The sequence below is a fragment of the Salminus brasiliensis genome, chromosome 22 (genome assembly GCF_030463535.1).
Source record: "Salminus brasiliensis chromosome 22, fSalBra1.hap2, whole genome shotgun sequence".
Taxonomy (NCBI): domain Eukaryota; kingdom Metazoa; phylum Chordata; class Actinopteri; order Characiformes; family Bryconidae; genus Salminus; species Salminus brasiliensis.
Window position 1 is genome coordinate 17,498,145 of NC_132899.1, and position 117,323 is coordinate 17,615,467.

Genomic DNA, 117,323 nt, shown 5'->3' on the forward strand with positions numbered 1-117,323 from the left:
AGATAAAAATGTCTAAATAGTCGGGATTATTAAATACTACATAATAATGTTTCTGAGGATTACGGTTTACTTTATAATAAAATGTTTAATGAAGACACACAGTGACACAGTCAGATCCAGGCATGAAATGATCCCTGTGTGACTATCAAATGATTGCAATTTCAATTATTAAAATATTGTAAAATATTGCTTCGTGTATAAATATGGGTTGTTTCTGCTCTCGGTGATGCCTAATCAGCCATTATTGATCATGTAATGACTGCACTGTCTCCCACAGCTCACCCACTCTTAACCAGGTGACGTGACAGAAAGGCACCGAGGGGGGCGCCCTGTGTATGTAGAGCGTATGTGGAGGGAGGCTCTGCTATCCACCGCCGGTGTGTGTCCTGTTCGTATGGCTCGTTATGTGTGTGTCCAAGAGTGTGAAGCGAGACTTCTAGCTATATGTGGGTGACCAGAGCTAATGTTACGTGTTTGACACCGGAGGTCAGAAGGACCGAAGAAGCAACTTTCGTCCATGTGCTTGAGATCCTGTCGAAAATAAACGGAGTTTTCGGACGACAGACGAGGAGCGCCGGATTTGTCAATAAACGATTTGTCAAGGGAACTTGTCAAGGACTGAGAAGCTACAGCACACAAGTCCAGGAGAGGATATATTGGGGAAGCATAATATGAAAAAGGACCAGGCCGACACATTAGGTTTTGTCCCTCAAAAAGACATCGTCTACAACAAACTCCTTCCCTATGCAGACAAACTAGACAATGAGTCTAATGTCATTTTGGCCAGCATCAAAGGGAACTTGGCTCGGGCTGTCCAACTCAGGGAGCTGTGGCCCGGAGTTCTCTTTTGGACAAGGAAACTCTCGACGTGAGTATAGCTTTTAAAACCTCGAAAAAATGCCGGTTGGTGTGTTCCCTTCAGCACCCACACTTCAGGAGTTGACCGGCAATAAGATGAACCTGTCGTATATAAGCTGAACGGTCGGGCCTGCTGCTACTAGCGCTAGCTAGCAAGCTAGCTAGCTAACTTTATTAGCAAGCCGTTAGCCAGATGAGTTAGCAAATCCTTAGTGTCTCATCTCCTCCTGCTGCTGCTAGCAGCGCATGTCGGTTAGCTAGCAATGTGACCTGGTGTTGGCTGTTTTCTAGTGCCTGTATACAGCATTAAAAAGTAGTTTATCGTTATATCTTTCTCTTTAGCATTTAGTAGAAAGCTTGGGCTAATCATCCAGCTGGCTTTAGCTAGCTAATTGCAACCGGTGGTTAGCTGTGGCTAATTTCAGAAACTGGTCGCTGAGCGTCTTTGTTAATGACCAACAAACAGCAAGCCGTTATAGTAACAATGCTGTGGGAAGGGACGATTTAGGAAAGGGAGAAAAACTGTTAGCTAAGTGTCCTTTCGCCTTGTTTTAACTTGACATCAAGGAATTTAAGAGATGTAGGTGCTATAGCTAATAGTTTTCAGCTTACACTTCATGACACTATAAAAGGCAACTATGAAATGGCTCGGACCATCTCCAATTTGTGCCTGAGAAAGTGTTAAAATTGTATTTTTATCTCAGATGACTGTGAATTCTGATGAGCACTTTGCACAGTGGTACTGTCACTTACACATATTTACATATGTTGTCAGCCATGGCTTCTAGATGCTGTCACTCATTTGCCTGGATCAGACGTCAGTGGTGTACAGTTGTTTATATACAGTTGAAATGCTCTCTTCATAGTGTCTGACTTGGTTATTTATCCGTACACTTGTCCTGATTCAGCATAACCTCACTGGAAGCTTTTTTAGATCTGCATCACATGACCACTGTGCATAACATCTGTCCAGATAAGATACGTCAGTGTTGCTTCTCAAGAAGGCCGCCTGCAGTTCCATCTGTGTGATGGTTACTGATGTGTTATGAACTGTGCTTTCTAATTCTGATAACCTCTCCTGTATCTTTTTGGCAGGTACCTTCGTCTCTATGGCAGAAAGTTCAGTAAAGAAGACCATGTGCTCTTCATTAAGCTCCTGTACGAGCTTGTCACCATTCCTAAGCTGGAGATCAGCATGATGCAAAGCTTTGCCCGACTCCTCATCAACTTGCTTAAGTACGCAGCTTGAACCTACTGTTACAACACAGGGTGGGGGAGCACACTTCTAAAGTATAGGCTTTCTTTTTTCAACTCCATTGCCAAACATGTTTTCTCTTTCCAAACATAGGAAAAAAGAGTTGCTGTCACAGGATGACTTGGAGTTGCCTTGGAGACCCTTGTATGAGCTCTATGAGAAGATCCTTTACTCTAAAACCGAGCATCTGGGTCTCAACTGGTTTCCGAAGTAGGTTCCTGATTTTGGGTCTTCTGAATGTCCATGGAACATTTTTTTTTTCTGTTTGGGATGCACATGAGCTGGAGCAAGGCAGTGCTGGTCTTAAGACTGTTTAAGTGAGTTTATGTATTGGGGAAAAGGAATTTATGTAAAACAAAGAGCTTCTGATCTGTGTTTATAAGTTCAGTCCAAGTATGCTGAATGTCATCCTAAGCAATTATAATTTTTTTGGTACCACCTTATTTAATGAGCCTCACATCTACAACAGCTATTTTAAAGGGGCCATTAAATGGTAATTACTGTGTAAGATATCAGTGGATGTGTTTAGTGTTGGCTTATGCGTCTTTCCTTTTCTCACATTCAGTTGTCGAGCAGAAGCCTCCCCTAAACAAAAAATGCTTAATTATGTGCGCAAGCGGTAAGCATAGCCAGTGTTTTTTTTTTTTACATGTTGTATTGTACTCTTTCAGGGCAGCTTCTGGTGTTAATTGCATGCATCTGAAATGAAACCAAATTTAAAATCCACCGCTGGTCTGCAACACAGCTTCACCAGCCGTTTTATTCGAAAAATACCTGTCTTACACTCACTGGCCAGTTAAATACACTTTAGGTACACATACCTTAAAGCATACTTACAAAAACTGTGGCTCATCTGTTTTCATGCACACTTTCAGCCACCATGTACCCTGTTCATCATTGCTTAATTCCTGATCACAGGGCTGCTGTTGACCAGGTTTTTGTTTTAGGTTTTTTTTGTTTTATTTTTTTGGGTGGTGGGCCATTCTCAACACCTCACCATGTTACTGGATTGTCAGGGATCGTTTTTTTTTTTTGAACACGCCAGTGTCACAGGATCATGATAACCTCATTAGTGACAAGAAAGACATTTTCCCAGAAATGACATGGACGTGGTTTCTCTCTGCTCATTTTCTGAACATAAATGCCCCATTGTCACATCACACAGTCTTCATGCAGAACAAATATCTGACTGATTTGTCATGCTTTCAGTATAAAAAGGCCTTGATTGTGCATTTATCTTTCTGGTCTGGGTTTGGTTTGTATTGGCAAAGTTTTTTATTTTTTCTAATTCTTTTATACCTGATAGGTAAGGTCTTATCAGTTGTTGATTTTCTAGTTCAAGAGGAAAAGGTCACGTTTGGATTTGCCAGGTTTCCCTTTGGTGTCTGGTATCAGTGGACATTCTATTTTAAACCCTGCCCACCCCTCAGCCCACCTCCCTACACTGGCATTGAGAGGGTGCTGAGTGTGTGTTGGTGTTTAATGACGGGTAGATGAGGTGTGTATTGGGAGGGATAGCTGTAGCTGTATTTCTTGGCTTGATTGCAAATGTATCTTTTATGATGCTCTACCGATGGTGTTACTAGACTATGCTAATTCACTTGGGGGTAGCAAATCTGTATGCCTGTATTATCACAGTATAATAAAGACACTAATTGCATTTCTTAATCAGCTGTGCAAAGCCATTTCCGTGTGTCTGGTATCCGTGTAGGGAGTGAAGATACTCTAGTTCAGGAGACTCCCATATCCCATGTTATAAAGGATAGATCTGTGCACTGGGGGGGAAAACATCACTGAAACTTGAAACCGGAAAGCTGGCATGCTGCTCAGACTCCTGAATTGTTTTTTGTTTTTGTTTTTTTTGTTTTTTTTTCCTCTCCCTTCTCTAGTGTAGTGTGATCTGGGACTGGGATGCTTTCAATTAGACCTTTACCAAATGCACTGTAGTGGGGTTTCTGCTTTGCACGTGGTCTAATCGCATCCTGCGAATCTTAACAATTGTTTCAGCGTCATATGCATACCGACTATGTGCCATTACATTAATCCACTGTATTGTTTTTTTTGTTTTTTTTTTGTTTCTCTCCATTCCTCTTTGCCTCCGTCTTTTGCTCTCTGTAGTTCAGTGGAGAATGTACTGAAGACATTGGTTAAAAGCTGCAGATTGTGAGTACCCCACCAATCCTTTTGTTACCTTTTGTAAACATGGTGTTGTAAACAATCATTTAAGGTCTTTGAATATTTGACCTGTTCACAAAGAAACTGCACATTGTGATAATCAGATTTCCCTTGTACTGTTGAAAGAGTAATGTAATCAGGTCATTGTTGAGTGAGACTGTGTACGGCTTTCACTCTGAGCCGATTACAGCTCTCTCTTAAGACACTCGGCAGTTGTCCGTTTCATTAATATGCCAAGTATTTCCCAGTAACGGACTGTTTTAAAAAGGGCTTTTTTTTATACAGAAGAAAAAAAAACTTCATTAGATGATTTTTTTTAATACCAACTTTGATTTAATTACCCATTGTGTTGATTTTGTAAGTAAAAAATAGGTTACCTAATCCTTTACAGAATACAAACGTAAATGTGGTGCTTTGTTGCAAAGTTTAGAGTACAATTTTTCTTTGTGTGCTGAATTTAACATGTTGGGTGGGGGGCATAGCATATATTAAGTGTCATGACCTTTGTCCATGCCAAATTGTTTTTCCTTATAATTTAATTATTAATTGTGCATTAAAATGTAAAGAAATGTGTTCTTTATATAATTTTTAAAAGTAATGTTTTGTGTGTCTTGTCTATGTAGATATTTCCCTGAGTCTGCGACACAGGAGATGTTGGATGAGTGGCGACCATTGCTGTGCCCATTTGATGTCACCATGCAGAAAGCCATCAGCTACTTTGAGCTCTTCCTGCCCACTATCATGCCCCCAGAGCAGCACGGCAAAGGCTTCAAGTAACAGTCCCTCATACCTTCATACCTTTGTCTGGTATTTTTAATGGAAAAGCATGCTATTGATTTAAAGGGTCACTAATTAATACATTGTGGTAATTTTACTTTCTTTAATTTTAAATTCTTTAATATGTTTATTTTTTTTTATACTGTATTTTTTTTAATGTTACTTTGCCAGTTCATTAGGTCAACATGCTACCTTCACAGAAATGGAACATTCCCACAAGTAATGTGTTACTTGGATCACACAGCAGTCAGTGCAGTCAGCAGCAGTTTGTGTTCAATTGAACACGTGACTTTGAGGATAACTAGTCACGCCTGTTCAAGCGTCTTCCAAACTGCATCATCCTGGGCTTTACACACTCAACCATTTTAAGGATTTACCCAGAATGGTGTATTAAACACACAAAATTGCCATCCTGTGGATGAAAAACAGCTTACAGGTTAGAGGTCAAAAGAGAATATTGAGAATCATGCAACCACAACCATGCAAATTGCATCCAGTTGAACACTGGGGTTGAGAATGTCGTCACAAAATTTAATCATGTGTTAGACTTCATATGTTTCTACAAAGAAGTCATCAATAATAGGTGCAAAATGTCAAAGAATGGCAAAGAAGTGGAAGGGGAAAAGTCAAATGGTCGAATGAATCCAGATTCCGTTAGCGTCATGCTGATGGAAGGATAAGAATTTGGCACCAGGCACGAGGAACATGAAGCTGTCTTGTTTAATGTCAAAAGCATGGGCCAGTGGTGAGATGGGCTGTAGGGTGGTGTGGGGAATGTTTTTTTGCCGCTTATTAGGGCCTCCTGATGCCCACTGAAGAATGTCTGAATGGCACCGCCTTTCGTAACGTTGTTGCAGACCAAGATCTCTTTCTGGCTGCAGTTTATCCACACCTGGTTGTCCACTTCCAGCCTGATAATAGCACGTCGAAGGGCACATACCAGCACTGAATGGTAATACGTTTTCAGCTTCGGTAGCTTCGCAATCCTTGAATATAAACCCTATTGAGCATTACTGTGTTAAGGTGGTAAGTGTTTACCGCAAGACTCTGCAGTTGACTTGTTTACAGCAGCTGTGAAATAGTCACTCCTGGATTTTTTTTATTGCGCAATATATCCAGCAATCTATGCCCAAGTAATCTTATGCTTTTTCTCAAGTCATGAGGCACAAGAAACCACTAGAACATGTGCACCAAACAAACTAACTGTGTGTATACCTTGTTTTATGTAAGGGAGAAAAAGAAAAGCCTGAAATGGTCACAACACATTTGACTCTTAACTCCGCTGTAGAGAACTAGGACTGAAGATTATGCCTGTAATGCTTGTAATTGTGTTTGTTTATATTTTATTTATTTTAGATTGTGGTTTGATGAGCTGATGGGTCTGTGGGTCTCTGTACAAAATCTGCCCAGCTGGGAAGGGGTGAGATGAGCTTATTTTTATTAATATGAAGTTGTATATTTGGGTTGGTGCTAGTAAAGGTCTGTTTGTGTTTATCTCTGATTTGGCACTAATTTTACTTTGCTGTTTTTTGTTTCAGAGCCTCGTGAACCTTTTTGCCCGTTTGGCCAATGACAACATTGGCTATGTAAACTGGGACTCTTACATACCCAAGGTAAAGCAAATTAGTTATTTTTTCAAAGGACTTTGTGGTGGTGTTAATAGCTGGCACTAATCATTTGTAATTTTGTGGTCAGATCTTCACCAGGATTTTGCGGAGCTTTAATTTGCCTGTAGGCACTAGTCAGATGGTGGTCCCCAGGTACCTGACCAACTCTTACGACATTGGCCATGTTGTCCTCTGGATCTCCTCCATGCTGGTAAGTGTCAGGGGGTCACTTTCTTTTTCTTTTTATTTTTTTACTGGAAGCACTACAGGTGTTTCGTAATTACAAAACTCCTGCTTTTAAGCTTAACATTTGAAATGACCTATACAGAAAGTGGACCCAGTCTTCATATCTCTATGCACCTGATTAAAAATATTGAGAGGTGAAAAGAGAGAAAGGTAGATTAACCTAGCATTAAGTATCATTCATTCATTTACAATTTAAGGTATAGCAAGTCGCTGCCCCAGGCCACGTCCAAAAACTTGAAACTATTGTTTGTAATGGTGGCACGCACACTAGCATCGGTACAGAGGTGCTTCATGACTTCAGTTCATCGCACCAGGCAACTTTTTGACACTACTACATTAAACTACGAATCTAAATAAATAGAATTTTTCAGTGCATCCAGAATGAGGTATTCTAAAGTGAATAGATATTTTGCCAAGAAATTACTCAAATTAGATCTCAGTTATATTACTTATGACTTGATACAAGTTGTTGATCTGTAAAAGTATATAATAAATAAAAAGAAATGACAATTTACTGTGTAATTTTACTGTATATGTTTACTTGATGTTATTTGTGAATTTCTAAATGTAAACATTTTTATTTGCTTGTGTATCAGGGAGGTCCTCAGAACCAAGCCCAGAAGCAGCTCAATGGCCTGTTCAGCAGCATCGCCTCCTTCTACCATCCTTCCAACAATGGCCGCTGGCTGGTGAGACTTTCAGCTGATACTTGATAGCTGCAGCTTCTAGGGAGCATAGTGAACATTGTAGTGAACACCTCTGATAATGGAACTCCACTTTTGTAAGCCCTCCCCCTTCCAGTCTTCATTCCAGTACTTTCGCTGGTCTGTGCTGTCAGCTGAGGTTTATGTTGGCTTCTGGAAATGGTGCTGCCAGCAGTTTACTTGTGCTGGACAGATGGCCCTCTGGCAGAGTGCAGTTGCTCACAGCACATGCCATTGGAACAGAGTCTTTCTCTCACACTTACTAACAGATCCACACCTGCACATGTGATAGAACCCATTTATTGCTTTATGTTGATTTTTAGTTTGCATAGCAGGCACATCATGACATTATGCAGTGCAAAGTCTCTCTGAAGCTGACAAATTAGTCAGAAATTGAGCATCTTCCATCCATCTCCATTTATTATGCAAGTTCTCAAATCTGCCATTTTTTAAATTACAGAATTTACTTTTATTTAGCTATATAATACGTTTTGCTTGTTATTCTGTGTGTATGTTCAAGGCCAATGTTTAATAAACTGATGGGCTTTGTAAGTTTTCAGCAATATATTTAAAATGCAATTTTTTTCCGGGATTGCTTTGTTTTATTTTCCTTGTATGTATGTTTGTTTTTTTTTGTTTTTTTTTTTTTTTTAAAGCTGTTTTCATACATCCCTCTCATAACCTAGCCTTAAACATCTGTCTCTGCCACTCTGATCTGTCTGTCTGAGCTGTGAGTTTGTGATCTATGCAGATGAAGCTGATGAAGCTGCTGCAGCGCTTGCCTGCCAGTGTGGTGCGTCGGGTGCATCGTGAGCGCTACAAGAAGCCCTGCTGGATCACATCGGTCCCCTCCAACCACCGCCTCACTGACCAAGACATCACAGACTTTGTAGAGAGCATGAAACAGCCAGTTCTTTTGGCCATGTTCAGTAAGACAGGGAGCATGGATGCAGCCCAGGCACTGCAGAACCTGGCTCTGATGAGACCAGAGCTTGTCATCCCCCCTGTACTGGAAAAGTGAGTGCAGTAGATGGACAGGATGAACTTACTCATAATGCTGATGTTTTTGAAGAAAAATGACATTTTTCACACTGTTTTTCGTTATACTTTAAATGTAATTTGGACAACCACTCAAAACATAAAACATGAAGAGAGCATTCTTTCTATAGACTGCTACTACTTCTTGTAACTATCCAACATAACACTGTAATGTCCAAGTTTGTGGACACCCCTTCTAATGAATGCATTCGGCCATTGCTGACACAAATGTCTAAATGCACACACAGTTTATCTAGTCTCCATAGAAAAGTATTACCAACAGAAAAAGACTCTCTGGAGCAGATAAACATGAACCTTTTGGCACCATGCCTAATGCCAGGCGTGAACTAGAAAAACTATAACTATAAAGCCTCCCAACATTGAGCAGTGGAACTGTTCTCTGGAATGAGAGTGCTTTATCCAATACTTTTTTGGGGACTATTTGGGGATGAGGTGGTGGGGTGGTTATCATCCAACATCCTGAGCTCACTAATGCTTTTGTTGCTGAACAGTCAAATCCTCACAGTGATGCTCCAGAATCTAGTAGAAAGTCTTCTCTGGACAGTGGAGGCAGTTTCTCCAACAAAAGCAGGATAAACTCTTTTTGTACTTGGTGGGCCTCCATTAGTTGTTGGATACAATAGCCCCAGTACAACATAAAAGAAGCAAACCAGAGACTACGTATGTTTAATATGTTAGAAGAAATGTATTTAATTGTAGTAGTAATCAATTCAGTTCAGTATATTTGTTGCAAAATTGTTTTTTCTTTGATATAGTAAATCATTTAGCAAAGTTAATGTGACCCAAGACTATGACACATGAGGTCTTTGGGAGCTTTAGTGATTATATCTTAAACAAAGGCTTCATCAATCTCTGTCTGGGTCCTACAGTCACATTGCTCTGTTCTGAAGATGATTTGTAGGCTTTCAAAAACACATCTAAGCAGATACTAAGTGATTCCTTGCGGATAACTCATTTGAACAGAATGTAATGAGTGTGTATGCACTGCCCCCTGCAGGACGTATCCTGCCATGGAGACCCTGACTGAGCCTCATCAGCTGACAGCCACACTTAGCTGTATGATAGGCATGGCTCGCAGCCTGCTCAGTGGTGGACGACACTACCCAGAAGGTCCTGCCCACGTCTTGCCTCTGCTGATGAGGGCACTGCCTGGTGTCGACCCGAACGATTTCAGCAAATGCATGGTACGCTTAAATATCTAAAATACTAACGTGTATACATGCTGTTGTAACATCTTAATGCCAAGAAGATTATCAGACCCCAGAACAGACTCTGAACAAGTTGCTGAAGTATCACAGCATTACAGTTCTTTAATGCCAAAAATGTGTGTTTTTATTTCATTTTAGATAACATTCCAGTTCATTGCTACATTTACTACCCTTGTGCCTTTGGTAGACTGCTCCTCTGCTCTCCATGAGCAGAATGACTTGACTGAGGTGCGGACCATTACTGTTATTACTGAGACTTATTTCTCTTTCACAGAAAATGAAAGCTATAACTAGACTCCTGTTTTTTGTTTTTGGTCTAGATGGAAAGAGAGCTGTGTTCAGCCTCTGCTGAGTTTGAGGACTTTGTCTTACAGTTTATGGACAGGTAAGTAAGTGAGTGTGTGTGGGAGTTGTACCACATGAAACTGTTGTATTTGAGTCTTATGAAAGCAAAAAAAAAAGTTTTCTGGGTTTTTCTCACTTCTGTTCCTTACTTATATCACTTTGTTTACTGGTATGTTCTCTGTGTGCAGGTGCTTTGCGCTGATTGACAGCAGTACTTTGGAGCAGACCCGAGAAGAGACAGAGACTGAAAAGATGACTCATCTGGAGAGCCTAGTAGAGCTTGGTCTGTCCTCCACCTTCAGCACTATCCTCACTCAGTGCTCCATGGAGATATTTAAGGTTTTTACCTCTTTCTGTTTATAGCTGTTACACAAACTCACCCACACAGCCACCTTTTCCTGCATTTTACCATGAGTAATTTACAGCTCGTCTTTTCTGTCTGTTTCTGACGCTGCTAACAGGTGGCCCTTGAGAAGGTCTTCAACTTTGCCACTACCAACATCTTTGAGACTCGTGTGGCTGGACGAATGGTTGCAGATATGTGCAGAGCAGCCTCTAAGGTACAATTCTGAGCCCAGAACTTCACATTGCTCATGAAAATGTGGTTGCATATAGTAGTGGATTAACACTTTCCTTTCTGTCTCTTACAGTGTCACCCTTCTGTGTCCCTGAAAATGTTTGTGCCCCACTGCTGTAACTCCATTCTTCAAATCACTGCCAGTATGTAGATTGATGCTGTCTTTTTAATGGTGTTCATCTCACTTTGTGTGGGTGAGGGCAGATGGCTGTTGATCTCACTGTAAGATTTTGTATTTCACAGATGAGGATGTTTTGAATGAGGAGGAACTGGATAAGGAGCTGTTGTGGAACCTTCAGCTGCTGTCTGAGGTAGAAATCTAGCCTTAATAAAAACCGAACTAGATAAATGATACAAGCTATAGCCAAAAAGCTAGGTATAGTAACAATCTGGATTCTGTAATAGCACACTAGCAACTATGTACACACACAGCTATATAGGCAAATATCTGCATGTATCTATAGGGCAAAGGTGAGTGCATGTGTATTTGTGTACACATGTTAAAGCATATTTCCCTCTTAATGTACAGGTGACCCGTGTGGATGGAGAGAAACTTCTCCCTTACCGCACGCAGCTGGTCCAGATCCTGCAGTTGACCTTACGGCTGCGCTGTAAGCAAGGCTACAGTCTGGCCTGCAACCTGTTACATCACATCCTGCGATCCACTGCCCTCACGTACCCCACTGACTACTGCAGTGTTCCTGGTGGCTTTAACAGACCTCTGAACCAGTATCTGCCCATTAAGGTACAGCAGATGCTAAAGTACCCTCCAGATGAGGAACTCTTTGCTCAGCAGATTTTAAAGCAGTATGCCTTGTGCTGTCTATTCTCATAATTGGAATTAACACTCAGGCTTGTCTCTGTAGGACTGGGGTCGTCCAGGTGACCTTTGGAACCTACAGGTCCAGTGGCATGTGCCCAGCACTGAGGAGACAGCTTTTGTATTCTACATCCTAGATCTCCTACTCCAGCCAGAGCTTCAACGTCTGCAGAGATATGCCCAGGGCGAGCAGAACATGAGCAGGTTAGAAATTAGTCAAAGCAAAGAAAAAAATATTTTTAATTCATTTAAAGGATTGAAGTTGCAGTGATTTGCTTGCCAATGTTCCTTGTTTCTGAGATGTATCATCTCCTTAATCTGCAGGCTTATTATTTAGGCAGTCATCTTACTTCTCATCCTATAATTTAGTAACAATACATTTGGCAAAATAACTGCCAAAATAACTTGTGGTGGAGTTTGCCCAGCACCTCTTTTTTTGCTTTTCATACTCTGATATAAACTGTATGATATGAGTATGAAAAACAAATGTATCACAAGTGCTTTTTTCATCATTTCACATAAGTGGCCACAGAAAAACACTCTTGTTGTGTTTTTTACAAAACTAAACACTATAAAAAAAAACTTTTGTAACGATTGTAATAGAAATGTACCATTTTACCATCACTCTTTGCCATCTACCGGCGTCCGTTCACACATAAAAATTCACATACTGTTTTAGTTCTTGTACAGACAACTTCTGTAACAGCCTTACCCGGATTTCCACTCACATCCATTCTTGTTTATTTACTGTTACTATACATCTTGTTGATTGCATGCTAGGTTTGTTGCAGGGCTGTATAAAATGTATTTTCTTTTATTTTTTTTTTATCTGATACCCCTTTTTGTGTGTTAGATACCAAAACCCATCAGTACTGATATGCCGTCCTTTTAAAACCTGAACTAACAAATGGGATCAACTTCACAATGGTCCTTTGCAAAGATGGAGGCATTAAGATTTAAACCCTTGTTTGGCTAATTTAAAGTCAGTGGTCCTTTTTTTTTGAAGCAACGAATCTGTAGTCTTCATGTTCTGACAGAAAACTTTGCCTTTTGTCTACCCTCACAGGGATGATGTTTTGCAGAGCCTCTCCATTGTACAGCACTGCTTATTGGGAGCTGGTTGTATGTTACCCCCCCTGGATGGAGCACCTGTTACTGGCCTGTAAGAACTTACTGCAATTATAGTAAAGTATAGTGTTTTATATTAAGAAGAAAACATGCAGCATTACAATTAACTTTGTTGTACTTCTGTTGTATCTTCTTGCTCTCACAGAGTTCACAGCATGGTTAGTTTAGAGGAGACTAAGCTCCACATTGGGGTTGACTATGGTAAGCCATAATACTTCTTAAGCAAATATTCAGCTGGGCTGACCCTGATTCCACTGCCAAATTGTACATATTGTTAGCAAACAGTTTGTTGTTCATTATGCCAAAGTGCTTACGTTTGTCAGTGCTCTGATTAAGCTGTTATTCCTACAGATGTATCCAGAGAGAACTACAGAGAGGCCACATGTAAAGTAATGAGACAGCTGTTGCGTGAGTGCTCTATTCAGCTGTACATCTAAAACTCTCAGCAGTTACATCACGCTACTGCTTAATAACATGCTGTTCTTGATTTCTGTTTAGATTACATCCTGGAACACTCCGAGGATGACACCAAGTCCCTCTTTGCCATCATTAAGGTGTGCAGTTGCAGTTTATGTATTATTAAAGATGCATTTTGTAACCAAATAATTGAACACATTTGTTTACCCTACTTTCCTCCTTTTGTCTCAGATCATAAATGACCTAATGCATTTCAAAGGCTCTCACAAGCATGAATTTGACTCACGTTGGAAGAGCTTCAATTTGGTTAAGAAGTCTATGGAGAATAGGGTGAGGGATTTGATGGTTTTATCTGTCTGGAAAGGAGCTTTGTAATGCTGCACTTCCCAGTTAAAAGAAAGAAGTATATGAGAAGAAATTATTCAGTTTTTTACATCTGTTGCATTCTAGCTCCATGGAAAGAAACAGCACATTCGAGCCCTTCTCATAGATCGAGTCCTTCTGCAACACGAGGTATTGTATAACCAGTCGTTTTTTTTAAGATTAGCATATCACATTAAATATGCAGATACAAGCATGCAAATACATTATTAATGCGTACTTTACTGCATTTATAGATGCGTAAACTGCTAGTGGAAGGCTGCGAATACAAAACTGTTCATCAAGATCTGTTGAGAGACCTTCTACGTCTCTCTACCAGCACCTACAGTCAGGTATGGAGGATGGAGTTACACTCTTGAGATGCTCTGCTTGCAAAAACTGCCCTGTTCTTACAGTTCAGATATTTGCGTTGTATGCCACTAGGTCCGCAGCAAGGCACAGAGCGTTCTATTCACTGCTCTGGGTACATATAACTTCTGCTGCCGAGACATTACCCCTCGGGTGCTGGAACTACTGGAGCCCACGCGGAGCGATGTCACTCAGCAACAGTTCAAGGTACACAGCAACTGTGAACTGTTTTTCCCCTATGACCTTGAGTAATACAGATTTTTTTTGTTTGTTTAGTTGTGCGCTCAGTGGCAAATATTTATCACATTTCTCAGCACTACCTTCACACTGAATCAAATTGCATAACTGAACTGAAATCTTGATCTTAGATCAGTGTGAAATTCTAAATAGACTGATTACTATGGGCCAATGTTTATAACTGGACCAAGTCAAATCCTGTATTTGGGTTCTAAATGACTGTTCTGAAAATGAAACCTGCCGTCAATCTGCCAAAGATGATGATGATATAGATTATGGTTTACCGTTTAACCATATGAAATCTGAAAATATATTTATGTAAACCCATACATCTCCCCTATTCCAGGGTGCTCTGTACTGTCTGCTCGGGAACCATGGTGGGGTGTGCCTGGCTAACCTACATGACTGGGACTGCATTGCTCTGACCTGGCCAGCCATGGTGCGCTCAGGCCTCAGTGCTGCCATGTCCCTGGAGAAGCCCTCTATTGTCAGGCTCTTTGACGACCTTGCAGACAAAGTCCATCGTCAGTATGAGACTATTGGCATCGACTTCACCGTGAGAAACTTTTCTCCTACTAAAAAAAAAAAGCCCTAAAAAGGATTGTAATTGCTTTCATCTGTACCATGGGGTATCTTGCATAGCTCTAATAGGTGTTTGTGTTGCTTGAATGGCTATGCAGATGCAGCGGAGCACATTAGAACTGGGCAGGCAAATCTCGGAATCAGGCAGCCCTGCACCTCACATTTGCCCTCCATCAGAACAGGAGCTAGAGAAGGGACTCTCTTTACAGCAAGCCAAAAATCTGGATGCAGTTCAGTGAGTGTCCATCAGTACATGCATTAATAACATATTTGATTCAAAAGTGCTGCCTAACTGTTGGATTTTTAGAATATATCAGTTATTTTAATTTGTTGAATAATGTTTGGCAAATAACATTCTCACGCTTATAATTTCAAAAAGCTTTAAGTATAATTTTTATTGTTTGCCATGTAAATAATTCCTCCTGTTGTTTTTAAATGTCTATGTATTCTGTGCAGGAAATATGAAAAACTGGTGAATGACCTCTTAGAGTGCCTTGATGACAGGAACCTGTAAGTTTCATACACTTTAAAAAGAATAATGTTTATGCAGGGCATGTATGGGATCCATTATGTGAAAATGTGTCCTAAATGTCTCTTTTAAGGCCTTGGAAGTTTGAGCACATTGCCATTGGGTTCTTGTCTCTGCTGCTGAGAGATGATCATCCTCTCCCTGCTCCTGCAGTGCGCTTTTTTGTCCAGAGTCTAAATCACGATGCACTCATTGTCCGCAAGGTAACTACCTAGCACAGCTACTTTGCAATATTATGGTATTGTACCTGTGAAGGCCAGTTGTAGTACCTTTTCTAATGTCCCCTTTTTTCACTAGGTGGCAATATCTGCTGTAGCAGGCATACTCAAGCAGCTAAAGAGGCCACGCACAAAAGTGGCCATCATACCCGGTGACATCAGTAAGTAGATACTTTAAGAAACCTCAATATTCTTCAATTACTAAGACTTTCTTAGTGAAATTAGAAAATGAATACATTAAAAATATAATAGAAAAAACAGTAGATGTGCATTAGAAATCATGTAATACCCCAGTGGGATTTTAGGATTGTTTAGGACTGTTAGGATTTAAGAGGTTTAATAAGGGCCACTGTGACCCAGGGATTACTTTTATCCAAGCAGTGCCGCAAAAAATGGCAGAGGCTGGCTTTGCATGGATGTGTTAAGTCCTTACCCTCCTAGTGTTGGGGGCTTTGCTAGTGCTAGAGGGAGGCTCACACAGGTGGATTAATTGGCACTACCTAATTGGGAGCAGAAAGGAAAAAAATGTGGAACAAATAAAAAATAATAATACCCCCATACCAAGGATGTTATATTCTTCCCCTATTAATGTACTTACTGAATGTTGAGTGTTGCAAGTGTGCTAAAGAATAAGTGTTGTGTTATGTTGTAGGTGGAGTAACTGAGTCAGAGGGTCTGGTAGCTGGAGACAGACAAGGAAACAACTGGCTTCAATACCATGCTGATACATTGCCACGCACCCACCAGGACTGGGACAACTTCCGCTTTGTGGAGAAGACTCACTGGGGCTACTACTGTTGGCCAAAGTAAGACACCTCTTACAGGCATCTTATCCTTACTGCTTATATGTGACCCTCACTTTGGGCTGGGTTTCATGTGAATTCTTTGTTACTGTTCCTCCTTCTGTAGAAAGCTGATGTTGTACGCTCCTATGGAGGATCAGCCGAAAGACCTGACCCCTGAGGAAATGAACGAGGTAAACACTCACGTTCTATAGAATCAACATGATCTACAAAGTTGAATTTGGTTGTGTTCATGGGTTTTAGATGTTTTTTTTTTGTTTTGTTTTATTTTATTACAGAGTGAACAAATTATCTGTGAACATTTCTCAAACCCCACATTCATCAATCAACTCATTGAGTTCTTGTCACTGGAGGACCGCAAGGGCAAGGACAAGTTCAACCCCCGCCGCTTCTGCCTCTTCAAGGTACCAGCTGTTGTTCAGCTGCTGTTTGTTTGTTGTTCACATGCACAGTGGACTAATGTTCAACATTCTGTACAGTTTCTTTTTATTATGTTATTATGGAATAATTTTAGTTTTATGGTGTTTAAAACTTCTGATCTGAAGGGTGTGATGTTTTGGTTTTTGGCAAAACACTTTGAATAGAGTTTACCTGTGAGCTATAAGTGAGAATTGAAATAAGCTTAGGCAGAGGCCTCTTTAATTTAATTTTTGACTTGGGAAGTTAAAGCTAAAGTTAATAGCTTTGAGCAACTTGGTCATACTTATCAAATGTGGTGTGTTTTATTGTTTTATATGATGACTATATGCTGAATCACTCTTGTCTGAGCAGGGTCTATTCAGGAACTACAGTGATGCCTTCCTGTCTGTGCTTAAACCTCATATGGAGCGCTTGGCTGGTGACTCCCATGAGAGCACTCAGCGCTGTGTGGCTGAGATCATTGCTGGCCTGGTGAGAGGCAGCAAGCACTGGAGCTACAGGCAGGTCAGTATGTCTACCTTTATTACAGTCTGGAGTATTGACTTAAAGGAATTAATAAATACACTAAAACGTTCTATGGGTTTGATTGCTCTTCGTTTTTTTTTTATTTCTCTCGCTTAGGTTGAGGCCCTTTGGGAGTTTCTGATTCCTTTAATGCGAACAGCATTATCCAACATTACAGTGGAAACCTACACTGATTGGGGCACATGTGTAGCTACTGCCTGTGTATGTTCTTTACATTTTCTTTTCTTGTCATGACTTCCATGTCTTATAGTTCCAGCACTGTAATGTTGAAGGGAATATAACATACTGGTCTCTGGCCTTGTAGGAGAGCAGAGATCCACGGAAGCTGAGCTGGCTGTTGGAGATGCTAATGGAATGCCCCCTTAGTGGAGAAGGGGGCTCATTTGTTGATGCCTGGTAAGACAGAACTGGATGTTTTGCACAACAAATTTTATGTATGTTTCTTTATATTAAGTAGCTCTTTATATTAAGTAGCTCTGTAAGGGGGGGGGGGGGGGGGGGGTTCGTTCACCATACTTTAACTTTTGTTAAGGTTTTTTTTATAAGTTGTATTCTTAGGATTACCTTTTGCTTTTGGTGTTTTGTCTGAAGACAGTATTTTATCAAGCATGCGTAGAGTCAATATCTATTTATGAAATAACTGTTGAATAAACATAGGAACTAATAATTAGATTAATTGCAGTTTCAAGATGTCATACTATGCAGGATGTTATAGTATAAATTATTTAATTCTCATATGTCATAACTAATCTTATTCTCGTTCTCTCTTGCGTTCTTTCTCTTGCTCCGTCTTTCTCATTTTCACTCTCTTGTTCTCTCACGCTCTTTCTGTGTCTATCTGCACAGCCATCTGTATGTGCTGCAAGGAGGTCTTGCTCAGCAGGAGTGGAGGGTGCCAGAGCTGCTTCACAGACTTCTTATTTACTTGGAACCCAAACTCACCCAGGTGTACAAGAATGTGCGAGAACGCATCGGCAGGTGAGACTGTTGCTGTCCTATCTATGCTAAGACCTGAAATGTGTACCTTTGCATGGGGTTTGGCATGATTCCTGACATTGGGTGTGTCGCTGTCTTGGTTTGAGATGTTTCTTGTACTTGAAAAAATAAATGTTAAAAGATTGTGACGCCTATAAAAAGACATCATTTGTCTTTGTTTGACATTTTTTGAAATGAGTATTGCATGCCTGACTCCTTGATTTTATATACTTGTAGCATTTGAATTTAATGATCAAAAGGGTGTCTCAATACTTTTGTCCATATAGTGTATTAATGAACATTCTATACAAAAGTTTTTCTCCACATGCTCATGTTGTATTCCTTACTCTACTGAACATATTGAATAAAATGCTATCTTTCTCTTTCCTCACAGTGTGCTGACATACATTTTCATGCTTGATGTCACCCTCCCAAACACACTGCCCACCAAGTCTCCTCACCTTGCGGAGTTTACGGAGAGAGTTGTGGCTCGCCTGAAGCCACTGCTGGAAGGAGAAGAGGAGATTCAGAACCATGTGGTGGAGGACAATGGTGTAGGCGAACAGGATGAGAGGACCCAGGCCATTAAATTACTCAAGACTGTGCTAAAGTGGCTGATGGCCAGTGCTGGCCGCTCATTCACCACTCCAGTAGTCCAGCAGCTTCAGCTTTTACCTTTGCTATTTAAGGTCAGACTGATAGTTTCTCCCTGCCCCTCTTTTGCTGTCTTTTGCTCACACACCTTCTATATCTGTCTTGATTGTGCTTTTATTCATTTTAGGTTTTATTTTTGGTCTTCTTCCTTTTTTTATTTTTAAATCTGTGTCTATAGATTGCCCCAGTGGAGAATGATGACAGCTATGATGAACTGAAGAGGGATGCTAAGACCTGTTTGTCTCTCATGTCCCAGGGGCTCCTTTATCCAGAGCAGATCCCTCTGGTGCTCAGAATTCTGAATGAGGTGGGATGGCAGAACGTCTAAAGGGGGGTAGCCTAATGTGTTACAGGGTGCTTTAATCTGTGATTTGCTGCATACTTGTCCTAAGTGCTGTGTGTTTATAGATTGCAGGGAGCAGTTCCTGGCATGCCCGCTTCTCTGTGTTGACCTATCTGCAGATAATGGTCTTTTACAACTTGTTCACAATGCTGAGTAATGAGCAAGCTGTCCAAGGTGTTCGAGCGCTCGTCATCAGATTACTGGAAGATGAACAGCTAGAGGTACATTCCACCTGTTTGCCTTTTTGCATTTCAGTATTGTCCAGGGTTAAGCACTGACACAATGTTAAAATTGTTTAGTTCAATGCAGTCCCATTTTATTGATGCATAACTTCAGTGTAATAAGGAACTAAATTGTGTATTCATTGTGATCTGATCGGAATAATTCAAACAGAAATATACAGTATAGGCTACTGTTCATCACACTCCGTTTCAAACAGTTATGATTTAACCTGATTGTTCTCGTAAAATCACATCGTTATTGAGCAAAATGCGTCACTATGTTTTAGAGATGATGGGCATGTCTCTGTCTATCTGTGTGAAATTAGCATACCTGTAACCACAAAACAATGTCATTGTACTGTACATTGTACTGCTACCCCATTTGTAATATTGGCAAAGTGTTGAAGTTTGACTTGCTTTCACCTTTTTATTAGGTGAGGGAGATGGCTGCCACCACTCTCAGTGGGTTCCTCCAGTGCAACTTTTTGACCATGGACGTTTCCATGCAGACACATTTTGAGGCTCTATGCAAAACTAGGCTGCCTAAGAAGAGAAAGAGAGAATTGGGTTCAGTTGTGGATACCATACCCTCAGTTGGTAAGACACTGTCTGGCAATACTGCAAATTTTTGGCAGTACTGTTTTTAACTGTGTTTTTTGAGTATATACATGGCTATCTATAGGGGGGACTATTTTGTTTTAGATCGGGTATGTTTGTGTGTTTTAGATCTGGTGCGGCGCCATGCTGGTGTGCTGGGTCTCAGTGCATGTGTTCTCTCCAGTCCGTATGATGTCCCCACCTGGATGCCTCAGCTGCTCATGGACCTCAGTGCCCACCTCAATGACACACAACCCATCGAGGTGGGCTAGGTTTCCATCTCTTTTACTTCTTTCATGTTGCATTAGAGCTGATGATAAGGGTTCAGAAACTGAGTATTGCAACGTGTGGGTATACGTGAATACACACACTACATATACATAAACTACACTATTTATAATGAATGCATTTAAAATGTTTTACGTTGCATGGACACATGCAACGCTTGTCTTGAACTGGAAAATATTGCCAGTGGAATAAAACTCTGGAGCAGGTAAACGTGAACCTATTGGCACCATAGGTAGTGTCTGGCATTGGCTAGAGAGGCATTAACACCCCCTACCCCCAGCTGGGGATGATGTCATGTGATGATCATTGAACATCCTAAGCTCGCAAACGCTTTTGTCACTGAATGCAATCAAGATCTTCACAGCTGTGCTCCAAGATGTAGTAGAAAGTCTTAATTGGACAGTGAAGACAGTTACTCCAGTTACCTCAAGTTATATTTGTTTATCCACAAGTTGTTTACACGTCTTTTTCCCTCTTTGCCATTCTGTCTGTGTTTTAGATGACTGTGAAGAAGACCCTGTCAAATTTCCGCCGGACTCATCACGACAATTGGCTGGAGCATAAGCAGCAGTTCACAGATGACCAGCTAGTGGTACTCACTGACCTACTTGTGTCACCCTGCTACTATGCCTAGACGAGTGGAATGGGTCTTACTGGAACATTTCTTTTGAATCAGTTGACTCTTCAAAAAAAAAAAAAAGGGGGGGGGGGGTTAAAAGCATGGAGAAGGAAAGCAAAGCAATACATTGAGTTTAGGGGCGAGGGAGATTCTGTACGTACTGTATGTATGTATTAAACCCTCGTTTTGCATTTCTACTATACTTAATATTTAAGGTTTATCAGTGCAGGAATGAACAGCCTGCAGACTGTAATATTATTGTACAGATAGACCCCCCCCCCCCTTTTCCTGTATGTGTGGACTTGTGTGATGAAGGACAGGCTACCTGTGAATCAGGTCTCCCACTCAAACCCCTTTCCCAGCCATTTGCTGAACAGGGGTTGCCAATGTCTGGTCTTTTTTTAAGGACATTTGAAGACATGTTCATTTTGAGCTGTTCTGTTCAGTTTTAGATTTTACTACTTTGACCTAGCCCCTCTTCAAATAGTGAAGCCAAATGAGGCTAGGCAGAAGTCCAGCAGTTCATTTAATGAGTCAAACTCATGTAATTAAACTTTCTTGAAAGTGTCCTCTGGGACAGACGTTGGGAACCTCCAGCGTCAGACATTGGGCCGAGCTCCTGTGCACCAGCATCACCTCGTAATGGACAATACCGTTTAGAGTTGCTGCATTTTTGTTTTTGTTTTTTTTTATAAATATATATAATGACCGGTTGCTTTGGACTGTCTGATGGGGTTCAGATAGATGGCTGTTGCGTACCACTCAGCTCACATGCCATCATAAGTCTTTCCTGTATTTGTATATGTATGTGTATGTATGTATTGTACATATGCATTTATCTATGCATAAATGTATTACACGTAAATTCTGCTTAAAAAAAAAACAGTTCTGCTGGATAAAAAAAAAGAAAGGAGGAAAAAAAAGAACCAGCCAGGAGTGAGTGGAAGTGTGTATGTGTATTGGTAGGTTCATGAACAGGTATGAAGTGCATGTGCATGTTGGGGTGTGTGTGTGTGTTCCTGTCTCTGTCTGTCTGTTAGTCTGTCTGTGTGCATGTCCGTACTTTGATTTTGAAGTTGCGATTGTGTGTCTGCTGTGTTACTCAAGAGTTACTTATGTGGCATGTGACTGGGGAGCCTCCATATACTCACATACACACACACACACACACACGTGCGCGCACACAGACATTTATTTTTGTTGTACTACCCCTTACTCCAAGCATAACCGACTTAAAGCAGTAGTGTCCTCTGAAGCGTACACCACACACACACATACACACACTCTCTTAAAGAGCTTCAGATTACATTCAACTCCAGTTGGGAGTAAACCCTGGATAGTTTTGTTCTGAATTATGGAATGTCCATAACAGAACCACTGTGTAGCTTAGTGCCAAAACTGCAGTGATTTTTTTTTTCTCTATTTTTTTAGATGTATTGTTTGCTTGTTTTACCCAAGAAAAAAGCCAATAAATGTATTTTGTTTTTAACAAAATTAAGCTGAATTTCCTATTTGTTCAGCAAAACTAGGTTTAGCATTTTCTACAGTCATGCCCTTCATGCCATACAGATTTTAAGTTGTAAGCCAGATTGTAAGTTGTAAGCCTGTTTTAAAAGTTGCTTCATCTATTTTCTGAAAAAGTCCCTCAGTCCCTGGTTAAATATACAGTGGGGAGAACAAGTATTTGATACACTGCTGATTTTTCAGGTTTTCCCACTTGCAAAGCATGTAGAAGACTGTAATTTTTATCATAGGTACTCTTCAACTGTGAGTGATGGAATCTAAAACAAAAATCCAGAAAAATACATTGTATGATTTTTAAATAATTAATTTCCATTTTATTGTGGGAAATAAGTATTTGATACACCAGAAAAAGAAACTTAATATTTGGTACAGAAACCTTTGTTTGCAATTACAGAGATGAGACGTTTCCTGTAGTTCTTGACAAGGTTTGCACACACTGCAGCAGGGATTTTGGCCCACTCCTCCATACAGATCTCCTCCAGAGCCTTCAGGTTTCGTGGCTGTCGCTGGGCCACACGGACTTTAAGCTCCCTCCAAAGATTTTCTATTGGATTCAGGTCTGGAGACTGGCTAGGCCACTCCAGGACCTTAAGATGTTTCCTACGGAGCCACTCTTTAGTTGCCCTGGCTGTGTGTTTTGGGTCGTTATCATGCTGGAAGACCCAGCCACGACCCATCTTCAGTGCTCTTACTGAGGGAAGGAGGTTGTTGGCCAAAATCTCACGATACATGGCCCCATCCATCCTTCCCACAATACGGTGCAGTCGTCCTGTCCCCTTTGCAGAAAAGCATCCCCAAAGAATGATGTTTCCACCGCCATGCTTCACGGTTGGGATGGTGTTCTTGGGGTTGTACTCATCATTCTTCTTCCTCCAAACATGACGAGTGATGTTTAAACCAAAAAGTTCTATTTTTGTCTCATCAGACCACATGACCTTCTCCCATTCCTCCTCTGGATCATTCAGATGGTCATTTGCAAACTTCAGACGGGCTTTGACATGCGTTGGCTTGAGGAAGGGCACCTTGCGTGCACTGCAGGATTTTAATCCTTGACGGCGTAGAGTGTTACTGATTGTTTTCTTTGAGACTGTGGTCCCAGCTCTATTCAGGTCATTGACCAGGTCCTGCCGTGTAATTCTGGGCTCATTCCTCACCTTCCTCAAGATCATTGATGTTCCACAAGGTGAGATCTTGCATGGCGCCCCAGACCGAGGGAGATTATCCGTTATTTTGCATTTCTTCCATTTTCTAATAATTGCACCAACAGTTGTTGCCTTCTCACCAAGCTGCTTGCCTATTGTCCTGTAGCCCATCCCAGCCTTGTGCAGGTCTACAATTTTATCCCTGATGTCCTTACAAAGCTCTCTGGTCTTGGGCATTGTGGAGATGCTGGAGTCTGACTGATTGAGTGTGTGGACAGGTGTCTTTTATACAGGTAACGAGTTCAAACAGGTGCAGTTAATACAGGTAATGAGTGGAGAACAGGAGGGCTTCTTAAAGAAGTAACAACATGTCTGTGAGAGCCAAAATTCTTACTGGTTGATAGATGATCAAATACTTATTTCCCACAATAAAATGGAAATTAATTATTTAAAAATCATACAATGTATTTTTCTGGATTTTTGTTTTAGATTCCATCACTCACAGTTGAAGAGTACCTATGATAAAAATTACAGTCTTCTACATGCTTTGCAAGTGGGAAAACCTGAAAAATCAGCAGTGTATCAAGTACTTGTTCTCCCCACTGTAGGTTGCTCTCCAGTGAATTACATGTAGTAATTTGTGTTTATTATATAGTCCTGTAGCTGTCATGTAAAAACCTTCAAAATGTCAACTACAAGAGGGGGTAACTGAGCTTCCAATGTAGGTCAGTGTTAACATATTTTATTCCAAGTAATTTTGGAGCATTTCTATTGCTCCGATTATCATGAAATTCTGAAATGTAAAGAACGATTGCCAAATTATGTCAAAAGGTTAAAAAAAATGAGTATGTTTAACAGAAAAGTTGCAGCGTTTAAATGTATCTACATCACACACCAAACATTTCCCCTTTATGGTCCACCACCACTTCTCTCTGGCTCAGCTTTTTTCAAACCATTTAGTAATAACCTCCTTGTAAATATAACATTTATGTACATAAACATCTAGATATGTAATATGGAACTCATTTCATTATTTTCCCTTTTTGCCTAAAGAAATCAACAGATTTCTAAAAATCATCAAATTCAACTGAAAAGCACACAGACCCCCCCTCCCCCTCTCTGTTCCTGAACTGCATTATGAAAAATATAATATGTAATATAATAAAATATAATAATCGCTCTCCTATTAAAACTTCTGTACTTTCAATGGAAGTCTGTGGAAAAAGACTTTGTTCTAAACCTATTTGAAGCATTTCTATTTGTTCCTTCATCATGACATTCTGACACAAAGCAAAAATAACTGCCAAATTCACATTATAAAAAATGGATACAAGGTTTCTGCTGGACAGCAATATGTACTACACATGTACATGTATTATATAGTAATATAATATAGCATTGTAGTGATTATGTAAATGAAAGAAGTGCCATAATTAGAAGTTAGGTTTTATTTTATCAGTTATTTAACACAAAAGTTCATATGCTGCTTTTACTGTCATATCTATGCTACACGCCACTTTTTTCCCTTTTAGGAACACTTTCACTTCTCTGGCTCGGCTTTTAAATCCATGGGACGGTTTTGATCAGTAACAATGACTTCCTCCTTAACATTATATAGATAAACTGTATGGAACATTTTATTAATTTAATTTTCTTCTTGAGTAAAGAACTCCTAATATTTACTTGTTGGACAACTGGACAACATATAGACCTTTTTTTCCAGTTCCTGAGCTGCATTAATAAAAATTGTCACTCTTGCACAAAAGCCTTTCATACGTTCAATGGAAGAGAGTAGGAAACGACTTTAAGTCATTTAAGAGTATTCAGAGCTATTGATCCATTAGCCATGACATTAGAGAACTGCCAGATTCACAAGGTTTTTGTGTGTCAGCGACAATATGTAAATTTGAGAATACACAGAATAAAACAGTACACTGCTCATGAACAGAAAACCTGACTGAGGTAAAGTTATTGGACATTACAGTGTAGCTGTATTTTGTGGCTACAAAGCTGTGCAAAGTTTCAGTGAAACGATTTGGTCAGCTTCCACCTCATCCTGTAGAAACTGACTGTGATTAGGAGATGTAGATAAAGTGTGTGCCAAGTTCATACAGCTGAGCAGATAATCAGGTATGTAAGTGGAGGTTACTCGGCTGTCTGCTCCAATAGATCCTTGACCATCCGCTCTAATGAGAACAGATGATCGTCTGAGTCTTCGGGTACCAGCTGTCTTAGAGCCTCAGCCAGCTCAAACAGGTACTCTGTGTTCTTCCCGCTGGGACCTACAGACTTGAGGATTTGCTGGGCGATCATTTCCAGAGGCGCTGGGCCGAGGTAGTTTGGGTTATCACAGGATCCAATGTAGAGTAGTGTGTCCTGCATTGGTTGGTGTTCTTCTTTAGGATGGAAAGTTACTGTCATCACCCGATATCCACCTTTCTCCCTGTAGTCAAGATACTCCTTCACCTCCTTCTCCCGTCCTGAAGGTAACTTGTAAGCAACACCCCAAACACACCCCTGTCAGTGCAAGAAAGATGAGATTTACTTTTTATTTACGCTGTATGTACATGCAGCCTCAGAGTACGAAAAATGTTTTTAGGTCCAAATATGTACTTTGATGAGTATTAAAATAACCCATGTCCTGCTATTTTTATACCAAAATGTAATGCATGTATGTAAACAATTTCTGTTTACCCCCCCCCCTCCCTCTGTTGTTCAAACATTATAAACTTCTTATATACACAGAGGCATGCAAACATTTAGGCACCCCTGGTCTAAATGTGTTACCATGAATAGCTAAGCAAGTAAAACATGACAATTTGCCAAAGATATAAAGGTGACATTACTTTAATATTGAAAGATTACTTTTATTTCCATCTTTTACAGTTACAAAAAAAGGGGAAAGGCATAAAACAAAAACTTGCTTCAAAAATATGATGGTATTTAATTGAACTAAACTTTCTATTAGGAAAATGTTTCCGCTGTTCTCTTAATAAAATAATTTCTATTCAAAGCTCTATTTTAACATCATTGGACTTGTTTTCTACATTGTTTAGATGTTCCTTTAAAAACTTCTGATGCTGAATTTTGTGGATCAGGATGCAGGAAAGGTTTTCTTCTGATGACTTTCATTAAGGACATTTGTACATGTGTTGCTTCCCAGTAGAACAGTGCACCACCATTCCAGAGACTTCCTGAAGATCTCAGTCCAACAGGGGTTCACTCTTCCAGAGTGTTTTTGCTCTTTCCGATCTCTCCTTGATCTCTGTTGTTATGGCACTTCTTAATTAATTACGAAGGAAACAGCAACCTAAAAACATGTTACTGTCTTCTTATAGCCTTCTCCAGCTTTGTGAAACTGTTTCAGGGCGCTAGGCAGCTGCTTCCAGGAGCTTATAGCTGCCATTGATTGTTTGGACAATGTAGTATATAATAAGTTTTGAAATTTGCATCATGGTCTTTTCTAATGATGATTTCACAAACCATAACCCTAACAGGCTAACAAAGGTCTGAGGCCTTGCTAAAAAGTGTATATAAAGGAAGGATTCTATAGTTTTCAGTGACTGCACTCACTAAGCACCCCAGTAAGCAATCATGCCAGGTACAGTTTAGTACTATTTTTCTGAAAGTGATTGTTTATTATAGAGGTCAGTGTAGAGCAAAGATAAAACAAAAAATGTTTGATATAAATAACTACTCATTTAATCCCCAAATATTACATATAAATATTACATATAAAGATACTGGCCACATTACCTCAGGGTCTTCAATTAGTGTCACCACTCGTCCAGGCTGTGAAAAATTAAAAAATAAACAAATAAATACATTTAAAAAAAACAAGGTTTTGTAATAACCACTAGTCTAAAAAAAGAAAAAAACATTAATCCACTAATAGCCATACCGAATTTAATAAAAATAACTGAAAATTACAATAGAAAATTGTGAAGAGCATTAAAACTACACTGGTGACTCACTGTTATCTGGTCATCCAGGGCGGAGCTAAACATCTATACCCTTCAAAGCAGTGAGGTAAACCTAGCTAGTGTCATTTTGTCCTGAACACGGGGGGGTTAACGACTATGTTAGCTAATTATTCTAGCTACCTAGTAACTAGTGACCATCTAAATACGTGGGTAAAGTCGTTGTACCTTTCCGGGAACCCCCCGGTGGTCCGTGCTCCCCTGCCAAAACCGGCGACTGAAGCCCCGTATGAAGCCAACGCGCTTCTCCTCGTACGGAAAGTCCACTTTCCAAATCAGAGACCCGTAACCGAAAACCCACATCTCGGACATACCAGCCTAAACGGTCAGCTAAAGAGAGTATCAGTAGTCCATAATGCTGGACGAGCTGGTGGACCAGGACAGGAGCAGGACAGGACCAGCTGTCATCTCCTCCGGACAGGAGGTCGAGTTAGCACCGGCGACACACACACAACACACCGGAAATGACGCGCGAGGTTTAAAATAAAATAATAAAAGTCTTTAATTCATTCTTATTACCAGACCAGATTTTGAGCATTGATTGTTAATTATTATATATAAACATGTTTGTGTTTTAATCAAGTCAACGTTTATTTGTTATTTGCACCCATGCTTGCGATAAGGCTCAGGTCATTTCTCTCCACAGCACTAATATAATATATATAATGAAAAGTAAGTACTATCTATATAATATATAAGGAACTGTATATATTAGACAAAAGATCATCTTAGATAAAATTATATATATATATATATAATGTATTTGGTTAAGGTAACAGTGAAAAATGTGGTAAGTGACTGTATAACAACAGCACGACACACACCGGCACGCCCTAAAACAGCCGATTCACCAATCAGCACATCCTAATCCAGTCAGCAGGCCAGCCGGCCCAGGTGCGCCCTGTTAGGGTGGCTGTCTGAGTGCTGGGTTCTACCTGTGAGCGCTGCGTTTGTTGTTAATATGATAAACCAGAGCTGTTCACGGGAGTAAAGCCGTTTTGCAGCTTAAAAACAGGGAAATTGGTCAGAGTCGTTGCACAAGTTTTGACGCCAATACAAGTTGGACTGTCCTGGAAAAAGAAACAGACCACTGGTGTAACAACGTTGAAGACATCAGCCCAGGAAAACTGCAGCAGTTGATGAAAACATTGTGTGAGTAGTGAAAAGTGACGAGTTATCCTGAAGCAGAGAGGGAGATATCTGGAAGGGGTCACAGTCACACCTAGCTACATTTTGGGTTTAATGTCTTAAAATAAAATAGAATCGTTCTGCTTTAGAAAGTAGAGTGTCCGAAGAGCAGATGTGTGGCTGTAACTGCTGGTTTCATATTTGAAACATTGGTTTGAATTTGAACCCGACAGAAGTTTTTACATCAGTATCATCAAATCTGTGCCGAATGGATCAATCAGAACAACAGAAATGGACAATTAAGAAGGACTTTCTCGTTTGAAGTGATATTCATATTCATGAAGTGATAAGCACTAAGTAATTCTACTCTTTATCTCAAAACCGTCCTAAAGTAGTCAGTACTGCATCTTGCTGTACCCAAAACAGGATCACATTTACCAGTGTATTATTAAACAACCAGCACATGTTCTAAATGACCAGTGTACCAGCATTTTGTAGAAGAGACGATTTCAACCTTATATTGTAGAAGGCTGTTTTCCATTAAAGAAGAATCATCTTACCAGGCAAAGACAACATTCAGAAACCATTTAAGCACTGAGCAGGTTCTTTCAGTTGTTCTGGTTCTGTATGGAACAACTGTTCTAAAGTACTATTGAAGAACCCATAGTATAAGGATGTGGTGATAGAGGTTCTGGCTGCTGTAGGATGTGCTGGTTGGTGTGCCGGCTGCTGTAGGATGTGCTGGTTGGTGTGCCGGCTGCTGTAGGATGTGCTGGTTGGTGTGCCGGCTGCTGTAGGATGTGCTGGTTGGTGGGCCGGCTGCTGTAGGATGTGCTGGTTGGTGGGCCGGCTGCTGTAAGATGTGCTGGTTGGTGTGCCGGCTGCTGTAGGATGTGCTGGTTGGTGTGCTGGTTGGTGTGCCGGCTGCTGTAAGATGTGCTGGTTGGTGTGCCGGCTGCTGTAGAATGTGCTGCTTGATGTGCCGGCTGCTGTAGGATGTGCTGGTTGGTGTGCCGGCTGCTGTGCCGGCTGCTGTACGATGTGCCGGTTGGTGTGCCGGCTGCTGTACGATGTGCCGGTTGGTGTGCCGGCTGCTGTAGGATGTGCCGGTTGGTGTGCCGGCTGCTGTATGATGTGCTGGTTGGTGTGCCGGCTGCTGTACGATGTGCTGGTTGGTGTGCCGGCTGCTGTAGGATGTGCTGGTTGATGTGCCGGTTGGTGTGCCGGCTGCTGTAGGATGTGCTGGTTGGTGTGCCAGCTCCTGTAAGCTTTAAGATTTTGTATCAGATGGTTGCTGGCAGCCTTAAGAGGTGTTGCATGGTGGGCCTGCTGCTTTAGAATGTGCAGAGGGGTGTGCTGCCTGCTTTAAAATGTGCCAGTAATTGTACTGCCAGTTGATGTGCCGACTGCTTTAGGATGTGAGGATTGTGGTGCTACTGCTGTAAGATGTCTGGTTACGCCTGCAGAATGATGTGCAGATGTGCCAGATGATCGGCCGTGTTGCCATGACATGTTGGTTGGATTATGTACAAGGATGTGCAAGATGGTGTGCCGGCTACTGTAAAATGTCTGATTGTGCTGACAGCTGTAAGGTGCCGGTTGGTCAGCCAGTAGCTTTGAGATGTGCCGGGTTGGTGTGCTGACAGCTTTAAGATGTGCCGGTTGGTCTACCGGTTGCTGTAAGATGTGGTGGATGGTCTGCTGGTTGGTTTGCTGGTCAACAGCTGGCAGCTGGGAGGTGTGTCAGCCAGAAATGCACCCGGCAGAAAAGAATCCCTCTCCCACACTCTGAGGAACCTTGTGGTCACAGGTGGAGCAGTTTCAGTACTAGACAGTAGTGCAGCCCGTGAGGACGCTCTCTATGGTGCGCATGCAGAAGTTTGTGAGATCTGAAAACAGATCAAACCTTTTGAGGCTTCCCTGGAAGAAGAGGTGCTGGCAGACAGATTTCACAGCTGTCTTGGTGTGAAGCTCATGTTGAGGTCATTATGTCCCATTATGTCTCAGTAAATATATTTCTGATGGGGCTATTCACATGAAAGTTTCACCAGCTGTCTGTAACAACCCTAATAATCCACACATACAAAGGAATGTACAAACCACACATGCAACCAAAGTCCATAAATGATGTGTACTGAAGTTTTAAACACGGTTACTGAAATGTATTTACTGCATAGTAGAAAATGATTTGGTTGGTAATGACCGCTTTAAGATGCCTCCAGTATGGAGAAACTAGTCGCATGCATTGCTCAGGGATTATTTTGGCCCAATCTTTTACACAAATTGTCTTTGAATCTTGGAGGTTCTGGGGGGTCCTTCTGTAAACTCTGATCTTCAGTTCTTTCCATAGATTTGTAATTGGATTCAGGTCAGGTGATCGGCTGGGCCGTACTAGCAGCTTTTTTTTTCTTTCTCTGAAACCACGTTTCTTTGGCTCTATGTTTGGGATCAGTGTCTTGCTGTAATGTCCACCCAACAATACGGTTTATAAGGTCTTGAGAGAGCTTTTTGTTTTTACCGATCACAAGATGCTTGTGTGACACCTTGCTAATGAGAGACCTTTTTATGGGAATCAATTAGGTCTGAACCAGCTAATATATTTGCACTGATAGGGGCAGGATTGACAGGTTTCAGCTGATTTGGTGGCTTTCCATTTCTTTTTGCACATTTTTTTTCATCATGTGCTCAATATCTTTTCCCTGTGTTATTACACTTTATCACACACAACTTAATTTATGGACTTACTTGGTTTGGTTTCTTTGTATGTGTGGATTACAGGGCTTGTTATTTCTCAGTAAACACATTTCTGATAGGGCTATTGACATATCAATATGTTGATTTATTCAGTTCTTATTTTCCCAAACAGTGTAATAAGTGCTGTTTAATTGGATGAAGCTCAGCAGCGTCAGAGTAAAAAAATATTGTACTCATAACAATAGTAGTCATCTAGTAGAATCTGTCGCTACTGATGTATTTAGTGTGTGATTACATGTAGCAAGATAAATGTCTTAAAAATATCATGATAGAGTATTTTACCATATCATCCAGCCCTAACTTTAGGTATTGTAAAATTAACTAATACATTTTTTTGAGTGAAATGCAGAATTCTTAGCAACTGCCGGGAATCAGAGGCCACTTGCCTATGTTATTGGTACATTGTCATTAGGGTAAAACCTATTTTTGCTATGTATTTGCTGAATGGATTTTGTGGTATTGCAAGTGGATGCTATTGTTGCCAAGTTGCTGGATGGGTTCTATAAAGTTGCTTATTTGTTGCTATGGAATAACTACGGTGTCAGGCGGTAGCTGTGGTTGGTTGTTTGCTATTAATTTTTTGTATCAGGCCAACATAAGAAAGCTATGTGGAAACCATATGTCTAATCAGAAAGCTGTATCACCCACAAGCCTGAAATCACCCAGTCAGAATAAACAATCATGTTGATGGCTCAAACTATGGGACAAGTTAGCAGCCAAAATCTGGCAACATTATAAATCAGATAGTAACTATGCACATGCCATGGTTCTGACTGATATCTGAACTGCAGCTTATCCACAGCTTTTAATTTGAGTCTTCATCTGCCATTTGTATTCCTAATGTCTAGCAGATAATAACAACTTAGTCCTAAAACAAGTGAATCAACAAATGAACGACAGACGTGTTGTGGTGAAAAGTTTACAAATTTACTCAGCAGACTTAATGGTAGTGTCAAATTACAAATGGTAGTGTTCTTTTACATGATCAATTAACTACAAAAATATATTCTAAACCCCAAAAATGCTGAGAGCATTTTAAGAGACAGTACCAAAATATTTCCTTAATCAGAAAATACAGTCCACCATTAACAGATTTTCATATACATATATATTAAACATTTGACTACAATATCTTAAAATTACATTCCTAAATTACATTATGCATAACTGGCATAAAAAGCTGACAGTAAAAAAAAAAAGGATTAAAAACCAAGCCCCTTAAAAAGTACCCCTAAAAATTACAGCAAATGTGCTACACAGTAGTGAAAAAGTACCTACATTAACTACAATGTTCTCTTTCTCTTTTCTTTTTTTTCTTGCCTGGACGGAGGAAAAAGGCATTACTACTTCTTTTAGAGTACTTAGTAAAAGTATTTGATATACATGTGGTTCATCAGGACTCAGGAAGTTTTAGCTCTTTAGTACAGGTCCTAAGACTCCTAGGTGTTCATATCCTAAATCCCGTCCAATAACTGTTGGTATCTTTTCCCTTGTGAGACACAATATTCATGTAGATTTTCTTCAATCATATACAAAAATCATGCGTGTAAAAATTTAAATTAACAGATAAAAGTTATAAAACATAAAAAGGAATGCCCCTGTCACCATTCTTCTGCTCTGCGACACAGATGGCATAGCTGCAGCCCCACAGGAGCGCAAGGGACATACAGAAAGGTGAAAGGAGGCTGGTGCTGGGGGGGGTCGGGGGGTCGGGGGGCGGTGGTTGTTATGGAATCGGAGATACAGTGGTTGGTCTTGGCAGGCACAGGTGGTGGTCCCTCTGACAACCCCCTGGTGTAGCAGGCATTCCTCTCTCCAGGGCTTCACATGGTTCAGTAGTGATACTAGCAGTAGTGTTCAGGTCTTCAGCAAGGCCGGAGTGGACGTTTCAGGCACAGGTTACAAGGCTTAATCTACAACGAGAAACAACATACAAAAACAATTGAATGTTTTATGACCAAAAAAAACAATCTTTGTTTAACTGGTTTCACCCAGAAGTGTAAACATGAAACCTAATTGAACCATTCTACTTAAAGGGGCCATAGACTGTCAACCTTTCCCAGCATAGTTTTTAAAATCATTCAAAATAGAATCCTCGAACTAAAACAGAGATGCGATTTAGTTATAGTGGTGGAACGGTAAAACATGACTGACTTCAGGAAAGACTGTTGTTGATACTCGAGAACAGCTCCTCACCTCCAGAGTCTGCTAGCTATAAGAATAGTTTGCTATGTGAACCAGGCCTCATTATCTCTGCTTATATTGTGCCATTTGAAGTTTGCTTCTTTAGTTTTTACCTGGAGCTATGAGGATGAATAATAGAAGTCTCTTTCTTTCACCATTTTTTTTTTCACCAGCTAAGTGGCTATGTTTAGGATAAGGATATTGATATTGGCTGGTTTATGGCACCAACAATGACTTAAAACCTACATATTCTAGCTTAGTTTTAACACGGTCACGTAAGACAGTTAATTAGTGTTTTTGTAACAGTGTTGCTATCCTCTCACTTCCCTACTTTGGCTTTCAGAAAGCCCACATTTGCTCCAGTTAAACTCTTCTCTTAGAAAATGATTGTTCAGATTATATATATTTTCTCATTTTATATATATATATATATATATGAAAAAAAAAAATTTATACAATATATAAAATGCTTACCTCCATTACTTAGCACCTTGCCTGATGTTGGCTTATTTTTCAGGCTGTTTTCCAAAAACATCCTTAAACCACACAAGCAAACATGGCAGATGTCAAATAACATGTTAGCACAATGCTAAGTATGAAAGCAGGCAAGCACAGCAACAGAGGACACTTACTGATCTCCTTCTAGTGATTTTTGGATCTCCTGAAGCACATCTGTAAAAGTAGCAGGAGACCAAAATGACACGACTATCTAAACTTTCAGATGTTCTCCAACCAAATAGTCTCCAAGCAGTATAACAAACACTAAACAGCATTATGAGGTCAGGTAAAATGATGTCTTTCAATAATGTATACATAAACATGTATATACCAACCTATATTTCATTAGCACAGTCAAAGTATGATAGGAAACAGTATGGTTATTGTGCAGACGTGTGTTTGTTATGGATCATGCATACATAAATGGTTGCACTGGACAAGTTATGACTTTGCAGACAAATACGACTGATGCTTACGGCAATTCTTGCACATCACATTAAAAATACAAAGCAAGCAACATAGAAACAAACTCGAGCATTCTTTAACACCGCCCTTTCTTCCATGTTTAAACTTTGGCAGAATTTCAATGGCCTTTTTTATGCTACTGCTACTTGTTCTAAAGGGCCACTGTTAACTCATGTACTCACTCTCATCATTCAGCAAAGCATGCTCCATTACTTGTCTAGCAGAGTTTTCTGGAACATACAAGCATTTGGGTAAGTTCAGCGAAGGCTTGCCGACGTTTGAGAGAACACTTAAGCAACAAACAAGCTTTTGTTGATGATCATCTCATTACTTAAGGACACTGCTTGAGTCTTGAACAGTAACCCTGTATTTTGCTCACTGTCGAAATGCTTAGCAGAGAAACAACTGGAATGAAGTGGTTATTTTTCTATTTAATAAAATGGTTGGTGAAATCCAATGGCAATAAGAGGTTTATTAGCTCCTAATCTACATATCTTAAAAATCAAATAATGCTGAAACAATTATTACATTTTAAAATGAATGACCATACTATTGCCATACTTGTACATAAACATCCTGCTAGCTTCACATAACTTGCAAATATATACAGTTAGAAATCATGAATTAAACCATTTCACTCCAGCAGTGTCTGAGCACAGCCAAACAAGCAAGACTTGACATTCTCTGCCAACAATACAACATAACAATGGTAAGAAGAATGACACATGAACAACTGTTGAAAAGGTGAATTAAGTGAAACAGCAGTCAATAAAGCTGACGACATGCATGTTTTAGTACTGGATGCAATGCTTCTACAATGATCATTCAAAGACCGTTTCATTACAAATCTCACCATAGCTGTCGCTGTTCCTTCTAAAGTTTCTGCAAAGATAAAACAAAACAAGCACAGTGTAAAGCAAGACTTTTGTACATTACTGAAAACAGTAATAGCTTTCATTGTATAGTTACTAAAAGGTCCACTAGGAACTCATTCTCTGAGCCATGTGAAGGGAACCGATAAGATAATCTACCCATGTTCCGTAGACACTCCATCGGGTTGGTCTCTGTGAGCTTGGCTAGAGTGTGATGTGGGCCTGGTTTGGGAAGGAACCTCCACTAGACAGCGGGGTTCCACCATCCAGCGTGCAGAGAGAGAAAAGCGCTCAAACTCGGACGGAGAGATCAAGTAGAGCCCTGAAATGCAAGGCATTGTAAGGCTTGTTTTGCGTTCCATGAAGTGAATCACTCCGAAGATGAATAAGGGTAAAGTTAGGGCAAGTGTCCATCAGTGTCTGTACCAAAGACCTACCTTGGCCATGCTTGGTGAAAACACAGGATGCAATTCCACTCACATCCTCTCTTCGTATGCAGGGGTAGTGCACTTGCATTTTGATTGACGGCAGAGAGATGACATGTAGCTCGCCTTGATTGGTTAACACCACCAAGCTGCTCTCTCCATAGTCCTCAACACGGCTGCTTCCAAACCAGGCCACACCCGCCCGACGCACTCGAGAACCGTCAATTGCTGTCAGTTTAAGCTTTGCTTTGCTGCTCACTTTAGGCAAATTGAATAACTGTGAACAAAAACAGAGGAAAAAACTAACAAAACTCTACACCAACTCTACCGCTCACTAACAATGATTATCCAACTGATTTTGTCTTAACCTTATTTGAGACTGAAAATATTGTATCAAAAAAATGGTCAAAAAACTGGCACCATCCTAAAACTGGAATCCCTAGCATCTTCAGCCTTCTCCGATATGCAAACTTTAGTCCTGCAAGGCTCAGTATGATGTAGGGGCATCATACATGATAGAAACTGAAACACTGAAGTCAGAGAAGAAGAAACCACAACTAATGCTTTTGCAAAACCATTGACAGGAAGGTGTATTCTATTTCAGTGCATTACAACAACATACATATTGTTTTATATACACTATATGTCCAAATGTTTGTGGATACGCCTTCATAGAATGCCTTTAGCTACTTTAAGTTGCACCCATTGCTGACACACGTGCAAATGCACACACAGCTTGTCTAGTCCCTGTAGACACGCATAGAATAGAAGAAAAAAGTAGGACTCCAGGACAGAAAAACATGACTATATTGGGGGTTTCATCTAATACTTTTTGGATTAGTAGAGACAGTTACTCCAACAAAAGCAGGATAAACTCTAACACTCTTGATTTTGGTCCCAATACAATTTGGTGTCCCAATACTTTGTCCAAAAAACTTTCCACAACAAATTTACTGTGTAATCTGTTCATATTTGTAGTGTTTTTGTTGAACCTGTATAATTTGTGTTTTAAGAACATTTAATAACTGCTCCGTCTCCCCTTATGCCACTCTATACAAAAAAAAAACAAAAATAATAATAATCTAAAATCACAGCTAAGATTTTAAAAACAGTACATGTGTCCTTTCTGACCTTTAACTGCTCTTCTGAGACGACGAGCAATTGGTGAGAACCTTGCATGTCAGGGCTGCGGGCAAGATCATGTGCCACCTCTAACGGTTCAGGCAATGGCGCACCCCTCCCATCCAAAACTGCCAAGCCTACAACTGGAGCGCGATGCATCAGCTGGATCTCTTTAGCTAAGGGGGGAAAGCAGAGAAAAAGAGAATGAGACAGAAAAAAGGAGGGGGGGGGGGGAAGGAAGACAAAAGAAAAAAGAAAAAGTACGCTTTTGTTTTTAATCTTTAGTTTTACTTTTTTTTTTTTACCTCCATGAGCTGTCAGCTGATCATCCATTCTTCGTTCTACAGGAGGGAGACGCAGCATGTAGGCATAGACAGCACCACCATTGGTCCCCGCCCACAGGGAGGGTGTGCTTTGGGAGCCTATAAAAGTGATGGTTGTATCCTTTACATATTGTGAAAATTTGAAGCATAGCAGGACAATCATGTAAAGTTATTCCAAGATACTTTTTCAAAGGCAGAATCTATCCAGCATATTGTTAGCTTACTGTCACTGAGGAACGTGTCAGCAAAGTAGAGGGTCCTGACAAGACCAGTAAAAGAGTCATCAGCAGAGCGAGCTTCAATCTTCCTCTGGACTGGTGCCAGCTCCATTTCATGCAGAGCCTCTGCCTCTAACCGTGCATTTATTTCCTGCAGCTATAGCCAGAACACAAACATGCTGTGAGTGAATCCTGTTTTCTAGAATGATTGTGCTACATCCAGTACTTTTGGGAGGAGAGAGGAATGAGGTGGGTTGGTACTCGTCCAACATCCTGATCTCAAACACTCTTGTTGCTGAATGCAATCAAATCTTCACAGCAATACTCAAAGTAGACAGCTTTCCCTAGTGTGTAGAGACAATTACTTTTACAAAAGAGAAACTTAAAATATCCTTAATTTAAAAAGGTGATAATAAATAAGCAGGTGTCCCAATACTTTTGTCCATATAGTGTCCTCCTAAGTTTTACTAACGCAACCGAGAGAGAAAACTACCTTGGCAGCATTGGTGGGATTGTGTTTGCGCATAGAGACCCGGCTGCGTCGAATTCGACGAAATGACTGGCGTAGAGACTTCTTAATGGACTTCACTCTAGACAACGGCCCTTCTAGCGCCACCTGGTCATTGGGGTTAAGAGTGCACCTGTAACAGGACAGTTTTGTAAGAATCACATCTTAAATCAATGGAATAATATAATGGTCAAGTAAGAATGTAAGAATTGTCGAAGGCTTTCTATCTAAAATATTTACTGCATTTAGAATTAAATAAAAAGCACAACTCACTTGACCAGGACATTGTTCTTTTGCAGGTAGTCATAGACACCAAAACCATGGCTGGTCCCAAAGGCCACCAATTTCCACTCTGAATGCAAGGCAATTGCTGTGACCACTGCAGGGGGCTGGCACTGCACCAAAGCAAAAGGCTGAAATCCTGGGGGAAATGTTACGGGCACCTCCCGGAGGTCCAGACGTGCCTGGCCCTTCCAGCGGAAGCCTTCTTGACCCTGCAGCAGGTCCACTACCGTGGCTTCCACTGTCTGCTCAGCTGCCTCATCGTTCATCTCCAGCACTAGGATCTGAGAGACAGTTTCCAGTTACAGAAGGCAATGGAAGGTCAGTGATAACATGTAAGGATTGATGATTAGTGATTTAAACCAAGCTAATGATTCCCATGGTTAGAAGTTACAAAGAGTTTCTACCATCAGAGCAGCACACAGAGAAAAGTAGGCTGTAATGTGTGTCAACTACACCAATTAAACTCATTCAATCTGATTTCTGTCTCAATATTCTGTTTAAATAAATGAAGCCTGTGCTCCATAAACAAATAGAAATACAATTTAAATACATTTATGCCAATCAAAACAACTTACTTGTCCTGCAGTACCTGCTACAGTCAGGTAACCACTATATTTACACAGATGGATTTTCTGGATGCCAAGCCGGGGGTCATCACTGTATGGATCAAAGCAGCCCACCTAAAATACAATAAGAACAAGAAACAAGAAAAATCTTACCCTACGCTGGCCTTAAACTCACACTACAGTGAGAGCACTTTAGCTGATATCTAATTACTAAAGAACCGCAGACAGATTGTGGACCTTGCGAAATGGTGGCCACTCGCCCTCAGTGCCCTGGTTCATGTTGTCATTGGGATCAGTGTCTGTGTGGAAAACCATAGCTGTGCTCAGCTTGTATATGGGGTAGAGGCACACCCCCGAGGCATCCCAGAAACGCACTGTTCCGTCTTCATGCCTAGAGAGAGGAAGCAAAAAATTTCAATGTGCTTAACGCATAGCAGGTTTGGCAGGTGTGCCTGTTTCTCATACCGAAGACATTGCAAAATCTCAGTATGCTTTCATGGAATGCCCTGGAAGCTCTTTGTGATTTCACCTAAATTCTCTTCATGTGCCTTATACTTTCCTTGAAAGTGCACATTTGGTTGTGTCCAATTAAAGTGTTGCACAATAGAACAAGGAAGAGTCGTGGTACTTTTTCATTAAACCATAACTAGGCAAGCGTTTATTAATAACAAAACCCAATCTTTAGGGCAGAGAAAAACTACACTGTTGGGTTTTCATGTGTCCATTTTTTAATAACTCTAAAACATGTTAGTAAAAGAAGTCAAGAATGGGACCTGCAGACCACTTACCCGGTCAGCAACAGGTCTCTCTGAGGCGGGTCTGGGGCAAGGTTCTGTCCTCCGTTTATTGGCCAAGGCTACAAAGAGATCAAATAAAAGCAAAGCAAAAAACAAAACATCTATCAGAGGTCTCTTCACTAGCATGTTCTAGTCAATTTACTGTATTACATGCAAACCTTTATTGAGTAGTGCGTGTTCTGCAGCTTGCCAGCAGCCTGGACTCTCTCCCACAGTTTAAGTGGAATGGAGGAGACATGGTGAGAGCAGGTGATTGCGGAGCAGTGCAGTGGGACCAAGTATGGGGTTTGGATCACGGGCCATCCATCACTCTGCAGATCTACCACCACCAGCTCCTCTTCCACCAACACCACCAGAGCACTGGGATCCCCTGCAGAGCAAAAACCATATACTCAATCATTAATAAAAGCCTTGAGCTAAGCCTGAACTTGAAGAAAATAGATGAAGGCAGCAATGAGTCCACCATTGTGTGCAATATTCTGTGCCTCTATGAACAGATGCTGCAAAAGTGTAAATGGCTGTTAATCAACATACAATCACTCATACAGGTATAGAGATATATATCTACCTCTATGGCGCTCTCCATCTCTGATGACAAAGAAGTCTATAATGCGGGAAGTGAAGTCCAGTGCTACATGCGTCTTGCTGTGTATGACAGAAATACAATGTCTGTCTCCATAGCTGGCCCTTGGCATACCACCACTAAAGATGAGGAACGGGGGACTGTAAACAACAAGATGGGAAAAATTGATCACACAGTAAAGAACTGCAATCTTTGAAACAGTATAGTAATAATGAGTATACTAAACCTGTGCAAATTGTCTATACACTTTGTGGGGAAAAAAATAAATATGTACCTAAAAAAAAAGTGATAATGCTAAACAAACTGGAATTTAAAGAGTGGAAAATATGAGCCTTCCAGTAGGGGTTAAAAATTAACTTGAAATGGGTGAGTCACACTGTTCTAGTTAACAACATAGCAAGCAAACACACCTGTGCCAGGTCCACAATGATTAGAAGAGACAGACACACACACACACAAACTCAAACTCAAACAGACTCACCCTTGTCGTGTTGATATTTGTAGAATTTTGGAAATGGCCTTGCATGGGAAGGAGCCTGAAAACAGTAAGGGAGAAATTTTAGAAGGAGAACTCACAGAACAATATACATTCCCAGAGTAAAAAAACATGTTAGTTAAAAAAAATGTAGTTAAACAATAGTCTTTTGATATAATGTTTATGAGGGTATTTTACCATAAGGGGTCTCCTGTTTCTCTGGTTCAGTCTGTGGATCCTTTCCGGTTACCGTCCAGTGGCAATAGCTGCCATCGCTATGGGAACTAAGAATGTTTCCTCCATCCTCCATCCACCACACACTCTCCAGCTGCTGCAAGAAGAACCAATAAGTGTCATTTTTAGGAGGACAGCAAGGTTCATGTATATGTTTTTTTTTACTCTTAAAAGCAGAGGCAGCTCCAAAAAAAACAACAAAAAAAAATACAAAAAAAAATATTTTATATATATATATATATATATATATATATATATATATATATATATATATATATATATATATATATATAAAATACTTAAATGGTAACCAAAATAATATACATGCTATGTGCAGCTTTCCAGAACCTTAAGTTATGAAATGGACCAACTGTAAGGTATTCACCCTCCCTCCCAAACAGTACGTCATGCCAGATTTTTGCTATTTAAGCCATTTTGAAGAAAATCCTGGAAAATCATGTGAGCACTCTTTCCAGTTGCTAATGTTAACATAATTCTTTTTGTATCTGCTGACCTCAGCAAGGTAGATAAAAATCCAGTGCTGGGTGTAGTTATGTCTGTATCATCCAAGCAAAGAAAAACAACACAATAGAAGTCTGGGAAATATAGTAACATTAACAACAGTATGTTAGTGTTCAGAAATCTCTTAAAACTTAAGTCACAGCCATTTCTCCTTAAGTTCTCTTTCAATAGTTCGCCATACCTGTGTTCCCAGGAAGTGCTGAATGGCACACCGACGATCCAGGTCCCAAAGAACCATCAGGCCTCGACTATAGCCTATCAAGACCTGCCGGGGGTTCAGAGGGTTTTCTTGTAGCGCCTCCACACACTCCAGGTTCCTGCGGCCCACATATTCTTCTGGAACTCTGGGAGAAGAGCATTGACCGATTTTGAGAGAATAAAATGTAAGGCATGTAAAAGTGTTGCATAAGGTTATTCCAGCTGAACTATTTGATACCCACAAGGACAAGTACAAAAAAGGTACAACCAAGTAATGAGCAGGTCAGAAAAATGATTATTTTCTGTTGCATCCAAGAAACATGTACAATGGCGTCTGGAAGTCTGAAAATGCTAATAAAAATGATTCTATTTTGCATTATTTGTTATTGATTAAGTTTATTAAATGACAATCTGAATGAAAAGCTTAAAAACTTAAACATATAAATGCTTCTTTTGAGTATCTCAAATTAGTGGTGGGACAAAGTAAAATCAATCAATTTCATCACAAAATGACACATTAGTATACAGAGAACTCAACCTGTGCATAATTTGTTTAACTGAATTCTTTGGAGTGCAGATGGACATGTTGAATAAAACCATTGTGCTGACTGTGTATGCTTAGTATGCTTTTTTGAATGTGGAATCAAAAGGTTATTTTGCCCTTTCCAATCTATAAAAACATTTTCACAAGGTTTCATCAAATATCATCAAATCCTCAAAACATTGTTCCACAATATACTGGACAGTAGAGACAGTTACTCCAAAAAAAAAAAAAAAAAAAAAAGCAGGATGAACCATTGATCATATCAGCTCAAAAACATCGGCCAAAGCCATAGAATATAAAACCGTTTCTTTCCAGGCTTACATTTTAAAGTGTCACAGATTTTTTAAAGAGGTCTTCGTGTTTGGCTTTAAATCAAGCTGTTTATCTGCACTAAAAATGCATTACACCAAAAGTTAGGGACCTCTTACCTTATAAACATGCTCTTAATTAATACTGAATAATTCCCACAAAATCCTCTCAAATAAATAATTGAATGTAACTGAAAAATATGCAAATGAAAACCAGGTTGCGTTGATAGAGACGTCAACCCACCTGCTCTGGACATCCTCCACACTGATGTTGTTCTCCTCTAGCTCCCTGAAACCTGGCACCTCCACTACAAAGACATGGCCACCTTCAGTGCCCAGGAGAAGCAGCTCACCTGAAGAGTGGGCCAGGACGGCAGTTACTCGCGTCACACTAGGAATGGCACTGCCATAGAAAATACAGGGGTAAACATAAGTTAATTATTTGGAAAATAATTTCAATCATTGCTTAATTACTATGTGATAGAATATATATATGGGTGGATTTCAACTCTTTTCCATGACTTCCTCTGACTTCACCTTTTAGTGTATCATCATAATGGAAGAGTTTCAGCGGTGTCTAGATGTGTATGAGTCAGTGTATCTGAGTAGGTGCCTCAGTGTGGGTGTGGACATGTGCTTATGCCTTGGCTCACAGCCTCAGTGTCTTCATGGATAGAAATGTGACATACCTGCCACTGTAAGGCATTACAAACTGTCTGTGTTTGACCACATCTGACTCACCCAGGAGGACCAGTGAGTGTAAAGCGTCCTATCTCCAGCAGCTCTGACACACCTTTATGAGCTCGAAGTGTCCACATGTGCAGACTATTGTCATCCAATAAGGTAACCAGCTCAACCTACACACACATTGAAGGGAGTGGGTAAACACAGTTATCTGGGATAGTAAAAAAAAAAAAGGTTGCAAAGAGAATACATGCGGTCACACAAAGACGTGTAGTTTTTGACTTTTTGATACAACTTGAATCTTGCTGTTTTTTTACATTGTGTCAAAATTTCATGATGAATGCACTGAAAATGACTAATTAATTGAATTAAATGTTTACATTAACTTCCATTCAAAATGAAGAAGGGTTTTCCAATTGCTGTACAGATGCATTTTGGGAGATAGAAGGTCTATACACAGAGTAGGAAAGAAAGCAACATAGAGTAGCTCAAAACCTTACCTGGCGTGGGAGAAAGTGCACCTGTGTAACTGCAGCATTCTCATCATGCAACCCCATAAACTCAACTCCTGGAGCTCCATAGCTTAGAGAGGGTTAAGTGAACCAACTACATCAAATACCATGAAAGAAGTACAGATGTCAAAAACTTTGCATATATAAGAAGGAGGAACATTTTGCAGACTAACAAGAGTATGCCCGTTTCAGGAAGCCGCAAAGACTACGGATCCAAAACAATGACAAAGAGAGATGCCGCTAATTAGGCACTTTAGTGTTAATACAGTTAAGCCCAAGAACATAGCCTGGTTACACTAAAAAGAGAATAACTGATATTGTGTGCACTACTAAAGCTGGCTGCTCTGCAGTTTCTGACAGCCATTGCGCAATTCCGTGGGAAAGCAGGTAGAGCACAGTACTCCTAGGTGTGTCAAACAGTGAGTAGTGGAGGAAACAAAAATGCACCAGGCAGAAATCTACCATTACACCCTGTAAGTTTAAAATCAGTCTCAGAGAGTAGAATAGATCTGAAGGGATTTCTGAGACATTCCAGCTTAGGCAAAACGTTGGCTCAGCAAAGCACAGCACTGCATACTGACACTTTTCCTGTGGCACAGATCACATAGGATACAGTTTGATGGCTCCGGATCTGGTACCAATGGCCAGGAGCTCCAGACTGGGACTGAAGCCCAGAGCACTCGGTTGGTGGGGGAAGCCATGCTCTACAGTCTGGACAAAGGAGAGATGGACAAAGGGAGGGAGAGTGTTAAGAGCTTAGGAGAAGTAGTCATTTAAATATTAAGCGAGAAAGCGCAGCTGACAAAATACTAACTTTGACATCAATACTTGACGTCAACAAAACAAAACAAGGCGTTAGCTATAATGATGTGTGTGTTAAATCACCTTATTGAACTGGTAGAGCTCTTGCTTGAGTTTGTCCCTCTGAGAGTCATGCCCATGTCGCCGGAATCTCTTCATTCTCCCGGGACAATCAAGGGCCTCACACTGCCCTCTGACCTTCTCTCACCTACCAGACATACCGGAGAAGGCAAACACAGAGGAAGGGATAAAGACAACAAAGGAATCGATCACATTATCTTTCCACAAACTACAAAATAAACAATAATAAATAAAAAAATTTTAAAAACAAAGTACACAAGAATGTGCAACAAGAACACAATCAGCCTGCCTGGAATTAATTTCACTGCCCTTTTAACCCATTTATTCATCATCATCATCATCATCATCATCATCTTATCTACTTCTTCCTGGTTAGCAGGTAGAGAGCCTACCCGGAATCAAAGGATCATTAAGTGCAAGGCAGGAATACCCCCTGGACAGGGTGCTACTCCATCGCAGGACACAGCACACATTCACCAACATACCCACACCCGGGGTATCCTGCTTTTGTTTTGAGTAACTCTCTCTACTGTCCAGAGGCTTTCTACTAGATTTTGGAGCCTTGATATGGATTTGATTTAATTCAGCGACTAAAGCATCAGTCAGGATGTTGGATGATCTCCATTCCACCTCATCTCCAACTCATGCCAAAAGTATTGAATGGAGCACCATTATTCCCTGAGAACACAGATCAATGTTTGATCTCAAGGGTCTTTACACCCCTCCAGCCAACACCTGGCATTAGGCATAGTGCCTACAGGTTCAGGTATATCTGCTCTAGAGTGTCCTATTCTATTGGCCACACTTCTCTACAGGGGCTAAACTAGCTATGTGTGTGCGTGCATTTGGACATCTATGTCCACAATGGATGCAACTTAAAGTATCTGAATGCATTCGTTAGAGGGGTTGTCCACAAACATTTATACAAAAAAACGTTCAAGTGCCTAGGAGTTTTGCACAGTTTTTGTACCTTTGAGGTTACAAACATTCCTCAAATAGATAACATGACAAATACCAGACCACAAATGAACAAAGGTGTTTTATGAAGTTCAGAGCAGAAACAAGGATAAAACAGTGTATGTGATTTAAAAAAAAGATGGTCAAGGGGAAAGAATTCCGGAGGAGGGGCTACAGGCTGTTGACTGAAACTCTCCCTCCTACTGTTCTGTCTCTCACTCTCAGCTCCCCCCTCCCAATGGACTGCCAGTTTCATAGACGAACGGGGGGCTGGAGGTCAGTGCGGTTTCAACTGAAGCACCTTTTGTTCTCCTGGAGCAAGGAGCTAAGCCCCACTCTGCGACAAACAGCAGCTGATGAAAACACCTGTTGCACTGAGAAAATGTTTGAAAGAGAGTCTGTTTCAGGAGGATAGACTGGAGAAGAGCCACCAGCTTTCCCTCATCTAAACCTATTCAACAAATTGCAATCTGAACCACTGGACATCAAAAACTATTAACTCTAATCTTTAAACATAAGGACCCCTGAAGTTTATCAAAAGACCTTGCGTTAAACACTCCACATCTGTCACGGCAACAAAAAGGACAGCCATGGTGACCACAACGTTTACGTGGAGGCCTAGCTGTTCTGCTCTTCGCAGCACAGAGTAGCATGAGTAAGGACTGCCAGAGAATGCAGGGAAAATTCCAGTGAAGGAAAAACAGAAAAGGGGAAAAAAAAAAAAAAAAAAAAAAAAAAAAAAAAACACTTCACATGACATGAAAAGTCACATGATGTCAACTTGAAAAGGACCGTGAAACACATAATTTAAAGTGTAAATGACTAAAATTATAGCTTTGCCTGAAGGTCAAAGTTTAACCTTTTATTGCACCCTCAACATTCATCAACAAAGCCAGGTTGACGAACAATGCCTGAGAAAAAAAGCTACGGTTCTATGAACTACTTTTTTGGTACTTTTTAGCATTTTTCTTTCCTCAGTTGCTCAGTTCAACCCGCTCACATATTTGTGCAGTTATTCATATTATTAACCAAACACATTTAGTCATCATCAGGCATGAGGCTGCTCCCGGCTCCAGGGCCAGCACTCACGTCCTCATTCAGCAGAGGGGACAAAGCCAGAGGGAGGTAAAGGGCCTGGAGAGGGCAACCAGGCAGAAAGGGCCTCTGTGAACCTCAGCTTAGGGGACAATAACAGAGTGGGAGGTCTTCTACTTAAGAATATTCTCGGCCTCTGCAGCCATTTAGAAAACTCACAGTGGGAGACCTGAAGCAGAGGGACTGGAGACGGAAAAGAGGGGAGAAATGGACTATTGGTTATGCTGAAAGAATGCATGGTAGAAACTTTGTTGTACTCATTTTACTCTTTGATGGTCCTTCAAGGGGTAAACACCAAAACAGCACACACCTAGTCCTGTGTAGTACTACTCCACTAAACTGAGTTATAATAAAGACCCTCATAAAAAACCAGTAAGACATGCTGAAATCTTTGGTGTGTTTTTTTTACTGTTTACTATAGTCAGTTTTTTCAGTAATTTTCTTTTTCCAAAATTAATTGAATATTTGCCAATGTAATAAGCAGATTACTCTGTTATTAATAGTCATTGCTGACAGCTCTATTAGTGTTGCTTAAAAATGTTTAGCTCTTGAGGAGGTTATTTAACAAAAGGGAGTTTATGTAGGAGGGAAAGACTATGCACTGCTAAATTAGTGGTCTGAGGCCCAAGCAGGGAGGACTAATTACTCTGTACTTTAGTGTTGCAGCAGCAGTTTAGACATCTGGGCCTACAGAGCCAATGCAGAATTCACACCACTAAATAGGTGCTCCACATAGCTTTTCACCCAATTAGCTAATCAACATACTGACTGGTAGATTCCTTATGTCTGGGCTGCTCTTAACTCCTCAGTGTATCTAAAGCAAGAAAAGCACTCAAAGCTTTGAAATTATAGAGGTAGACATAACCTTTCAGCATATTTCCATGTAGGCTGGAGTGTCAACAAAGGGTTTGTTTTTCAAAACATGAACCAGAAAGTATTTTTTGTAATTACACAGAAAGAAAGGATCATGCATTACTCTGAAGAGTCACTTTCACCAGCATTCTTAGACCAGAGATAAAATCAGAGGTTGTACTGAGAAATCAATAGTCACGAGGACACCTGCTGGACAGGTCGTGAGAGGTGACCTTGTATGACGATAAGACAAACACCACCCACATCCTCATGTTACACCATCTTGTTTAACTGCCACTATGCAAAACTGTGCCTTGGCACATTTTTCTATGATCAGGTAAAACTAAGAATCACCAGTTTAATCAATTGAAGTAGCTACAAAAAAAGACAGTGGCTTAAAAAAAAACAAAAAGGAAGAGAGTTCTTTTCATGTCACCTGTTACAACAGCAACAAGCAGGAACACGAGGACCTAAAAGTGAAAGTGGGTGAAACACAGCCACTCCCAATTTCATTGCTTTGTGCTGAAAAGTAGGTCCATATATTTAAGACCAGACAAGAAGTTGCTTAATCATTACGGTTGATAATTATTTGCAGTAGCTCAACTACGGTCATAATTCCAGGAACCTGGCACCCATTCTTGGTGACAAAGTAGCTTCTATTGTGGATTACAGCACTTTATATGCATAAGACGTTTAAATGTGCATATTAAATAAAAGACACGGTGAGTCAGCGACGGACTAGAAAGGGGCGTGTGCCATTACAAAAAGTTTGGGAAATCCTGCATTGAGTTACAGTGTTTATCAAGACCCGACTGTCCTCTACAACTCTGATATCACTGCATTCTTGGCATAGTGCTGCACTGAACTAGTAAAAGTGATCTTGGGTGAAGACAAAAATCACAACCTGTCCTAACACGAGACGCACTATCAGTGGACCTCTCCGGTTTGATCTAGTTCCTTAGAATCAGGCTCACACCAAGACAATCCAATGACAAATACGGAAACCATTTAGGTGGAATCACTGGTATGATGAAGATCAGTTATTCCATATACTGTAAACCACACTACAAGACACTTGTTTAGTATTCTGTCTGCGTCAGCTTGTTATATGTCAACTCTTAGGTTGACAATGGCAGCAAACTCAGCTTTAGATGATTAACAATAAAGCTATTACTACAAAATCTCCCACATTGTGATGTTGAGCAGTCCAGCCCATTCAAAGCAGAATCCACTCTCAGCTTCCCATTCAAATGAAAAACTATATATTAAAAAGTCTAATACACTATTTTAGAACTGTAGACAACAGGTGAAGGTAATCTTTAACAGAACCTTGGTTCAGTTGAGAGCATGCAAAGCTAGCAAACAGGTGACTAACGCTGGACATGAGGATTTATCACAGTATCAGGAATGCATTTGGCTAACAAAATTTAGACAGCTCCAACAAGGACATGGGGAGAGGATGTGGAAGTGTGGAAGTAGGCAACTTCCTCCATTTCTCACAGGCCAGCATGAGGCTCTATTCTTAGTGATAACTCCCTTCACACTCACTGTCAACTGGTCCGACCCGAAGCTACCCTGGAAGTGCGAAGCCCTCATTTATCCGCTCTTCTTCCTCTCTACATTCCCCTCTCAGATAAACAAAACTAAGAGCAGCCACTGGGTGTGGTTCACAGGACGTCAGTCCCCAGGCTCACCCCCTTCCTGTCTTCTCTGAGAAAAAGAATGAGATTAAATGTAGGTGCGAGAGAAATCTCTCAAACAATTTAACTAAGCGAAAACAACAGCAATTGGCAGTGAAATACAGTAAACAGTAAAAACCAGATGGAACAACAATAAGCTGCAAATGCATGTCTGCTGCTCGCTCAGTCCCTTATTAGCCAATTACAGTTAAGGCCACTGAGCTTTTTTTGGATGTGCTACCACAGACATGTCTTTTATGCTTCTTGCAAAGCAAGAATCAACCACTATTCCTGATAACTGTAGCTTCAATTTCTCTGGAACAGGCTGTCATATTTTCTGATTTAAGGGACTTTACTCCTAAGTTCTTCAGGCAAGCATGGGCTGCCTGGCAGCATTTTTGCTTTCCTTTCAGAGGAAGCACCTTTAAGTACTGTGTAAAACTACGGCACTACTTTTGGTTAAATAAGCAGGATCCCGACATCATTATCCAATCATTAAATCATTCTCCCAGCACTCAAAGCCTCCTACAGCCTTTCAAACATACCACTAAAGATAGGTAAACAATTTTGAACTTTTTATTATGTGGCTATATGGTCTATTCAACAAACCAATCTACAAGTTCATGTTCATGTGTAAGTGGGGATGTTGTTGGCCCCCTGTTTACCAAAACAGAGTCATTTGGTCAGAAGTAAACATCTCTAGGTGCAAAGACCAAACAATAAGGGTATCACTTAGTCCCTAGGGCTGCATTTTCACAGAAAGTATGTATGGAAAGTAAACAAAGATACAACTGACCACATCAGCCTTGGCTTTACCATTTAAGTTTCATATATAGGAACTGTGGCTGAACATCCTCTTCTGAATAACCCTGTGTACACTCCCCAAGCACATTATTAGAAACATCTGTACACCTACTCAGACAGGTTGGTTCAAGTATCTCGATAACTAAATTTTCAGCACAATAGTTTTTGACACTCAATAGTGCAATAAGGGGAAAAACCTTGAGACGAATGGGCTACACGAGCAGAAGGCGACGTGAGGATGCACCAAAAACAGAAAGCTGAAGCTGCAGTGGGCTCAGACTGACCAAACCTGACTGCTTCAAGATAACGTAGGAAAACACTTGAAGGGAAAAACAAAACTAGGCTTGGTCTGATCAATCTTGATGTCTGCTAAGGCCCTCAAATGGTAGCATCAGAACTTGCTACATACAGCATGAACACATGGATCCAACCTGTCAACAGTCCAGGTTAGTGGAGGCGGTGTACACGTGTGGGGAACGTTTCCTTGACAGACCGTGGTTCCTTTAATACCAATGAATAACAGCTTGCCTTCAAGGTCATAATTCACCCATTTTTCTAACCTCTACCTCCAGCGTAACTCCACACCAGGTCACAAAAAAATATAAATCGCCTCAAACTGGTTTCTTAAACACGACAATGAGCTCAGTGTTCTTCAGTTCTTCCCGGTCACTGGATCCGAATCCAGGAGAGTACCTTCAGAATGTGGTAGAACGGGAGATTCACAGAAATCAGCACACCTGAACAATCAGGAGAAACTACATGTCGCAATCATGTCAACTGAACATTTGAGGAACATTTCTAACATCTCCATGAAGAACTGAGGCCGTTTTGAAACAAATAAGGCCCTGTCCAGTATTAGAATAGTTTTCTTAATAAGGTGATTGGTGAGTGTATAGCCAGGACTTAGTAACAGCATTTTTAGTCTCCTGACCAGGCCTACACCCCGCATGGATGATCAGCCTTAGTTGGTTTGCATAACGAATGACACATTAGAAAACGAAGGCACAGGGCAGCAGAGTAATACGAGCAGCTCTCAGGCGGATGTGATTGTCTTCTTTGCTCGCTCAGACCTGACAAACCGGTGGAACAGAAGCACTTCACCTCAGCCACTCCGCCCCCAACCCGAAGCCGAGCGAATGGCCGACCACCGGTGGTCCAGAAAGTAAAAACCCACCCCAGGATTTTGTCCCAACTGCGTGCACAGGTCGCTCCAGCAGCAGCAGCAGCAGCGCTGCCCGTGCAGCTGGAAGAAAATCCTGGGGTGGGTTTTTACTTTCGGGACCTGGAGTTGCCACCTCTGGTGGCCAGTGCGTTTCAACATGAAGTCAGGGAGAGATTTACCTTACCTTCAATACAGACACACCTCACTAGCTTAAACTGTTGCTCAACAGAGAAATCAGATCGGTGGCAACATAATATAGATACCTGTAGTAGTTAGTTATTCACGCTGGTATGTTTTTATGATGTCTCATACCATCCTTGCTAATCCCAAAAAACTCTCAATAAGCTTAATAAAGAAAGCAGCTAAGCTAGATAGCTAATAATACTTTCCTTAAGCTTGACGTCTGTGTGTAGGTTAGTTTCCATACTGAACAGACGGACAACACAACCTACTAGCAAAGAAGCATTTAGCAGATTTTACACGAAATTTCACTTTACAGCGTAATCTAGCCAAATTAATTCAATGGCCAACTCACGAGAAGTTAAAAAGCGACTTCTCAATTAGCTAGCGACGATAGCCTAACTGGCTACCAGTCTGAATGGGTTGGCTCACTCACCAGCGAGCCGTATAGAAAACGGCTTCTACCTACAAACACGTCTCCCTCTGTGAAAACACCGCTCTGCTAACCAAATAACTCAACTGCAACTAAGCTACATGCGCTTAACTGATCCCTACCAGCCCTCAGCACCTGTGGATGTTCAGCTAGCTGAGCTAACAGCGAGCTAAGCCAGGCGACACTGCGGCCCGTCAGAAACTCACCTGATCCGGAGCGACGTTGTTGTCCCAGCGGCGGTTACTGTTTACGGTAGTCGGGCCACTCTCCCAGGGCTACTTTTCTTTTTTGGAAAACCGCAGACACCGCGCGTTTAAGTTAAGGTAATAACAGTCATAAAACGCTATAATTTCCACTGGTTCAACTAACGCTAGAGCAGAAACACACAGGTTCCTAAAGCTTTCAGAACCCTGCTGCAGCCTCGCCGTTTCCTGCGGCCACAGGCCCGCTGCGAGTGGAGGGTTTTTACCTCCAGTCAGAGCGGCTACGGCTCTCGACTGCAGCTCAGGCTCCTCCCAACAGACACGGCCGGGGAAGCGCAGCTCGTCCAGCAGAGGGAGTGAAAAAACACAAGGTACGAAGCAGAGACATAAAAGTGGAAATCAGGTTTATTATTTCAAATAGTTTCTTAATTAAAGAAATTCAGTAACAAAATATGGCAGTAGTAAATTCATAGCATTTGAATAACAAGAAAAAGTTTTAGCAGGTAAAATAGGTTTTCACATTTTCAATACATCTGAACTTTAAAGAGAAACACATGAAACTCTCATGGTATAATGGCACAAAAATATAATAATATGTAGAGACTTAAAATGAATAAATCACCCCTCAATCTAACAATCCACTCTCTCTAAACACTAAATCAAGGGAACATTTTAAGTCTCTAAATAATATTTTTCTACCTTGATTTTAAATTTTAAAGCAATTTTAGCAAGCAAACAACATTGTTGTTTTAAAATCATAACTTTATATTTGCTTATTTACTACAGAAAATAACAAATGTGTGATTGTTAATATGTAACAATCACTTATCGTTCACTTTTTATTTTTACTTGTTCAATTAAAAATTCAATTATTTCTTAAAAATCCATATTAATAAAAAGAATGGACAAAAGCAATACATTTATTTTTGACTTATTGTGAGACAATAAGTATTGCATGTTAAATAAAATTGAAGTCAAATTAGAATTGTAATTTACTTTTAACATGTATCCATATACAATTCCTATTAGTATGATCTTTTTACATATTTAAACTGAATCACTGACACAGTTATGGAATAAGAGTAAAAACAGCTTGCTATGCTGCTCTACTGCCACATGAATTATACAGAAATGCTTCAGTTTTACTACAAAGCTCATACATATCAATATCAAGATCACAACCTTTAAGGTGGTATGATGACACTGTATTGTTCTTAGTGTGTTTGTGTGACATATACTAAGTAATTATAGCTGAGCATCTGCATAATATTCATATGCATAATATGTACCTTTTTAAACCAGAACCAAATGCACATATATTCATTTCCTTTTACATTTGATTTTCTCTGTATGACTGTAGTTTTATCATTCCGACAGAAAATCAGAAAAGATTAGAAAAGCTATTTTGATTAGTTTGGCAATGATTGGACGCACAAGCAGAAATCAGAGGTAAAATGTCTTGAACCGTTCAGCTGGACCAATTTTAACTGCAGTGCTAAATCTTCATCACACTGAGGACCCGAGCTCCTTCTGATGGGGTAGTGATGTAAAAAGTGGGGCGTCCACTGAATTTCTCCTGTTGAAGAAAAATAAACATGGGTTCTAGCCAGTTGGGGAAAAGTAGGAACAAGTGTAGAACGAAAACGTATAAGACCAACAGACCTGTATGTGCTTCATGGTTCTCTCAGAGGCATCAGACTGAAGCAGTGTTACAGTGCATCCACCAAACCCTCCACCAGTCATTCGACTCCCAAAGACTCCATCAACCTCCATTGCTGCGGCTACTAGTACATCCAGCTCTGGACAGCTGACTTCGTAAAGATCTCTGAAAGTAGACATTAAGCACTTTATTCACAGTGTAAAACAGATTTAAAATGTGTAAGTAAGTGTTTTTCATAAATAACCATATTGCTTACTAAATTCTGCTTTATTCTGGTAACAGTGTACATTTGTAACTGATTAGTAACATTAAGATACAGATCTATAATCCCAATGATCTTGAAATGTTCTTCTTGTTGTGGATTATAATAACATTTATTAAAATATCCCATGATTTTGGGCAATTTCCCCTAAACATAAATTGTTTATATTCCACTAATCCATTGATTTGGCTAAATGGTGTTTTGCTTTTTTAAATAATTCTGAATTGTACCAAAATGCAAATATTTGGACTGTTAAGATGAGATGTTTTGTTCAATTTTGTTAAATTACAAAGTTAAAATACAGAACATTATAAGTTGTGTTCTGCAAATTCTGCAAAAAGTACAATTTCCTAATGTAATATATATATATTTTTAAATGTATTTTTCATTTGAGTAAAATTAAGCTACCAAACAGTACTAATGCATGATCTGTTCTTTCACATGTAATTTGACCAAACCTTTGCAAACCACTGAATCACGCTTAAATCTAAGATTTCCATATGCACCGAATGCTCTCCTAAACAATCATTTCAATTGAATTTATAATTTAATTGAATTATTTCAGAGATTTTAAAGTTTATAGGGCAAACTTTAACAGTGTATTATAGAACCATTATTATTTTTTTAAACCCATAAACAAATTTTCAATCAGGGGGAGAAACCATTTAAACATTCTACAGGTTTTTAGAATTGCCATAATTGTAAAGGGTGTAGGAGCACATCCATGGTCATCCCCTGTGTACCTGAGAGAATTGTGACTTTCCACCATTAGTTTTCCAAACTCCGAATAAGCCCCTCGTTTGAGTGCCTCGGCTGCCTGTGCCGTGCGTGCAATCTCTTCAATCACGTGACACGCTCGTTGGTATGTCACGCTGTCCAGGCGGTCTTTGGCATCTACAAATGGTTGGATCATTTTAAGTGCATACACACAGTCCACCAAATCATAAAAACACTTTTCATATGGCTTCCAATTTTCTTACCCTCCAGATCTTGTATTGTGGCATCTCTTAGACTGCTCTTGCCCAAAATGGCTGCTGCGTTCTCACACTGCTTTCGTCTACTGGGATACTCACTTCCTGTCAGCGAGTGCCTCACATTGGAATTGGTGATAAGGATGACCAAACTAGGGTCAGCCAGAGGGACAGGAGTAGCCTCCAGAGACCTGAAACGGACAATAACCAGTGTCATTACTCAGCAAACCACTGGCAGCTTCTACTACATATTTCTTATGTTGTCCATTAGTTATTGTCCCAAGGGTGCTGCCTTAACTGGTAGACAGAATAGTATCTGAAAGGACTATACCTGCAGTCAATAAGCAATGCATGGCCCTCTTTTCCCAGCACTGAAATAAACTGGTCCATAATACCACAGGGTACTCCAGCATGGGTGTGCTCTGCCTGCTGACATGCTACTGCCTTTGCCACTTTATCCCCATCATCTGTTGGGAGGAAGTACAAACTGTTACATCTGTAGATTTCCAGCAGTTTCGCCTACATTAGAATATGTACATGATGACCAGTACAGATGACTGTCCATCAGATAATTTATGCATGCATGTGTGATGTTAAACAGGCTCAGAACTTCTCTACTGTATGTCAAATGTGTTCTTACCTGGACACAACTGCTGGAGGAAGGTGTACACTGCCACTTCTAATGAAGCTGAGCTGGACAGTCCACCCCCTAGTGGCACACTGCTGGCTATCACAGCTTTAAATGCAGGCAAGGGCTGTGCTGTGTAAAAATCAAGTCATATGGTCAGGATGCAAACTGCTATAAGGTCTTCATTTCAAACATAGCCTCTTCTAGTTTCCTGTTAATATGTATCCAATCAGTGTGTTCAGTTTTAAAGGTAGGTGACATTTTGTGTCCTCGCGTCCCTTCACCTGTATACGACACTGCTGGCTAAACGTCAAACACTGCAGTTGCCAAAATCCTGGATTTAAAACGTTAATGAAAAACCCATTTCAATCTTGATGAAGAAAAATATTCCACTCACACTTGGAGTTTCGTCAGTCTCGTCATTCTTTTTAATAGGCATTTGCCTTCATGAAAGTATGATCTGATGTGGATCTACAAGAGGGGCACATCAAGTACTCACAGGGAGAGCTCATGAGCACTCTTCTTAGTGAAATTTTAAAATATGGGACACCTCACAGCCTTGCACACCTAGCAGGCACATGCAAATGAGGGGTGCGTGGGTGCAAGTGCGAGTAATGGGACAGGGTCTTTGATATATCTGCAGAAGCACATCCAACATGCTAACGTTTACATTACAACAACTACCTCAGGAGGAACTATACGACCACTAGGTGGACCCAACTGTAACTTGCACGACTGTCTGTTCAACATAAATTGGATTTCATACCAAACCACAATGTGAACCGAACTGTGACTTTTGTGCATAGTTACACTCCTTCCTATTACGCATCCTTTGCTGCATGAGCACTATTTGAATTCTTGAAGTCAGAATAACTGCCCCATAAATACACAGTGCTGTGTCTTTTCATGGATCTAATCAAAGCTCATCAGAAACTCTACAGGGTACCTCTGTAGTGTTGTACCACTCCTTTAACATAATTGGCCCAGGCTGGCTTCCCCCTGGTCAGGGGTGAACTCTCTGTCGGCAGATCGAAGTCCACTCTCCTCGGCTCATCTGCAGAGTCAGTAATGGTCTCAACTGAGCAGCTTTGGCCAGAGGTGCTGCTGCCCACTATAACTGTAACCAGTGGCAAAGCCTGTGACCAATCAGAAACACAGCAATGATTAACATGTAAACAGATACTGTTTTAAACCATGATTTTAGTGCATGGTACTTTATTTTGATTGACTTTAATAACTTTTAGACTATAATGGACTTTTTTTAAATAATGAACTTTTACTATGTGATGCTATATTTCATGTTTCTGGTCTGGCATTACTATCATCAGCTGTAGTTTAAAACAAAAACACATATACATTAAATCCAGTGCTATATAAGACTGAATGCACTTCTCAGTTACCATTGGCAGAACCAGTCCTTGGTTGTAATCAGTGTGCTCTCCGATTAGGTTCACCCGTCCTGGAGCACACACAGCCACCTGCGCTTCTCCTCCATAACGCTGCTGATAAACGCGCCGCGCAGCAGCGAGCAGAGCCCCCACATCGCCCGCAGACCCCTCTTCAGCCATCAGGATCAGGTGCGACAAACTATGGAAAGCTGATCAACAAAAAAATGCGTTGATCAGCGAAGCGGATACTTCCTCTGTTTTAGTGGACTCTGTCTCTGATTGGGTTAGAATGGTCATATGATGTGGCAGAGCTGGAGCAGCGTGACAGCAGCCAGATCCTGTTTCAGTGACCGGCAGCTCAACACACCACAGACCTGATGAAAATGTCTTTGGGCACTGCATTGATTTTACATCTAGTTTATCTGAGCACTAATCTGAGAAGTTTGGGATCGAACCATAATGGCTAAAAAGTGAGGTTTTATCACTGCAGTTATTATTTAAAATATTGCCGCTGTGCAGTGAAAAAACATGTATCTCTATTTTTGCACCCTGTAGCTGCCCTGTACACTTATTGTAAATTATTATAGATGAATAGACCAATAGAAATGTCCCAAAATTACTTGAAATAAGCTTTTATTTTACATTTTCGATAGTTATGAATGCCTTCTACTGTACAGTGACAATTGTGGAGATACACGTTTTTCATTGGACGATATAGTTTTTTGGATGCACAGGAAGTAATAAAAAAAAAACAATAAAAGGTGCAAATTTAATGTAAGGCAGTTATACAAAAATCTAGTCTTCATTTATGCTGTTTCACTTTAACATCATTGTTTTTTATTATTATAGTATAATAATTATTATAATACAATTATTATTATTATAGTAACACTTTCATCAAATGCTCCAAAATTACTTGAAACCTCTTTTTACATTACTTTTTACATTAATTTCACTAAAAGCTCAATAGAGATACGAGTTTTGTAGCCTGGCAGCAATGACTCCAAATACTGTTTAATTCGTATTTTGCCGTTAACTATTTTCTATTACATTCATTACTAATGTAATGTGTCCCAATTTCATTCCTGAACCCCTCTCTGCACTGCATAGTTTTATGGGGTGTTTTCTGTTCTGATACATAAAGAATGAGTTGATGACTAATGATATGCTTATTATGATTATGGGTTATCCTGTACAGTGCAGGATTGAGGTTGGGAGGCTGAGCTACTGTTAATGCTTTATGAGCTGAAAAAGGTTGAGATAATAAGCAGAGAAAAGAAACTGAGCACTGCATTCTTCCAGAAAAGCTCCAACACCACATACACATATCACACAAATAAGCTCACCCAGCTAACAGTGCAGCTGCCTGAACCAGGTTAGTCTCTGTCTTAGAAAAGACCGGTCAAATACAAAAAATGGAACTTTGCATTATTTTCATTATTTGAGTATACAGTTTGAGAATAAATACACATTTTAAAAAGTTTTAATTAATATTACAAACTGTATAAATACATCAATTTGATATGTAACTTTTCACATAGATCAAATGTGTGTTGTGCCTATAATTACATTCTGGTTAATGTAATAATAATCAGTATAACCAACAATCAGAAAAAGGACACTAGACACATTTAAACATTCATCCACAGTAGAGGATATTGATTAATGCAGATCTCTACAAAAGAGATCTGGCTTCAGTCGTTAAGTAGTCACTATCAATACTGATCAGAACTTTAAACTGTATGACAAGCAAGTGTGCTTGAATATTCAAACACAAGCAGAAGTCCTTTTTGTATGTCTTATTTCATTGTTCCAACTATGAGAACAATGAGAACCATTTCTTATTTACTAAATCAGTAGCAGAAATGAAAAAACGGTAAAACCAGGTAAAACCCACATTTTGATGTAGACCCAAATGGAACACTTGCATTCACAGTTTGTTTGACCATACAAACATCCTCTATACTACTGCTTCTTCCCATCTTCATTCTCTTTACACATCCCAACTCTCTGACCCTTGATGCTTTTAGAGGCTTTAGGAGTTTTGGCAGGCTTTGGGACTTTATCTTTAGGTTCAGGCTCATCTGTTTGCTCTGGGTTCTCAGTCTTTTCTAATCGGACCTTGCGCAATTTATGCTTGTTTTTGATCGGGGAAGAGAAAGTGAGTGTGTTCTTGTTGAACTCCAGTGCAAAGATGCCCACATCCCCATCAAAGCGGTTCTTGGCCACCTGCATGGATCTGCGTCCGGGACAGGTCACCAGTTTCTTTTCCTGAAGGATGAGCACATTGTCGGCCTCCTGGCTGGCCTGGTTCAGGTACAGAAAGAGCGTCACATAAGTTATTAGACTACCACAGTTATTCATATCACTGCACATTATCTCCACATGCAGAAAAAAAGGGTAACAAATGTATAATTTATACGTCTGATTCTGTTTTTGACAATGATCCCACTGACCGTGGGGTGATTTCAAAAGACCTATTCTATAATTTCCAAAATAAAAGCCACCAGTATTTCTATAATTAAAAGAGAATGAGAGAATGATCTGGGTATGGAGCTGTCAGACAATACGTGAAACGGTATACTTACTAGGATACACTCTTCCTTAGTCTCTGATAGACATAGTCTGCCCCAATTTAAAGTGGTACAAAATTCAAGCTTTTTAAAATCTTCCCTGATGTTAAGCCCACCTGTAAACAAGCACCTGCTACACTTCTCCATACGTTTTGGCTTTGTCTCTCTATTTCTGTTTATTGGACATTTTAAGCCCGTTTCTTATATTACAGGGGTTCAGATGGATCCTCCTCCTCTAATTGGACTATTTGGTGTTGCTACATGATACCCATATTTGTCTTGTGGCCTGTTTAATACAACAGCATATACTTCTCTTATAGCATTATTCATAATTCTACTCAACTGGAAAAGCAGTAGTTCTTCTCTGTTTGGACACTGGATCAGAGAAATGATGCAATTTCCTACACTAGAGAAAATCAGGTATACACTGCAAGGTTCAACTGAAAAGTTTCACTCTCGTTGGAAGCCTTTTCTACCTTATGTGGATAGCCTTGACCTTATCCCTATTTGATATGTAAATTTATATATTTATATAAATACTGATTTTTCTATCTACTCCTCTTTTTATCCATTTTTTCTTTTATCTTAGTCATGCATCATGCAAAAGAAGACATGAAAATAATTTCAGCTAACATAGCAACCTTAGCTGTGCCAAAGATGGATGCAGTCTGTAGTTCCTTGTCATCTTCCTCTTTCCTAGGGTGGATGATCAGAGTTACATGACAGCTATTGTTGGTAGCAAACTTCCTGAAGGCGCCAATAATGTGATCTTGTACAGCAAACCTGGAATACATGGAACACAGAGAGAGAATCACTTAATCCCTATCAAATGAATTAATACATGCAAGCAGTATAATACATTTTATTAAATGTGGAATAAATATAGAGCTGGAGAAATTTTATATCAGAATATTTTTTACGATATACAATATTTATCACAATATTTTGTCATGTAGACAAAATGCACCAACAGCGTTAAAAAAATGTACCATGATTTTTCCTCAAAATATGCTGCATTCAATGAAATTAAATAAGACTGATTACACTGTTTGTAATGAAACATGCAGTTAATCAGTGTTCTTTGAACACTGACGATATTCATGATACACTCATAAAAGCATATTGTGTGACATGATAACACAATGTATTACAATATGATAAAATACTGTCCTATTGCCCAGCTCTAAATGCATGTTCTTATCAGTTTGCAATAATTATGATATAATAATTTGTTGGAATATTTGTCTCACTTGTCAATAGACAGATTTTCCTGGCCCATCATAAACTGCAGGTTGTCAATGATCACATGACTGATGTCGTAGAGGTAAACAGCATGCTGCATGGTGTCCAACACAGTCCTTCAGAGAAAAGTGAAGAATGTGTTGAAATTGAGGTCAAAATCACATCACATGTCTCAACTAGTACAGAGTTATTTTTGACATCAGTGAAGAGAACAGCTTTCCCTTCAATGCTCCAGTGAAGAGTTTTTTCACGCTTTAAAAACACAACTCTCATGTATTAAAACAGCAACATAAAAATTGTGACTTACTTAATGTTCTGTTGACCATGGAAGGTCATGAAGTAGAGAGGAAGCTCCTCAAACTTGTCAGCCCAGGAATCATACTGATCCAGGTTATCCTCCAGTCTCTGCCTGGCAAACTGGGTCAGCATTATTTTGGCCAAACGCACATTCTTGATCTCAAAGCTGCCCCATAGCGTGTTTACTCCCTGCATACACAAATCAAGGGCGTACTCGCTGATGAAAGTGGTTTTCCCACTGCCAGTGGGACCTGGAAATAAACAGTAAAAGACAGTGTTGCAGTCACTGACAATACATTTTTGTACAAAGTTAGACTGGTTTGTTTTGCAGAAGTCCTACCTGTAAAAACAGTTAGCTCTCCACTCCGATGGCCCTTTAAAATTCGGTTAAGTTCAGGAAACCGTGCCCACTTAATCCCAGCTACTTGCTCAATGTTAGACAGTTCCCCATACACATCCTCCCTGAGCTGCTTAAAAGACACTATGGACTTGTGGGCAGCAGGGATGGAGCTTTTCACAATGCGTGCAAGGTTCCTACCACTGACCAGGGCCTCACTAGGGCACGGCTGAAATTCTCCTGGCCGCACAAGAGAGCAACGCTTTAATCCGAGTTTCCGTGAAAAGATTTTTGAGGCCTCCCAAGAGCGCATATTTCCTCCTAGCCATAGTGTAACTTTCTTGAACTGCTCCAGGTACGGAAGGAGGACCGGGGGCAGGCAGCTGACCCCCCGAGGCAAGGCTAAAGCAGACAGACCAGTGGCCTGACTTACTGCCATGCTGTCAATTTCACTTCCAGTAAGCACCACCTCTGTTTCCTTCTGTCCCACTAAAGGGAGCCCAAAGAGGTTGTGGTAGTTTGACAATTTGGGAACTGTAGCTTCTGTATAGACCACCTGTCCATCTCCCGTAGTGGCAGCAGACAGCAGCTTGATGCCACGGAGGCTTGAGTCTCGCCCACTAAACCAGGGGAACACTAGGCTTTTGGTGGGCTTAAAGAATTTCACCCCAAACTTCGTCAGGGTGGTTTGGGTGAGCTTACTGATTTGGAACATGGTTTTGACAAGCTGCGCCTCCTCCTCGATGAGATCTGATAAAGTCACAGAGCTGCTCCATATCCTCTGTACCTCCTGTAGTTGCATCTGCCTCTCTTCCCGCTCCTCCAGGGTCTCGGAGTAGCTCAGCAGCACGTCAGGGCTGAGCCGAGTCTCCCCCTCTTTCTGCAACACCTCCAGGCAGTCCTGCAGGTCCTCCCAGCTGCCTTCCACCAGAGTCTCTTTACAGAGAAACTGCCCGGTGGTTTTGTCAACGAATATAGAGTAGCTCTCTTTCCCACCGCTTTCAAAGACATCTGATTTTTTCTCCCCAAAAATGCTGGGCACATGCAAGCAGCTATAACCGTCATGAAAGGGGACACCCTTAGACTTTAGGTACTGCTTGATTTCGGTTACTGTGACAGGACTGGCAGGCAAGTCTACTGTAGCCTTAGTGTCTTTTTTCAACGTCCTGTAAAAAACAGCCAACCCTGTTTGCTTCGATCCTCCATAGTGATGATGCCAAGTAGGTGTCCTTGCAGGGTACCGCAGCACTGAGCGGTGGTGCACCCGGAGGCAGGAGAAGGGTCTCTTGACATGAAGCTGCCATAGTCTGGGAGAACGGCTTGTCCCTTGTAGGAGACCTGCTGCTACCCTCAAGAAACGTCCAGTCCACATGTACTCCTTATTTACGAAATCTGCACCTTTACCCACTGGGTTGGAAAAAATAAAAGGATAATCGGCATAAATATGACTTCTAGTTTACAGACAGCTAATAGCACTTGTGCAGCTTGCACGAACACAAACATTTGCCAATACAGTCTGCTAGCTAGTTACCCAAGCCCAAGCACGAGCACGTGTAGGTCAAAGCAGCCAATACCAAAAAGGGAAAACACGAAAAAGGGCTCTATAACAGTATATTAAAGCACTTAAGCAAAATGACAGACATACCAAAAGTGGAGTAACCCAGCTAATATTCTGACAGGACAGCGCCAAACAGCATAATGACTCTCACGTCTCCCGCCACGGAACAACTGCAACTCCCAGAAATCCTTGCGCTTGCGTTCTAAAACCAGTCCGTGTGAAACGTAGCTAGCGCTATCCAGTAAATATTTAATCAAATATAGAAACACGTGAGGTATATTATAACACTTAAATACATGGGTAAATGTTTAAAATGTATATGCGTTTTATTTTTAAATAAGTGTAATTTAGCAATAATAACACGTTTGATCGCTCGTATTTTTCTAAATTTTACCCGGATGATATTTACCCTCGTACCTCTGAGAGGTTCCTGCGCATGTTCTGGTTGAGGTTTGTCCTCTAGCCGTGCTGCTGCTCGTAGTGAGCTTTAGAGTCACTGAATAGAGATTATAATAGACTATTGTAGCTCACTGAGGTGTTTTGAACTCAGTCCAGCAGGCTCCAGAAGTTTAATATGACTGCTCGAGGCACTCCGAGTCGTTTTTTACAGAGTGTGCTGCACAACGGAGTGGGTCGATATGTTTGCCAGTTGAAGCGTGTCTCTCTCGTCTTCTCTAAGAAGGGCCAGAGCTCTCTAGGTGTCCGGTATGTTCTCATCTCATCATTATGAATAACAGATCGGACAGCTGATTGAACCGGCTAGTGTTTACTTTTCTGATTTCTGAGACATGTGCTGCGTCCTGCACACTAGCTAGCTACTATTCTGTACACCAGTGATTCTCTGTGTTCTCTCTCCTGCACATTAGTCATTTCTATGCTCCCAACACACCTGACTCAGGTGAAAACTGAAAGGGGGTGTGTCAAATCAAGGAAGACACAAAAATGTGTAGAGCAGTAGGCCTCTAGGACCAGGATTGGGGCCACTGCTGTAAATACTGCGTTGTGTTGGAGATCCTGAAGAGTTGATATCCGTCACCCTGGTTTAAATTTTAAGATGCTGCTGAAAGCCTTCAGGTTGGGGCTAAACTCTGCGTTGTGAATGATCATCAGAACCAGGGCTGTTGACAAGACATTGTTGTGTCGGACACAGATGGACATTGGCCTCCGCCTTTAGCCTATACATTCAGTGAACACACACACATACATGCTAGTGAGGAAACACGGATTGGGTGAAGGGCCTTGCTTAGGGGCCCAGTAATAGCAGCTTGCCTAGCCTGGTCCTCTAACCACTGAGCCACCACTGTCACTGCAGGACCAGACTAGTCTTCCTGCATTATACTAATCATTATACTAATGATCACACTTCTAACGGTGGACATACCATTTTGTATGGTATGATGCAGGTTTGGACTAAGCACTATTAATCCAACTTATAGTGTCATTAAATTCCAATTTCGTCTGGAGTCAGGTGTAATCAGAGTCTAGGGTGCTGGCCCTTTAAGGATGAGCTAGGAAGATTGGAGCTCTATTGTTGCAATAAATCAGGTAGATTTCTTTGGGGACTGTTTACTAACTGTCCATCATTTTTCTGACAGGGACTTCATTGAGGATGGTGTAGTCGACTTTGCCAAGAAGAACCCAGGAATTGTGGTCTATGTCTCTCCTCAGTCCTGCAGAATTCCAAAAGTAGTTGCTGAATATCGTAAGTATAATTTCATTTTGCTACATGTGTTTTTGGGGCCTGGTTGTTGTCATTTGTGCTTGTAAATGCCAGACAGGGATTAAATCTATGTGATATTTTAAATTGAGTTTCTTAATGAAAGCAAAATGTAGTCCAGGACTAGACTGGCCAGCTTCCCATGTTCTTAATGTAACCAATTCAAGTTGTATAAATATTGTGGTGACACAAACCCATTTGTGCATTTCATCCATACAGTCAATGGTACTGTGAAGGAAGAGCTAGTCACCAACAAAACATCACAGGAGATTGTAGAACTGATCACGAAGATGTCCAACCAGTCAGGCCTGGACATCATTCGTATCCGAAAGCCCTTCCACACGGACAATCCCAGCATCCAGGGTCAGTGGCATCCTTTCACCAACCGGCCACCCAGCAAAGATCCAGTTGGACCACAGACCAAATGAGGACTTATACTGCACTAGCAGTATACCAACTTCATGCAAAGGAATGTAATCCCTTTGACTGTGAAAAAGTTGTACTCCAACACAGTGAGAGAAATGAAGAGAAGCTCATGTGTGTACTAGTGCTGTATTTCAGTTATTTCAGCAGTGACCACTTCAAACCTTACTGGTCTGGATATCAACGTCACCTTTGTTGTGTTCCTGCTGAGCTTAAAAAGCAGGTTTTGGGATGATCCCTAACACAGACATGACCATTTTTGTTGTGTGTGTCAAATAAAGTATTGACATGAGGTTTTATGGTCTTAAAATGTTAAATATAAAGAAAATTAGTTTATTGGAAATATGAGAACCAAAGCCTTGGTTACTTGTATACAGTAATAAAATGACACATTATGTGCTTTATTATTGTAAAATATGTGATTTACAGATCTGTACAGTGACCTAAAGAAATAGACATCATGACCTGGTAAGACATTTACAGTAACAGAAACCTGACACTGACTTCATCATTAGTATTTGTTCTGTCTTGTTTCTAAATCTCAGAAGATGGTTAGCTGTGTGGCAAATTTAGAAACGGTACGGTACAAACTAGGGATGCTCTGGGAATTATGGGCTGATGCTGATATTTTAATGTGCACATTGGTGTAGACCGCTTAATGAATGAACCTGTGTTGGTGCTATAGAGTAAAGCCGTGGTTGCAGTGGGGCTATTGTGTCCATAAATCTACATGAAGTGAAGTTTTCAGAAGGAACTAATCATGAAAACAGAAGGCAGTAAGTGCAGTTGATTTCACACAGCTTTCAGTTCATCACTGTTGATGGCTTATCTATTAATACATTACACTAATTACAGCCAGATGAGAATAGTGCTCTCCAGTCACATCATCTGTCCCCTGAGAGAACTTGCTTGACCTATTCTGTGGATTAAAGCAAGTTCTAAATAAATTACTGTTTCTAGGTGATTGCTACATATGGCACATACAAATAGGCCTGACTGACAGCCAAAAAAGATGTTTGCAATTTATGACTAAAGAAACAATATGGGCTGGTTTGCCAGACAGGGATTAAGCCCAGAGTACTGGACTATGCAATATTCTGAACTGAGGTTTTCACTGAAAAAAATAGTAGTCTAGGACTAGACTGACCAGCTTCCCGTGTTCTAAATTTAAGTAACTAAAGTAAATTTAATGCAGATGCAAGTATGTCATCAAATAGTCTGGATAAACTATTTGTGAAAGAATTATTTTCCATTTAAATGCTTGAAATCGTGTTCCCAAAACTCAAGAGGTGTGAAACACATGAGGCATACATGGACTCCTGAATGCTGAAATAGGAATGCAACATATCTTGAGATAGAAAGAGCAAATGGCTTTCATAAGAAAATAGGTGCAATAAATATCAGCTATTTCTGTAATATGAAAATATAAAAATTGAAAAGTGAATAAACTTGTTTGGCCACCACATCCACCCTCCATGATTCCAGCGTGCACATCTGTGTGGATAATGGTGTTGGCTTTTAGCACTAAATGCTTATGATTTTTATAAGCAATTGTATCTCCTGACTAGAAATGTATCCCAGTCAGAAAAACACATATTTCATCATTGCAGTAATTCCACATGGTTTAATTCAGATATGAGACAACAAATCAATGTCATATCCGTATTTTCAATATAAAGTATCCTGTAAATAATGTGAGTTTTTTTTCTTGTGTTTAAGTTTTGAAATTAGGATATTATTTACAATTTCTAATTACCTCAAGAAATCACCATGTTAAATGGTTTCATCTTGTAGTAGTACTATGTGAGTGAGCTGGGCCAAGTAATTACGCAGTACCACGGCAGAGGGAGTGCTGTACTGTGAGAGGTGTGAGGGACTTTGGCTGTAGGGATAAAGCTGCAGTACCGCTGTTGTCATGGAAACCAAAGTCACTGAGAGCAGCGACCAGAGTGTCCGCCCACCCGTGTAGTATATTTATATAGATCAAATGACTGAATTACCTTGTTTCTTTCAAAAGTTTGAGCATTTGCATTGCTTTTTGCTCTCAACGTCTGAGTGCAAAACACTATAAATATAAATAAGAACGTCTGGGTCTAAAACACTGGACTGTAACACCGTGGGCCTTTAAGTTCGTCTTCTGGGAACCAGTCTGTTTTCCAACAGTCCTTAGAGAGTATCATCTCGAACTAGTCTCTGATTTCTGTAGATAGGACAAATATGTTTTTAACAATATTATTGAGTCTTATTAGGTTCCACAAGGTCCACAATAAAAAACCCGATCATGATACACAACAGCTTCAGTTTAGATACACTGGATGAGTGCAGAAACAGCATGGCCACCATGGGTCTTTCATTCCAGTAAACAGCTTTCCAACATAAGGAGCCGCTACATGTAATAGGAGTTTCAAAAAAGTTGTTGTGTTGCTATCCAGAGTAAATATAGTTAACTCACATATCAAAAACACAACATAATCAAGAAATCAGCTAAAATTCCCTCCGGTTGATGACGCTGTATTGCTGTCGTAAGTACGGGGCCGACGATCAGCATGTGGCCATGTCCACTGTTTAGCTCGACCTTGAATGTATTAATGTGATTATACCACAACTCTAGCGCTGTATAACCTCTCAGGCAGGGAAGACACAAAAACTGATTAACAAGACAAAAATTGACTGAAAACTAGCTGTTTCCTGTAAGCATGCGCTGCTGCACAGAAAGCAACATTATACTAGAAGTTTACACTTCTGATTTGTCATATGGGGAATGACGGGACTACGTCTTCTATTACCACTGTAAGCATACCACTTTAATATGAGACTACTGCACTATGTTCTCTAACAGTGCATCAGAAATGAGTTTCTTCTCATCTGTGTTTGGCTAGCTTAACCATTTCATCTGCAAGACCCTTCAAACACATAAACAGGTGCTCTGCTGCTGGCAGAGGGTGTGGAGAGCTTCATAGTAACGGTAGAACTTTGGTATGCTCACTAGTCTATGTGTCCAAATGTATGCAGACATTTTCTCGTTTAGTGTTTTTTGTCTAACATTAAGAGTATTAATAGGGAGGTTTCAGGGCCAGCCCCAGCTTTTATGGGACCCTAAGCAGATTTTCATTTGGAGGGCCCCCCATACCACCACCTCAGCACCAAATTCTTCATTGTTTCTTAGGGAGAGAGATTTTGTGCAATATGCTGAAGCACCTGATCGACTACCCAAGTGGTGCATATTTGCCCAACAGTGGCAGTGGCAAACTGATTAACATTGTATTTGTGTGCCATCTATGTATATGGGCTTTTACCTGTTTAATACCATGGTGTTTTATTATTTAAAACAAAGCATGTCAGTGTTGGCAATAGGTACACCTGCTGAACTCACTATTTAGAAAGGGTGTCTGGATGATTTTGAGCCTGTAGGGTATTTTTAATTAAGAAAACAGCTGATACTCCTAAAATAAAACATTGCAAGTAAAGGGGAACATGAAGTGAGATAATGGCTATGAAATGACAGAATGGAAAATGGAAACAATAAGGAAGAAAAAAAAATCCAATAATCATAAAATGCAGTATGTTGTGTTGAGTCAGCAGCTCAGTGGGTCATATGTTCGGTTCCAGTCTTGCTGCTGTACTGAAAAAGTTAAGCACTGCTGTTCCTGTCAGCTATGCAGTGACAAATGCATCAGCCCAGTGGAGACAGCCACTAGGGACAGGTGTGCTAAAGCTGATTCAACATTTACCGCAGGCCAGTTTTACTGCCAGTAACATAACAAGTCATATTGTGCATTACTGCATACTGTACATCACTTACAGAAACACTATAGCTGTCCTGTCCAGATTACCGAAGCTGCTGGAGATAATTCAGTGAAGTTTGTTCAAGGACAAATGTGTGGTGGGTTATATACTTTGTGTAATGATATTGGATGTTGTTTTTGGTATATTCAAGCTCTTTGGAATGGTTATGAATACTTTTCTTGTCATCAGATCAAGACGTATTACAGAAAATAACTCATTTCTAGCTACATTTGGGTGTATATGAACTGTGCTTAAAGAGGCCTCATGGGAAGTAAAATAAGTAAAGGGAAAAGTCTAAGAGTGTTTAAAAGGCTTCTTTCTACTCTCAGTTATCATATTTTCTCGTTACTTGCATAACCGCTCACACTCACATTTATGTCTTCTGGACATGTCTTGACAAAGCTGTTAAAATAACTGACAACAGTTCTCCTCAAAAATGGTGCCTATGAATTTCTGTGGACACTGACAGTATTCTCTTTTTCTGAATTGAAAAACTGTTTCATCCTTGCTGAGTTTGCTCCAGTTCTTTGGCACCCAAGATCTGTCTTTTTTTGTCTTTCTGGCCTGGTCCGAATCACTAAATATTCTCACAGAATTCCCACTCTTATGAAGTGAACTATGATTTAATGTAACTTTTGCAAACTCTTCACAAACCCTTACTGAGTCCAAAAAGAAAATAAAAGTCAAAAGCGTTTCGCAATTGTTATATCACAGGTGATGTTTGTAGGTCAGAACAGGAAATTACAACTGCAAAAAATGGGTGTTATATACATACAGTGCTATGTTACAAAGAAAAATCCTGTTTGCTAATGCGACTGCATTTTTCTATAAACACCATGTTGATTATTAATGCACTTGCATTGCTTTTTGTTCAACATCTGAATGCAAAACACTGTAAATATAAATAAGAACATCTGGGTCTAAAACTCTGGACTGTAACACTGTGGGCCTTTGAGTCCATCTTCCGGGAACCAGTCTGTTTTCCAACAGTCCTTAGAGAATATGATCTCAAACTAGTCTCTGAACCCTGTAGATAAGACAAATATGTTTTTTTCACAATACTAATAAGTCTCATTAGGTTCCACAAGGTCCACAATAAAAAAAAAAACCCGATCATGATACACAACAGCTTCAGTTTAGATACACTGGAGGTGTACATGAGGATAGAGTGCAAAAACAGCACGACCACCATGGGTATATTACTCCAATAAACAGCTTCCCAACATAAGGGGCCGCTACATGTAATAAGGAGAAGGAAGGGTGCTACACTGAGCTCTCGTCTGGCTGAACATCAAGCTGTGTGTGTTTCCTCTTCTCTAAGATTCTGTTGAGCTCTTCTGTGAAGGAATGGTACAGCGGTGAGGTCATCTCTGAGTCCGCCTGCCTCAGGAGAACGTAACTGTTCCCATTCATCTTTCTTAAGACGCTGGGCAGCGTGGCTGAGAGGCCGTTTGTGTAGTCCGTGGATGGCAGGGGTGGTGGCATGGGCAGTGGAGGTGCTGGTGGTGGCTCATTGCTGGGGCTGGCTTGGCCTTCCCCTGGAACTATCTGCAGAAACACCCCATCTGTTGACGCCGCTCTACCGCGCATGTCGGCTCTTCCATTGCAGTGGCTGGAGATGGTCTTCAGCTCTAAGTGAGAGCTTCGCTTTCTTTCTGTGACTGCAGGAATCGTCAGCTCTTGCTGAGAGTACTTTCTGCCGGCAGGTTCACTGTGTGCACAGAAGCTCACATACAGTAGAACCACAGTTAGCACAAGACACAGTCCACCTAAAACAGCCACCAGAGAGATGTACATGGCCTCCATATGGCGATTGGTTTGGAACTCTGGTCCAGACGGCAGGGCAGCAGGTGGAGAGTGCAAAGGCTGCTCAGTGGGACCACTAGTGGGCGTGAGTGGTACTACGCTGGTCGTGGTGAAAAAACTCTCCGGTAGGGCAGTTGGATCAGATGGTAGACGGGGTGAAACTGGAGGTGGGGGTTGCACCCTCACCACGTAGCTGCGGACAGGAATCCAAACACCATTCTCCACAGCATAACAGCGGTAATGACCACTCTGCCTGCTCTGAGCCCCGATGATGAGCAGTCCATCATTGCCAGTGCGGTAGCCTGTATCAGTGGCGTAACCCTGCAACTGCTCACCATTCAGTGTCCAGCGCGGAGCTGCCAGGTTGGAGTGAAGTTCACACTGCAAGAGTATGTCGTCTCCTGCCATCACAGAGCGAGTGCGATGGGACACCAAACCTGTCAGATAAACACAGAAATATTAATACTGTACTAAAGGACTGTTGAAAGGTCAGCTGACCTGACCCGTGTCCCTGACCACACCTTTAGCTTGCTAGTCACTTTTTTAACTACAACTAGCAAACTAATGACCTGCAGCCATCTGCAGTATCATATTGTGTATTTAATATGGGAATTAATATGGTTTATTGACATAAAACAGGTTTGTGCCGTGCTTACATTTTGTTGTACTGCTTGTGATTCTCTTAGATAACACGCCAGCTGTTTTAACCCAGAAGACATGCAATGACTGGGTAAACTTTATTGTCAACCTGTGTAGTGATAAACCATTACTACTCCCTATGCAGTTTCACTACCTAGGGTTCGGAATTCCATCTAAAATGTCATAATTGCTGTGGTGATATCCTGTTATTGGCATCTTTACTCTGCTTCCCCACAAGGCTTGTTAGTTTTACACATTTTACAGCAGCTTTGTTTGTCAAAAAAAAATGACAGACTAACAACATATTTTCAGAATATTTTCCACAGTGCTTGCAAGGTGAAAGCAGTTACTGTTTGTCTAGCATTGGAATACAAGCTACAAATGTGTTTGTTTGGTAAACTTTGGCAGTTAATCTGCAGTCTACATTTTGATGTATTGGTCAATGCACACATTGCACTCTTTTCCTATACAATGGGTATCACTATCTGTCCATAGACTCTTTTTCACCTTTTTCTGTGCAATATCAAGCTCAGCAAAAATGACTAGGGTCATATCCATGTATTGTTCGAGAAGTCAACAGCATATTTATTGTAAAAAGGCCCAAACACAGTATAACAAGCAGTACTTAAAAACCTTCAACATAAATGTAGTAGTAAATGTAGCAGTAGTGGGAAAATGTTGTGGCACTTGGTCACATGGCACTTGGTCACATGGTCACAGAACATGTTTCTTTATTCTGCCAGTGCTGGTTTTATTGTGTGAAAAGAAAGACTGAGCTGTAAGGAGACCAGTGTATAAGTCTCATTGTTCTTATTGGTTGAGAGGATGGGGTTAGGATAATTTTCTAGTGGGCCATCTCAAATGTCCACATGGGTCGAATTGGACCACAAATACAGCAGCCCTGTTGAAGAACCTTTAAATTATACTTTAAAAGGCTCTTCACATTACAGTCATCAAAAAAAAAATCATCAGTGTTATTTTTAATCTGTGGTCTTCAAAACTGTCTGGGTGGACCAACTTCTTGTATCATATTATTATAACCTAGGATACACACCATCAGCTGTGATGTCATCACACCCTCTGTTACCCATCTGCACATCTTGAGTTATGTTAGATCTGAAAAAGACACAGACAGCAGTTCCTGTTATGTCTGTATGCATACTGTACATTTCATATGGAGTGGAATAAGCACAACAACTTTATGACAGCAATGACTTATTTGTGTGCTCATGCTTACAGTGGTAATAAAATAGTATAGACCCTTACTGATCAGGGTAGGATGATATTTCAACACACTGTCTTCCATCCCAGCCACACAGTGGGTCTCGGGCGAACACACAGTTGTAGCATGAGGTGTAGCGAGCACAGGCAGACAGTGGCACCTGTACCACTCCAGAGGCAGCACTGACGTATACGCTCTTCTGTTAGCCAAAATAAGATTAACACCAGTAAGACTTAGGTGTACATGCACATGGCAGGGGTGGGGAGCTCCAGTCCTGGAGGGCCTAGAGGTTTGGTAAGTGTGTTAGAGGAGGAAAATCAGCAAACTGTATTGGATTCCACCCCTTGATTCATCACCCCGGGCATATGGGTAACTATTAGCAGTGGAACAATACAGAGTATCATATGGTTCAACACAAGCCTCTACATTTAATATGCACAGATATCATACTGATTATACTGCATGAAGTACAATAGAAATTAATCAAACAGGCCCACAATGAGGACAGATCACTCCTCCAGTGGATGTACCACTCCCAATTCACTTACAAAATTAATTACAAGGAGGAAAAGCTTGTGGATAACCTATTTAATTGTGGCTACATTTTGGGTAGTGCATTATTATGACATATTATAGTTATAATTTTAAATTAATAAACTGAAAATGCCAACATTAACATGCCAACACAAGGCACATGTTGAAAATTACATCATATTGGGACACCAACTACTATGTTAAACTGAATTATAATTTTTCAGAATGGCTGTAACTGAGCTGTGAACAAATATTTTTAAGGCAAAGTTTACCTGTTTATGTGAAATAACCATGTTGGTTATGGGTTGTGGCTCCTTAAACAGCTGAAGCTCCTCAATGATGTGCACTCGATCTCCGACCTCTACAGCTTTATGCAGCCAGCCGTCATCTGTACTTGCATAGTGTGTACATTCACAAATACACACGTTAAGGTGAGGTCCATCTTATCAGTGTATTTAATGTAATACTAATACTTTTAGATGTGCAAATCTATCCATGTATCTATCTATCTATCTATCTATCTATATATATATATATATATATATATATAGAGAGAGAGAGAGAGAGAGAGAGAGAGAGAGAAAGAGAGAGAGAGAGAGAGAGAGAGAGAGATAGATAGATAGATAGATAGATAGATAGATAGATAGATCACTTTATTTATTCCACGGGGAAAGTCAGTTTTTACAGCAGCACACTAAAGCTACAGTACTGAACTTTGGATGCTGTAGTTATAATCTACAATGCACATAGCATAAAGAGTGGAAAAGCTAAAGCACCTGTTCCCATGAAGAGCATTCTGTAGCTTTTCCCATCCAGGGCAGTGACTTTATGAACAGCTATCCTGGTGTAGTCCACGCTCTTTTTGAACAGTAGGGGTCGCCCTCCTATTGGCTGGATTTGTCTGGCCATCAAAGGGTGTCGCCGAACAAACATGAGTGCGCTATCCGGAAGGTCACGTGACGTATTTATGAGCTGAGCCCTGTGCTGATCAGTTATGCACTTCAGAGAAGAGAGTGGAAAAAAGAGAAAGAGAGAGATTGTAATGCTGTATACTGAACACTGTGAGACAGAACAAGTGACATCTGCTGTCCCCAATAAATGAGGGTGTTACCCAGTTTCTGAGTTCTGCATCTCCACAGGATGGAGAGTTCATGGCCTGCTCTAATGTTCTAATTTCAGTTTAGGTCTGAAACATATTAAGCAGCAGACTCACTGAGCCGGGTCTGAGGTCTGGGACTTTCCCAGTATATTCCCTCCATTTAGAGTCTTGGAGTTCCATGTAGGGCCCATCAAATGCAGCCTGCACATCTTTGAGAGAGTACTGACAGACTGCAGATGCTTTAACATTTTTCCTGAGAGAGAGAGAGAGAGAGAAAGAGAGAGAGAGAGAGAGAGAGAGAGAGAGAGGTGGCACACACAAGCATTTCTGATTAATCATTCGACACTGAATAAACACTTCCAGGTTGCCACTCTAACTGCCACTATCGTAGAATTTCCATGCCAATGGCAAGCCCCAGTGAGTAATGTGCTATAAAAGGTGTGTTTGTGTGTAAAAGGTGTAGGGTAGACTGGGGTTGGGTGTATTAGAAGGATCTCAGTACCCTGAAATGTGACACTGCTTTACATAAATGTTTAAAGCACCCATATCACAGAAGCACACTTGTTCCTCACTTTTATTAAAAATACACTGTCCATTATCAAGTTGACACTGCCAATATATAGAAGCTAAACAGCAAAAGCAGCCCATTTTAAATGAACTGTGATGCACAAAAAAATTACATATATCCACCTATTCAGACTTTAGCAGTTTAGCCCCGCACATTGCACACTACAGTGACTTGCCCAGACTACTTTTTGAATAAGGCCTGCACTCATATGCACTGTCCCCCAGTAAAAAGAAAGACAAGCAGCTTGGTTAAAGCAGCATTATGTGAGACTTGCCATTTTTGGCAAGGGCTCCCTCTACAGTCGGGAAGTGGAATTCCCACTTTGAGCCACCACTAAAGGACATGTTTTAAATCGATTTTATAAGCTGCAAGATACAGAACCGCCATTGAAAGGGAAAGAAGCATGTGGACTGATGCGGTAGAGCAATACTACCAGATTTTACACAAATATGACTCACAAGCATTTCCCTGCCCACTTCTATAAAGTTACATAGTGCCGTTTCTGGTGTACCGAGCCAAAAGTAGCGACGATAGTGGCGCTACTCTCCCTATTCCAAGTCAGTGGAGCATCAACATGATTTTAAAGCTGCTATTTTAAGGTAAGAATGCTACATTATGCTGCTTTAACAATTTCTCATCCCACCACAGCCTTTTACCACAGTGGATTTTGGATGTAGATGCTCTGTCCTGTATGCCTGTTGTAACATGAAAAGAAGAGATTAAGCCTCTCTCAGAGCCTCGTACAGTAAGAAGGACAAATTGATGCTGCAGACTCTCACTCGCGCTTCTTTCTAACACACACCTACACATCTGCCAGCTCCAGTCTTGGCCTTCTGCCCTCTATTCCACTGTTCCACTGTGTGTCTGTGCGTAGGGAGGCAAGCTGCTGGGAATAGCTAATGTAAGTCTCGCTAAGTCATTTTCCTTAAAGTTTTTTTTTCAGTCATAAAAACCATAGTCTAGGAATCCAAAGGTCAGTCACATGTTAGCAGATTAATGTTGCTTCTGTTCTCATCATTTTAATGAGATAATAAACTGGAGCAGAAAATATCTCTTTCTATACCCTCTGGAATTTGGCTCTAATGAATGTTTTCATGTACCTGTATCAAAAAGGAAAACACTAAAATGATTCTGAGATATTTCATCATATAAGTGGAATACATCACAGTGTATTATCAGATTTATTAAATGTTTTATGAGAATGGCTTTTTTGGTATTGACTTATAATGTTTGTGTAAGTTTATGTACCAAAACTATATTTCAGAGAGGAACTTCTCTTTATTACTCTTCAGTTGATTATACTGTGCCTTTTGGATTAAAATATGTAAACGACCTCTGTTGATTGGCTGCAGTTGAAGTGCTCCTTTTAACCTCCATGTAAATGGATGGAGCTAAACTACTGCATGTTTTAGCTTAGCTCTGCTTCTGAGACTTCAAAGTTTTGTCAAAAAGAATGAATATGCAATGTTAAAAACAGAAATTAGGAATGTGGATTGGGCATTAATGAGCATTGGGTCTTGTGACATCACAAAAACAATGAATTCATTCTGCAGTTTTTGCAGCTTAGTTTCCATGTGTAGACTGAAACTTTAAGTGTTTTACATACTAAATCAAGATGTTTAAAAAATGTATAAAAAATGTATGGAAGAAAGTGTTCCATAAATATTTCCAATTTTCCAGTTACATGTCCTGCATTCTTCTTACCATTCCAGCCCAAACACACCCCAGAAGGTGTTGTCGTGTACAGTAGGTCCTTCCAGTACAAACACACTGCGCAGGATGTTAAACTGCAACTCATATTCAGGAACAGAGCACACGAGCCGAGCCTTCAAAAAGGAGGTCCATTTCCTCTGCAGAGTCCTCTGACCTCCGATGTCCCCCTTTAGATACAGATGAGATCATTAACATTTGGAAACCTCTAACACCCAAAACCAAAGGCTTCTCTCAAACTATAGAAAGTTATTATTGTAATATAAAAACAATTGTAAAACGATTAAGTGCCACATTGAAAAAGAACTGTTAAGATGAGAAAGAGAGAGAGAGAGACAGAGAGAGAGAGAGAGAGAGAGAGAGAGAGAGCCCTGACTACCAGGAGATATACTGCTTGGGCTGGAGACAAACATCTTTTAAAAGCGGGGGTGAGAGTAAATGCGTAGGTTTACACTGTGCCTGCGTAAGTAGATTCACTCTAATTACATCTCAGTGTGCCGAGCTTAGCGGCGGTAGGGACTGCAGAGAGCTTTAGTATCTCTCTCCTCATCCTCCGCCACCCCTCTCTTGCTCTGGTTCACACTGGAAGGTTTACAGAAAGACTTTAGCTTCGTGCCGAAATCCTTCGGGGAGTACAAATCGCTGCTAATGAGCGTATGACTGAATACATGTTCTTCTCAAGGTTTCACAAATGAACTCTTCACTGCTTAATGGAGTCTCAATCGAAAGAGAGGCCTTGCACAAGTATTTGCATACCTGAGCAGAAAAGTCATGACTAAAACAGATGTTGATGAGCGTACCAATAAAGTCTCACTTGAACAAGCTTTTCTGTTCAGGAACCAGTAGTGCTTTGGATCTTCCTAACAGCCTCTACCTGCGGTACTAAATGTTGCCTACCACTACTCATGTTTCCTTCTGGAGACTCCCTCAGCATCTCTGTGGGCTGCATTTGAAAGGGGGTTGGCTATATCCCTTGAGCAGTCATGAGGGGATACCATCTGGGCTGTTTACATAGGACTGAGCCTGCTCTGAGCTTGCTTGAGCTGTCCAATGCAACATAATTCTTCTGCCCCCACAGCTGTGAGAAGGATAAAGACTACAAAAGTGCTGCCGGCCATTCAAACTGCCACAGAAAAGTTGGTTAAACCCCCTTGTACAACTTTATTAACCACATTATCTAACTGTACGTCTTTAGTAGTTTCTGAGTCAGCTTGTTCTAACAGTAGGGGGAGTGATTGTTGGTTTTGCTGTAGGTATTACCTATGACGATGTTACCCGTGACTTTAACAAACTATGTGAAGATGGGGGAGGATTATTGGCAGACGTAACAGCATAATGCTTGTGATGACTTCATTATGACAGGCATGGCGTCAATATGATGCATGTGGTGTCTATCTGTGACCTCTGTTCTTTGTTTTTAAGGGTAACAATGTCTCGGTAGAATACTTGGCATTGATGCATTGATCTGGGAAGCTGTTCAGAGCGCTGCTCGATCTATAGGCTGATCACAGAAGCTGTTGTCTGCATAATCAGCTAGAGTCACTAACATCTCTCCTGTTCAGCCTAAAATGCATAGTACAATATAATTCACAGAACAACAGTGTATGTTTTCCCTGCCACAGATGGGTTAAATGGAGAAGCTGAAATCCAATGTACTACTGTGCAATGGTGTGCTTCTACTTTATAAATGTTTGAACATTATTATGCTGCGTTTGTGCCCCCATAGAAATAAATCATCAATTAGAAAGAAGTGAATTGTTTTTTTTTAGGAATAAAAAACACTTCATGGAGCGAGGAAGTAAGAAATAAAACAACAAGCAATTAAGAACAACACTGGTCATCCATCATTGTGATTACCTGCAGTTCGCTGCCCAGCGGGGAACTCTTCCACTACATTACAGAGTACTGTTCATAATCAATAATATCGAAGGCACATGGACTAAGAATGAACAAAGATGAATAACACACACCTAAAGTACCTAATGAAGTATTCACTTTTGTCTCATAATCCCAAACTAGCTCTTCTGAAAGGCAAAATACGTGGTAAGGGTAAGGGTAAGGTAATAATCCAAGGTTTAACTTAAATATGAAACGCAGAAAGGCTTAGTACACACTATGGTCTATTACTTAGTACCTACAGGGACTTCTGCACAAACTTGCAGGGCTATTTTTTGATAATAGAAGTTTGTAATAACACTTTCGGCCGGCCAGCAGGCCATAGGCTGCTTGAAGGGTTATAGAAAATTCATGCAGTAATTTTAAAACAAACGTTTTTCCTGGATTTACTTCCTCCCACACATTTCCCCATCAAACTTCTTTTTCCACAATTTGCACATAATCCCATAAGAATGGCTGGCAAGTAAGTCTCCTGATGGGTTAAGCACTCTAAATGAAATATTAAGTTTGTGTTATGGACATTATGTTGTGAAGCTCTGTCCTAAATGAGCTGACAACAGCCCGCTCCTAAAACAGAACCCATTAGATTCCAGCAGAAGCCTGGGGGAAACACTATGTCCTGATGGCTAATCACAGTGTCACTTCACATTCCCTCAACAGAGCACTCAGGCTATCATGTGATGCGTGAATGTGATATCTAGTGGAGACAAGAAATCTAACAAGGAATCTCTGATAAAGGAACCCTGGTGTCTTCCAGTCACACATTCAGGGACTCTGCCTCTATGTGGTTTATGCAATTATGGTAAGCGACTTTAAAATGTGCTCAAGTGGACCGCAATGACAATGAAACCACATAATGGTCTGCCTATAATGAAAAACATAAGGAAATAGGGGATGGGTGTGTACCAGTGCAGGCTAGATGTGTTTTGTGGGGTCTGTGGTGGGCAGGTTTATGTAAAATTGATTCCACTATTACTGCTGGGAAACTTCCACAAGTCACCTTCTGCAAATGTAAATTTCATGTTTCTGGGCACCTAGTGAGAAATGTTTGGTGCATGCATGTGTGTGTGTGTGTGTGTGTGGTTGTGCTTGCTGTGTGCTTCCATGGTCTGGCCTACTTTGTTCTGGAGCTCCTCTGCACTCCTCACTTGCCAAGCCAGCCAGTGAGGGACCTGACCTGCTTCCCTGACATGTGAAGTCTACGCAGCAGAGTGAGTATAGAGGCGAAATAATGGAGATTAATAAAACACAGCCAGAGCTGAGGAGGCTGCTGATTTAGGAGATTTGATGGAGCAAATACTGGGGCGTAGTGGCAGGGTGGGCGCGGGAGGCATGCTAAATGAGATGAGATTAGAGTAGGGGGTGTAGTGTGTGTGTGTGCTAAGGGACTGGGGGTGGGTCTACCCTGCCTGGCAACAGAGGTACACTGCAGAACCCCCAGGAAGACAGGCAGAAAGGAGAGCAGTCAAACATTGGTGGCACATGGACTGACATGGACACAAACTATGAGATATCTGAGCACATTCTGGCAATTTTAAACTGTAATACACCTTCCCACATATACGGTTGCATCACATGGCAAAAACACTAAGCCCATTAATAATTATGAGTCAACTAAACTCGATAGTAGCCTTAGGGCTACCATCAGGCCTTTACCTTGCAGATCCTGGCCACTCTGGCCACTCTGGTCTGACTGGAGTAGGGGCTCTGCTCTGTGTTTCTCTCCGTGAAGAAGAAGTAAAGTTTGTCATCGTCCCCAATGGAGCTGTTGATGCTCTCTCTCAATAACGCTGAGCCAACAAAGTCCGCCTCTGCAGAAAACACAAAGGGCTAAGCTGCCACGCAGACAATAACAAAAGAATTATGTCTTAAAGACATTATTGCTTTGGTAGGACAATGACCACAGTAACTGTGTATGGTGCATTTTAAAAGTATGGGATTTTTCTGTGGACATACCACCCACACTGTGGGAGGAGCAACTTAAAGGAATAACCCAGAAATTCTTATCCTAAACTCTGTTGGATAGTGTGGCATTGCAAAGGTGATGATCACAGATAATCATTTTAATGCCAATGGGCAGTTGCTTCAGTATCTGTATCTCCACTGGCTGGGTTCTATGTGTGTACACTGTATGTACAGAGAATTGTGTGTGTAGAATTGTAGAACAGTTGTATGTAGTAATTAAGTGAACAATACAGATTGAGCAGAAAGGTATTAGACTGAATAACTCTGAGGTGTTGTTTTAGGAGTGTACTACTTAATAACTAACTCTTCAACTCTTTTCTTCAAAGGTGTCCTAGAAAGGAAAACTCTATTCACCTTGGTATAGATTAATAATGAGAGTTCTGTACATGGAAGTGACACATCGTTGTCTCTTCATTGAAAAGAATATTCAGAATAACCAAACTGTAAAAAGTGGCTGTAAACCAGACCAATTCCAACCCTCCAAAACTGTTACATTTCAGTCTAGACTCATCCGCCAAATGTACATACAAACCAGCCCACTAGTCAAAGCCTTTCCACAACAAAAGTTGTGACTAAGTAAAATGCAATGACTGCTTTGATAGAATACAGTATTTTTACCATTTTTACCAGGTTTTACCATCTCTTTAGCTAGCTAACCGCACGCTGCAGGACAGGATATTAGCACTATTCAGTAACACTCTGGAAAATTTGGAACAACTGCAATGTTCTTGTTACAGTGCTAAAAACAAAGCTACACCATGCTATGCTATGTTCTTCTCCATCCAATCAGAGCAGAGCTCATCAAATGTTCACAAGGCCACCATTAAGAGAAACTAGCTAAAAAAAAACATTTTAAATCACAGGGTTGTAAATCCACATCTGAGCATTTTTCAGTCACACACCTCCTATTTAGGCATTAAAGAACAATTTACACTGTTCAGAAATAATGAATAAATGCATTATGTGGCAGCTTTAAAGGTATACATTTACATGTATGGCATTTAGCTGACGCTCTTATCCAGAACAAGGTTACTTGTATTACAGAGGTGGGCCAATGTAGTGTTAGGAGTCTTGCCCAAGGACTCTTATTGGTGTAGTGCAGCATAGTAACCCAGACCAGGAATCAAACCCTGGTCTCCCACATGCTGTGGTAGCTCCCTTGCAGGCAGTGGTGTCTGTTGCATTACACCAACCAGGGGTATAAAATGCCCCTAAATATTTTTTACTGACTAATGTCCCACCTAGAAGCCATCTTGTTGGAGTTTCTTCTGTCCTCAGGTTCGGGAAGGGGAAGTTCCGGCGGATGTCAGGCGAGCTGCGGAACTCATACTGAGAGGCCGAGTACATTTCACCATCTGAGAATGAGAACAAATACAGAACAGTACACCTCAGTATATCGCTCTTACATTCCCTTATTTCACACATGCGTTGTCTAGAATATATGAGGGGTAGGTAGTTGTTTACCAGACAGACTGTGGGACAGAATGATTTGTTTTGCACATAATTAGTAATTCATATTTATTTTACTTTAATGAAAACTAAAAGTGGATGATTGTTGCTTGATTGCTTGCTTTGTTACATGCCACTGTAATTCTTAATTGATTGCTTGGGTTTCAGCTTGGAGAAAAGAGAGAGAGGACAAAGAAGAAATGAAAAGAGTGGGATGTAATTAACTCAGATTATATATATATATATATATATATATGAAAGTATTAAAGAACTTGTTTATGTCCTTGAGTTTCATTCGCCCACACTCACACCACCCACACTATCTGATCAAAACATTACATTTACAGTGTAGTTCTGCCATTCTGTGTTCCAGCATTAGTGAGTGCTTACCGACAATGAGGCCAGTGTAACCCTTGGTTGGGTCATAGGGACACTTCTCCCGGCCCTCCTCAAAACGCACAAAGCTGAAGCGCTCAGCATCCTGACAAGCACAGCACACAGCAGTCCTCTCAGATCATATAATATATATCATAAATGTGCTGAACTCAATCAAAGGGGTTTCACATTGAGCCTGCTTTAACTCATATTAGACTAGTGAGCTGAAAATCTTACAATGTATGCACAGCGAGGTCGGAAAGCGTGAGTGCCGCAGGTGTAGAGGTGAGTCTCATTGTATCGATCGAGGAACCGGATGTAATTGTAGCATTCTGTCTGTGGCAGGACAACAGGGAAAAAATTACTCCACAAATACAAAATCTTAAAAAAAGAAAGAAAAAAAAGCAAGCTATAGCTAACAAGAGATATATATTGGCACTTGAATAGGAGCAATGCTTTCACATCTAGGGTGTTGGACCTGGTGGTGGGAGCCAGTGCACAAAAACACCCACATCACATTCCTTACATCACTTAAGAGTTGTCCTTACAGGTTGTCCTCTCTGCACTTGGGTCTGTTGCCTGACCATCCCCTAACAACCCTGTCTCGTGTTTTGTCTATTGTCCTTGCACTATTGTATGTCCTACCTATTCTGCACTGAACAGTGTTTCATTATACTGTACAAGCCTGTATTAATATAATGACAAAGTTAAATTAAATAAAATTGAACTAAAGACAAGTGAGAGTATCTTAAATGTAGCCAATATTATATATTTCTCATCATGATGTTATAAAAACCTAAATCTAAATATTTAGTTTTATGTCAGAGTGATTGTGTAAAATCTTTCAAGCTTCATTATTTGAAATACGTGGAGTGGAGTAACATGTTTGCACTTTGAATACATTAGAGCTTTGAATACATGTAGAAATAGGTTTGGTATTCTTATCATGTCACGCCAAAATCTCATATCTCCAAAAAGGCAGCTTTACAGGTAAAAACCTTCTTAGCTTAGACGTCAGTGTAAAATGATTCCAGGTCATTTTGGTGCACTACTTTTGGTCCATTCATCATGAAATGCTGATACAATGTATAGAACAACTGGCAGATTCACATGTGAGTAATGGAGATACAAGCTTTGTAAATGAACCTTTCCAAAAATTTCATGAAAAAAAAAGGGAACATTTAAATTAGATTTAAGATATTTTCTCTTGCCATGATCCTCACTGTTCCCAAATGGCTTGATTCAAAACTAGAAGAGTATTTTTCTAAAGGAAACACAACATGTTTGTGCGGCTTAAGTGGTTCCCACCTCCAGGGAGTTGCTAGGCTGTTGCTGAGAAACTGTTTTTGCTAGGTGGTTGCTATGGTATATCAAGTGGTGTACCTGGCTTGCTGTGGGCAATAGTGTTGCTAGGTGGTTGCTAGGCTAATGCTATAGTATGCTAAATGGATGTAAATCCCTTTTGGACTGGGCCTTGATTATGTTTATGGAGTTAAATGACGTGGGCCCTTTAAAACACTGTACTGTGTTTTGGGTTTAGTAACAATCTGTTTAGTAGTAACAGCATTTCATTATAGTGACATGAGAGTTTAATAAAAATGTCATAATTCGAAAAAAGGTTTTAAGGTCAACAGTCAGAAAGAAGTGAAAGACTATAAAGCTATGTGCTTTATAGAACCAAACTGAGCTGCCCCAGGTACAGCTGATATTTAAAGAGATCCTAGCTAATAGAGGAGAACCTCCAGGGGGGAGACATTCAGTCCAGCTCAGCTCTGTGCAGGAACAAGGTTATACCTGATTATCTCTTCCTTTGGTTAAGCACTGTCTCTTCTGCTCTGCAGATGCGGCCCAATCCATCTGTTTTGAGTACACAAACAATCCGCATTACCAAGCAAGCCATCTCAAAGCAGTGGAGAAGAAGGAAAACCATCAGATTGAATGTTGGTGGTACTCACAGAAGTGTTGTTCCGCGGAACAGAGATATTAGACAAATCCAGTGCATATAGGGCCTCTCTGGCTCCCACATAAAGCATCCCAGCTCCATCCTCCAGCAGCAGAGTGCTGTAGTTGACAGCCAAACCCTGGAAACGATTACATCCCAGAAGCCCTGCAAACAGCCAGAGACCCAGTTAGAAAACAAGGACACACATGGCCAAATGGTGTCAACAGCACAACGGCATACTTGCATCCCATTGGTCTGCAGTCAGAACTCCGGGGAGAAGTTTCTCAGAGATGAATGAAAAAAATGCAATCTGTGCCACAGCTGATCAAACAGTGAAATCGACGAATCTATGAAAGGAGGATGAAATGGATTCTCCAAGGGAGGGAAAAAAAGCTGGGCAGGGCTCCAAAAGCATAACCAGAAGGGGGAGGAAGAGCAGAGATAATGCGGAGGGAGGAGAAGAAGGCTAATCTGCATTAAAGCTGACTCATGTTCATCTTTAAATCTTTTTGCCACGTTCTCCCTTTATCTTTTCATCCCACACTCATTACTGCCAGCAGCGCTGAGCCACGGCTGAAATGGAAGAGAGAAGAATAATATGAAGGGAGCGCTGAGATAAAAAGGACGTTTCGCCCTGCTTACAATGGGCCTATGATTAATCAATAAAAGCAAGACAGAGGATACACAGTGGTTACACACGGTAGCACTGTACCTTAGCATTGTAATTCAGAGGTATGTGTGTATAAAATTATAAATATAAATCTGTCACATAAATCAAAAGACCTTTTCCAATGTATATCAATAAACCTTGGGGTTCCATAACCACGTTGCCCGTCCACCAGTTGCCCTTATTTTAATCACAGTGGTAGGAACACCCTACAAGACCTAGCCATCACATTCTGACCCTTACAGTTGTCCATTTTACCTGCTTTCAACACATCATGTTCTTTCCTTCACCTCTCAGTGGTACTAATGTTATGGCTGTTGGACTGTTGGACAAAATTTTCTACCATAATTTCAAAACTCTTTTCTTTACAATGTTTAAAGGTTCATTCTTGGACAAAGACATCTTTCCATCTTCTCTAAAGTTCTTCTCTAAGACTGTTGTTCCATCAGTGAATTGAACTTTCCCACAGTACTGCGGGCTATATACAGTACCGTGTGAAAGTCCAATCTGCAAAGTGCAGCATTTTTTTCTTGAAGACGCCTTAGAGAAGGTCAGACTTGCTGTAGTGCTGGGTGTGCACCAGGGAATACAGAATGCTGGCATAGCCAGTTGGACGAATGAATAGATACGGAAAAATGGTTGGATAGACAGATGGACAGACCTTTTAACAACAAAAGAGCAAACAAACGGTTGGAAAAACAGACACAAAACTAAAAGTTTGCTAGCTTTTGGTTATGCGGTTTGGGTTTACTTTAGCTTACTAGTTAGCTTTCGCATGCTGAGTTCCTCTGACTGAACGGAGGGAACAGTGGGGAACACATAGCTTTGTTAAACAACAAAGCATAGCTGTGTCTGAAACCGTGCCCTATTCACTATTTAGTGCACCACTTTAAGATTTCACCATTTTGTAGTGGTGTTTGAAAACATGCAGAATTTTCAGTGCGCTTTAACATCCCCTAAACCACAACACGAAGTTTACAAATGATGCACCCTAGTGGACATGAAATATTCATTGTGCATTTAAGATTTGCATACAGCTTCTCTAAGGAACACTGCCATTCTCAGCAGTGAACTCACACACATAAGGATATGTCTAAAGTCGTTCACTACCTTGTTATATTCTGTTCCCTATAACAGTGCTCTATATAGTGATCTGGATTTTCGCATGTAGGGGCTTGTGAATAGGCCACATTTTCAAACACAGCTTATGTAAGCCTTTCAATTTTGGAGGATACTGCTTATGTGACCAGTACCCAAGATTAAGACCACCCAGGTTACCCAGGGAAGAACAAATACATTGGTCATGTATTGGGTATTGTTGTCCATGCAACCCACAAGTGCCCATCAGAATAGGACTGACCATAGTTAGAAGGAACATATGGTTTTAGGGTTTTTTGTCTTGTGTGTTTTTTAATTGTTGGTTTTATTGTAGGGTATTTTCTAAAAGCTTAATTGATGGTTAATCAAATAATTTTCAGTCAATGCCCTGATAACCAATATAATCAACAGTGAAAGCTCTACTTCAATTCATATTTCCACTCTTCCAAGGTAGGCATTGTGAAACAGTCTTATATGATGCACAGTCAGATGGATAACATCCAGTGGAGATTTGAACCAACCGTATACTGCTGTGCTCTTCATGAATACTTTACTAGTGGGACTCAGTTCTTTACATATTCCTTTATTATCTGCAGGAATGGAAGCAGCTTGCTGTTTCCCTAGAGGCACATTGTTTAAAATATTCATATAGCATGGGTCACTTCAGACAGTCTGCTGCCTTAAATTAAGGACACACATTGAATGCAGACTGACTGCAATACACACACACACACACGCATGTGCTGCGTGCACATACAACACATACTCCACCCTCCTCACACTGAGATTTCCTCCCCCATATTGTGAGAGGGGTGACCACACTGATGAGAGTTGGCATTACTAGGCCACATATCAAACATGGTGCCCCTCAAAATGCCCCTTTCTTTTTCATCTCCATCGGCACCCCTCCCCCACACACTGACCATATACTTCAGCAGCAAGCCCTCAACACCTTACATTACAGTGAAAACAACAAATCAATGTTTTAGGCTTTAGGCCTGGTTTTCCCTTGTGACCTACGGCAGTGATTGTCAGTCAAACATGACCGTCAATCAATGTCAAATACAGAGACTGGTGACAGCTTTTGGATTTTAGGGACAATAAGAAAACACCCTGTCTACAAGCAATGTTACAACACGCATAGTAATTTTTACTTTTTTGTTTTATTATGAGGGGTCAAAAGACAGCATGCATTGTGAGTCACATACAGTGCGATTCTGTGCTATAATTACATGCTATTAATAAGTTTCATTTACATAATGCCTTTCCCAAGCTCAAGGTCACTTACAAAAATATTGGGACACCTGCTCATTCATTGTTTCTTCTGAAATCAAGGATACTATCCTTTTTTTGGTGGAGTAACTGTTTCAACTGTCTAGGCAAGGCTTTCTACTAGATTTTGGAGCACTGCTGTGAGGATTTGATTGCAATCAGTGTCAAGAGCCTTAGTGTGGTCAGGATGTTGGATGATCACCAGGACCTCATCCCCAATTCCTCAACGCATCACAAAAATACTAGATGATGCACCATCATTCCAGAGAACATAGTTCCACTACTCCACAGATGAAAGGTGAGGGGATTTCTACCCCTTTAGCACACTTCTGACTTGTCTCGTCTGCACTCTGTGTCTCGTCTGCACTCTATTTATTGTACTGTACTGATTACATTGTGTTGTACTGTCTGTAACTTGTTCTGTGTTGCACTTGTTTTGTGTGTTGCACCATGATCCCGGAGGAGTGTTGTTTCGTTTCACCGTGTACTCTGTATATGGTTGAATAGACAATCAAGCCTCTTGACTTGACTTGATTTAGACATGGTGCCATTCGGTTTATGTGTATTTGCTTCATAGAGAAAGTTCTATTCTATTGGTAATACTTCTCCACAGGGACTAGATAAACTGTGTGTATGTGTCAGCAATGGGTGCAACTTAAAGTAGCTAAATGCATTCATTGAAAGGTGTGTCCATAAACTTTTGGACATATACTGTCACACAAAAAAACCTTGTATCTCCATAATGTCAGCTTTACAGGGAAAGGAAACTCCTTATCCTTAGTTATTTTCATATTAAAAACAACTCCCAGATTCAAATGATGTCAAAAAGTGAAAAACTGGAGATGGAGATACAAAGCGTATGCGTTCACTGGCAATATATGAACCAAATAAAGACATAAACAAAATCACAACTAGAATTAGAACAGCAAAGTAAACAAAGACTGTCCTTCATACCTCTACAGACAAGAGGGCTTGAGAAACAGCATAGTACAGCTAGACAGGACAGAGAGAAAGTAAGCACATGGGACTTGAATGGAGGAGATGCTACAGAGGCTTTCTGGAGGTGCCTAGGTGCCTAGGTACTGTGTTCCCTGTTTTAGTGAAATTACTGTGATATATTCTTAAAACCACACAGCTGACCACCAGGCAACCACAGCACACTGCACAGGAAATTACTTATATTTTGTGAGCATTTCATTCAACCTGTGAGAAAATACAATTTAATAGTGATAATTATGCTTTCATCTATCCCACATTTACTAGTACGTGCTCTCACTATTTGTCTACCAGGTATTAACAGCAGCCAGCTTTTTGGACACAGCAGCCATCCTTTATATTGTGTGAACATCTGATGATGAGTAGACCAATAATATGCTCCAAAATCATTTGGAATAAAATCTCATAACATTCATTTCCATTGAAAATGTACAGTTGCCATTTTGGACTTTGGATATTAATATTAATTGTATATTTCTGTCCCTACACCTTTCTATCGCACCCCTACTGCTAACAGAAACATGGACAGTCTGGGTACAATGTAAAGCAAGCCATCCAGTTTGTATTAAATGGTTACACTGACTGCCTGGAAGAAAAAGTGGCAGTGTATCCGTGAAGTATAACCCTAAAAAAGAGACTTGATCCCCACTGTGCACCCTGTTTATCTCCCAGCATGCACTCTGCTCATCCTCTTCACATGCTGTTAGCCAGTCAGGCTGAGCCATGTCACATTTATAAGAATCTCCAGTGTGAAAAAAGAAAAAAGGTCAGAACAGACCTAAGGGGTGTGTGAGTGTGTCCATGTGTGTGGGGGAGAAGGGACAGAAGTCAGGCTGCTGGGTACACAGAGACAGCACACACACCCACATGCATACACAGCCAACAGCAGCATGATCCAGGGAGACTCTTCTCTTAAAGTCTAAAAAAGAGATTCAAGACCCCAGGCCACATGATGGCAGCCAGCGTCTGTAGTATTTTCACATAATATAACATGATATAAATATAAATGAGAGGGCCTCTGATATAACACTGCGCCGGCACGATTACGCTGGGTGATGACGCAGGGAGCACTCATCCCAAGGCAGTCGCGTGGAATGTCCTTGGACCCACATGGTGCTGAAACAAACACACACAGGCTCAAACCAACTATAGGCAAGAGCGGTGCACAAACTAGCATAGATAAGTCCATACCCGTTCCATATAAATGAAAAATGTTTGCCACGGCCTATTCTTTCACATAATTATGTTAGAATGCTTCTCTGGATCAAACAGCATTAAACTACACTGAATAAATTGTGCTTTCATTATTCTACTAGACTAATCAGAGTGACATGTAGGCCCTTAGGTGCTACAATTAACAGTAGCATTGGTAGGAAAAGGTGCACAAGCAACAGAAATTACTGCAACCCTCAGAGGATTGTCAAGAAAAGTCGATTCAAGAACATCGAGAACCACCATGCACAGACATCTCCAGGAAAGAGGCAACTGCTGCATTCCTAATCTCAGGCCACTCCTGAACCAGAGACAATGTCAGATGTGTCTTACCTGGGCTAAGCAGAAAAAGAACCAGACTGTTGCCCAGTCCTCCTTTAAGATGAAAATAAACTAAGCAGTGTCTTAGAGGTCTGGAGAAAGAGTGGAGAGGAACAGAACCCAAGGAGTCTGAAGTCCCGTATGAAGTTTGTAAGTGCCCAAGATACTACCGAATTAGTTGCTGACCACAATATTAGTACTTGATTGATCAGCCAACTCTCCAGACCTGAATCAGACCTCTAGATTCTCTATGGGGTGTTGTCAAAATAAATGGACATATTTGAGCATTTCTGTATTGTGCACATTTTTCCGTTTGATCTCATGGAATATTCTAATAATTTGCATATGTGACTTAAACTGCAAAACAATATTACACTAGACATCCAGGATTTAGCGAGGCTATGTGCAGGACCTTCACCACATTGTCACCTCTATAGAAATTGACTTACATAAATATTCACACACACACACACACACACACACAAAGGTTACCCTGCACTGTAAACAACACTGATATAGTCTGAAAGTGAAATACGCTGCATAAATGTTGAAAACTACCAGACACAGAACACCAGCCTGTGCTAAAAAAAAAAGCAAGCAAGCAGAGTCAACACAGAGTCAACATAGCTATCAAGGCCTCTAGTCATATTTTGTTTGCATGTGCCTGTGTGTGTGTGTGTGTGTGTGTGTGTGTGTGTGTGTGTGTGTGTGTGTGTGTGTGTGTACTAGTTACTGTTCAATGTTGACTCAAGCATTCAGGCTTCACCATGACCCTTGCACCAACATGGAGAAATGGAAAATGTGCTCGAAAGGAGAATAAGCAAGTGTGGCAGTATGTGAGTGTAGGCATCTCCGGATATGTTGTCATTTGTTGATATGCATTTTGCTCACTAAAATGAAGTGTTTTGGTTACATGTGTAGCTTAATTTTGTGTGTCTTTATATGGGAGGAAAAGACGTCACATGCTGCCTCTGTGGTGCAGTTGTGCATGTGTGTGTTTGTATATGTGTGTCATTGCTGATTCACATCTTCCCCCTGGTCCAAACTGAGTGAGGCAGGCAGACGAGGCAGTCGTGCGTGCTGGAGGACAATAAAGCACTGGTGAGAACTGTCAGCAGAAGATACGATGAACATTATATAACTGTAGTCACATTTCACAGCACACAAGAAAAACTCATAACTCGGTGCATAATGACAGTGCATGTTCACTTACATACAACTGGCAAAACTATGAGCAAGCATTGACTGACTGTGCATTCATTATACTCTATTCAGCTCATCATCAGGCAGAAAGCAGGTTCTGTAAGATCACATTCAGCCATTCACTACTTTATGGCTACATTGCGTGGGTAGACTAGTCAGGATTTGAGCTCAGTGGTTGTCATTGTGATGCACTACACCACACCACTGCACTTCCTCCAACCTGTCCTAAACAAGCTTGTGCCTTTTTGGATTGCAACAATCCAAAGCACATTTTAAGTATCTATCCCATCTTTTTTGCTTAATAACCACAAAAAATGATTTGACATGCCAGCAAAAGGATGCAAGATGCAATAATGCTTATCATGTAATGAAGAGGTCTGAGGTATGAGGAAGTTTAGGTGACCATCACCACCTTTTTTTGAAAGATTATGGGACTGTTTTATAAAATGTGTGGAGAAGAAAAGTATGACCACTACTGAAGATCAGCAAATAAGTGTGTGTAGCAAATAAGAAACCACGAAAGAAAATATGACTAAGTAATGAAAATATGACTAAGTGAGGCAGTCATCAAGGCCAAACTACTGATAGCACTGTGTTTTAGCAGAGACAATATACATGAGGAGACCGGCCACTAGTTGAAATATGAATGGAAGTCCTCAAAGTCCTGGCCTCCAGCAAAAAGAACCAATCTGCTTGCACTAATTGCGCAAATAAAATGATATTAATCGAGATGGTACAACAGATCACTGACACTGATTCAGTATTTCTTCTAAGCCTCATAATGAGTTTAACTGAAGAAGCATCTAAATGTGGGATGTCATGTCCAAACAACTCAAACACTGAAAGAACCCCACAGGAAGCAACCCACAGCTCCGATATCTGCTTCAGCTGAAATTAGATGGACACTAATACGTCTTCCTAACCAAATCGAACAAGGTGCTCTCTAACACAGGGGTTCTCTAGGAAGTGGAGAAGGAAATTATTTCTGAATCACATGGGCTTAAAGAATCAGGCGGCAGATGCGCGTAAGCTTAATTTATGTCAGAACAGAACATTGTGTAACCACCATTGGAAAGAATCATAATAGTTATTTAAATACATATCTAAATCTGAACCGTTATCTCTCCAGCAACATGACCACCCAAATTAAAATCACAATGATTTTAAAAAGGAATGAAGCAACGAAGGGCATAACTAATTTCTGCTGCTATTTTTAGTTGTAAGGACAGGAGATCTTTCAGATCCTACCATCTTTACACTCACATCAACATACAAGCATCTCTACCACTGTGCCTCCGTTCTTGCTATTCCCAGAGGAGGTTAGTGACTAACCCTAGCACAGAAAACAATGGGGAGGGAGAATACATGAAACACACAGATAATACAGCCATCATCAAGAATTGTGAGGCATTTACAGACACTGCGTAATATTAAGTCACTAGCTTCAACTCTTGCTATATCCATACACCTTCACCTGTGCATATAACTACAGGTACATAGCTATATACTTATATATCGTTGTATATACAGACTCGCATACTACTACACAATGACTACAGTAAACATGGTTCCCTTCCGTTCTATCAAAATGAAGCCAAAATTGTCAGCTATGTTGTCAAATTTGCAACCACTGTGCTGTAGAGACCAGAGGTCTTCCAAAACAAGCATGTCTCGGACCGCCTTCATTGAGCTTATAGTGCAGAACATGTTTTTCCCCTGGATACCCAGTTTGCCTGGTGAGTTTAATATTTTAACAGCAAAGGCTCATGTGAGTTCCACTACTACTCAGTTACTTCATGTTATGAGCAGAAAGGGTGCAGAGCAGGTCCTGCAGATGGTCTCTGCCAGTCAAATATGTCAGTCACTTCATTCTTAAGTGTAATTCCTGCTTATGATTTAGCATAAAAAGGGTATAAATGCTGATTCTGGGACAAAATAAAAATGTGCCAATATTAGCACAGGGAGTTGGACACGGAAGACAGTTTAAAGTAGAAAAAAATTGATGGAAGACGAGCTGTTTTGTCACTGAAACATATGAGGATAGACAGAGCTACACATCATACTGCAACCGGCCAGTAGCAGCACTAGACCTGTGATTGCTTTACTGTTGAGAGACTTAGCACAATCCATGATATTTACATTTACATTTAAGGCAGAACGACTTACAAAAGTGCTTTGCTATTTACCCAAGGATAACCTCTGCTAGTTTGAATAGGCTAGAAATTCAAAAGATACCTCTAAGTTTAGACACTACTAAACACAAGTCAGTAAGGTGACCACTCTGCTATTCGCCCAAGTATTCTCAGAAGAGGTGGGTCTTCAGTCTGTGTTAAAAGAGCGCTGCATATTTCTACAGTCATTGCTAAAAAAAAAGGTATAAATGCCAGAAACCATTCAGGACTAGGTTTCCAAAATACATCATAACACAAAGAGGATTTTTAAATGGTCCAAAAAGACCCTTCTGACAGTTCAAATGATCTGGGAAACTAAGCCCAAAACATGTATTTTCATGAGTGTATCACATTTAAAAAAAAATGCTGTGTGTTCTACATATTGAGGAATATTTTTGCTGTCGTAACAAAATCTTGAATCTGTGAAAACCTTTAAGACAGTGTGTGGTAATAATGTAGTAAGACTTTCCACTGTTGGCACTGGAAGTAAAATACACAGACAGAATTGCTCAGTTGCACATATTTTTTATACACATGTTTAGCAGTCATTTTGGATGTGTTTACTGGAATCAATTCCTTTTATTTTTAATTGACAACCACAAAAAAGACTTGGGATGCTCACAAGAACAATGCAAGAAGCAATAGCAATCATCATGTATAGGGGCTGAGAATTTAAGGCGACCATCACCACATTAAAATCTGTTAGCGAGAATGTGGGACTGCTTTGAGAGGTGTGTGGAGAAAAATAATATGACCGCTATAGAAGATCTGTGCACAACAGAGAAGAATGTTTGTCACACAATAAATTCAGATCATTTAAGGAAACCAATATGAAAAAGTAGTGTGAGGTAGTCATCAAGGCCAGAGAAGAAGCTACAAAGTGCTACAACACCCTCTTAGCAATGTGTTTTTTGCCATTACTAAAAAACAATTAGGCTATTTGTTTTGACTGCCAGTGAATCCTACTACTGAATAGAATTTACACTTCCACTAGAACATCATAGACTACAGAAACAGAGGAAAACCGAGAAGTTGTCTGGTGACCTCACATTCACTTCTCCCTGCTTGTTACACCAGACAACTTACACGAAAACATCAATATTTCATTGCAACATTACTTCAGGTCTGGTAGACACTACAGCAGGGAAAGCAGGCCATGGGAGATACCATCAAACCCTGAGACCTCAAGAACTGACACACACACACACACACACACACACACACATATACACTTCAAAACACACTCTTCTCTCTCTCCCTCTCTCTCTCTCTCTCTCTCTCTCTCTCTATCTCTCTCTCTCTCTCTCTGGAGGACAGAAGAGTACAAATGTAGGTCAAGGACAACCAAAGCAAGGAGGAAAACTAAGATGATCTGAAAACACAGATGCTCTCAATTAAAATCAGTAGGATCTCTATGCTACTTAGTGTAAAAACTCTTCTCTGACATAAAAAGGCACTTAGAAACAACATAAACAGCCATTTATAGCCTCCTGGATGATACTTTAGTACACAAGAGAAGTGAGTTGTAACACTGTCAGATTGTGTCATTATCCATAAGTTTACAGCTTAATTATGCACTGGACCATGTGACATGCATATGGCCTTAGGTGTTAAGCTCATTGCATAATGATTTGATTAAAATACAGCAAGTTCAGCCTCTTTGGAGTGATTCTGCCTGACATACAGCCTCACACTGTAAAGATCGCCTTGTGCTCTGATTTCTTTGCTCACATTCATTTACATTATTTACAAGTAACCATGAACTGCCATCATGCAATAATAACACTGTGGCACAATTTGTGGGAGCCAAATCAGAGGCATTTTTTCAATCACTGTATCTGCAAACGTCGGGCTAATACACACAAAACAGAAGAACAATGCACATTGTGTTGCAGAAATATGACAGGTGTGATATTAAATTGTGGTATAATAGATCTGACAAGATGCTGTTTCAGAAGAACTGACAGGGTCACCCTCTCTACACTATGCTACATTCTGCTCAGCGTTGCATTTACAAATCATAATTAGCTCTTAACTAGGGCTAGGTGCATTTGGAGCCTGGGAATGAGTTAGGTCTTTCTGCTCTTTATAGGAATTGTGACATGTGTTTATGGTATAAACCCATTCCTAAGGGCTGCCGTATCAGAGCTTATTAAATCACAACATGTGTGCACCTTAATAACCACGTAACTACACTGATTTATTGTAGCATGTGAAGTGCCTCCTTGCACCAGCCTTAAACCTGCCTTAAGCCTGCTCTTCCAGGTGCAGAACAACTGACTTAAAAACATTTCTATCTTTCATTGCTATCTTGGACAAAGGTCAGTCACCCAGGCAGGAATTAAGGCCTAAACTACATTTTATTTTCAATAGGAATCTCCATTCAGAATGTTGTGTAGTTCAGGATTAGGATTAATCCCTGTCCAGGAAAACAACCCTAAATGTGAAGACTATTTTCACTCCCAGAGCTGTATGTAAAATAAGTGTTCCCACAGCAAACCTGTATATCAGAGCAAAACCCAAGCCATGAGGAGGAAAGAACTTCTTGTAAAGCTAAGAGACAGGATTGTGTGGAGGCACAAATTAGGAGAAGGCTACAAAGAAATCTGCTGCACTGAAAGTTCCCAAGAGCATAGTTTGGAACAACCAGGACTCTTCCTAAAGCTGGTCACCCACCAAACTAATTAATCGGGGAAGAAAGGCCTTGGTAAGAGAGGTGACCAAAAACCCAATGGTCATTCTGGCTTAGCTCCAAAGGTTCTGTGGGCAGACAGAAGCCTATCTGTCTGCCCACTCAACTTTCTCGCCTCAATTCTAAGCATCATGTCCGGAGGAAACTAGACACTGCTCATGACCTGCCCAACACCATCCTAACAGTGAAGCATGGTGGTGGCAGCATCTTGCTGTGGGACTGGAAGAAAGCTGGGACTGGGTGACTGGTCAGGGTTGAGGGAAAGCTGAATGGAGCAAAGTACAGAGAGAGTGGAGATATCCTAATGAAAACTTGATCCAGAGCACTCAGGACCACTCAGACCTGGGAAGGTTCACCTTCCAACAACACAATGATCCTAAGCACACAGCCAACGCAGGAGTGGCTTAGGGACAAATCTGTGAATGTCCTGAGTGGCCCAGCCAGAGCCCTGACTTAACCCAATATAACATCTCTGGGAAGACTTGAATATGGCGTTAGCAAGAATGTGGGACTGCTTTGAGAGGTGTGTGGAGAAGAATAATACGACCGCTATAGAAGGTCTGTGCACAACAGAGAAAAATGTTTGTCAGACAATAAATTCAGATCATTTAAGAAAACCGCTATGACAAAATAGTGTGAGATAGTCATCAAGGCCAGAGAAGAAGCTACAAAAATGCTACAACACCCTCCTAGCAATGTGTTTTTCGCCATTATTACAAAAAAAGCAATTAGGCTATTTGTTCAGGAGAAATGAACAAAGAAGCTGTAGCCACCAACCAAGCAGTGCCTTGAAAGTCTGTTTCTCAAAACAATAAGACAATTTATGAGGGAAGTCCCAGAGATGCCAGCAATCACTTTGCAGGAGGAACAGAATTCAGTGACTGAGACTGGAGCGAGAGCACCAAGTGCAACAAAATTATGAAGAGCTCTGCATACAACTGGTCTGCACTAGAAATCATTCCTTATAGAAGAAAAGCAATACATACATATGCAAGGACCTGCATTTAATCATTTTTGTATTCCTATGCTAAGGGGATTCTGGCTTACTTCTAATAGCCTCCCAAGGTTGTGATGTAAATAGAGTTGGTAATTTTGCTGTAAAGATATCTGAGCAAGAGTCTTCCAGAAAACTCCTAATTGATGCACACCTGCTCTGAGCTACTCAGGTTTTATCTATCAGTAGCTGCAGTAACCTAATCTCGCTTCACTGCTTCATAACATGTGCTGTGTGAACTGCATGAACTAGGCCAGGCATAGAGAGAGGCCACTAATAATACCCAGAGTGCTCTGGCTGTCTTGCTCTGGCGCTCCACTCAGAACTGTGCCACTTGTTTAAAGTGAGCATGAGACTTAAAATATTATCAACATGAACCACAAGAGCTACTAAAACCAGACACACTGTAGTGATATTTTGATTGTGGTGTGGGTGTTGGTAGCGTGGGTGGATAAACTTCGAGGACCTGAACAAGTTTTCTTAATTGTTTTTCTCATCTGAACACAGTTACAGCCTCGCCACGCACATTCTGTTCTCTCTTACTCCCTGGAAAATGTTTCAGTCAGTACACACTTAGCACAGCTATGAAAAACAAACAAAATCTACCAATGTAAAACATAATACTAAGTATTAAAACGGCAAGACAAGCATATTCACCATTTGTATCAGACTCAGATGGAATTTGGCCTCCGGCTTTAACCCATCCGTGCAGTGAAGACACACATAATCAAACACGTACTGGGACAGTGTGCACACATGCCCAGAGCGGTGGGCAGCCAATTGCTTCAGTGCCCCGGGAGCAGAGAGGGTGAAGGCCCATGCTCATGGGCCCAGCAGTGGCAGGTTGTTGACCTTGGGTATCGAACACACAACCCGACTGCTCCAACTGCTGAGCCACCTCTGCCCCCACATATATAGGTTATATATTTGTGAGATCAATTTTGTCTTTATTTCAGTTGCCGTCTCTTAAACTGTTTGTCTATAAGCTGAGGACAGATGTGTGTGCTTGGACAGATGTATGATAAAAACGCTACTGAAATATAGTAAAGTATTAGTTCATGAGTTAAAGAACACAAAGTCTAAGACTGATGTAGTCAGCTCATTTTTCAATATGTCAGCATCCAGCTGTTCTGTAACAGGAATTCCATTCCAAATATCTCGCCACGGTTTTATGAATGAAACTAAAGACTAAACAAAACTGAATTCCTGATTCTATTCAGTATCCAATAAAAATCTGAAATCTGAAAAACATTTTATAAGAACACACCCAACAATCAGCATACATGGGCTCCTCTAGGCAGATGCTTAGCTACCTGTGAAGATGATAAAATTGATTTTTTAAAGAGAACTGCTTCTAGGATTGCTAGAAAGGCACATCTGAACCCTTGTTTGACTGCAAAACAACAGTCTGGAGTGGTGATGCACTATTCTACTGTGCAGCAACTCCTGCACAAAGATGCACAAGTCAGGGTTTTTTAAAGAAACAGCTAAACAAGCCTGATGCATTTTGGAATCTGTTCTGTGCTTATATTTATTGTATATTATAGTTTCTATTTTATTTTAGATTTATTCATTTTATTGTGTGAAGCATGCTGGAGCATAAACCTGAAACATGACTAAAATACCTCCATCATGCCAACTTTAAAAAGCCTCTTCAAATGTATGTATATTTAAGAAAAATATTTAAGAAATATATCTAGAGATTAATATGAATTTTTGTGAGCTTAATCTTACCATTGATGGGAACCGTAGTCCTAGGAGTGACATCCAGCTCTAGTACAGGTCCAAATGGAAAAGCCCATAATGCTGATGCCAGGCAGCAGAGAAGCGTTAGTGTGAAGGTAGACAGTCTAAGATGCATCATGCCCACCATAATGCTGATGCAGCTGGAGCCTTTCCAGATCCTTCTGAGGCCACTTTGAGTAGATTGTCGGTAGTAAGTGCGTTGTTTACACCACTCTGCAGCACAGAACCTGGGATTTTCTTTCCAGCGATGCAATTACTGGCTGCAGGCTCATCCTAGTGCTGTCAAAAGTTGTACTCTGTGAAGAAAAACAAGAGATTCGTTACTTTCCTCCCATCAAATATACTCACAGATGTGTTGACGAGCAAATGAATCATGCAGATCAATGTCACTGGGTGTCCAAACTGTAGCTTCCTTTCAGGCAACCGTCTCACACTGTTGTCAAGCTCCCTAACATCATTATTTTCAGTCACTACCATTAGCACTTACACAACTTGACAATAAGTGTGGAAAGCATTTTGAAAAGGATCTCAGAAGATCTCTGAAGAATTCTGTCTATTCTGACTTCTTATGACTTGCTACACTCAGGGTACGTGCTACACTATGGCATGGCCAGCAGTTATGCATTTAACTTCTGATTTCTGCCTATTTTGTAATAATGTAATTAATGAATAATACTTCAACAGCATTTTGCAAGAATTGCTATTGCTTGCTCCTGGTCTCCCCCTACAGTCGGGAAGAGGGAATTAGCACTTTGTGCCACCTCTAATGGATAGCTGTACACATGCATTTCTGGACAAACTGAAAAATACTGAGCTGTTATTTGAAACATGTGGACCAACCATTGACTGCATATAAGAGTGGCAGTATTAAAGCTGCCGAAATTAGTTGCCATAGTCAACATCAGTATTTTTTAGCTGATGTTTTTTTTTTTATTTTTTTTTTTTTTAATTAGTCTTTTTTTAGGTCTCTAAAACTTTTCAAACAGTTTAAATAACAAACGCGTTTCCTCATTACCCCTATGTCACTGCTCCATAAGGTCAGTCATTTCTGGCTCCAGTCTGGTCAGCTCCGTTCAGAGCTACAGTTTTTTTGAGAAATTAGTATGACTCGGTTATGCAGTGTAACATAGTTCTCGAAAGAGTTTTCCTGCCTGCTTCACCAAAGTTTACATACAGTTAGCAGCATGCCAAGCCCAGAGGAGCACCACTATAGATGATATTCTCCCTTTTACAGCTCAACTGAACATCAACATCAACATCTGAAGGTAAAAATGCTATATAATTTTGCTTTAATCAGAACTTTTCATTTGCTTTACTCCCTGCATATTCAAGGAAATGCTTGTTTATTTTTCTGCAGTTCATCCATCTTTCTTCCATACACACTGCAAATACACACAGCAACCTTCGCATGTCTTCCTCAGCACTGTGTTTGCTGCTATAGGTTTCAAGGCCAAACGAAAAACACCATTACAAAAGTCATACATGGAAAGGCAAACACATCTGCCGAAATGAAATGCGCTGCATTACAGTGAAGGGCCTCTTTATTGAGCCTAAGAATTCCCATCATCACTGTTTGCATGGATTTATCCCCTAATAAAATAGAGCTAAAGGGCTTTGTGTTGATTTATTAATAATAGTTGTCGCTAAATAACTGTTACTTTTGGGTTTTGGGTTTAAAACACTTAAATGTTAAATTTGGATTGAATATTTCTGTAACATTAATGGACATTTTGCTCAATATTTTGAGAGAATACAAGATTTATTCTTAGCTGAGACAAGCACTAATGTTTAATATTTCAAAAAAAGTAAACAATGGTTAAAAGACTGCAAAGAGATATAGAATAAATTGATAGGCAGGTTCCATGTGTCTGGCAGGCTATATTAATGCTTAATATCCAAGCTGACATTTTCACAGATGGCTCAGAAATCCAATTCAGTCACCCAAATGTGTGCTTTTATGGTTTGTCTTGTTAATTCTCCTTCTGAGAGCAGTTAATCTATCTGGCGCGTGCGCCAATACCGCAGGAGATTTTAAAGAAAGGAGCATGTCAGGCCACCAGTAATGATCACTTGAAAGTGAGTTTGATGCTTGGAAATATTTATATGATAACCATAAAAAGACAAATACTAACTGAACCGCTGTAAGACTATTCATTTCATATTATTTATTTTCATTGTTTAATGACAACTAATTGCGACAGGGCTCAAAGCATCTAAACATATGAAGATCTTTATGAAAATTTCATTACTTAATTGAATTCTGTAGTGCAGCTAATGAAGAGGCATTAGGAAGAGCTGAAAGACAAAGTGCTAAAAGGGTTCTCTGGCATGATGCCACAGAATTTTTTTTTTTTTTATATCCATAAAGAAGTGCTGAATGGATCAAATGTGGCAGCGACAAGAGTCTATACTGAGGTCAGGATGTTGGATGATCACCACCACACCTCATCTCTCCACTTCCCAAGTCATTCCAAAAGTATTGACTGGAGCACCAACCATCATTCCAGAGAACACAGTTCCACTGCTCCACAGCTCAATGCTGGGGGGCTTTATACCCCTCCAGCCCACGCCTGGCATTAGGCACGGTGCCAATAGGTTCATGTTTATCTGCACCAGAGAGTCGTATTCTATCAGTAATGCCTCTTTACAGGTACTAGATGCGCTGTGTGTGTGTGCATTTTCACATCTGTGTCAGCAAAGGGTGCGACTTAAAATAGCTTAATGCATTTAAGAAAAAGGGGTGTCGACAAACATTTGGACAGTGTAACATACTGTAAAGATTTTAAAGGGGTTTCCTGATATTTTTTAAAGCTTTAAAAAAAGAAACACAAGGTTACAAGGTCACACTCATTATTCACAAAATGATGTGAATGATGATGAAGTTTTTTTATATAAGACTATGCTTCAGACCACCCTGTTTTTAATTTTTAGAACCATGACTTTGTTGCTTCTTATCCGTGATTCCTGATCGGGATTTGCACAAAGTATTAAATATTTTCAAATGTTGGACAAACAAAATTCATTCTTAGTTTAATTTACACTTATTTTATAATAACTATTTTTAAAAGAATTAAAAAGGCATGTTAATTAGATGTATTAAATCATTCACTGTTCTTAACCCATTCCACTCATAAGAGCCTAAAACAAAGGCTGACCTGAAATACCCTGCTAAACAAATCGAGATCATATACTGGAATGCTGGGGCACGGGTAGGAGTACTCTTGTCAAATACAAAGTAAAACCTTCAGATTGCAGAATATAATCTCATGTTTCACTCGTTGGTCATGCACTAAATGTGTGCTGACAGTTTTAATGGGAGCTGGATTTCTCTACAAGAAACGCACCAGTGCAGAACATCTTCCATACAGTTCAAACCAGCCAAGAGGTCCAAGTGTACTGGAATCCAGACTAAAAAATATATTAGAATTTAATAATATATACATATATATACAGTATGTGTGTGTATTTTAACACTTAAGTGCAGTCATGTATGCCTTCCCAGATTAAACTCTGGTGACCTAATAATCATCCCAGAATAACGTCTAAAATGATTTTTCTATCAGCTTTTGACAAGCTTGACTGAAACAGCCTTTTTTATGCTAATGTAGGACCAGCTCGACCTACGCAAATGCTTCGCTTAACCAGTAGAAGGAATTCTGATTCAGGATCAGCTTTAAGCATCAACAGCTAATCTGCTTTCATAGCATCAGCATCAAACCCAGCAGTAGAGAAGGAGGGAAACTGCAGAGGAAACTCATAGACGCACTGACAACTGACTAAACAGTGGACACAGTGTTTGCCTAATAATATTCCCCAAATTCCCAATATGAGAACACATTTACACCAAGCACGCTTCCAGAGAGGCTGTTTGGAAATGAGGAACAGTATCAGAATCATGGATTTCAATATTATAGACCACAAAATGAGGAATTATGGAACAAAACCGAATCTAGATTCTCATTCTAAGTGATATAAGGACTGAAGAAGGACTGAAATGAGTGAAAAGAAAAGGCTATAAAACAAAATCATGAGCAGTAATAGCACTGTGATTGGCTTTAAAAGGTGATCAGAACACATCCAGTAAGCTACCCCTTATCCTAAGCTTATCCTAACATCTCTACCATTCCTTTAAGTGGCTGTACTGATGAGATTAAGCTTAGGTGATAATGTCTTTCATTTCTTTCAAGACTTCAACTGTGATTAATTCATTTGTCTAATTGACATTGAACACACCGCTGTTTAAAAGGGTTTTTACACTGTAAATTCCTAGAGAGACTATTTCACTGTTTCCCTGCTCTGACCATCCAACTTCACTGTATGAGCTATTCACACTGTTCCCCTCAGCACCTTTGATTCCTAGCTTGTATACTTCAGACGAAACCGAGCTAAAAGCCATGAGAGTAATTGCCTTCTGCAGTTAGGTCCAGAGAGCCAACATATACCCACTTCAGAGAGCACATAAACAAGACACAATAGGATGTACAGCATTGCTTAAGATGAGTTCACAACTGACCATTTCCTCTATTCATGACTTAAATAGGTAGTGACAGAGTGCATACATTATCATCTAGCCTATATATACATATGACCTGAATAACAGTCATCGGCTTCTTGCATGCCTGGAGCTGGATGTACTAATTCTTCATCCATTAATGATACAGAAGAGAACTTTCTAAAAAGAGCCGTCTGTGTGTAATCCACAGAGACCAGGCATGAGTCCACACCACTGCGGCATTTTAAAGGGCACTTCTGCCAGCACTTTATCAGTCACCTTCACCTGCGTGTTTAGAGCTCAGCCACACTACCGTGCAGCTTTAACAGATCGACTGGAAAAAAAAGATGAAATCGAACATCTGAACCCATCTTTTGCTACAGAAACATCTGTGAACACGGTTTTAAAACGTTTCTACTTACAGTGCCTGACAGCCTGCAGCTATACAGCAGAACCGACCAGCGCAGTGTGTCCGCCTCAGTGGAGAAACCGAGCCAGGCTCTCTGAATCCCACAGAAACTGCCCGAGATGTAACATACATGCGGTTCACTGTCCCAGGTGAGGACACGCCTCTTCATGAATATTCATAAGGCTCGCGCGTAGCCCACGCCCTCCAACAGCGCGTGCTCTCAGAGGCGGAGCGGACATTGCCGGACTGAACAGTTTCAGGCTTTTCTGTTGTCTTTAAAAGCCGGCATTATCTCCAAACTATCTGTAGAGGTGAAAGTTAGCCGTTTCCTTTATAGCTGGACAGGTACACACTTTTGTGTTAAGCCCCTAACGAGCAGCAGTGTGCTAAAACATCCTCCTATAGATTCATTAATCACTAATTCAGTATGTGTGTGTGTTATTTATGGGTTAGCTGATGCGTGCTAGCCTGCTTTCACACACTCAGCGGGTTTGAGTCGGGCGCCACCTACAGGCTGAGTCTTCCCATGCCGCACTCTCCGTTCATTACAGAGCACAGCGTTGTGGGAAACTGCGGAGACGGTGGATACGTGGATACAGCTGTGGTGACTGCGAAGCCCATAACATATGATTTATTTACCTTCATTTATCTTCATGCATTTCCATCAGGAAACCATGCAGTATGACAGTAGTTTGCAGGGATCCCTGCTTCACTGATGCTCACTTCCACTTTCTACCTCGACTGCTATTTCGATCCTATCAAATCAAATCAAATCAAATTTTATTTGTCACATACATAGTCATACACAGTATAACTTGCAGTGAAATGCTTTTTTGACAGTCTGCTCACATCAAGCTATACAATAAAAATCTACATTTAAACTTAACTAAACCTTAACTTAATGAAGTAAAGTGCAAAAGTGCAAAAGAAAAATAAAATAAAAATGAAGAAAATAAAAATAGAATAAGTTACATTTAAGTTAAAGAATAGAATATAAAAATGAAAATATAGAAATATAAGCAAAAAAAAAGTACAGAATACAAATATACAAATATATATACAGAGATGAAATAGTGCGTGTCTGTGTGTGTGTGTGTGTGTATATACATACATATACATATGTACATATTTATCTGTATGTGAGTGTATGTGTGAGTTAAAAAGAAATATTTTCGTTATTGTCCGTAGTGTGTTTTCCGTGAGCCATGGTTGTGTATTGTAGTGAGTGAGGGTCCAGTTTGTGTATGTAGATACTTTGATTTAGTGTCCTAAGTCCCTGTCCCCATTCAAGGCACGGATGGCTTGTGGAAAGAAGCTCCTCCTCATTCTCTCTGTGTTAGCCTTCAGGGTTCTTAAGCGTTTCCCCGAGGGCAACAGAGAAAACAGTCCATTGTTGGGATGACTGGGGTCCTTCACAATCTTCTTGGCCTTGGTCCAACACCGCTTCTTGTAGATGGACTGCAGGTCAGGAAACTCCATCCTAGTGATTAGCTCTGCTTTGCTCGTCTATCTGAGACAATGGCCTTTCTGTGTATGAAGTTATGACACGGTTGCTCAGTTTTCTACATGTAATTAAATTGATCTATGTGTGATTCATAGTTCTTCATCCTGAAGTTTCACAGATCAGTCAAATAAGGATGAACATCTTGTGTTCATTCATTAAAATGCCCATACAGGCTGCAGCCTCGGTGAGATCCTCTGTTTCAGAGACATGAGTAGAGAGAGTATGTAGATAGCATGTTTTATTAGTAGGATGTGCAGCTTTTAGTATTTTGAACATTAGGTCTAAACACAGTGTCTCTGTTTCTTTTAAAATTGTATAGATTAGTTCATCTTTTTTATTTTATTTCCACTTGTTGATTTGTTCAGGGATGATGAATTTGGTATTCCTCTAGTAAATAAACAGCAGCAGAAACACTCAAGCATGCAAACTGCAGAAACCATCATAAAGAAAATATACATATTTTCAAAATGTATTTATCAAATATAATCTATTCACCAATCATATTTTTCATGCAAATGGAGGTATCACATACAATGTGCGTACATTTTTTTAAACAAATATTTGGCATATATATATATATTAGTTAGTAATAGTTAATTAATATAGTTATTATAGTTAAATAATAGTTATTATCTGTTCACATCAAAAAAAATATACATAACTGTACCTCAATACATTCCAGTAAATTCGATTTATTACAGATATTTAGATATATAGATATTTTGGTATAGAGCGGTGACATTTCTATGGATGTAGGATGAGGGACAAGAACAGTGGACAGTAAGCAGGAGGAGGACGAAGAAGAAGAAGAAGGAGGAGGAGGAGGAGGAGGAGGAGGAAGAGGAGGTGTAGTAGTGTGGGATCTAATGACGCCACACGTTTCCTCGCCCACACATGACATGGTTTACTCAACCGGGGTTTTCCACCACTAGGCACAAAATGAAATACCTCTGAAATTATAATTTACTACGTCCTGCGAATTTCTGTAAACGAAGACTGACAACCTAACGATTCTGGAGCTGATAACCCAGCCGCTGTGCCCGCATGGTGAGTACGGGAGAGGTCCAACAGGACGGCGAGACACGGAAACAGCCCGGCGGTTCAGTGCCTGCCAGCTGGGTGACTTGTGCCTGAACACGTAGGCTTGTCTAATGAAACGGATGATGAGCAGGAAAGCCAGGGTTAGCTGATAAGTGTGCAGTGGTTCACTCTTGCTGGATTCTAGGCTAAATGGACGATGGGCTGAATTTTCGTTGAATTAGCGGTTGTTTACCTTGTCTATGGGTTAGACTTAGTCACGTAGCCGTAGCTAGTATTAGTTAGCAGGATAGCTAGCTAGCTAACTTGGCTAGCGCTAGCTTACTAGCGTTAACTCTCTCGGTTCCTCGATGCCCTGGTCATCTGATGTAGGACCGAATAATAATTATTTCAATTGAAAGCTAAAGTTAGGCGATTGACAGATAACCAAGCCAGTTAGCAGAGGTTTTTCTTTTTTTACCCAAGCCAGCATCCTCACGTTTTAGAGCAACGAGTGTTGCAAGCAAGCAAGCAAGCTAACACGCTAACACGCTAACGTTACTCCATCAACTCAACGCTGACATTACGGGCTTAATATTTCTAAACAGATGCTTAATCGGCTTGTGTTTCTTGTAATAAATTAGCTAAGTAAAGCCGGTGATGGTTTATCACTGCAGTGGTATGGTCTTTTAACTGTTATAATGTCGTTTGCATTTAGCTATGCTACAGTAAACTCCCTTTCTAAGAAGTTGATAGGGGTAGCTACATTGATTGATGTTTGGAGGGTTACCCTAAAACGGTGTGATGACTGATAATAACCCCTATGCAGATGTACACACCTGAATGGAAAAACCTATTCATATTGCTACATGTTGCACGAGATAAGGGACACAGGTGAGCAACCTGTCACCGTATTACGTTGCTGCCATGGAGCTCACTCTCCTGCACTGCTGTGCCTGATCTCTGCTTGGATCAGAGATTTCTGTGTTTGTAGCCACTAGGGAGCAGCCACCTGTTCTGGTAGATGAGATGAGATGGAAATCACTGTGTGGACTATGTGATCTAGCAAAGGGTAGCCAGGGGTTTCGCTTCGCTGCATGGATCAGAAAAGAATCAGCTCAGGAGTAACAAGTTGAGTTTGGGTTGTATTTAAAATCTGATCTGAAATCCCAGGCATGACTGTATAACATTTAAAACCACAAAATAAAAGTATGTGCTTCATGTGAAGTCAAAGCTGAAGCATGTGCTAGCTTGTTTAGTGTGGAAGTCAGGTGTCTTGGCTGGACCCAGGTGATGTTCATGCATTTTTCCTCCCTCATTAGAATGCCACGTGTTAGCTGTGTGCTTAAACTTGTAGGATGGGTTGTAGTGCTTGTAACTAACACAAGAGAATACCCTCTTATTGGGGTCCTGGGTACGCAACTGCTTGTGGTATTGTGCATTTTTAACACTGCATGGATTGTTCTCTGTTTGATAGATAAGTAAACTATGTACATCATTCCAGTGAAGAAGTTCCCTTTGTACAAAGTAAGTTTATGTTTATGGAACAGAAATGTATAGTGCTTGAGGTAAGGCTTCAGATCTCAAATGTTAAGCTGTTAAATTAAATTATATACACTTAAACAATCTATGAAGAGATGGCAAAAGATGGCAAAGATTCCACAAAATCTGGGAAACATTCCTTTGGGTTTCTGGTGCATGTTGTCACACCGTTTCTGCAGCTCACATCACAAATATGTCCTGTTAGATTCAAATGCAGTGACTGCAAAGGCCACAGAAGAATGATAACCTGTGCCATGTTCATGAAACCAGTTTTTTGCCTTGTTTCACGGCAATAATTATCATTATGGGTACATAATGGCGTAAAGGTATGCACATGGTCAGCAGCTTTAATCAAAAAGGCTGCGGCGTTCATGCGATGATTGGTTGATATTAACAGGCTTGACATGTCCCTGCTCAGTTACACAAGTTTTGCAGCCTCAGCTTTATGAACTTGGCTGGCAAAAGTGGAACCAGGCAGGCTATTCTGCTGTTGAGATTCATGCTCCTCAAGGTTCGAGATGAACTCAAACCAGTCCATCTGGCACTAATAAGCAGGCCACAATCAAAAAATATATATATTTTTTTACCCATTGTAATGGTTATTGTGATTACCTGAAGCTGCTGTAGTCAATTAGCTGATTTTTTTTCTAATTCTGAATGCATTGCGAGTGTAAATTAAAGTAGTATATCCAAAAGTAAAGTTACTTAAGAGTGCTGCTATTCTGAACTAAATTTACTTTATTGCTCCCCAGTCTACAATTCTAAAGCTCCTTTTTGTTTTGTACAGGGTTCGTTTGTAGGATGATGACCAGACCCTGCTTGACTTGTGGACTGAATGAAGCTCTGCTGGTGGAGGAAAAGCAGAGGGAAAGTGAGAGACTGTGAAAAGGATGGGAACGAGAGTGTGGAGATGTTTTGTGGGTGTTTCCACAGCTGTGCTGTATGGCTCCCTCTCCCTTTTTGTCTCCATCCTCCATAATGTCTTTCTGCTTTATTATGTGGACACGTTCGTGTCTGTGTACAAGATCGATAAAGTTTCTTTCTGGATTGGAGAGGTGAGTTGTCTGTGTGGAGACGAACACACAAATGATCTGATGATGAAAATGTTGTTTAATGTCTTAATAACTTCTTTACCAAATATGTTATTTTTTATTTATTTTTTTTTACAGACTGTGTTTTTGATATGGAACAGCCTGAATGACCCCCTCTTTGGTTGGCTTAGTGACCGCTCCTTCCTCAGCTCTCCTCAGTAAGAACTTTTAAGAAAGTTTTTCTCTGCTTAGATGTGGGCAACATTTAAAGAATTTTAACACATTAACATAAGTATGAAAAACATGCCACTTACTGTGAATCTTCTCTCTTTTTTCTTAAAATGAAAGAAACATGCTTTTTGTAATATATTTTCTACATGTGTTTGATTGCTTAGGTCTGGATCTCAGATCTCCGCTCCTGAGGTGGTGCTGAAGCGGCTACAGTCTCTCTCCAGGAATGGGCCACTTTTTGCTCTTTCCTTCCTGGCTTTCTGGGTGGCTTGGGCCCATCCTGGTCTGCAGTTTCTCTTCTGCCTGTGCCTTTACGATGGTTTTCTCACACTGGTGGACCTGAACCATAATGCCCTGCTGGCTGACCTGGCCGTGTCTGCAAATGACCGCACACGCCTCAACTTCCACAGCTCCCTGTTCAGCGCGCTGGGCTCGCTCTCCGTCTTCCTCTCCTACTCTTTCTGGGACAAGGAGGACTTCACATCTTTTAGGCTCTTCTGCGTGACCCTGGCTGCCCTGTCAATGATGGGCTTCGCCGTGGTGTCTCGTCTGCTTCGCCTCAGGTTCCAGAACGAGGTCCGATCACACAAGAATGAAGAGGAATTGCTCAAAGAGTATGTTCAGTTTTTGATGCTTTCCATTTAGCAGGACTACTGACTTGGTAGCATGACCTAGACAGTTCACATTTGATCTCTAGGTCACAGGGCAGTAGCTTAATGCTGAATTAAGTGTTCACAGTACTACAGATCCTTTGGTCTAATAGCTAGAACCTTTAACTGGCCACAGATCGTCTTTTCCAGAGGTCCGAACACCCCTAGTGAATATAATTCACATTTATGAATTTATTTTTGAATTTTATTTTCTCACTCACCCTGAAAGATTGTTTTGCCATTCATATCAAAAGGAATGTGAAGTCTGTGGAATCCATTATGAGCAAAATTATTTCCATTCAGGTTCATTGCACTGCTGTAGCACCAGTAACTCTAATTTCTATTCCTGTGTTACTGTTCTAGGTTTCTAGTTGCTACTGTTTTGGGTAAGGAGATTGAGAGCTGTGTGTACCTGAAGTATAAGCTATTCAGAGAGGGGAAGACAGACACTTGCTCAGCCTTGCAGGCAGATAGATGAGAAAATGCTTCTCTAGTTACAAAGTTGTCTCAGTCCCTTGTGAGCTTCCCAATGAGAGCAAGAGAGCACAATTGAAATGGCTCTTCCTGTTGCCTTCTCTTATACTGACTCTGTCTTTGTTTCCTTCCCTCCTTTGGTATCTTTTACCCATTGCTCCTGGTACCCCTCTCATTCTATCGGTCATTCTATTAATGTTCTTCCGTCATCTTCCTCTTAGACTGTGTGTTGGCCAGGCCCCCCTTGCACAGACAGAGAAACCGATCACTCTTGGAGAATATCTGAAGCAGCTCTCCCGCCACAGAAACTTTATGTGGTTTGTTTCAATGAATCTTGTACAGGTAATAATTGTCACTGATCCTATGGTGACGTGTATTCATAGATAATTACATATTTTGGGTTTGATTTCACTTCATTTCACTTCATTTTACCATCCCCTCTGTAGGTATTTCACTGCCACTTCAACAGTAACTTCTTCCCTTTGTTCCTGGAACACCTCTTATCAGACCGAATCTCTGCGTCCACGGGTTCATTTCTGCTGGGTAAGAGCCTTGTGACTGTTTCTGAGCGCTTGCCAAATTAAGGCACAATTCACAAGACCTCAGCATATGAACATTCATTGCTGCATTACCTTGCCTTTGGGGACTTTTCTAGTAGATGGGGTATATTCCATTTACCTCAATAAAAACATTATTTTGTGAGAACAAAATAATACTGTTTCTCAGAAGCTTGTCTTGAGTTTTAATTCAGTTTTGTTTTTTATCCCAAGTTTAAAAGTGACTCTTGAGTTGCTCTACATTATTATGAAAGAATATACCTGGTTGTAAAGCATTTGGTCTCTGTGTTTGTTTAGTTTTAACATGCTTATTTTTCTGTTAAATCCTTACAGGCGTCTCTTATATAGCTCCCCATCTCAACAACCTTTATTTTCTGACATTGTGCCGAAGACTGGGCGTCTACCAGGTTATCCGTTGGCTTTTTATTTTGAAACTGGGCCTTAGTATAGCGATGCTCCTGGCAGGAGCAGACCAGGTCTATCTTCTCTGCCTATTTATTGCCAGGTAAGATCTAAGTAGCACATTTACATACGCACATGCACACCATGCCTTTGAATATATAGGTTTTGCCTTTTGTCTGATGTGTTGGTTTTTAGTCTGTGAGCTCTTTTATTTATTTGGATTCTTTTTATTGCTTCTATCTTTGTATGTTTGGGAAAGGCTGAACATTTTTTTAGTAAAAACAGAATGACCTCCAGTTCCTTTCAACAGTATTGACATTATATAAACTGCAGGGGCCTCTCAATGTAATGATGTTTTCATTCAATATTGAGATGCCTACCCAAAGGGTCACAAGTCATTCTCGGTAGTTCCACAATATTTTGGAGAAGACAATCTCTGCAATTGTTTTACAAATGTTCATTTTCAAAATTATAGCTGAGGTATTTGTCATTTTCGTCAGCTTCGGCAACAGTCTGTGACTGGTGGAAGATAAAGAAGGTAAAGGGGAGGGGGGGAGGGTTCAGGTGAGAGTGAAGATGTTATCAGGGGGAGAAGGTAAATGGGGAAGATAGTGGTGGTGGTGTCACCTCCTCAGATCTTTCAAGGAACAATAAGACAAAGCAGCTGACACAACAAAGGGACTTGCATATCCTCACTGTCACGTGAAAACCGCCTGTCTCCAAAGTGGCAACTTTACAAAAGAAGGTAAAAACCTTTCTTTAAAAAATTTAGCATTTTATGAACAACTGCCAGATTTACAAGGTTTTGGCGTGACAGTGAAGTTGGGGTGTAGAATATAGCAGGCAGGAAAGGTCATCATTTTAAAATAAAAAAATAAACACAATATTTTTACAAGCTGTAACCTAATTTCTCTGTGTGAACTTTTCTCTGTAGTAACCGAGTGTTTACAGAGGGGACATGTAAGCTGTTGAACTTGGTAATCACAGACCTGGTTGATGAAGACTTTGTAATGAACCGACGACAGCATGCAGCCTCAGCACTGCTGTTTGGCATGGTTGCCCTGGTAACAAAACCTGGCCAGACCTTCGCCCCCCTTATTGGCACCTGGCTACTGTGTGTATACACAGGTATGTTTGAGGGGTTTTTTGGTCCCTGCAGTAAAAAACCTTTCCTCACACTGTACAGTACCTAAAACTAGGGCTGGGTGATACAAAAAAAAAAAACTAAATCACGGTATGTAAAGATTTTTTTTTTTTTCCATGATACATGATATTTATCATAATACATGTAATCACAGGCTAAATGAGTCAGTAGCAACATATTCTTAAAATCTACTAAATTGAATAAAGTGCATTTAAGCACTTTATTCAACTTTGTCCAACTTGTAGTTTAACCCCTACCATGTATGAATTCCTTTTATTAGTTTTATTAGTTTCTTTTTTTTATAATAAGTGCTGGTACCCACTGGTATCAGACTGACCTTGTTATTCAGCTAAATCTGAGAGAACGGTTAGTGCTCACAGTTCTCACACTCAATTCTCAATTTCTGTCTCTCCAGGTTATGACATCTTTCAGAGGGATCCTATTAAGGATTCTGTGGCAGCTGTGGCCGTCCCAGGTGCCGAGAGCCCTGTGCCACTACGTCAGGGCTGCTTTTACCTACTGGTGTTTGTGCCCATCACCTGTGCTCTGCTGCAGCTGCTGGTCTGGTCTCGCTTCACCCTCCATGGTCGCAGATTACAGAACGTCAAAGCCCTGAGACAGGGTGTCCACCACGGTCACCTCCTTGACGTGAAGGCCATCTGATCCTGCCCGCCCCATTCTTTACTGCCTCAGACCGACTCAGGATGGAGGCTGATGTCAATTCTCTGTGAGAGAGAGAGATTTTTAGTGAACCTTGCCTTATTTTTGTATGACGAGTGACCGTCTGCATGTCTATATTTATAAAAGGTATAAACTAGGGACCAAATATGAACTGTTTAAACAATCGTATGTGTTGTGGGACCATACTGAAGAGTAGCATCTCTTTCACTTTGACTGCACTTTGTTTGTACAGTACAACACCCAGATTGGGTATTTCAGCCTCTGGATTGAACAGTGCATTACCTACCAAGCCAACTTTTCTTTTCTGTGGAAACCAGAGGCCTCTGCCGTGTGTGTGTGTGTGTGTGTGTGTGTGTGTGTGTGTGTGTGTGTGTGTGTGTGTGTGTGTGTGTGTGTGTGTGTTTACAGTGTGAAAGAAAATTTGTTATAAAGGGCATGTGTTTGAGCTCTAGAATTCCAGGTTCAGTTGATCAGATCTGCATGGGCTTCTGGAGAGGAGTCTGGAGTAATTTTGTTGATCATTTGCTCAAATTGCAACAGTCATTTTGTTGCTGGTGATTTTTGGTGGTACTGTAATTTTAGCAAATGTTTACTCAATTCATTTGTTGCTTATTCTCTCAAAAATATTTTTGTACCAAATATTTCACACAGAGTACCTTGAAAAGTAGAGAGATATAACCAAGTGTATGTGGTCAATTGTTTATTTGCTGGGTTAGTTATTCCAGTTACGCAGAGGATCCAGAATATGTGTTGCAGTTACACAAATAAAATCTCAGAAGATGGAAGTATTTTGTGCAGAGACCTAATATTTACACACAAGTTTCATATCTATGGCATTAACCCATTTACACAACTAGTATGTGCGATTACTCTCCTACAGAATGGGGAAAAAACACTTCATGTCACTGTGTTTCAGAGACTGATGTTTACCTTTTTGTTACCCATGTTCTTACTATTTCTTATATTTATGTTCAAAAAGATGATTTGTATTACTCAGGAAATTTGACATTTGCTAAATAAAACTCATTTAATACTAGTGTTCCTGATCTACAACGTCAAAATATGTTTTGTAATGAATAAAGATACCGATGTTACTTTTCTGTGTAATTGTTTTGATGTTTCCTTTATTTATAGGTTGCCAATAGGAAATATACATGAGACAGAGACTGATGCAGTGTAGACCTAGCTTCTATTAAGTAGCTATAGGTGTGTTTAGTTAGTCGAGTAGATGTTGCAGTTGCAATAGAAGTGGCTGAGATTATCCTGTTACAGAGTTACATGTGATTGCCATTGCCAAATTGTCATGCTAACATAATTTAGCATTTCATAGAAGATTATAATACAAATTTAAAAGTCATGTATTGTTTTGTTATAATTATTGTATAATTTATTAATCAAATAATGACATTGCATTATGTGCTATAGTTTCTGTCCCTGTGAGCAACTGTTACTGAACTTTTAGCTTACCATTACACATAGCTACACATATTCTCTTAGTAAAATTACTGCTTTACACTAAGCTAAAAACACTAATTATTGTTTACTACCAAACAAAACATTTGAACTATTTTTTAAATTAAATATTCTGTGTATATTTGAAATTGTATAGTGTGATCATAGGCTATATGCATTTATACACTTATCACTTAGCTACGTTAGCAAAGTTAGCAGAGCCTACTAACTAAATGCCTCCATAGACATAGATTTCGTCACTGTCACTCAATCGAATCCTGTTTTCTCTTCTTCTGTAAAGTTGACAATTAGACATGTTTTTTGTGTTACCGGCCATATACACTATATGTCCAAATGTTTGTTGACACCCTTTTAATGAATGCATTCAACTACTTTATGTTGCACCCATTGCTGACACAGTCTGGGCCCTGTGGAGAAATGTTGAAAATCTCTGGTGCAGACAAACATGAACCCATTGGCATCTGGATCAGCTGTAACAGCATGATGGTTCTCATGGGAAGGCCAGCCAGGAGTGAGTTGCAGTTGCAGTAGGTCTCCTGGCTAAGAAAGGGACAGATCCTCCGAATGTTGTGGAGGATAAACCGGCCAGACCGACTTAGGTTTGCAATATGAGTTGAGAACGTTAACTGGTCATCCAGGATCACTCCAAGGCTTCTTGCACTTTCAGATAGAACTAGCAGGGAGTTCACGAAGTGGGATGGCAAGGTCATGGTTAGGCCCACTTATTCCAGGGATGAACAGTAGGTCAGCTTTGTCTGGATTGAGCTTTATGGGGTGCTGTCATCCATGAGGAAATGTCAGCCAGACATGCTGAGATGCGACTGGAGACCTGGATCTCTGAAGGTGGGAAGGAAAACATTAGTTGGGTGTCATCAGCATAACAGTGGTAAGAGAAGCCATGGGAGGTTATTACCTCACCAATGGAATGAGTGTAGCTGGAATGGAGAAAAGGGCCCAGCACCGAACCTTGCGGGACACCAGTAGAGAGTTTGCATGGAACAGATGTGGACCCTCTCCATATTACCGGGTAAGAGCGTCCCTCTAGATTTGATTTAAACCACTTCCACGCAGAGCCAGAGATGCCGAGGCTGGTGAGGACAGACAAAAAAAAGGATGTTGTGGTTAACTGTGTCAAAGGCTGCAGAGAGATCCAGGAGAATCAGAAACGATGACAGTTTGGCTGATCTTGCTGCCTGGAGTTTATCAGTGACTGCAATGAGAACAGCCTCTGTTGAGTGTGGCACACTGGTTGGGATCTTGAAGCTGGTTCTTGGTGAGAAAGAGAGACAGATGATTGTAGACTGCATGTTCAAGTAATACCGGTCAGAAGTTGGAGATCTTCAGGATCGGAAACCCCGGCAGTCTTGAATGCAGATGGAACATGGCCTGATGTCTAAGACCTGTTGTCGATGGAGGTGATGAATAGCAGAAGGTCTATTTAGCTCTGAGTAATGACTTTAACTGCATTTCATTTTGAGTAATAGCAATTGCTCATTGTCTTAAAAGGGCAACACCTTAAGGTCAGCACTATATGCAGTGGGGCTTATAAGTGACACACTGTGTGAATGTTTTTCACTCCACACTACATACTCAAAGTTTTATAGATGCATAGTCCGTGCACTTTAAAGCAGCCGGCACACCAACCAGCAAATCTGAAAGTAGTCAGCACATCATTAGGCACACTCTAAAGCAGTCGGCACACTATCCAGCACATTCTAATGCAGCTGGCACACCAACCAATACATCTTAAAGTAGCTGGCACACCAACCGGCACATCTTAACTTAGCCAGCACACCAATCAATACATCTTAAAGTAGTCAGCACACCATCCGGCAAATCTTAAAGAATGTGAGCTTGTTTTTACGCATGTCTTGGATTTAACCATTATATTTTAGACACTAAATAAGCTGTAAATTTAATACTGAACCAGATATATATCACTCTCTGAAATAAAAAATATTATTTTCAAATTGATAACGTTGCAAAGTCAACTTAAACATTTTCTTCTATATTATTTTGGAGCATTTTTGTTGGTCCATTCATCATGAAATCGTTGAAACTGATACAATGTAAAGAACTACTCCTAGATTCACATCTATGTCAAAAAGTGCAGCTGACGCCGTCTACAGCCAGTAAAGAGCGCGTGGGTCGTTAAGGTAGGGGAGTGATCTGCAGAAGTGTGTTTTAGGACACTATAACGTTATGAGAGCACTTTATAATTGTAGATTAATATCCCTTTTAAATCAAATTTAGTGGATTGGTTACGTGTGTGTCAAAAGGGCCTCATTACCCTGACTTAATCTGAGTCTTCTCCATGGCGTTTTTACGCGTCTGGTGCGTTTTTACGCACGATGCGCAAAACAAGGAACAAACTGAAGGACACTCAGATAAATGCTCCTTTCATCCCTCTGTGCTGTAACGTGTTGATAAACGTGTCGATTTACAGTTACCATTATCAGCATTTGAAGGGAGCTAATGATAATGATCATTAGCTGATGACTAATGATGCTGAGGAAAGATAATAATGTGATACATTCATTATATGACAGTTAATGATGTCAGTTTAAAAGCTTCCGTGTTATACAATTAGAATTCAACTTGAATGGTATTTTTGGGCACAGCTTTCACTAATGATTGTTTACTATTCCTGTAAGGCTGCTTTACGACAGTGTCAGTTGTAACGGCGCAATAAAAATACCTTATAATAAAGTGATCCAACCTCTGTGCTGGAGCCTGCACTGGCTGCTTAGGTTTTCAGCATATCTTCATACGACCACTAAACATACACGAGTTTCACCAATACACCTTAGTAATTTAGAGTAGCCTACGCCTGGCCAAATTCAAAATCTCAGCATCTACATCTCACTTCATAGCATTCATCACGTCATGGCTGCTTTAAGATGTGACAACAAGCAATACCCTGCAAGTGCATGCAGGGATCCAACCCTACCCAAGATTTGATTGCATTTAGACACAAGAGCATTAGTGAGGTCAGGTACTGATCTTGAATGATTTGTTCTGAATCAGAAACGTCATTTCACTGCATCCTAAATGTGCTTCATCACTCCAGAGAATGCAGCTCCACTGCTTTATGATCTTGGGCTTATGTGTGGTTGCTCCAGAGCAAGGGTGGGGAAGGGAGCACCAGAGCCCACACCTACCAAACTTGGCAATTAATTCAGGTAAAATCAGACTTAGAGACTTAATCACTACAAAACCTAAAGGACCCTGGACTCTGCTTTAGAGCACCCCATTTTATTGCCATATATATTCTGTGTGCTTT

General features: G+C 40.5%; 8 protein-coding genes and 1 long non-coding RNA gene across 13 annotated transcripts; 4 read left to right on the plus strand and 5 right to left on the minus strand.

Annotated features, from left to right (window-relative positions):
* The first annotated feature begins 358 nt into the window (after positions 1-358).
* psme4b (proteasome activator subunit 4b) lies at positions 359-22,410 on the plus strand. Of its 2 annotated transcripts, XM_072667178.1 has the most exons (46): positions 359-868; positions 1,954-2,094; positions 2,207-2,323; positions 2,679-2,732; positions 4,232-4,276; positions 4,912-5,061; positions 6,422-6,485; positions 6,604-6,678; positions 6,761-6,883; positions 7,515-7,607; positions 8,374-8,639; positions 9,679-9,865; positions 10,028-10,117; positions 10,210-10,274; positions 10,423-10,573; positions 10,696-10,794; positions 10,885-10,954; positions 11,055-11,122; positions 11,341-11,556; positions 11,678-11,835; positions 12,698-12,793; positions 12,905-12,960; positions 13,111-13,167; positions 13,258-13,313; positions 13,408-13,506; positions 13,627-13,689; positions 13,794-13,889; positions 13,981-14,112; positions 14,489-14,698; positions 14,823-14,959; positions 15,181-15,234; positions 15,327-15,456; positions 15,551-15,632; positions 16,124-16,277; positions 16,381-16,447; positions 16,553-16,678; positions 17,046-17,198; positions 17,316-17,420; positions 17,524-17,615; positions 18,066-18,197; positions 18,589-18,883; positions 19,027-19,155; positions 19,257-19,412; positions 19,847-20,009; positions 20,139-20,272; positions 20,797-22,410. In XM_072667178.1, the coding sequence occupies exons 1-46, from the start codon at positions 672-674 to the stop codon at positions 20,929-20,931; spliced, it is 5,538 nt and encodes a 1,845-aa protein (XP_072523279.1). In that variant the 5' UTR covers positions 359-671; the 3' UTR covers positions 20,932-22,410. The 2 variants fall into 2 exon arrangements, with proteins under 2 accessions (XP_072523279.1, XP_072523280.1); XM_072667179.1 differs by lacking the exon at positions 2,679-2,732.
* A 1,712-nt stretch (positions 22,411-24,122) lies between these two features.
* On the minus strand, positions 24,123-28,007 carry chac2 (ChaC, cation transport regulator homolog 2 (E. coli)). Its single transcript, XM_072667871.1, has 3 exons — positions 27,731-28,007; positions 27,339-27,374; positions 24,123-26,099 (listed from the first exon to the last, which is right to left on the minus strand). The coding sequence occupies exons 1-3, from the start codon at positions 27,872-27,874 to the stop codon at positions 25,728-25,730; spliced, it is 552 nt and encodes a 183-aa protein (XP_072523972.1). The 5' UTR covers positions 27,875-28,007; the 3' UTR covers positions 24,123-25,727.
* Positions 28,008-28,447: 440 nt separating this feature from the next.
* LOC140544356 (uncharacterized) lies at positions 28,448-42,328 on the plus strand. The gene is made up of 3 exons (XR_011978245.1): positions 28,448-28,714; positions 38,359-38,662; positions 41,715-42,328. It is a non-coding gene; the product is annotated as an uncharacterized lncRNA (long non-coding RNA).
* Positions 32,350-52,294, minus strand: llgl2 (LLGL scribble cell polarity complex component 2). 2 transcript variants are annotated; one of them, XM_072667866.1, is made up of 26 exons: positions 52,018-52,294; positions 44,653-44,776; positions 44,381-44,478; positions 43,756-43,837; positions 43,313-43,428; positions 42,816-42,974; positions 41,703-41,865; positions 40,964-41,096; positions 40,772-40,826; positions 40,276-40,430; positions 39,866-40,077; positions 39,699-39,766; positions 39,148-39,301; positions 38,920-39,024; positions 38,333-38,625; positions 38,045-38,192; positions 37,558-37,708; positions 37,316-37,432; positions 37,020-37,186; positions 35,901-36,165; positions 35,623-35,785; positions 35,445-35,473; positions 34,774-34,821; positions 34,261-34,300; positions 34,103-34,164; positions 32,350-33,357 (listed from the first exon to the last, which is right to left on the minus strand). In XM_072667866.1, the coding sequence occupies exons 2-26, from the start codon at positions 44,725-44,727 to the stop codon at positions 33,353-33,355; spliced, it is 3,063 nt and encodes a 1,020-aa protein (XP_072523967.1). In that variant the 5' UTR covers positions 44,728-44,776; positions 52,018-52,294; the 3' UTR covers positions 32,350-33,352. The 2 variants fall into 2 exon arrangements, with proteins under 2 accessions (XP_072523967.1, XP_072523969.1); XM_072667868.1 differs by lacking the exon at positions 34,774-34,821.
* A 107-nt stretch (positions 52,295-52,401) lies between these two features.
* Positions 52,402-57,174, minus strand: galk1 (galactokinase 1). The gene is made up of 8 exons (XM_072667304.1): positions 56,936-57,174; positions 56,482-56,671; positions 55,548-55,667; positions 55,239-55,374; positions 54,917-55,098; positions 54,680-54,830; positions 53,677-53,839; positions 52,402-53,590 (listed from the first exon to the last, which is right to left on the minus strand). Exons 1-8 carry the CDS (start codon positions 57,101-57,103, stop codon positions 53,510-53,512), a joined length of 1,191 nt encoding a protein of 396 aa, XP_072523405.1. The 5' UTR covers positions 57,104-57,174; the 3' UTR covers positions 52,402-53,509.
* A 365-nt stretch (positions 57,175-57,539) lies between these two features.
* On the minus strand, positions 57,540-63,094 carry twnk (twinkle mtDNA helicase). Its single transcript, XM_072667303.1, has 6 exons — positions 63,018-63,094; positions 61,376-62,779; positions 61,046-61,286; positions 60,747-60,854; positions 60,138-60,279; positions 57,540-59,230 (listed from the first exon to the last, which is right to left on the minus strand). Exons 2-6 carry the CDS (start codon positions 62,742-62,744, stop codon positions 58,889-58,891), a joined length of 2,202 nt encoding a protein of 733 aa, XP_072523404.1. The 5' UTR covers positions 62,745-62,779; positions 63,018-63,094; the 3' UTR covers positions 57,540-58,888.
* A 267-nt stretch (positions 63,095-63,361) lies between these two features.
* On the plus strand, positions 63,362-65,584 carry mrpl43 (mitochondrial ribosomal protein L43). Its single transcript, XM_072666936.1, has 3 exons — positions 63,362-63,635; positions 64,526-64,632; positions 64,867-65,584. Exons 1-3 carry the CDS (start codon positions 63,505-63,507, stop codon positions 65,073-65,075), a joined length of 447 nt encoding a protein of 148 aa, XP_072523037.1. The 5' UTR covers positions 63,362-63,504; the 3' UTR covers positions 65,076-65,584.
* A 2,880-nt stretch (positions 65,585-68,464) lies between these two features.
* On the minus strand, positions 68,465-103,432 carry sema4gb (sema domain, immunoglobulin domain (Ig), transmembrane domain (TM) and short cytoplasmic domain, (semaphorin) 4Gb). Of its 2 annotated transcripts, XM_072666934.1 has the most exons (15): positions 103,348-103,432; positions 98,422-98,729; positions 84,075-84,226; positions 83,914-83,976; positions 82,357-82,455; positions 82,135-82,225; positions 81,537-81,650; positions 79,987-80,141; positions 76,429-76,604; positions 74,271-74,409; positions 73,834-74,056; positions 73,330-73,445; positions 72,568-72,722; positions 72,356-72,417; positions 68,465-71,099 (listed from the first exon to the last, which is right to left on the minus strand). In XM_072666934.1, exons 2-15 carry the CDS (start codon positions 98,558-98,560, stop codon positions 70,120-70,122), a joined length of 2,664 nt encoding a protein of 887 aa, XP_072523035.1. In that variant the 5' UTR covers positions 98,561-98,729; positions 103,348-103,432; the 3' UTR covers positions 68,465-70,119. The 2 variants fall into 2 exon arrangements, with proteins under 2 accessions (XP_072523035.1, XP_072523036.1); XM_072666935.1 differs by lacking the exons at positions 98,422-98,729; positions 103,348-103,432 and adding an exon at positions 84,306-84,394.
* A 2,246-nt stretch (positions 103,433-105,678) lies between these two features.
* Positions 105,679-113,661, plus strand: mfsd13a (major facilitator superfamily domain containing 13A). Of its 2 annotated transcripts, none has more exons than XM_072667692.1 (9): positions 105,679-105,885; positions 108,185-108,452; positions 108,567-108,646; positions 108,824-109,273; positions 110,005-110,125; positions 110,230-110,326; positions 110,674-110,845; positions 111,677-111,870; positions 112,302-113,661. In XM_072667692.1, exons 2-9 carry the CDS (start codon positions 108,288-108,290, stop codon positions 112,547-112,549), a joined length of 1,527 nt encoding a protein of 508 aa, XP_072523793.1. In that variant the 5' UTR covers positions 105,679-105,885; positions 108,185-108,287; the 3' UTR covers positions 112,550-113,661. The 2 variants fall into 2 exon arrangements, with proteins under 2 accessions (XP_072523793.1, XP_072523794.1); XM_072667693.1 differs by lacking the exon at positions 105,679-105,885 and adding an exon at positions 105,926-107,382.
* The last annotated feature ends 3,662 nt before the right edge of the window (positions 113,662-117,323 follow it).

Bases quoted from the DNA above. Each gene is read 5' to 3' on its own strand.
- galk1 (XM_072667304.1), bottom strand. From the start codon at position 57,103: ATGGCTGAAGAGGGGTCTGCGGGCGATGTGGGGGCTCTGCTCGCTGCT. The intron at 54,831-54,916 runs GTAAGAAAATTG...AACCATTTGTAG, and splicing joins CACAATACAAGATCTGGAGG to ATGCCAAAGACCGCCTGGAC. The intron at 53,840-54,679 runs GTACACAGGGGA...GTCTACTTTCAG, and splicing joins GAAAGTCACAATTCTCTCAG to AGATCTTTACGAAGTCAGCT.
- twnk (XM_072667303.1), bottom strand. From the start codon at position 62,744: ATGTGGACTGGACGTTTCTTGAGGGTAGCAGCAGGTCTCCTACAAGGG. The intron at 61,287-61,375 runs GTAGGACTTCTG...GTTTATTTCCAG, and splicing joins AGAGCTAACTGTTTTTACAG to GTCCCACTGGCAGTGGGAAA. The intron at 60,280-60,746 runs GTGAGACAAATA...CATGTATTCCAG, and splicing joins GAAAATCTGTCTATTGACAA to GTTTGCTGTACAAGATCACA.
- mrpl43 (XM_072666936.1), top strand. From the start codon at position 63,505: ATGACTGCTCGAGGCACTCCGAGTCGTTTTTTACAGAGTGTGCTGCAC. The intron at 63,636-64,525 runs GTATGTTCTCAT...TTTTTCTGACAG, and splicing joins CAGAGCTCTCTAGGTGTCCG to GGACTTCATTGAGGATGGTG. The intron at 64,633-64,866 runs GTAAGTATAATT...TCATCCATACAG, and splicing joins AAAAGTAGTTGCTGAATATC to TCAATGGTACTGTGAAGGAA.
- llgl2 (XM_072667866.1), bottom strand. From the start codon at position 44,727: ATGAAGAGATTCCGGCGACATGGGCATGACTCTCAGAGGGACAAACTC. The intron at 39,767-39,865 runs GTTTGCATGTAA...ATCTCTTTGTAG, and splicing joins ACACGCACTACTCAATAAAG to CCTTGGCCAATAAACGGAGG. The intron at 37,433-37,557 runs GTAAGCTAACAA...TCACTTTTATAG, and splicing joins TGACACGTTCCTCAGTGACA to GCTCCCAAAGCACACCCTCC.
- chac2 (XM_072667871.1), bottom strand. From the start codon at position 27,874: ATGTCCGAGATGTGGGTTTTCGGTTACGGGTCTCTGATTTGGAAAGTG. The intron at 27,375-27,730 runs GTACAACGACTT...AATTTTTCACAG, and splicing joins ACCGGGGGGTTCCCGGAAAG to CCTGGACGAGTGGTGACACT. The intron at 26,100-27,338 runs GTAATGTGGCCA...TTGCACTGACAG, and splicing joins CACTAATTGAAGACCCTGAG to GGGTGTGTTTGGGGTGTTGC.
- sema4gb (XM_072666934.1), bottom strand. From the start codon at position 98,560: ATGGTGGGCATGATGCATCTTAGACTGTCTACCTTCACACTAACGCTT. The intron at 81,651-82,134 runs GTAAGCACTCAC...TCTCATTCTCAG, and splicing joins TTACACTGGCCTCATTGTCG to ATGGTGAAATGTACTCGGCC. The intron at 71,100-72,355 runs GTGTGTATCCTA...TTTATCTGACAG, and splicing joins TGATGACATCACAGCTGATG to GTTTGGTGTCCCATCGCACT.
- mfsd13a (XM_072667692.1), top strand. From the start codon at position 108,288: ATGGGAACGAGAGTGTGGAGATGTTTTGTGGGTGTTTCCACAGCTGTG. The intron at 108,453-108,566 runs GTGAGTTGTCTG...TTTTTTTTACAG, and splicing joins TTTCTTTCTGGATTGGAGAG to ACTGTGTTTTTGATATGGAA. The intron at 111,871-112,301 runs GTATGTTTGAGG...CTGTCTCTCCAG, and splicing joins GCTACTGTGTGTATACACAG to GTTATGACATCTTTCAGAGG.
- psme4b (XM_072667178.1), top strand. From the start codon at position 672: ATGAAAAAGGACCAGGCCGACACATTAGGTTTTGTCCCTCAAAAAGAC. The intron at 6,486-6,603 runs GTGAGATGAGCT...TTTTTGTTTCAG, and splicing joins ATCTGCCCAGCTGGGAAGGG to AGCCTCGTGAACCTTTTTGC. The intron at 17,421-17,523 runs GTATGTTCTTTA...CTGGCCTTGTAG, and splicing joins CATGTGTAGCTACTGCCTGT to GAGAGCAGAGATCCACGGAA.